At 41.2% G+C, this 134,685-nt stretch overlaps 1 protein-coding gene across 9 annotated transcripts; it reads left to right on the top strand.

Annotated features, from left to right (window-relative positions):
* Nucleotides 1–46,165: 46,165 nt before the first annotated feature.
* Nucleotides 46,166–121,684, top strand: VMA21 (vacuolar ATPase assembly factor VMA21). 9 transcript variants are annotated; one of them, XR_007409428.1, is made up of 9 exons: nt 46,921–47,062; nt 74,103–74,180; nt 75,834–76,161; nt 77,982–78,056; nt 93,353–93,940; nt 94,765–94,802; nt 119,461–119,609; nt 120,948–121,120; nt 121,308–121,684. XR_007409428.1 is itself a non-coding variant. In XM_025460738.3 (5 exons), exons 3-5 carry the CDS (start codon nt 119,474–119,476, stop codon nt 121,584–121,586), a joined length of 588 nt encoding a protein of 195 aa, XP_025316523.1. In that variant the 5' UTR covers nt 46,923–47,062; nt 77,982–78,056; nt 119,461–119,473; the 3' UTR covers nt 121,587–121,684. The 9 variants fall into 9 exon arrangements, 8 of the variants coding, with proteins under 8 accessions (XP_035567711.1, XP_048963594.1, XP_025316525.1 ...); XM_025460738.3 differs by lacking the exons at nt 74,103–74,180; nt 75,834–76,161; nt 93,353–93,940; nt 94,765–94,802 and having other exon boundaries at nt 46,923–47,062; XM_025460737.3 differs by lacking the exons at nt 46,921–47,062; nt 74,103–74,180; nt 93,353–93,940; nt 94,765–94,802 and having other exon boundaries at nt 75,856–76,161.
* Nucleotides 121,685–134,685: the final 13,001 nt, after the last annotated feature.

Raw genomic sequence — 134,685 nt, forward strand, 5'->3', positions numbered from 1 at the left:
GCCCCCCCCCACCCCGCCCAGTGCAACATTTACTCCAGGAAAGTGACAGGCTAAACTACCAGAATGTGTGAAGGTCTCTTTCTGTTTGGAAGACATTCAGAGCCAAACAATTCATGACCTCTTTAGAGGATCTTTTTATTGTTCCTGGAGGTGAGAAAGTTTTCCCTTATGTCTAACCAAAATGAGGACTGCTTCATTAAAAGCTCGTTTTCTTTTATTTGAATTTTCATTAATAAAGGGCCTATCTTGAATGGATAAAGAAGATGTGGTTTATGTATACAATGGAATATTCCTCAGCCATTAGAAACGACAAATACCCACCATTTGCTTCAACGTGGATGGAACTGGAGGGTATTATGCTGAGTGAAATGAGTCAATCGGAGAAGGACAAACAGTGTATGTTCTCATTCATTTGGGGAATATAAATAGTGAAAGGGAATAGAAGGGAAGGGAGAAGAAATGGGTAGGAAATATCAGAAAGGGAGACAGAACATGAAGACTCCTAACTCTGAGAAACGAACTAGAGGTGGTAGAAGGGGAGGAGGGCAAGGGGTGGGGGTGACTGGGTGACGGGCACTGAGGGGGGCACTTGATGGGATGAGCACTGGGTGTTATTCTGTATGTTGGCAAATTGAACACCAATAAGAAATAAATTTATTATTAAAAAAATAAAGGGGGGATCCCTGGGTGGCACAGTGGTTTGGCGTCTGCCTTTGGCCCAGGGCGCGATCCTGGAGACCCGGGATTGAGTCCCACGTCGGGCTCCCGGTGCATGGAGCCTGCTGCCCTCTCTGCCTCTCTCTCTCTCTCTCTCTCTCTCTCTGTGACTATCATAAATAAATAAAAACTAAAAAAAAAATTGTTTTTAAAAATAAAGGGCCTATCTTGGTCAGGATCCTCCTTCTCAGGTCCCAGTTTATCTGATTGCGGGGAAAATGAAACATACATGCCCCCAAGTGAACAGTTTCTTCTGCTATCTCATTGATATATTTTTTTTTACTGACTTCTTAGGTATTTTTCCCCATTGCCACCTTTCTTTAGGTTTGGGACTTGACATGTTCTTTCTTGGAGCAAATTCTGCCCATCAACCATTCGTTACATATTTACAAATCATCAACACTATGCTTAACATTTCGCATTCCTAAAAGCAGCAATTGACTTACTGTTAAGTGGCAGTATGTTTTAGGTATGTGATAAGAGATGTGCCACCACACACCCTAGATCAATTCCAGGGAGTCTGACTGAAAGTGTCTCATCAAATTGGAGACCTTAAGTTAGACAAAGTTGGATCCTAGGTGTTACATAAATGGAGCAGCAAATCACGCTGGATGATTTTCGCTGTTTAAGCAAGGATTCAGTCACTTCTTGTAAACTAGCATTCTTTTATTTTCTTACAAAGGTCGGGAGCATGTTTTCTTGCAGAAGAATTTGTCACTTCTCCCTCCTCCCACCCACACTAGTTTATTTTCTTAGCTTCCAAAAGACTTAAAAATCCTCATGTCCTCTTTTTTCCCCTCCTTTCTTCCCTTTCTGCTTCCATCTCTCCGTCTTCCTTTCCCTCTCTCCCTCGCTCCTTCCTTCCTTTGGTTCACTCATTTATCACACACTCATTAGGCACTCTGTTCGAGGTACCTGGGGCACAGAGGGACCCCCTCAGGCAGGGTCCCTACTCTTAATTTTCTTTTAGTCTACAGGATAGACAAGTAAATAGACAGTGCCAACATGTGGTAATGCTGTGACTGAGGAAAGCAAAAGGAACCAGTGAAGAGCAGAGGAAGGGTCGAGAAGAGGTGGGGATCGGGGTCCCCACGAGTCAGGATAGGTGTTCCATTGATTGCTCTGAGGAAGAGCAAGCATCACAGTCATCAACCACATGTTCCCCACTTAAACAAGCATTGATTAGTGAGTGCCTCCCTCTATCCACCACATACAGGGCACAGCAATAGCTTCTGTGGGAGCTGCCAAGGTTAGTAAGGCAGAGTTCTTCCCTCTTGGGGCTCATAATCTATTAAGGGAGACCACCAGAGACACAGATAACTGGGATTCATGGAAGACAGTGAGAAGAGCCATTGATAGGGACACAAATGGGGATCCCTGGGTGGCTCAGCGGTTTAGCGCCTGCCTTCAGCCCAGGGCGTGATCCTGGAGACCCGGGATCGAGTCCCCACATTGGGCTTCCCGCATGGAGCCTGCTTCTCCCTTTGCCTGTGTCTCTACCTCTCTCTCTCTCTGTGTGTCTCTCATGAATAAATAAAATAAAATCTTAAAAAAATAGGGACACAAATGAATGATGTGTTCTAGGAACCCAGAGAAGGCAGAGGCTCGTTCCTACTGGGGGAATATAAGAAGTCTGTAGCCCATAAGATTTTTCAATTTTTTTCTTGGTATATCAAAATACACCTTTCCCTCCAAATTCAGCAAAGACTTGAGGAAATGAAAGGGTGTACTTGATCTGAGAAAGCCCCTATTGGTCACTTCAGTGCCACTCTATTTTTCACTTTATCTCCTGTTGACATCTACATGTAGGAGACAGCCAAACTGTGAGAAATGAGAGACACTGAGAGCTGCCTCTCCACAGTGGTCCATGAGTGGGGGCTAGCGAGCCTGGAGATGAGTCTTGGTCGAGGAGGGAGGGGGTTGAAGCTTTGTTACAGGGAGAATGTTGAGAATGGGACTTCTGTCTGCATTACTCATCTGTCAAGTAGCATTTCTTGTTTTCTTGTCATTGTCTCATCTCTGAGATGGACTCAGTGACAGATACTGTCTAGATCAGATGAAAAAGAATATAATTAGCAAGAAAATGGCAACTGGCAACTAACATAATGAGAAGCACTATGGTGCAAGCTATTAAGAAAGAGATTGGACTTCTGAGTCCCACAGGCCTGAGCTCACATCCCAGCTTCACCCCTCACTGGCAGTGTGACCTTCCTGGGTATATTGCTTTATCCATGTGTTTTGGTTTCTTCATCCATCAAATGGGGATGTTAGTATCTACCCTAGACAATGGTTGGAGAAAATTCACTGAGATATGCATGCAAAATCTTTAGCAGACTTCCCAATACATTAGTATACACAAGTTAGTGTTGTCATTATTAGAATCGTTCAAGACCTGGGGTGCAGCTGCCTGAGTTTCTACTCACTCAATTCTCATGTCATTCAGAGCTAGTCAACAGACTTTTTTTGCACTGTGAAAACAAATTTTACATGACACCTACTTCTCTTCTTGGTCTCTCTGAGCAATCTCTCTCACCTACTCTCATGATTTCAACTCTCATTTACATGCTGCTGATTCTCAGATCTTTAGTTTCAATGCAATGAGAATCCAGATCCACACACTCAGCTGTCTTCTGGTCGCCTAACTCATATGTTCTCTTAAGCACCTCAAGCTCATGTGCTCACAGTTGAGCCTTACTGAAGGAGTTTTCAGTCACTAGAGGAAACCCTTTACTAAACCTTTTTAATAACACAATTGAAACTTCAAAGAGGAAGCGGCTTACAAGTTGAACCTTCAAATAAGGGTGTGATTTAATTTAGACTCGGTGAAAGGAAAGAGAAACCATTTAAGTTAGAGACAAGTACATGGAACCAGGAAAACTTCACAGCATATAATGAGGACCCAGGTTTGGTTATGCATCTTCAAATCTTCCTTTTTAACATTCTGTTTCATTCCTTAGTAAATACCCCACTCCTAATAACTTTCTCCATATCTGGACATCCAAAAACTGCAGAAAATCATAGAATGGTACTGCGATGTCTGGGGCCAGGCTGAAATGAACCAGCTCATATGAAGTAATCCTATGGTCTAGGGACATCATGGGAAGCCTCATGTTCAACCATGGACTGCACAGTCAATATCCCCATGGTATCAAGATGACTAGAAAGGCTGGTCCTTACTGAGAACCCGCATGCAACTGATTCGCATCAGGGACCCTGGAATAACTGAATGACTGTGCAATACTACTGGTGAAAAGCACTCATTAGCCCTGGCAGATGTGAAGGCCCCATTTTGGAAGAAATAAACATGGAAGTTGCATAGTATTTTAATGAACCTTGTGTATAAAATAAAAGACGATGTGAGTGGTAACCACAATTGTCTGCCACCTATCGAACTGAGTACCAAAGCAGCTCTGTCTTTTTCAGTGATGGGTATGGTCTCAGTTACAATGATAGACCATTAATCCTAACAGTACATGCATAAGCCAGTTGCAAGTATTTTTTTGACTGTTTGAATTCAATGAAGCAATCTACTATTTTGAGACCAGCCTGGAACTGGTTGCTGGCACATTGGTTCATGAGACAGACTGACAATGCTTTGAGGGTACATTGCCATTGCACATACAAGTGAGCTGCAGAAACCAAGAAAACTCATGGCATTTCTTCCAAGAGGAAGAGACTGGAACTTCCACTACCAGATGAACATGCAACAAATGAACTTGGTTCTGTCCGTGTTATTAACTATCCCCAAAGGCTAGATAGAGTTAGCTACTTAGCTACTCCAGGGAGTAGTGAGCTCCTTGCCATGGAAAAGTTCAAGTCCTGACTGGGTAGCCACATGGTAGGAACCTTAGGTGAACATCTATAGGGTGTGACCTTCTGTTTACCTGTGACTGCACAAGTATATGGATACATTACTTTCTAACGATCTATTATGTAATTGTGGAAAACTCCTTATTTAAATTTTTTGGGAGGAGAGAGAGAGAGAGAGAGAGAGAGATTGAGAATCTCAAGCAGACTCCACGCTCAGCACAGAGCCTGAGGAGGAGCTCAATCTCAAGACCTTGAGTACATGACCTGAGCCAAAATCAAGAGTCGGATGCTAAACTGACTGAGCCACCCAGGTGCCCCCAAATCTCCTTATTTAAACACGATAATTTGTACAATGATTATTAGTTGCTTTTCTTTTTTTGGTCCAGACACAAATTGAAACAGGGCTTTCTGGGAGTGATTAGACAAATGGGGGATTCTTGTGTTGCTTGGATCTTAGATCATTTGGGATCTTGCTTGTTAGGCCTCTTATTTCTAATATTTTGTTCTTGTTTGTGTCCTTTTTATTTGGTTGAAGATAGAAGCAAGTAAGAGCCAAGTAGGCAGTTCATCCCCCAGGATCAGGAAATTAGAAGACTGGGTTCCGGCTTTAGGATTAAATGTCCCTTGAGGCCCAACCCCTCATCAATCTCCTGAGCATGCTGCTAGATTCCTGCCCACAAGTTCTTCTAGAGGGAGCATGTAACTGTTAGTGAAAACTGGAGAGTTGTACCATAGGTGTTCCATCTGTAAACTAGGCATATCTCCTCCAGCTTTGTCACTCTGTGGTTCCTAGCAGCTGTACGGTTCTACCTGGTTATAGCACAAATTTTAAAATATGCCTGTTCTTATGTCCCAGCTGGCAGATGCTGTTCTATAGCAAATTGATTTGCTTGTATCCTTTCTCGTTCCCTCGTTCCCCTTGTTCCTTCTTTCTTTTCTTCCTTCCCTTCCTCCTTTTCCCCCTGCTTTTTTCCTCCTTCCTCCCTTTCCTCCCTCTCCACTCTGTCTGTCTGTCTCTCATTATGACAATCAATATTTCCATTGGATGTCAATAATTGGCTCCTATTTTGATTCCATGTATGCAGGCTACAGTGCTCTTATGCCATAGTATGGGAAATTATCTTAGGAATTCATTGATAATGTTTTCCTTTAAGGTAGCGCAGGGGAAGGAGAATCTTGAATCTTCAAGGAATTCCCCCGAATTGATTGCAGGGAGTATGAATGCAGGCTATCATTGCCTGACAAATGCTCATAAAAAGCCAAGGACAAGACAAAAAACACTAGATGACTGACATCTCTCCAAATGGTGCAGATGTGGAATTACACATCCAAGCAGGAAGGACATATCTATATGAGAAATCCAAGTTATTCCACAAGAAAGGATCTAAAACCAATACAGAGATTTAGGTCCAAAGGATTGAGACAATGGGAAGCACAAAAGAGAATTACAACAGCCTCTGAGTGGCAAGCACCCTCTGTACCTACCCTCTCTTCCCACTGACTCTCATTGAAATGCCTACGTGTTTTGTTCGTTGGAGCCAATGTTGTATTTTGTTCGTGTTATGACCATGTATTCATACCACATGAAACCATAGGATTTCAGAAGCAGAGGAATAATGTCACCTACTGCAGTGTTTTTCAAACTTGGTATGATGACCCATTAACAGATCATAAAATTGATTCAGTGGGCCATGAGCAGCAACTTCAAAAAATTAAAATAAAGTGAAAATATCAGATTGATCTTATTCAGTTTCATAAAGTTTATTATACTTTTACATATGTAGGTATGTGCACATTGGGTCATGATATACAATTTATTTCTTACTGTGAGCTGCTATGTCAGTATCTATTGCTGCACAACAATTGCTTCAAAACTTACTTTCTTAAGACAATAAGCATTTGTTGTCTTACCATTTTTGAGGGTCAGGAATTCAGGAGCAATGTAGTTAGATGGTTCTGGGTCAGAGTCCTTCATAAGATGGCAGTCAAGATATCAGTCAGAGGGATGCCTGGGTGGCTCTATGGTTGAGAGTCTGTCTTTGGCTCAGGGCGTGATCCCAGGGTCCTGGGATAGAGTCCCACATCAGGCCTCCTGCGGGGAGCCTGCTTCTCCCTCTGCCTATTTCTCTGCCTCTCTCTGTGTGTCTCTCATAAATAAATAAATTTTAAAATCTTAAAAAAAAGATGTCAGTCAGGAACTGGAGGGTTTACTTCAAGATGGCTCATTCACATGGCTAAAAAGATGGTCCTGGTTATTGGTTGAGGTTTGTTTCACACTGTGTGGCCCTCTCTGTTGGGTTGCTTGAGTGCTCTTGCAATGTGGTGCTGGCTTCCTCTGGAGGAAGCAACCCAAGAGAGCAAGGCAGAAATGACCTTGCCTTAGGAATCACATACCATCACTTTGACCATATTTGGCTGGTGATACAGACTAACACTGTTATAATGTTGGAAGAGACTATACAGGGATGGTATGAGTATCAGCAGACAAGGCTTATCAGAGGCCATTTTGGAGGTGGCTACCACAACTGGAGTCAAAAATGTTTGAGAACCTGGTTTGTCCAATCATCTACTTTATGCATAAACCTCAAACTATCACCAAACTCTAAAGATTGACCATTCATATGTAGATTTTGCTACTGTAATTACATGATACAAAGTTAATGTGGTATGTAATCAATGATTGATGAGTGGTTACTGAAGCCACTTATTATAAGCACAGATAGTAAGTGACCTAAATAAATCATTATAATGAACATGACCTTTAGCCAATCTTTCATAACATGGTCATGCTCTGACATGAATGGAGGACTGGTGGGGAAATAGAGAAACATGGGGTGAGGGAAGACAAGAGCTGAGGAGCCAAACATGTCTATGGGACTGACTCCAAAGGAGTGGGCAGTCAGAAAGTCAATGTTGAGAGGGTATTGTGCATTCTCTAAATGGGTTCAGTTATGGGTTCAGTCTTAAAAGATGCTACCCCAGAACATGGAGAGTCTTATAAATGAGGACCTGTGGAGAACAGACTGTACATACTGTAATACCTCTTACCCCTCCCCAGTCTTCTGATTCTAAACCACAGATCAAGTAGCTTACCATCTATACTGAGGGCCAGGTCTGAAGGGCACTATTTATGACTGATTTGAGAGCCACTAGAAAAGGAAGAAATTGTATGCAGGACCCAGAATGGATCTGCCAATAGCAAATCATTCCTCACATGTTCCATTTCCTTCTCTGGCAAGGTTATTAGGCTAGTACATCAGGGAGATAAATATAGTGGATCTGGATTTCAGTAAGATTTTAACAAGGTGTCTCATAATAGCCATGTAGATAAAAGGGAAGTAAGTTATTTTATGCCAGAACAATTAAGTAGATTAATAACTGGTACCCAAAGAGAACCTAATATTGGGCTAATAAAAATTTAGAAGAAAGGTCCTTGTAGTGTGCTGCAAGTGATTTATATGATTAACATGCTTATCATCTTCTTGGATTAAGTTATAAAAAACATCCTTGTCTGATTTGTGACTACATGGTCTAATATACTCAAAATCCTAAAAATTATTGATGGACAGAAGAGCTGTTTGAATCAATTAACAGGAGATTTATCAGGGACAAGGGAAGCTGCTTCCAAAGAGCCAATTGCTCAAGGAATTGTGGATGAGATGGGGTTTAGCAACAGAACTTCTGCTGATGTGGTGCAGCAGTTGTCTCCAGGGGAACTTGCCCTGGGACACAAGTGCCCAGTATGCGAATGGATCTAAAAGATCTCTGGAGAAGAACCACTGAGGCTTTGGACAGAATCATCAAAGGAGACATAGCCCAAGGGTCAGAAAGCTGAGAGGCAGAAAAACAGGGGGAGGAGCCCATTGGCTTTAAGAAAGGTGTGTCATGTCTTGAAATCATCTCTGCCACCTCACAGACCAAACCTCCTCATCCAATACCCTTTGGGGATACAAATTTAGAGCCTGTTTACCAGACTCATCCTCCTTGGTGGGCCCTGACTGCCTGTGTTTGACCTTTCAATCCCAAAAGACTATGGGAATCTTGCTCAGCTTCTTGGTTTCTTAGCCGCATCTTGGAAACAGCAAATGCCTTGAAGGGAAAAGTGGTGCCCAGTGTCAGGCTCACCTCTCTATGTCTTCCTTCTTTTCAACATCTTGGTTATTCAAGTCCTCACTGCACTGGTAGTTCCCCATTGTCTCAAAATAGTTCCCCCCCCCCTATTTTGTTCAACTATTCTAGTTATCAGCAGAAAAGTTGGTCTTCAACAACCTATTCTGGCATTATCAGAAGGGAATATCCATCCTCCTATGGTTTTTTTTATTTGACTCCAGTAACCTTCGATAAAACCATCAGAGGTTTTCAAGCTCCTGTTGTATATTTTCTGCCAGAGACCTGTAACCAACAATTTTTCCAAGGAGCTCTGGCAGGTTTCAATGGGAAATAGTATTTAAAGATTACAAGCTGGACATCAATGTTCTTTACTACTGGGTTACACTATTACCTAAACTTTTCAATGGGTAAGGTTAGGAAATATGCACCTCTTAGAAAGCAAAACTGAAGACTTCATACTAATGATTTCAACTCACAAGAAATATTATAGTACATTTTACTTAACTCCTTTGATTTTATAATATCTCTTTTATGCTGAAAATAATTATAACTTATTTGGCTTTTTCTAAAATGTGTATATATATACATATATACAATTTGTTTTATTCTGATATGTGTGTGTTAAAATAACAATGCCATCATAACTACTAACAAAAGATTGAATGCAATTTAGTACTTCTTTCTCTTTATTTGTCTTCAGTATATATATTCCACCAGGGATTTGCAGTCAAAATACTGTGTTTCAAAATCTTCAAAATATTCTGCTTCGTATGATTATACCATCAACTTGATATACAGATACCTTTATTTATTTGAATTTGTTTTCAATTTTAAGGGATTGATTTTTCTCTTTGATTTAATTTTCCTTTTAAGTTATATGAAATATTAAATGCTTCTAAATCCAAAACTATAAAACAAGTTAGAGTTAGAGAAATTTAACTTCTATCACTCTCCTCTCCCCATTCTTTCCCTACAGGCAACCACTTTTGCTGCTTTTTCACTTATTCTTTCATTAATATATACATCTATATCTCCAAGTCCCCATTTTCTTTACACAAATGGTTGCATACTATGTACATTCTCATGCACCTTGCTTTCTTTACTTAGCTATATATATTCTGTATCTGTGTATCCTCCATTTTTTTCAGTGTAGCTTTAGTTAGATGCGACTTTAGTTCACTCAACCAATCCCCTAATGATGGACATTAGGTTGTTGGCAATCATTTGCTATTACAAATACTGCTGGATAAAGATCCTGTGCATAGACAATTTCATATTTTTGTTGGTGTATCTTTGGGAAAGACTCATACATATAGGGTTATTGTCTCAAAGGAGAAAGGAATACGCAATTCTGTTAAATATTGTCAAATTCTTCTTCCTAGGGATTATGTCATTTTAGAATGAAACTTCCAGAAGCACAAATATGTCCAGGTCTTCCCACTGTCTGAAATTTCTGTGGGCTTCCTGTGGCCCTGAGGATAAAATTGAAACTCCTCCCTAAGGGCTATGGGATGAGGACAACTTGGTCCTGTGGACCTCCGCAGTCTCACACCACTGATCCTTTGTGCACCAGGCCCTCTGAACTTGCTTGTTTTCTCCTTCTCTTGTGCTTTTTCACATTTTGGGATTTCTTTCTTCTATTTTATTTGCTGGCCTCCCACTGATTCCTCAAGGCTCATCTTATATGTCACCTATTCCAGAAAGCGTTCCCCAACTCCTCTCCATTCTCATACATGGTTAGGGCACGTAACACTTCTCTCTGTTCCCACAATTCCCTGGACTTTCCTGATCATAGAAGTCATCACCTACATGTGTGGAAAGTAGCCTACGCACTGGGCTGTGACCTAAAGAAATGCAGGAGTTGTGTCAGCTAGAGAAGGCCTTGAAGCATTTTCAGAAGAGCAGTGACATGATTGAATATCTGTTTTAGATATAGACCTTGGGCCATGTGTGGAAGGAGGACTAGTGACCCAAGATGAGAGCTAACAGACCAGTTAGCAGGCTGTGGCCACCACATAGGCAAGAAGAGTTGAAGATCTATTGGGTGAAATGGTAGTCGGGACAGAGAGGAGGAGAAAAAAGAATTCAGGATTCATTTTCAAGTTCACGGGGACAGGACTTGGTGATAATTAGATGTGACAGCTGAGACAGAAGAATAGAGGCTGACTCCACATTTCCAGTTTGATCAGCTAAAGGAGGAAGAGGAGATGGAGCCTATTTTTTGAGGAGGATAATTTGGACAAGTTGTGTTTGAGGTACCTGTAGAACATCCCAGTGATGGGATCCCTGGGTGGCGCAGCGGTTTAGCGCCTGCCTTTGGCCCAGGGCGCGATCCTGGAGACCCAGGATTGAATCCCACGTCGGGCTCCTGGTGCATGGAGCCTGCTTCTCCCTCTGCCTGTGTCTCTGCCTCTCTCTCTCTGTGACTATCATAAATAAATAAAAATTAAAAAAAAAACTTAAAAAAAGGACATCCCAGTGATGATGATAGCTATTATCTTTGAGCCTATTATGTGTGTCCTGTGTTCTTCAAATATCATCAATATCATCCTCATCCTCATCATCATCATGGAAATTTCCTGAGGCTGCTTATGTCTGAGGAACCATACATAACTATTGAAGCCACCATTTCAGGTAAGCCTATTACCAATCTGTGTTCCGGAAGTCTTCACTTGAATGTTTAACAGGCATCTCAGATTTAATCTGGCTAAAACCTAAGTCCCTATCTTTAGGTACATTAGTCTGGAGAGGCAGTATAGCACGGTAGTTAAAATAATGACTCTGGAGTAGATCACTTGAGTTTGTGTCTCATCTCTGCTAACTTACCATATGACCTTGCCAAAGCATTCTTTGTGCCTTAATTTCTTAGCAGTAAAGCAGATATGATCATAATGGGACTTACCTCATGGGGTTGTTAGGAGGATACAACTTACTACTGTACATGAAACAAACAATGCCTGGCACAGAGGAAGTACCATAAGTTTTCCCATTCTTACCCCCAAATCCACTCCTCCCCAGTCATTCCTTGGCTATATTTAAGACAAAATCTACATCCCATCCTTGATTGTCCTCTTTTACTCACCTTACCAATTCCATCCACCAATAAGCCCTAGGACTACCTCTGACGTACATCTCAAATGCCAGCAGGCTATCTTGCTCCTACCTGGGTAAGTCTAACAGCCCCCTAGCAGCTTCTGAGTTATCCACCCTTGTGCCTCCCCATGATAATTCCCTGCTGCAACTTAGGGACTTTCCAGAACACTTTCAAAGTGAACACTAATCTGCTGGCTTGCCTGCTATGAACTCTTCTCATCTGGCATGACGGTCGGGCTCTGGCCTTCTCCTCCCTAGACTGCTATCTACACTGAAGAAAAGTGTCCATCAGAGAGGGATAAGAACTTGCTCAAGTTCCCACAAGGGCTTTTTCCATTTTTTTAGGTATTCAGAAAGCAGAGATGACTGTGCTTAAAGCTGCCTTCCTTAAAGGATATCCTGGCTGTGAAAGACCTTGTAAAGTAACACAAAACCAGGTGATTTATAAAGAGCCTTGGCTGTAATGGCCTTGCCCCTGGAGAATCAGTCATGCCGGCCCTTTTGAAGAAGCAGCATGTGGTTCCATGCCAAAGACAACGGTGAAACCAAGCTGGTGGCCTTAGGGAGCAGCAGCCTTTCCTTGGGTCCCGCTTCTCAGGCTTCTAAAGCCCCACAGGGACCAGGGTACCCCAGAGCCCCAGGAGAGGCGTTCTCCATCCTGCACCCTCCAGGAGGCACAGAACGGCTCTGCAGTGCCACCCAGAGGCCAACGGCGCCAGGCAGCAGGGAGAGCTTTTATCTGAGTTTGGGTTTTGGGGGGATTGCTGGACAGTGGTTGATACTTTGGAGGTTTGGAAGTGCATCAGGCTGAGCTATATTTGGAGAAGGTCATTTCTTAGTATATGACTGTATAATCAGTTCCCTCAGAGCCTGTCTCCTGTAGCTGCCTCTCCACTCCTGGTGGGGCACAAACTTATGGCTGTTGTGACATGGAATGCTCCAGAGTCACCCAGGAGCTGCTTCCAAACTTTTAGTCTTGACCAAATAAAAGAAACAGGAGATCAAGTCCTGTGCAAGAGTTGTTCAGAGATGAGATAAAGATAGAACTCACAAGCTGAAGTGGAGAAACAGCCAGTGTGAGTATTGGGATGGATAGCTAGCCATTTCAAAAAAGGACACATAAATCCACTTCACCCCCGGCATTCCCATAACATTCAGACAGATCGATGAATTTAACGTCACTCTAGAAGAAAGTACCAGTAAATATTTTTGTAAACTTGGAATGGAAGGGTATTCTGGATAGAAACTATAAAGGAAATTTTTGATAAATTTAGTTCAAAAATTAAAAGCTTCTGTGGATTGACAAACACCATAAATTATTTACTCATCAGAGACAGAGAGAGAGGTAGAGACACAGGCAGAGGGAGAAGCAAGCTCCTTGTGGGGAGCCCGATGTGGGAATTGATCCCAGGGCCCCGGGATTACACCCTGAGCCAAAGGCAGACACTCAACCACTGAGCTACCCAGGCATCCCTCGCCAACACCATAAATTAAATTAAAAAACCAAAATAACATTCTTGGAAGAATGGCATATATGAGAGACAATGATTAACATCTTTAAGATATAAGGAGCTTTTACAAATCAGTAGGAAAAAGAGAAATACCCCAGTGGGATAATTGGAACGCTACATGAACAAGCAACTCACCAAAAGACAGAGGACTGAGAACCATCGGGAAATGCCCAGTCCTTGGGGTGCATTGGTGACTCAGTTGGTCAAGCCTCCAACTTTAGGTTTTGGCTCAAGTCATGATCTCATGGGTCTTGAGATCAAGCCATGCATAGGGCTCTGCACTTAGTGTGGAGTCAGCTTGAAGATTCTCTCCCTCTCTCCTCCCCGCCAACGAAGTGCTCTCTTCCACTCTCTCTCAATCTTTCAAGTAGATAAATAAAACTTAAAAAAAAGAAACAGAAATGCCCATCCCTAGTAGTAATTAAGGGAATGATCATTGAAAAGACACAGAGATCACATATTTTTTAGCTATCAAATGAACAAAAATTTCAAAGAGTGAGACTAACCTGTGGAGGAAATGAATGATGTGGAGACCAGATGGGCCCACATGCTGCTGGTACAGGGAGCACTGGCAAGGCCTTTCTGGAAGACAAGTTGGTGTCATAGGTTAAAATCCTTAACAAACATTACACATCCTTATACCAAGCAGTTTCACTTTTAGGAATTTATCCTGAGGACATAATGCTCGATATGGGCAAAGATTTAACTGCTCAGAGATGTTGATAGTGTTTTTTTTTTTTAAATTGGGGCATATGACGAATACCCACCATTTGCTTCAACGTGGATAGAACTGGAGAAAATTATGCTGAGTGAAGTAAGTCAATTGGAGAAGGACAATCATTATATGGTTTCACTTATATGGGGAATATAAAAAATAGTGAAAGGGAATAAAGGGGAAAGGAGAGAAAATGAGTGGGAACTTCCAGAGAGGATGACAAACCATGAGAGACTCCTAACTCTGGGAAATGAACAAGGGGTAGTGGAAGGGGAGGTGGGTGGGGGTTTGGGGTGACTGGGTGAGGGGGGCACTTGACGGGATGAGCACTGGGTGTTATTCTATATGCTGGCAAATTGAACTCCAATAAAAAATATACAAAAAAATTGGGGCATAAAAAGGAAATAATCTAAATATGTGTACAACCATTTAAAATGATAAGAGAGATGCGTTTTCTTTCTTTCTTTCTTTGTTTCTTTCTTTTTTCTTTCTTTCTTTTTAAAGATTTTATTTATGTATGTATGTATTTATTTTTTTTAAAGATTTTATTTATTTATTCTGTGAGAGACACACACACAGAGAGGCAGAGACATAGGCAGAAGCAGGCTCCATGCAGGAAGCCCAATGTGGGACTCGGTCCCAGGACTCCGGGATCACACCCTGAGCCAAAGGCAGACACTCAACCGCTGAGCCACCCAGGCATCCCAAGAGATTCATTTTCATCAACCTGGAAAGATGTTCATGCTACAATATTAGGTGAGAAAAGCAGGTTAAATGGAAATAGTATGTATAATTTATTCCCTTTATGTAAATAAAGATAATATATGCATCAAATGTTTAAAAAATAGGTTGGGCTATGCAACAAAATAACAGTGATTGCCTCAAGGCAAGGAAGGAAGAGTAAGGATTATACATGACTATTTTTTCTTTTGTTTTTTGATATTTTTCTTTTTTCCATTTAATTGTTTTTTATTGAGGTATAATTAACATACAATGTTTTTTATTGAGGTATAATTAACATACAATGTTAGAATTATAGATATATAATATCCCTGATGAACATGGATGCAAAAATTCTCAACAAGATACTAGCCAATAGGATCCCACAATACATTAAGAAGATTATTCACCATGACCAAGTGGGATTTATCCCCGGGATGCAAGGCTGGTTCAACACTCACAAAGCAATCAATGTGATTGATCATATCAGCAAGAGAAAAAACAAGAACCATATGATCCTCTCAATAGATGCAGAGAAAGCATTTGACAAAATACAGCATCCATTCCTGATCAAAACTCTTTAGAGTGTAGGGATAGAGGGAACATTGCTCAGCATCTTAAAAGCCATCCAGGAAAAGCCCACAGCAAATATAATTCTCAATGGGGAAACACTGGGAGCCTTTCCCCTAAGATCAGGAACAAGAGAGAGATGTCCACTCTCACCACTGTTATTCAACATAGTGCTGGAAGTCCTAGCCTCAGCAATCAGGCAACAAAAAGAAATAAAAAACATTCAAATTGGCAAAGAAGAAGTCAAACTCTCCCTCTTTGCAGATGACATGATACTGTACATAGAAAACCCAAAAGGCTCCACCCCAATGTTATGTTAGTTTCAGGTATACAACATTTAGCAATTCTACATTACTCAATGTTCCCCACAATAAGTGATATTTTCTTTTTATTTCAACATAGAAATATCTGTAGTAGCACTTTTGTTGCCTTTCTTTTTCTTGACTCTCTAAGATTAAAAAAAAAAAACTACAAGAATAATACAATCTTTTAAAAAGTTCAAACCAGATGGAAGTATATAGAGGATTTCCCTTTTACTACTCCATTCCCCAGAGAAGACCATTGTGAACTGGTTGGCATAGATTTTTCCCATACATTTGCATGCACATATAAACATGTGCATGTATATTTGAATACAAATGGGATCACACTATATACACTGTGCTGTAACTTGGTTTTCTTTCTTCACTCAATGTATGACATGGACATTGTTCCATGTCAACACATACAGATATACTTTATACTCAAAACAAAAACATCTGCCTTTCAACAGCTGTATATTGTTACCATGGACAGATATACTCCAATATTTTTTCCTCATAGCTCTACAAAGAGTATGTATTACTTGTATAATGGAAATATAATAAAAATGTTTTCTTGAAAAAACAGAAAATAAAAGAGGGAGAAGGGAGGGAAGGTGGGAAAAGATCTCATTCGTTCACATTTGTGTGGATTTGGGACCTTTTCTACTTGGGAGCTACCTTAATTTCTGGAGAGTTTTCAGGGTTTGATTAGATCCAGATGAAAAGAGCCACTTACTCCATGATGAAAGAAAAGAGGTCCAGGGACTCTGGGCTTTCAGTGGCTTTGTTCAGTCCAGAAGCCCAGGCTTAGAGGGGAAGCCTGTGTTAGAACAGAGGTTCAAGCTGGGACTCTAGTGACACTCATAGAAAAAAGCAACAATAGAACTAGAAACAAAACCCAGCATGACAATAACAGTTAGAGCAGCGAAACAAACCACCTTTTAATCTCTGGTCTAGAAGCAGACAAAAAACTCCCCTAGAAATCTCCCACCACCCACACCCAAACAGCCTGCCTCTGGGTATGAACACTGGAGGTTTGTCTTAAGGTGGCCCCATTTGCCTGCCTTCTTTTACAGAGAGGAAAAGGAGACCCAGAAAATGGAAAGGCCAAGTCCAAGGCCAGCAGGGAGTGGGAGACAGAGGTGAGCTGAAGACAGCAAATCTGATTCTGACTCGCTAACATCTTTCATGTCCTTCCTTTTTTTTTTTCTTTTTCTATTTGCCAAGACAATTTCAAGGGAAAAAAACTCACTTTTCCATCATAAAACATATAGACACAAGTCACATAAAAATGTAACAGTAAACATAAAAGCAGAAGTAAGAAAAAGACATAATTATATCACCTTTCTGTGGCAGAATGTTCCAGAGTTTCCCTTCTTATTTCCTATGTATGTGTATATGTATTTTTCTTTCTGTCTTCTTGTCTGGCTGGATTTAGAACATGCAGGAGCACAATGATATGTGGCTCACCATCTTGAGGCCAGTGTTTGTCCTGGGTCCTGGGACAGTGGGCACACTTTGTGTTTCCAAGAGGCTTGTGTTTCAGCTTTGGCCCCAAGTGTAACACTGAAGCATTAGACCTTTCAGCTTTATCCTTCAAGTCCTACTTAACGTCTAGACTTGGTTGTACCACTACAAGCTCCAGAGCAGGGAAACCCTCGTGTGGAGGAGTTACAACAGTATCTGGAGAGCTTTGCTTCAGGATCTTCAGTGAAGACAGAGCTACCCACCACTGTGAGTGTCCCTCTGGGATCTCATAAAGCTGCACTTTAGGAGTGGAGGCAGATGCCCCTGGGGTAGCTTGTTGTTACTGGGGAAGACCAAGGGTGGGCATGGTGAGGCCAATTCAAAGGAGCTCTGCACTGGGTTAGTTGGGGCAGGGCATGCCAGCATATGACTCCAAGCAAAATGTCAGGGGACGGCACTGGGGCTGGGTCTAGCTGAAGAGCAGGGAGCCAATAGGAATAAAGCTGGACCAATCGCCAGGGGCCAGCCCTTAGACAGTCTTGAATGAGAGGCCCAGATAAGGAAATTGAATCCTGGGGTTGGGAGTGGGTGGCATGGTGATAAAGGGACTTGCATAAATTTGTACACCTGACTCACATGGTAGTGAATTTGTACCACCCATCAGATCTTCTGACCCCTCTTCCACCATGCCAAGCCGTGTAGAAATGTTTTAGGAGTGAAAAGGATGAGCAAAATGTGAGATAGTCCAGGGTGGTGTGAACAGCAAGAGGCCTGGATTCCAGTCCATACTCAGCCGTAACCACTAGGTAACCTGAAGCAAGTGACTTGACCTCTTGGAGCCTCAATTTCCTCAGTGTGCAGAGCAGACCTATCTGGTGGGTATGTGGGGAAGATTAAATGAGCTAGTGGAGGCAAAGTGTTCAGCCAGTGTTGGAATTTAGGGAGCATCTTTGTAGTGCTTCTTGGTCTTTTTTACTATCATCTTATTATTTTTAATTAGGGTGAACATATGTCCTGGTTGCTAGGGACAGACCCATTTATGCTGTTGTCACAGTAATTATTAACGGCTCTCCCTTCTGTTCTAAAAAGTACATGAGTTTGGAAGATAAATGGCATGTTCGCTGTAATTACAAGAGGGCTGGGTTTTGCACTGTCTCTTTTTCTCACTCATCATCCCTGTTCTCAGTCAGAGAACCAAGGGGACCACATGTTCCCACAGTGAGTCCTGGATTGAGTAAGGACACCCCGAGTTCTGCCCCTAATCTGCAGCACAGCCAGGGGCAAGTGTCTTTCTGTGCCAGGCCTTGGTCTTCCCATTTGTAAACAGCAGGAGTGGATTATATGGTTTCCACAGGCCCTTCCAGTTTGAAAATTCTATCCTTTATTATTCCTCCATACCTAGGAGAACGGCTAATGCTCCCATATATGCCACAAGCATTTACTGGACACCTCTCGTAGGCATACTCTGCAGGACATGGATGTGTCCACCATCTGCAAATCTTGGTGGCTGGGAAGGTGAGGCTTCCCTGTGGCAGCTCTTCAGCCTCATCTCCTGGCACCTCCCAGGACAGCAGCATACCCCATTGGGCCTGGAGTCAGATGTTCTACTACTGATGACTTCCCTACCCTGACCCTCAGGCTTTCTCATAAGATTATTGATATCACCCAAACAAATATCACCAGGCTTCCCAGTGGACAGGGCAGCCACTCAGCTCTCATCAATTAGGGTTACTCAGATACAATGGGAGTCTTACGGCTATAAAACACCCAGGACATTCCCTGCTCAAAGTGAGTGCTCTAAGTGTTTGTTAAATAAAATATCTAAGTTGCTACATCAAACAGGTGGGACCTCTCAATATGCCTGAGGTTTGAGACACCAAGTCCCATAAAAACTGAGCAGCATTCTATTTGTTTGCTTTCTGCCAAGTCAGAATCCCACACAATCATTTAATTTAAAACACTAGCCAGCTTGTTAAAACAGTTGCAGATGACTCCTAGCAGCAGAAGGTGGTGGCTTGAGGACAGGCTCTGTGCTTGTGACAGTCCCACCCAAATGAATAGTCCAGAAACAGTTCTGTCTCCCACGTGCCATCGCCCTTGTTGTGGAGAGGTGCCTGCCTAGGTGAGGGCTCTCAGATTGTGGGAAATTCCCACCCAAAGAATCTGTGCCATGTCCTACATCACTCAGGTGATCCCTGGGAGGGGGCCACCTTCCTGTTTTTTAAAGCCGCCTTACTTACATGGGAAAGATGCCAGACATACTTCTCCATGAAGTAAGTGCCCCTTTTGGAAAAGGAAGCCCAGGAAGAAAGCATCTACCGTTGGCCCCAGGATTTCATTGAGGAAAAATATATTCAAAGGAAGCTGCCCATACTAATTTTTAAGAGGAGATTTTATTTATTTATATGTGTGTGTGTAAGAGAGAGAGAGAGAATGGAAGGGGCAGAGGGAAAGGGAGAGCATCCCCAAGGTGACTCCCTGCTGAATGTGGAGCCCTACAAGGGGCTTGACCTCACAACCCTGAGATCATGACCTGAGCCGAAACCAAGAGTTCAGCACTTAACCGACTGAGCCACCCAAGTGCCCCATGGTAATTTTTAAAAAGGAGATGACAGTTCAACTGTACAACATAAAGGACAAAACAAAAACACTGGCCCAAAGACAACTCAATCAAATTAGAGAAAGTGCATAGAGCACCACACTCTGGTTGAGTAGCTGCAATGCCTGCTTCTGACAGCTCTGTCTTCCTGACTTCTCAGCATCTTAGTTCACCCCTATAGCTGCCTAGGCAGACAGCAGTACAGCCCTGTGCAAAGAGCGTCTTTACCTGAAGGCCCACAGGGCAGGGATTAGTGTCTTCATTACAGATGTGGATTAGACCCTCCACCTGTTTTACCAGATGGGTTCCTGTAGAAGAGAAGATAGGGCAGAAAATGTAGGCCTCTACTCTGAGTAATTTTATGGACAGAGAGACTTAGGGTAGAAATAAAGGCTAAATGCAACAAAGCTCTGGTTCCGGGAAAAAAATACAAAAAACACTTTTTCAATTAAAGAAAGAAAGCGAATCAACTGGAGATAATTGCAAATCCATGTGACTAGGTATCACAATGATTCAGACCCAGATAAGCACTCTAGGAGAGATGATACAGAAAAGAACACCCTTTGAGTACAAAATTGAGGCAGATTTTATGCGAAAATATTCACTAAGCTTTTCATAGACTAATCACCCCTCCTTTACAAAATTATTTCCCTTCCATTATCTCATCTGATCCTCACATCAGCCCTGTGAGGTATGAAGGGCAGGATGATTATCCTCATTTGGGAGATGAGCAGATTGCAGCTGTGACTACCAAAGCACCATCAAGTGTGTGGCAGACTTGGACCTGGAACCTGGGGCTTGAATCTCCAGACTGCTGGGTTTCCTACCACACTCAGGAATCTACCTCTGGGCCACCAGAGTTCAGATGTGCCATGTGAAACCCATGCTTGGTTTCCAGTTGGAAGCATTGGGATCAAAGCATTGGAAACTGGCCATAGATGGTGGGGAGGAAGAGGATACTTCACCCCAGTGCAGGTCGACTCCACCCACTGCCGCCCTACCCAGGAAAGGCTTTACCATAAGCAAGGGTGCATATCATTTTCGTATCTACTCTAGGGGTAGGTGGACTCTATTATTCTGCTCATTTCACAACTAAGAATGCAGAGGCACAGAGAAACTAAGTATCTTGCCCAAAATCACACAGCTAGCAAGTCTGAGGCAATTTGAAACCAGCTGCTCTGATTCCAGAATGTTCTCTCCAAAAACGTATTATTCTATTGCCTGATGGCTAGATCCATAGAGAAGCTGTTTCTGTTTTCTTCTTTTTTATTTGAGTATAGTTGACACACGGTGTTACATTAGTTTCATGTGTACAGCATAGAGATTCAACAAGTTTATACATCATGCTATGCTCACAAGTGTAGTAACTACCATCTATCTGTCCCTATACATCATGATTACAATATCATTGGCTATATTCCTTATGCTGTGCCTTTTTAAAAAGATTTTATTGATTTATCTGACAGAGAGAGAGAGAGAGAGAGAGAGCACAAGCAGGGGGAGCTTAACTGGGAGAGGGATAAGCAGGCCCCCTGCTCAGCGGGGCTCCATCCCAGGACCCTGGGATCATGCCCTGAGCCAAGGCAGACACTTGACCAACTAAGCCACCCAGGCGCACCTATGCTATGCTTCCTATTCCCATGACTTATTCATTCCATAATTGAAGGCCTGTATCTCCGTCACCCCTACACCCATTTTGCCTACCCCACCACCACATCTCTCCCCTCTGGCAACCATCAGTTTATTCTCTGTATCTATAGGTCTGAATCTGCTGCTTGTTTATTCATTTGTGGTTTTTTTTCCTGGATTCCACTTATGAATGAAATCATATGGCATTTGTCTTTCCCAGTCTGATATATTTCACTTAGCATAATACCCTCTCTAGGTCCGTCCATATTGTTGGAAATGGTACCATCTCATCTTAACTGTTTTCAATCCTCTCATTTGCAATGGGCCATTATTCCCACCCACCCACCAATCATTGGGAAATTGCTCCCTGAATTAGTCTAACAAGCCTGGGCAGCTGCCCCAGTCCATCATCTGTTCTTCCCAAGACATGTCTCTCCTCATCTCCTAGACAGGATATTCCACTATTGTTCATAGGCACTTAGGGGTAGATGGTTGCATGAACGGGTCTGATCTACTTTTTTCTCAGCACACTTTGCAAAGCAGACCAAGAGCAAGACATAGGTGATAATGCTCCACCTAATCTTCTTTTCCTTGGTTGTCAGTAGTCACAGCCAAGGTCTCCTTGGGGTTCATTGCAAAAGCACAGTACTTCTGATGTGGGGATGTACAAAGTGGCCCAGGTGGTCCACAGGCAACTTGCTTAAACTTGGTGAGGTTCAGAAGGGCTCAGAGCCTGGTGACAAGCCCCCATCCTGCTCCCAGACAGCAGCTTCAGGACCAAGGCCACAGACCAGGAAGACAGGTCATGCAGAAAAGAGGTCTCTTAAATGATTTTTTTTCTGCTTGTCAGAGTAATGTACACATTCCAGACAAGTTGTAAAATCATGAGAAAGGGTAAAATATGAAAAATTAGTCCTAAACCTCCCAACCAGTACAAACCACTGCAGAGGTTTTGGTCTGTATTTATGTAAATATCCTGGAACTTTTATATAATTGGGATCACTATCTAGTTTGGATTTTGATTTTTTTAGCTTCATATTTATTGAGAGTTTTCCAACATTATTCAATAGTCTTCAAATACATGGATTAAAACAGCACCATTATACGAAGGTGCCAAATTAACATAATTATTCCTGTATTGGGCATTTGAGTTTCAATTTTTCACCACTAAAACATCATTCTATGAGTGTCCTTGGACATAGTCATAGAAGATATGTAATTCTCATTTAACGCTAGGACCTTTGCTAAAAGGTCCCACATGAATCCAAGGCCACCATGTAAGTGCACTGAACATAGGAGCCAGCTAGGGGGCAAAGTAAGTGCTTAAATCAAAGCTCACATTCCATTCTGAAGGCAAAGTACCCTGGCATGTGACTGCATCTATCTGGAGGAAGGGGCACTTTTTTCTTTTGCACAAAGGTCCTGTCCACTTACCAAGTCCTGGAGATCTGCCTGGAAAAAGGCACAGTTTATCCACAGAGTGGAGACACCTCTTCCCAGTTTCCTTAAAGAATCACACAGGTTAGCATCCCTAAGGGGATTTTCTCATTAATATTCATAACAATTCTGTGAGGAAAGCACTATTATCCCCATTTTGCAGGTGAGGAAAGTGAAACATGCTAGTCTGATGACTTCCTTAGAACAAATGTCTAGAAGTAGAAGAGTCGATGTACAGGAATGTGCATTTATACTCCCACCAGTGCCATAGGAGGCAGATGTTTCCCTTCCCCTGTCACATTGCAAAGAAACAATCTTTGAAATACTGCCCAGACTTATGGGTGGAACATATCTCATTGTTTTAATCTCTTTCTTTGCTAGTGAGGCAAACTTTTAAAAATATTTACTATTCATTTACATTACTTCTTGTGTGATTATTACATTCAAGTCTTTCACCCACTTTCCTCCTGGAAGGCTGGTGTTTTTCTTGTTGCCTAGTGATAATGTTTTATGTTAAGGATATCATTCCATGGTCTATAATGTTTGTTGCAAGTGTTTACTGCCAGCTATATCTCTCAGGTTAGGTTCATTCCTGGATATTTTATATATTTTATATTGCAATTGTGAATGGAAGCCTTTTTCTATTATGTTTTCTTTTTTTTCTTAATATTTTTTATTTATTTATGATAGTCACACAGAGAGAGAGAGAGAGAGAAGCAGAGACATAGGCAGAGGGAGAAGCAGGCTCCATGCACCGGGAGCCCGACGTGGGATTCGATCCCGGGTCTCCAGGATCACGCCCCAGGCCAAAGGCAGGCGCCAAACCGCTGCGCCACCCAGGGATCCCTTCTATTATGTTTTCAACCAGATTTGCCAGTTTTTGCCTTTTGCATATTTAGTCGGTGCTCAATCACTTTACCAAACTCTTTCATTGGTACCAGTAATTTTTCAGTGGGCTCTTCAGAGTCTCCTAGCATCAAAAATGTAAAGTAATCAGGGATAAATTTAACAAGAGATATGCAAGTGTATTAAAGAAAGTTTAAATCAATTAAGAAATATACTGTAGTCATGGTTTGAAAGTCTCAACCACGTAAAGATGGCCATTCAGTTCCAAATTAATCTGCAAGATTCAATGCATTTATTTATCTTTTTTAAGTTGGGCACAGAGCCCAACAAGCGCTTGAATTCACAACCCTGAGATCAATATCAGAGCTGAAATTAAGAGTTGGATGCTTAACGACTGAACCACCCAGGCGCCCCCCCATTGCATTTCTAACAAAAATTGCAACATGTTATTTTCACGGTGCTTAACAAGTGGATTCAAAACTTTATATAAGAGAACAAATGCAAAAAAAAAAGAGAGAACAAATGCCAAGAAAAATTGAAGCATTTCCAAAGAAGGAGAACAAGGTGAGGGACCTGACATTATCAGTATCAGAGCTGTCTTTACAGATCATTGAAAGAGAAGAAGTGGACTATTTGCAAAGTTGTAATGAAACAACTGATCATGTATATTGACAACATGAAATTGGATCCCTTACCATACACAAAAATAAATTTCATGTGACTTAAATGTAGGTCTTCAGGTCTACAACAGATGAAGTAAATGCATTTCATCCTATTCCTCCCACTAATTATAATTGAAACCCCAGGACAAAATATGTAATTATCAGAAGACTGAGACAAAGAGAACTGACTAGGGACCTCAGGATTCAATGGATGGGCCAAGAGTAAGTTCTCTGGATGTTGTTAGTTTAGTTTAGTTTAGTTTAGTTTTTTTGCCTTATAACCTAGGTGCTAGAACAGTCCACAACCCAGAAACACTAATGGATATGTATGACTCTTCCCCAGTAGGTGTTGTAGACACTCGGAGATGGACCTGTATTGGCCATCCTGACCTATCTAAATAAGGAGGTACTGCTTTTCCTCCCCACCAGACTCTACTTTATTCAAAAATTAACTCAAAATGAATCATAAGTTTAAATGTAAAGCATAAAACTCTACCAAAAAAAAAGAGAAAATCGTTTTGCCTTAGGATTCTTAGACATGACATCAAAAGCATAACCGTTAAAAATTGATAAAGTAGACTTCTTCAAAACTAAAAAAGTTTGCTCTGTGAAAGACACTGATAAGAGAATAAAAAGACAAGCCACAGACAAGGAGAAAATATTTACACACCAATACCAATCTGACAAAAGACTTGCATGCAGAATATATAAAGAATTCTCTAAACTCAGCAGTAAGAAAGCAAACAATTCAATTGGGTAAGGGACTCAGATTGACACTTGACCAAAGAGGAAATACAGATGGCACATAAGCACATGAAAAGATGCTTACTATCATTAGTCATTAGGAGAACACAAGACAAAACCACAATGAAACATCAGTACACACTCACTGGAATGGCTAAAATCAAAATAACAATAAATCAATAAAATATTGTGAGAACACTCCTACAGTGCTGGTGGGAATGTAAAATGGTATGGATACTTTGGAGAACACTTCAGCAGTTTCTTATAAAGCTAAACATACACTTACCATTTGACCTAGCAATCCCACATTTGTCCATTTGTTCCAGAAAAATGAAACTTTATGTTCACACATACAGCTACACATGAATGTTCATAGCAGCTTTGTTTGTAGCAATCAAAAGCTGGAAACAACCCAAATGTCACTCAATGGGTGAATGAATAAAGAAAATGTGGTATATCCATGCCATGGAATACTACTCAATAAAATGAACAAACTATTCATATACATACCTACTTAGGTGGATTTCAAAGGCTTTATGCTGAGTAAAAAAATCCAGTCTTGGGATCCCTGGGTGGCGCAGCGGTTTGGCGCCTGCCTTTGGCCCAGGGCGCTGATCCTAGAGAGCCGGGATCGAATCCCACGTCGGGCTCCCGGTGCATGGAGCCTGCTTCTCCCTCTGCCTATGTCTCTGCCTCTCTCTCTCTCTCTCTCTGTGACTATCATAAATAAATAAAGAAAAAATATTAAAGATAAATATTTTTAAAAATGCAATCATACTGTATGTAACCTTTTAAGACTGGATTTTTAAAATTTTTATTTATTTATGATAGTCACAGAGAGAGAGAGAGAGAGAGAGAGGCAGAGACATAGGCAGAGGGAGAAGCAGGCTCCATGCACCGGGAGCCCGACGTGGGATTCGATCCCGGGTCTCTAGGATCGCGCCCTGGGCCAAAGGCAGGCGCCAAACCGCTGCGCCACCCAGAGATCCCTATTTATTTATTTATTTATTTATTTATTTATTTATTTATTTATTATTATTCATGAGAGACACCGAGAGAGAGAGAGAGAGAGAGAGAGAGAGAGAGAGAGAGAGAGTGAGAGAGAAGTAGGCTCCATGCAGGGAGCCCGACCACGTGGGACTAGATCCCAGGTCTCCAGGATTACGCCCTGGCCTGAAGGCGGCGCTAAACTGCCCGGCCACCGGGGCTGCCCATGATTGCATTTATATCACATTCTCGAAATGACAGAGCTGTCACGGTGAAGATCAATGGTTGGTTGAAGTGGGTAGAGGTGATGGGAAGGTGGCTCAAGGGAGTAGACCGATTGTGAAGGTGGTTACACAAATGTATACATGGAGTAAAAATTTCATAGAAATGTACCCCCAAATTTAAAAAGTCTGCACATAAAAAGTGTTGAAATCTAATAAGATCTAGTAATTTACTTAATGATATCACACCAATGTCCATTTCCTAGTTTTGATTATTGTTGTACTATGGTTAGGTAACTCTTATCATTTGGGGGAAGCTGAGTGAAGAGTACAGGAACTCTCCTTACTATTTCAATTGTTATGAATTCAAATTACTTCAAAATAAAAATTTTAAAAATCACTGAATTGAAAGGCAAAGTTATAGATTTTTAGAAGGTAATACAAGACCAGATCTTTAAAACCTTGGAGTATGGAAAGATTTCTTAAATTAGATACAAAAAAGTACAGGCAATAAAGGAATTGACTGATAATTTAAAATATGTGACAAGGGGATCCCTGGGTGGCGCAGCGGTTTAGCGCCTGCCTTTGGCCCAGGGTGCGATCCTGGAGACCCGGGATCGAAGCCCACGTCGGGCTCCCGGTGCATGGAGCCTGCTTCTCCCTCTGCCCGTGTCTCTGCCTCTCTCTCTCTCTCTCTCTCTCTACTATCATAAATAAATAAAAATTAAAAAAATAAAATAAATTAAAATATGTGACAAAAAATACTTCTGTTCAACAAAATAACTTCAAGAGACAATATATGGTATGCTGCCTTTTTAATAAAGTTATTAAAACAACAAAACTAAAGAGTATGTTATTTAGACATACACAAATAGGTAATATCAATTTTAAAAGGCAGTTAAATGAGATACACCAGATTTTGCACAGTGATTACCAATGAGCAATATAGCAAGATGGTTAAGAAATAGACTGCCTAGGTTCAAATGTTGGCTTTGTCATCAAATGCTGGCATGACTCCGGCAAGTAACATTGTGCTTTAGTGGCCTCATCTGTAAAACGTAGCTGGTTCATAGGATTATGGTCTGGTTTGAGAGAGTGAGTACCTATAAAGTGTGTAAAACAACCCCTGGCACATAGTGTTAGCTACTGTTATTTTGAGGAAATGAATGGCAGAGGGATGGAACGGCTGATGAGGCCATAGGAGAATGTCAGTCACTCATGTTCTAGTTTTGGGATTGGCCGTGGGTTCACAAGTAGTCACCATATTATTAAAATAAAAAAATAAGCAGCGCCAGGGTTGCTCAGTTGGTTAAGTGTCTGCCTTCGGCTCCGGTCATGGTCCCAAGGTCTTGGGATGGAGCCCTGCATCAGGCTCCCTACTCAGTGGAGAGTCTGCTTCTCCCTTTCCCTCTCCCTCTACACCCCATCCCACTCGTTCTCTCTCTCTCTCCCTCTCTCTCTCTCTCAAATAAATAAATGAAATCTTCTTAAAAATAAAGTATTAAAAATATAAAAATGAAACACAAGATATTACAGCATAAACTGGTGAGGATGGTAAAAAAAATAAATAAATAAATAAAATAAAAAAATAAAAAAAATAAAAAAACCAAGAGTGAAAAGAGAAGCCACACATTGGAAAAGGCATAGATTACAATACATACATCACCAAGTGATTCAAGTCTATAATACATAAAGAAAGATGGTCGATAAACTAACAAGGAAAAGACAAATGATCCAACAACAATAACAACAACAAATGGGCAAATAACATTACTAGGCATTTCAAAGGGGAGGAAGCCAAATAGTCCATGCACACATGAAAAGATGCTCAAACTCAATAACTGCAAATTACAATCACAACAAAAGACCCACACTTCACTGGTTCCCTAGGGCTGCCGTAACAAAATACCACAGACACCGTGGATTCAACAACAGAAATTTGTTGTTTCACAGTCCTGGAGGCTGGAAATTTAAGATCCAGTTTCTGGCACTGTTAGCTTCTCCTAAAGACTCTCTCCTTGCTTTGCAGACGATCACTTTCTCACTGTGTCCTCCATGGTTGCCCCTAGATGTTGCCTGTGTCTTAATCTCCTCTACTTAGAAGGTCACTAGTAATGCTGGATTATGGTCTACCCTAATGACCTCATTTTACCTTAATTACCTCTTTAAAGACTTGATCTTCAAATATTCACATTGTGAATACTGGGGATTAGGATATCAACGTAGGAATGGGCAGGGGAACACAATTCAGTCCATAACATACACGCATTAGAATGGCAATGTTTTTATTCAAGAGAAGGCCATGTACATGTGCACCTGGAGACATACACTTGTACAGGAATATTCATAACCACATGTTGGTTATAGCAAATATCCAGTACTAGTAGGAAGCATTAAGAAACTATAGTAGATACATAACAACAGGATTCTATATAGTGGATACAATAAATGCAGTTAGATGCAACCAAATAGATGAATCTCAGGAGAATCTCTTTCGGTAAAAAAAGCAAAATCACAATAATACATGCAGTACAGCGCAAAGTTTAAAAACAAACATAACTAAGCAATATGTTGTCTTAAAATAAATATAAGTGTTTATTCAAATAAAATCAAGGGAATAATAAACAAAAACCAAAAAATCAAATATTGGTTAGTCCTGAGAGAGAAAGAGATATACATTTTAAAAATACAATAAGTGGTAGTTATGTGTATGTTCACTGAATTACTATTCTTTTTATCTCCACATATATTATAAATATTTTGTTATTTACTCATTACTTTTAAAATATCTGTAAAAACTAGTCATTTGTATTCATTTGAAGAACAGGAAAAAGAAGAGTTGGAATTGAACCCATAAATACAATTCTTTATAAGAAACAATGAAACAACTCTTGAAACCAATATTCAAAAAAAAAAAAAAAAGAAACCAATATTCCTTGCTAGGCAGCCTCTAAAATGTCCCCTAAATACCCTCACCTCCTTGTATCTGTGGCCTTGTAGAATCCCCTTTCCTTGAGTGTGGGCCAAACCTAGTGACTTATTTCTAATAAGTCTGAATTGGGCATGAGTGATGGGATACTTCCAAGAGTAGGTTGGCCATCTCTTGGTCTCTTAGTCCCTTGCTTCTTTGAAGGAACTCCCTCTGCTATGTTATGAACTGCCCCACAGGGAGGCTTACGTGGCAAGGAATTGAACACAACCTCTGGTCAATGGCCAGCCAGTAAGGAGCTGAGGTCTTGTGTCCAATGGCCTGGAAGGAATAAAATCTTGCCTACAGTCATGTAAGCCAGCTGGGAAGCACCTCTTCCCCCCAGTTGAGCCTTGAGATGATTGTAGCAGCAGCCAACACTTGACTGTAGCTGTGTCAGAGACCCTGAACCAGAGGACCCAGTCAAGACACAACTAGATTCCAGACCCACACAAACTATGAGATAGTAAATATGTGTTGTTTGGGTGCCTGGGTGGCTCAGTTGGTTAAGTGTCTGTCTTCAGCTCGGCTCGGGTCATGATCCCGGGACCCTGGATTGAGCCCTGCAATGTCTTTGTGTTGTTGTAGGGCTCCCTGCTCAGCAGGGAGCCTGCTTCTCTCTCTTCCTCTGCCCCTCCCCCTGCTCATTCTCTTTCTCTTTGTCTCAGTCTCAAATAAATAAATAAAATCTTTAAAATAAGTAAGTAAGTAAGTAAATAAATAAATAAATAAATAAATAAATAAATAAATAAATGTTTGTTATTTTAAACCACTGAGTTTGGAGGTAATTTTTATGGAGCAATACACACAAAGTCTGCTTGTAGGATTTATCTAAATAAATCAGACATCTCTACAAAGATGTATATACATATGTTTTTATCATATTTATAATGGTGAAAATACAAATGTAATTTAAAAGTTCAACAATAACAGAATGGCTAAATATATTACTTTATATAATGTGATACCAGGAAATCATTAACAATGACAATATACCATAGACATTAACAGGATAATAAGGGACTACAAACCACACACTGTGCCCTTAAATTTCACTTCAATGTGAATGAAACTTCACATCAACTTCAATGAATTACAAGTTGAAAGGACACAAACTGGAAGTTCTATTCTACTAAATGAAGTGAAGGGAATTGAGTACAAATATTTCCACAAATTAAAGCTACATGAATTCACTTTCACCTTCTACCAAACATTTAAGGAATATGTAATACCAATTCTACAAAAACTATTCCAGAAAAGGGAAGACAAGGGGATACTTCTTAAATTATTATATGATGCCAGCATTACTCTGACACCAAATCCAGACAACACAGTATAAGAAAAAAACTAAAGTAAACTAAAAGCCAATATTCTTCATGAATAGAATGTGAAAATCCTCAACAAACATTAGCACGCTGATCAAATAATATATAAAAATCAAGTGATGTTTACTCTGCAATGCAAAGGTGGTTCAACGTTCAAAAAGAAATCAATGTAATCCATCATATTAACAGTCTAAAGAAGCAAAATCACATGATCATACATCCATTTGTAATAAAACTATCAAGCAAACTAGGAATAAAAGGGACTTTTTCTTCTTGAAAAAGGACAACAACAACAACAACAACATCCACACAAAACATTCCTAACATTGTAATTAACAGTGAAAAACCAAATGCTCCTGCAATAAGATTGGGAGCATAGGATGTGCACTCTCATCACTCTTACTCAACATCATACCTAAGGCCTTGGCTGATGCCAAGATGTCCTTGTAAGACAAGGACAAGATATAGGAGGCTTCAGATTGGAATGGAGAAAATAAAGCTATCTATACTCACAGGCAATATGATTGTGTATGTAGACAATCCCAAGGAATCTACAGAAAAGCTACTGGAACAGGATACAAAACCAACATACAAAAAGGCAATCGTATTTCCACATAGTAGCAAAAAAATAGCAAAAGTATGATTTTAAAAAAGAACAGAGTTGGAGCATTCACACTATTAAATCTCAAGATTTATTATAAACCTATGGTAATCAAGACAATGTGGTATGGTGAAAGGCCCAACACGTAGCTCCATTGAACAGAAGAGAATTCAGAAATAAACATAGCCCACTGTTTTTCTTTTAGATTTTATTTTTATTTTATTTATTTATTCCTGGGAGACATAGAGAGAGAGGCAGAGACACAGGCAGAGGGAGAAGCAGGCTCCCTGCAGGGAGCCTGATGTGGGACTTGATCCCTGGACTCTGAGATCATGCCCTGAGCCAAAGGCAGACACTCAACTGCTGAACCACCCAGGCATCCCCCGCCAACTGGTTTTTGACAAGGTACAAGGGCAATTCAAAGGAGAAAGAATAGTCTTTGTACCAAACGGTGCTGGAACAATTGACCATTCACATGCAAAGTAATGAATTTGGACCTGTGTCTTGCACCATTTACAAAAACTAACTCAAAATTGTTCAAAGGCTTAAATGTTAAACCTAAAACTAAAATTTCTGGAAGTAAATGTAGGAGAAAATCTTTGTGACCTTGGCTTATGCAAAGATTATTTCATGAGAATAAACAAAATACAAGCCATAATAGAAAATTTTTTTATAAAATTTATCAATTGGACTCCATTAAAATAAAAATGATAACATTGTGTTTTTCAAGAGATCTGTTAAGAAAATGTAGAAATGTAGAGATGAGCCACAAGCAGGGAAAAACTATTTGCAAAACACTTATCTAATAAAGGACAGTGAATCTAAATCTGAAGAACTCTCTAAGCTTGTGTAGTAGGCTGAACACTGTCCCCCAAAGTTACTCAGGTCATAGCCCCTGGAGCCTATGAATGTTACTTTATATGACAAAAAAAGGACTTTGCTAATGTGATGAAGTTAAGGATCTTGAGATGGAGAGATCATCCTGGACTATCTGGATGGACCCCAAATGCCATCACAAGTGTCCTGATAAGAGACAGAGGGAGGTTTGACTGCAGAAAAGCAGAGGGCAATGGGACCACAGAGGCACATATCAGAGCAACAAGGCCACAAATCATGGATTATCAGCAGCTTTCAGAAACTGGAAGAGGCAAGAATAGATTCTCCCCTGGAGCCTCCAGAAGGAACCAACTCTACTGATACTTTGACACACATAGGACTAGGTTTGGACTTCTGGCTTCCAGATCTGTGAGAGAATTTATTTCAGTTGCTTTGAGTTGTTAAGTGTGTGGTAATTTGTTACAGCTGCCTGAGGAAATTAATACAGCTCGGCAGTAAGCAAACAGTCTAATTACAACATGGGCAAAGATTTGAACTGACACTTCACCAAAGAGGAAATAAGAATGGCAAATAAGCACATGAAAGACGCTCAACATCATTAGTCATTAGAGGAAAAGCGAATTAAAACAACAAACTGGTGGTTGCCAGAGGGGAAGTGGGGGGGTGGAATGGGTGAAATAGGGGAAGGGGATTAAGATAGACTTGTCATTATGAGCACTGAGTAATGCATAGAAATGGTGAATCATTATATTTTACCACGTGAAACTAATATAACATTGTATGTTAATTATATTTCAGTAAAAAAACTCAATAAAAAAAATTAGAACTATTTTTTAAAAACCAACAATGAGATACCACTATACTCCTATTAGAGTGGCTAAAATTTTTTAAAAAATAACCATGTGGAGCAACTAGACCTCTCATACTCTGCTGGTGAAAATCCAAAATGGTACAGACAATTTGGACAAAAGTTGGGTAGTTCCCTATAAAGTTAAACACACTTTTACCATACAACCTAGCAATCCCACTTCTAAGTATACACCCAAGAGAAATAAAGAAATACCCATTAAGAAAAGAATCTGGGGGAGCCTGGGTGGCTCAGTAGTTGAGCATCTGCCTTTGGCTCAGGTCATGATCCCAGGGTCCTGGGATCGAGTTCCGCATCAGGCTCCCTGCATGGAGCCTGCTTCTCCTCTGCCTCTCTCTTTGTGTGACTTTTATGAATAAATAAATAAAACCTTAAAAAAGAATCTGTATATGAATGTTTATAATAGCTTTATTTAATAGCTGGAAGCTATTTTTAATAGCTTTAATAGTTTCAATAGCTGGAAGCAACCCAAGTGTCCCTCCACTAGTGGATGGATAAACAAATTGTGGGATATCTATACGATGGAGTGTATTATATAAAAATAATAAATTACTGATATACAGCAACGTGGATGACTCTCAAAAAGCATTCTATGTGAACTAAGCTAGACACAAAAGTCTTCATAGTATATGATTCTGTTTATATGATATTCTGAAAAAAATTAAAACTATTGAGACGGAAATCAGATCGCTGCTTGCCAGGGATCTCATCTGCAGGTGGGAACAGGCAATTTGACTACAAAGGCACAGTAAAGGAGTATTTGGGATAATAGAGAAATTCATTATCTCGATGGTGAATACTACACAACTGTGTGAGTTTGTAAAAATTCATACAACTGTATACGTACAAAGGATCAATTCTACTGTAAGTAAATTATACCTCGCTAAACAAAAAGATATTTCAAATTGGTACAAATGTTAAGTTGGAAAAAATGACAATGTAGATCCATGTTTATGGACATTGGAAATTATCCTTGCATCTGGTTAATGACAATAAAGTTTGCAGAGTAACAGTTTAGGAAAAACAGTGTGTGTGTTTATATGTACAAGTACATACATGTGTACATATGTTAATATATCTGGAAGAAACTCCAAGAAACATTAATAGTGGTCAGTCATGGGTGTGAGGATGTCTTTCATTCATTTCCTGCTTGATGTGTATTTTGGAAAAGACATTTTCTCTCTTTTGACCTAAATCTCTATATCAGTGAATTGATAGCACTGTATTAGCATGTTTTTCTTCATCTCAAGGCCCTTGTACTTGCTGTTCCCTCCCTGTTCTTTTGCTTGGGACATGGCTTGGCCCATAACTTCATTCAGTTTGGGCTTAAATGTCGCTGCCTGAGAAGCCTCCTCTGTCTACCACGAAAGGAAAGGCCTCCATCACTCTTGCTCCCCTTACTCTCCTTCCTTTCTTCTTAATGGCGCTGTTCATTGTGGTGACATTGTCTTATGAATGTCCTATGTTTACTGACTCTTTGTCCCACTAGAATATGAGCTCTGTGAGGAAAGAACTCTGGTCTGTTTTCTTCACTGTTGTCTCCCAAGCACCAAGAACGATGCATGGCACTCAGTAGGTACTCAATGAGTGTTTATTGAACAAATGGTCAAATATAGCCTATGGTGTGATGCTTCTAGAATTTGTCACCTCCTCAAAAACATTCATGATCTCGGGGCTCCTGGGTGGCTCAGTGCTTGAGCGTCTACCTTCGGCTCAGGGTGAGATCCCGGGGTCCTGGGATTGAGTCCCACATCAGGATCCCCACAAGGAGCCTGCTTCTCCCCCTCCCTATGTCTCTGCCTCTCTCTCTGTGTCTCTCATGAATAAATAAATAAAATATTTTTAAAAACCCCATTCATGATCTTGAGGAATTTATAAGCCAACTGCAGGGACACGAACCTCCTGAGCCTCCACAAGCAGCAGAGGGATAGAATGATGGGGAGTTGTAGAGCCAAGAACTGAAGCGGGGGCTTGGGGTTGGCAAAGGGGCTTTTGATTATGGCCTTTGTGTGACTAGGGTTGTGATGGAGAGGGGGGGATACAGGCTGAGAGGCTTCTCACAGGAAACCTTGCTCTCGGAGGACACTTTGAGCTTCTAGCTCTTTCTGGAGTCATTGCCCCCAAGGAAAGCAGAAAGGACTCTCTCTGGATCACCCAGAGCAAAACCTTCTGTACTTCATGCATCATTAAAAATTCAGGGCACTCCCAGTCTGTTCCACCAGGTTTCCCAGGTAAGAGGAAACCCAGCTTAGGGAAACAGTGATGAGGTCCCAGGGAGCTGCAAGGCTGAGCCAAGCTTTGCACTGCAGGCCCTCATTAGCTAAGCTCACTGAAGGGCTTTGGCTCCCCGGGCCGCCTCTGTGCCAGCTGCGAGGGTTGGGTGTGCTCCGCAGAGGCCCAGTAGCTGCCAAATTTGGCCACAAGTGTTTACCAAAGCCCTGGCTCCTTGCAGACTTCTGCACCTCCTCTAACTCAACAGCAAACAGCCTCTCACCCTCAAGGCACCTGGTCTCTCAGAGTTCTCTCGAAAGATCTCTTCCTGTTCCCACCCCATGCCGCAGGTTCAAGTTGATGCCATTGACGAACAGGTCTCTGTGAGGCCCACAGTGACTGTAGCACGGAAAATCACCACTCCCATCTGCTTACTCCCAGTTTCCCTGACCTGCTCTGTTTCCAAATGTCGTTTATTACCTCCTGACGTGATTGATGTCCTTTGTTGTTGCCGTTCCTCGTCCATCTCCCTCCACTTGGATTTAAGCTCAAGGGGGCAAAGATTTCTGTCAGTCTTGTTCACTGATGTATATATTCATGGTGCCTAGAACAATCGCCAAGGCTTACATAGCGGTTGCTCTGTGCAGAGCACTGTTTAAAGCCCTTGGTGTTGGGATCCTGGGTGGCTCAGTGTTTTAGAGCCTGCCTTTGGCCCAGGGGCTGCTCCTGGAGTCCAGGGATCGAGTCCCACATTGGGCTCCCTGCATGGAGCCTGCTTTTCTCTCTGCCTATGTCTCTGCCTCTCTCTCTCTGTGTCTCTCATGAATAAATAAATAAAAATCTTTAAAAAAATAAAGCACTTGGTGTCAATTTAATCCCTGGATTTTCACAGGAATTTATAAGGAAGGTACTGTTATAATCCCATTTTGCAGATAAAGAAATTGAGGCACAGAGAAGTTAAGTACCTGTTCAAGGTCATAGAGCTAGTAAATGACAGAGTTCATATGTGAACCCATGCGTGTCCTGAAGGACTAGGGCATACCACCAAGAAACCAAGCGAAACATTGCCTTGCCCATAGTAGGCTTTCCATAAGTGAACAAATGGTTGAATCAATGAACAGAACTGTGACGCATTCCATTCATATGGGGAATCTGGTCTACTATTCCACCACCGACAGCACCACACCATCATCCTGGGTGTGTGTCTCTCTCCCTAGGAGCCTCTCAGGACAATAAAAGTTTGTGTTTTTTCTGTTTTCAACAATCCTTCCTCCCTCTGTTCCCTCTCCCTCCCTCCCTTCATTTTTTCTCACTCCCTCCCCTCCTTGCTCCATCCTTCTTCTGGACCTTGTGAGAGGCAGAGTGCTCCTCTGTGAAGGGGGTGCAGCTAAGACAGCAGCCTCTTCTTCAGCCGTCCTTTCCTCTGTGCGTTCAGCTGGCTCTCTGAGCGCCTACAGTGCCTGAGACTAGAGGAGCGGCAAGTATGCACAAAGCAAGTTCTCTGAGTTCAGTAAGTGAACACTGGGAAGGATGGTCTAGGCAAGGGAGGGAGATCCAGCACACCAACGCTGGTCCAAAGCAGATTGATACACAGCACACTGAGGTGAGTTGAATAAGGAGGACGACTAGGGTCTTGGGAATAAAAAACTAATGCTTGGACATTTAAAAATGCTTCTCAGAAGAGGTGGCCTTTTAGATGAACTATTAAGGAAGAGCAGGATTTCAAAAGGTATCAGTGAGAAGTGCATTCCAAGTGAAGGGAAGCTCAGGGATCCCTGAAGGCTGTTAGGTTTATAAATTTGGGACACAGCATCCCCAGCTGGGGTGCTCCCCATGCAGAGTGGAGACTAGGCTGGGCTCTGTGGGCCCTACTTGTCAGCTGGAATGGACGCCTAGGGTCTTCCCTAAGTTGCAGAACAGAGGAACCTGCTTGGGGTTTGCTGGCACCTCCTCTACAGAGACAGTCTTTCCTTGAGCTTCCATGTCACTTCCGAGGGAGATGTGGGCTGGTGCTTTTTTCTTGCTCCTGTCTATATTGCTGGGTCACCTCCAGCTGCCCCTGGGTCTAGTTTAAGCCCTGCTGTCTTGCCTGGGTGAGAGAGAGAAGGCTGCTTTCTCACCCCACTCTGCCATTGCCTTGGTTGGCCCACTGTCAAGCAGGCAGGCGGCAAGGCTCTGGTAGGTTCTTTCCATGTGCCAGGCCTTAGGCCAGGAAAGGCATTCTCCTCCCCTCACCCCCACAGCCGATGCCTTGGCTGTGCCATCTGGGAAATGAAAGGGTTGGATTCTGTGATCTTGAAAGTTCCTTCCAGCTGCAACATTCTAGGGGGGGTATTTGAATGCCCTCCTTTTGAAGCTCCAGGTTCTGTAGGAAAATGATTATCATAAAAATGTTTCCAGGTTGGTGCACTGGCTTCTCTCAGGGCCTCACTGTTTGACAACCACTGTGCAGATTTAAGTGATATTTACATGCAAAAATGTTTTACTGTGGGACACCATCATTATCCAAGTGTCAGGGGCCAAGGATAACACCCCATTACAGGCCTTCCCTGTTATATGAAGAAAGAAAGATACATTCACTCATTTGGCTAAGCCCAACTGTGTACACAAATCTGTACTAGGTGCTATAAAAAATATGCCTGATCTCACCGCGGGCTCAGAGAACACAAAATCATCCGATTTGGGGAAGAAGGCAGTAGTCACCTACGAGCAATCCACCCTCCAGCTCCACCTCCACCCCAGGGTGAGAGCCCATCAAGGGGGCAGATGCCTTTGTACAGCCGCTCTAATAGGCCAGCAGGTAGAAAGCGATTCTTTAGAATGAAAAGAAGCAAACTTCCCGTGGCCTTTGCCGTGGATTCCTGGTTCCCCACGCCCTCCTGCTTTGTACTCACTACTAGTTTCACGTCTGTTCCCTGTGAAAGCCCTTCAAACATCTGAAGGCAGAGCTGCCCCTGTTCTTCCCTTCCTCAGGTTACACCCTGCTCCTGAAGCCATTCCTCAAGCTTACGGTCCACCAAACTGACTCTCTGCTCTCAGTCCTTTGAAGCAGCTTCCTGTATTTCATCCTCGAAATCTTTCTCTTGCAGCAGATCACAGAGTTGCCAGTGGAACGGAGATGACCCGAGAGTTGTGCTGAGATTGTAAAATGAAGAAAGAAATGACTTGGTTCTTGGAAAGGAATATGTGCTCTCAAAAACAGACAGTTCTCCAACTGCCACTTTTCTTCACTTATCCCTGAAGGGCCACAGAGGTCCATTTAGTCCCAGCCACATCTAGTTCTGACACCAACAGATGAGGAAGTAAGAGGCTCGCTCTAGGGCATGTGGGAGCCCCAGACAGAGTCACCCTCAGTCTAGCTCTCTTTCTCCTGTGCCAAGTCATGACCTTGCAGTTTATCAGGTCATCAGCTTCTCCTAACAAACCATTTCCAGTTAAGGTAAACTAATGCCCAGAAAGGGGCACTGACCCATGTGTGGTCCCACAGCTAGGAAGTGGTGGAGGAACCCAGATTCACCTCCAGGCTTTGGCTCCAGGTCTAGTTCTTTCCAGTGGTAACCCAGCTGTTTCCTCCACTGGCCCTGTGTGTCTGCTTTGTGGCCACATAGGTGAGGTGCCACAGTGACCAATGTGGGAACACACATTTGACTCTTAAAAATCTACCCGGGACTGTACCGAGAAGATCCAGCAGCACCTGCATAGAGAAGATTTGAGGGGCTAGTTGATAGATGGATGTGTTCCAGCAGTAAAATGTGGTCACCAACAAGTGTTGGCAAGGTTAAGAGAGGCCAGAGTCCACAGAACAGAGGGGATAGTCAGGCTGACCTCTGCCACTACTGAGGTTGGAAAAGCAAGTCAGCTGTCTTGGGAGGCACTGAGTATCGGTTTCTGGAGCTGAGAAATAAAGGCTGGATAATCGCTTGGCAGTTTGTGATTCTGGCAACTATCTGTGATGCTGTGAGCCTTCATTGCCCCACTAATTCCCAGGGGCCTCGTTGGCTCCCCTCGTCTAGTGGGGCTAAGGGGCCTTTTTGAAAAAAGGGGTAGAGAACAATGGCTTTCCTGGCTGGGCCCTGAGACACGTGGAAAGGCTGATGCTAGTGCTTCGTCTGGACACATGGCACCGATGTCAAGGTGATGCTCCCAAGGGAAAGTGGGTGACGGGCAGCTGTTCTTGATGCAGAACTTTCTAGGGGAAATCTTTTAACTACTATTCTCTCGCAGTCAGATCACAGCCTGACCTGGAATCAGAGGACTGGGTGCGCAATTTCTCCAAATCAAGATTTCCAAAAGAACAGCTGTTTTTTTGGTGTCAACTTTCGCCTGCTCGGTTGACAAAGGCCCACAGACAGGTTTGCCTGGATGGTACTCTCCATGAAGCTGGCTCCTTTTTCACCCACTCTGGTTTCCTCAGGCCAGAAGTACCAGCCTGTCCACCACAGGGGGGACCTAGATTTCCTAGGGCTTTACACAATGGGGTGCTCAGAGCCTAGCGGGTGAGAGGCAAGGTGGGAAAGCACCAAGCTTGGTCCTTACGCATTTTAAGTAAACTTGGTCAGCTCTATACTTCCTCTTAGGGGAATCACTCTGGGAACAGATCTTGTAAATCCTTATTCTTCTGGTTTCATATTCTCATGGCAGAGTTTAGGAGGCCAAGAAACAGAAGGAGGGTGGGAGGGGGAAAGCCAGAGAAGTGGCCCTAGAAGGATTCTCAGTGCAGCTGACTGAGGGTACATGTTCAGGGCCCTGTGCGATGGCAGCACAGACATGAAAAAACCAGCAGCCATGTCCTCCTCTCCCCATCTATGGTCTACGGGGAGAGACTGGAAGCCCCAAGGAGATTCATAGGATATAGAAGAGATCACAAACTATCATGTAGGCCCAAAATACCATAGGAAATATTGAGAGGACAGATGGCACTTGCGAGGTGGTAGAAATGGGGGTATGGCTCCTCAGGTGGGGACGCTACAGGAGCTGCTTCACAATCATAATGTATTAGATGTTCTACAAAGTCATCCAGAGTGTTTGTGTGAGATTGGGGCGAGGGAGAAGAGTTTGGAGGGTATGATGAGGGGAATAGGGAGAGGAGAGAGCACTCTGGAAGGCGGGGGATGGTGGAGTCATGGGGAGGGGGTGCAGACCCTGACCTGGGAGCCAAAGGAGCCAGCAAAGAGCTTTGTTTTGGTGGCAGGTTCTCAGACATGTATTTATGGGTGCACATGCATGTAACACAGACACACACACACACATGCTTCCTGGTCTTTAGCAATACAGTATAATAAGGGCAAATGCAAATTAAGAACAAGAGGTTAAATTCTCCTTGTGGAAAAATAACGGAAGATATTCCCTCCTTTTCTTTACTTTCAGGCTTCCTTTGTCTGTCCTTTTCAAGTGTATGTATATTTTTTAAGGGCTCAGCCTCTCAAGAAAGTTCCCTCAAGGGCCTGGGAGCCAAACTCTTGTAGTGTAATCATCAAGGAAAAGAACCTCTGGTCTCAGTTTCCTGGGAGGAGATGAGCCTACCTTTGGCTGTTACCTGGCTGCAAATTATTCAACCTCTCAGCTGTAATGGCTTGTATCCATTTAGCTATTTGAGATTTCCGTCTTTTCCCATCCCTTCCGTGGGTTGCTTGTGACATGCTGCACATTCTGGTTTCACGCTTATTAGTCGACAGAGTTGTTTGCTTTCTCTTACACCTTTGTGGAGAGGTTTCCTGGGTTGGGAGGAAACTATTTCCCCAGCAAACACACAAACTCACACGCGCGACACACCCACACTCCTGCCCAGTCACAGGCTGAGCCGGCCCGCACCCCCTCAGTGCTGCCCTCCTGGCAGGTGGTTGGTGTCTTCTTCCCAGGACAGGCTTGGGAAGAGCAGCCTGGCACGGCTCAGCCAGGAAGGCCTTAGCTATGCGTGGCCAGGCCGGCCTGCTTTGTCTTTTATTGCCTTTTCATGTTTTTCGCCTGGTGCCCAAACCACCAGCTCCTCTGAGTCTGGCTTCTTCTGCATCCTATTTATCTGCTCCTACTGCGTTTTGCCTTCCTCTAATGTCTCTTCGCTCAACTCGTTCATAGAAAATGAAAAAGTAAAAACGGACAACACCAATCATGATCTTGTACACTTGAAACCCACCTCAGTAAAACAAAATACGGACAAGGGGAAAACAAGAACGAAACTAACTCCAAACATCATTTAACTGCTCTTGCGCATTGTGAGCCGGCTAGAACTTGGGGTTCCCCCCGCCCCCCCCCCCCCCCCCCGCACTTCTCTTGCTCTCTCTCGCTCAACTATTATGTATTAATTGTATTCAACGGATACAAGGAGCGCAGCTCAGGCTGGGTGTGTCGGCCTCGGGGAATGAAAGAGCCTGGGGGGGGGGCTCAGATTTCACCCCAGAGACCCCACTTGGTGGCGGAGCGCTCACACTCCAGGGCCTCAAGGACCCACAACGCCTTGCCCCGCCCACTGCCGGTGGGCGGGACTTCCCTCTCCAGGCCCCGCCCCCGGCTAGAGGGACCGTCCAATCAGAGTCCAGCAAAATGGAGGCGGCCCGCCCTCGCCCCGCCCACTCGGCGTCCCGGGGACCGCGTGGAAACCCGATTCCGAGGGCTCGGGCCCCTGTTTCACAAGCAGTGCGCAGTGTTGCCGCATCTCAGGGTCTGGGTGAGCCGCGGCCTCAGTTTCCCTACGCTGGGCACCGACTTCTTCGTTCAACCAAGTGATCACGAGTACCTCCTCTAGACTTGGCCCTTGTTGAGCACAGTATGTGCCTGTCTTCGGTGTGGCCCTGTCACGTCAGTCCTCATGGGGCCTTTGCGGTGGTAGGCGTGTCGCCGGGACCCTTCACCTTGGCGCTGGCAACTGGCGCCCTGCCGCTCCTCGTGGGCCGCGCTTCCCTTCGTAGAAACAAACCAGGGGCCGCAAGACCCGGGATGACCTTGTACCACCCTTAGCAAATGGTGGAACCTGTTTCGCTGTGCCCCGGTGCCAACTTTCCCTTTGCCAGAAGATACCCAGGGCTCCGTTTACTGTGCTACAGTTGTCAGCTCCTGGACTTCAGATCCTGTGGGGCCAGCGAGGTGAGAATAGTCCTCCTCCATGGACCCCAAGCATCCCCTGGCTCCGCTGGCACGTCCCTTCGCTAGCTTTAATATCCTAGCTTAGCTCTGCAGCAGACGATGCAGTTGGGAGAGGTAGCCTGAGAGTTGGTTAGACGAGGGGTGCTGTAGGGCCGTCACCCAGCTTCAAAATTTTCCTCAACCTCACCTTTTCACCTATAAAACGGAGATGGTATATACATTTAGAAATTGTGAATATACTCTGTAAACTGAAGCACGGGGCACGTGCTTTTGGGCAGTGGTTATGGCCAGAGGTGGATGCAGATGACAATGGAAAAAGGCCAGATGCAAAGGGAAATTATCATCCTACAGTATAACTTGCATTTCATTAATAAGTGTTCGTTAAATGAAGTAGTTAATTTTCTGCTGCAAGAGACATCAACAAACAAGCAAACAACAAAACTTGCATTTCATTGCCCAGGGGTTCCTGACAAAAGAGGTTTTTACTAAAATAACCCCCAGCTCAAACCGCTTATTTATTTTTTCTACAAGTGGAACTAAGTTATTTCACCAGGGGGCATATTTTACCAATTTGTGTTACAGAATAACAACAACAACAACAACAACAAACCATTGCACCCCACATTATGAAGAAGCCACAGTTTCTCTCTCTCCCTCCTGCTCTCTCTTTATCCCCCTCCCCTTTGTCTCAGGGCAACTTTTATTGATTGTATCATAGAGCTTATTTCTATTTTCTTCATGGTTTAGTTGTTAAAATGCCACACTGTGCAAGGATTGCCTTCAGAAAGATCAGTTGGTGTTTCAAGTATGACCATTCCCATCCAACCCCACCACTGCCTACCCAGAGGAGGACTATGGTGTGTCGGGCGGGGAGGGGGAGGTTGCTGTGTGAGGCACTAAAGCAAATTGGGGGGTATTGCCAAACTCGACTTTGGGTGTACAGTTGCCGTGTCACTGGGTTTACAGTACAGAGGTGTAAGACAGTATGTGCAATGGACAAAACACTGAACGGAGAGTTAGGAACTTTATATTCTTGAATCCTGTCACTAATCCAGTGAGTTTGGGGCAAGCCACTCCCCATATTTAGCTCTGCTTTCTCAACTGAACTGACAGGGCCTGACCAGGGCTTTTGCTGTTTAAGAATCATTTTCTGATTCTTAGGGAATAAAGGAGGCACCCCTTAGGGTTCCCTCCATCATGACCACGCCCCCGACATGCCATTTCATTCCCATGGCAACGGCTGTTTGGGCTCCACTGACCTCCAGTTCTTTAGCAGCTGCTGCAGGTAGGAGGTTGCAGGACTTTGTTTGGGGGCCAGAGTGCTAATTTCTTCTTTTTTCTCTCTTACAGATTGAATTTATTCTAAAAGTTCTACCTACACCTCAGTGAGTTCACAGTACATGTTGGTGGAGTGTGAAGTCAGCAGCAAAAAGAGGTACGACAGCTTTAGTTTACTAAAAAACCCCAAACACTAATATGTAAATGAGAGTAACTAGGCATTTTGTCCCACATCAAATCTCATTTATGAATGGTTTTTGTTGGAGTTATCATATAACTGCCACACAGGCTTCTAACATGAGAGTGTGAAAGTGCTGGTCTGGAGGCAGGAGTTGAGCTAGGCCCCACTAGATAAATGTATGACTTCTGAGAAGTCCCTTCCCTCTCCAGAACACAGTTTCTTCATCTGTACAAGAAGTTTAGACTACTGATATGGGCTGAATTTTGTCTCCTCTGCCCCTAGCCCAATTCCTTTGTGGAACTCCTAAGCCCCAGTATCTCAGAATTGGACTTTATTTAGGAATTGGGTGGTGGATATGATTAGTTGAGTCGAGGTCAGGCTGGAGTTTGGTAGGCCCCTAATGGAATATGACTGGAATCTTCATAAAAACAAGATATTTGGACACAGATACAGACTCAGGGAGAATTCCATGTAAAAAGAAACACAGAGATCTGGGGGATGCTTCTATAAATCAAGGGTCACCAAAGATTGCCTGCAAACTACCAGAAATTAAGTGAGAGGCACATAACAAAATCTCCTTCACTATCCTCAGAAGAAACCAACTCTGCCGACACCTCAATTTCAGGCTTCTAGCCTCCAGAACTGTGTGACAATAAATTTCTGTTGTTTATGGGGATCCCTGGGTGGCTCAGCGGTTTGGTGCCTGCCTTTAGCCCAGGGCGCGATCCTGGAGTTCCAGGATCGAGTCCCGCGTCGGGCTCCCTGCATGGAGCCTGCTTCTCCCTCTGCCTGTGTCTCTGCCTCTCTTTCTCTCTGTGTCTCTCACGAATAAATAAATACAAAATCTTAAAAAAAATTTCTGTTGTTTAACCATCCTGATAGAGTAGTTAGACATGAGCTGGAGGCAGAGGCAGTGATAAATAGATGACACATTAGAAGCCTGAGGTAGAACATCCTGACTTTGTGGCTTTTAACATCCTAGCTTTACAGCTTCCAACACCCCGGGGCTGACAGACCCGGAGCCACAGGCGGAGACCAGGTGCTTTCCTCTTCAACGTTGACCCCAGGGTAACCTATAGCTTCATTACAATATATTTACATTGTGGCTTCAAACCCTGCACCCCATGGGGGAAGATGGCCATGACAATTCTAGCAAGTACATTATAGGACCAAACACCCCGCCCTGAACTGGTAGGAGGAGTCCCTTAGATGATGGGACACAACCTCTATCGGAGACCCCCCCCCCAGCGATGACCCATAACCTATGCAAACATAAAAAGAAAAGACACCCCTAGCCCCAGTGCAGTTGCCACCTCTGGGCCTGCTCGCTTTCCCACCTTGAGAGGGTACTGTCCTTAAAAAACTGCTCTGTGCTAGCTACTTTCCTTCTGGCTGTCTTTATTAGAGCGTGCATCCTCTTGTAAATCTTTTATGGGGGATCGAAGAGACCTCTGTTCACACAACACAGACTCTCTTCCATCAATAATAATTCAATTTGCAATTTATTGTTAAGGTAGCTCCAGCAAGGCACTACTACTATATCTGTGGTTCCCAGTCTTTTCAGGACCAAGAACCTTTTTGCTCTTTGTCCTCCTGTGGACCCAATTCATTTATGTAATTAATATTTTTTGAGCACCTACTATATACCAGGCCCTTATTCTAGGCATTGGAGTTACACAAACCCACAAAGCAAGTTCCCTCCTCTTGTGTTCATTCTGTATGTTTTAAAAGATTTAGTTGGCCAAGTATATTATGGCTTATGTTAGTTTAGTAATAATTTCTCTATTTTCTCATGAGATAACCAAGATTACTTCATCGATGTGATACAATTAGTGCCTAAGATGAAAGAAAGGTCGTGTTCTAAGTAACTGTTAATCCCCTATGAAGAGTAAGTACGTTCGTTAGTTTTTTTTTAATATTGAAAATCATTCTCAGAAACCCCCTTACTACAATTATGGATCCCTAGGGATTCAAGAACCTCATTATTGGGTGATGAGCTAGAGCAGGGATGGCAAACTTCTCCTGTAAAAGGCCAGATAGTAAACATTTTAGGCTTTGTGGGTTACACGGTCTCTGTCACCACTAACACAACATTGCCGTTGCACAGTGAAAGCAGCTGTAGATGATCCAAACTAATACATGTGGCTGAGTTCCAATAAAATCCTATTTATGGACAGCGAAACTTGAATTTCACATAATTTTCCCGTATGGGAAAATATTAGTCTTCTTTTGATTTTTTTCAGTCATTAAAAATGGAAAACCCATTCTTTACTCACTGAGCTATAGGACACCAGGGGGGCAGGCAGGCTGTATGTATTCAGCCGGCTGGCCACAGTTTGCCAACCCCACAGTTAAATTCTGATTTTGCCCCAGTTCTGGAATTAGGCGATTCTTGTCCCCCTAAGGTCTAGGTGAGGCCCAGAGAGGAATCAAGTTTGAACTCAAACCGAGGCTTCCTGCTTCCCAGTCCGGAGCGCCCAACACTGTCCTAAGCTGCCGTGTTTAGTTATGATTTCACATGTGGTCTTTGTATCCATGTGGTGCAGAAAATAGATGTGTGGTCAGCGGCCCTTTCCAGGCGTTGACCATGTAAGGGTTGTCCTCTTATTAGCTGCCAGTGGCAACCTTATTTTGTCAAGCTGACCCCAGGCTTACGGCGCTGTTTTCGTTTATACTTCTCTCGGGTTGCGCGGGCCCGGGAGGCCCATCTGTCCCTTACTATTTGAGTCCCTGTTGTCTCATTGGCAGCTTTCTGAGCAGCTGCAAAATGTTTTTAACTTGAAGTGGAAGTTGGGGTCACCGGCGTCGTCAGGCCTGAACAGTCACGCTCAGCAAGGGCTCTTTCAGCTCTGACATTGACTAGCTTACGGACTCGGGTGAGTGTTAAACTAACTCCTCCCACTTTCCCACGGCTGGACTTTCACTGTTGGTAATTATGAAGCATTTCTCAAGGGCTGGGGAATAACGTGCACCGCTTTGTGTGTGTGTGTGTGTGTGTGTGTGTGTGTGTGTGTCTGTGTCTGGAAACTGCTTGGTTGCCTAGGGCCACAGTCCTCTGCCCGGCCGTCCCTCGTGGCGGCCCCTCTGCTCCGGTGGCCTGGAAACCGCAGCTCGGCGACGGCCGTCCCGAGGGGCACCAAGCTTCTCACGCGCGCTCGGGGGCCGCTAACCCCGCCGCCCTCCGCGGAAGACCATGCTGCGAGGCAAGTCCCGGCTCAACGTGGAGTGGCTGGGCTACTCGCCCGGCCTGCTCCTCGAGCGCAGGCAGCTCCTGGCAGGGCGCACGCCGCGGAGCCCCGGCCGGTAAGTCACGTGAGCCCCCGCGCCCGCGCCTGCGCCCGCGCCCGCGCCGCGCGCTCTACGTCACCCTGGCGCGCCGCACTTGCGCATTGCGTCCCGCCGCCCGGCGCTAGCCGGCACTTCCGGCGTGGCACGCCTCTACCGGTCGCCTGCCGAGCGGACGGAGTGCGGTCCCGAACCCAGCCCGCCTCCCAGCCCCTGCTGTGGGCGCGGCTGCACCATGGAACGCCTCGATAAAGCGGCGCTGAATGCGCTGCAGCCGCCCGACTTCAGGTAGCCCCGAGCGGCGCCCCGGCCCGGCAGGGGCCCTGACCGCAAGGCCACCTGGCCCCGGCCTGGAGTGGGGTGTGAGGGAGGGCCCGAGCCGAGCGGGCGGGCCTGCGGTGGGCGTGACGTCTGGACCCTCGGGCCTGCGGTGGCCGGGCTGCGGGGGGCCGGGGGGCGGAGAGAAGGGAAGCTGGTTGGGGCCTGTAGCGTCTGCACGCACGGGAGCCGGGAGCCGGGGTCGTAGGGGAGAGGTCGGCGGGCCTTCAGCTCCTGCTTCTGTCCTAGCACTTCCTCTCGCTGTCGTCTGTTTTGCGATCCTGCTCTCTGCAATCTCTCCCCACTGCAGGGTGAGCTCCCTGAGGACAGGAACCCGGCCTTCTCCATCTCCGTGCCCCCCCACGGGGCCTGCATCGTCGGGGCTTAAATGTTTGCTGTATGAACGAATGAAGGGACGAGAGTTAGGGGCTGGCCCTGGTTTGAGACTGCTTCATTTGGGGGAGTTAGTAGGATGGGGGCTGGTGGCTGAGTAGAATGGTATTGTGGCCCACTAGCCTAGCCAATGATATCTCGGTAGACAAAAGGGTGGGAAGGGATTTAGCTGCCATTGAATGTTGACCTACTATGTGCCAGACTCAACTTAGGTTCTTTATTACATGGGTTAGCAAACTAAGAAAGTGTTTAGTTCCCCTCTCTCCCCCTTTTTTAAAGAAGAAGTTACTCTGGATGAGTGACTTGCCCAAGATGACACAGTAAGTGTTGAAGCTGGCGTGTGACCAATCTCATTGATTCCAAAGACTGATCTTTGGAGCCCCGTGACCCTTTTCTCTCTCATGATGTCACTGTAGCGGTTTTTTATAATTACTGTTTACTAGTTGTTGGGATCTTTTTGGTCAAGTATACTTAGAATACCGTGTAGCCCTCCTAGACTGATTCTAGTGTTTCCTAGTGGAATTTACAGTGAAATCTACTTACATGAAAGTCTTGCTTGCCATAGAAGGAAACGTGGTAAGCTGTATCTGCCTAGCACTTGCTGCAGAAGTTCCTATGAAGTGGGTCAACTTTAGGTGGTTTCAAGAGTGGGGAAACAGTAAGGTTCATTCTGAGTTATTTCTTTATTTCTAACAAGTCTCTGTAACACCCATGAGAGATACATATAAGAAATCAACTGAATAACATCAGTTGCTTTGTTTTATGTATTTATTTCTTTTAAAAATATTTATTTATTTATTAGAGCACACAGGCAAGCACAAGCAGAGGGGCAGAGGAGGGGCAGAGGGAGAGAGAAAAGGAAAAGCAGACTCCGCTGAGCAGGGAGCCTGATGCTGGGATCATGACTTGAGCTGCCCGAAGGTAGATGCTTAACCCACTCAGCCACCCAGGCACTCAGTTGCTTTGTTTTAGAATAATTTACCTGTTATACCCAAGCTTGCTTATGCCAGCAGAACTGCCAACTACGGTGGGGGTGTGGCTGGAAGCCAAAGAGAAAATGTCCTGTAAACACTAGAGGAAGTTTGCTAGTTTTCAGAAGTTTTTAGGCTTTACTTTATATATAGTCCCATACTTGTGAGGTCATAATCCAGAATAAACGAGTATTGGAGCTTAAGGTAAAGGTAGTAAAAAAGTTGAAAATAAACTATGAATTGTTAAGATGTGCCCATGCCTGACGTAGAGCATGTGGGGCTAGAAATTAACATGTAGAAAAGAAAAAATTATGTTTGAGTGGTGGAACTATAAATGCTTTTGTTTGCCTTAACACATTTTTATATGGTATTATCTTTTCAATAATAAAGTTTTCTGGAAACCAGGTCAGATATTAGATACTCAAGAGAGATGATCTGAAGAACGAAAGAACGTTTTAACACTTTCTCTAGAATCTCAAGCTTTGTTTCTTTATCAGGTTAGATATCTTAACTTTGCATACCTAAAATGCATCCTTGGACTCAACCATAGAAACCTCCAGAAAGTCATGTTTTTTGTTGGGATTCATGAAAGAAGTGGTCAGGTAACTGACATTGAATCTTTATAGCCCTACTGTAGAACTACTCATATTCTTCATGAAGATTACACAATAAATTTCCCCAAACGTTTACTGCTAGGAAATGTTTAAAGGAGCATAAGTATGTCAGATGAGGATTGTGTAGCTCAGCGATCGCTGTAGTGGGATGTTAAAAAATGATCCACTGAAGTATGGAAAGAAAATACTAGAACTTCTACATGAGTTTATTTTCGCATTATCCTTTTCAGTATCTATTTTTGCATATGTTTCCTTTTTTAAGGGATGTATTGGTATTTTGTGTGTAGATGATCTGTTTAAAAAAATCAATATGCCTTTATATGGGGTTTGTGCTCAAAACTTAGATGGTTTAATTAATAGTCAAAAAAGTTTGTAGACCATTGTTTGTAAACCATAAACTTGAGCTGTTCCCTTCCCTTCTGGGCTTCCAGAAACTTCCTAGCTCATTTACACAGTTGTAAGAACCCTTTGCCTGGATTTTCTAAGGTTCCAGAGAAATGTGCAGGACTATATAAGAAACAAGCTGGCACATTAAGTGCTGTAATAACAGGTATGAGCTAAGTGTGATTGTGTCCCAGAGCAGTGAATCATTTCAGTTCGAGTGATCAGGAAAGGTGCCTGGAGGACAGGCTCTTTTGAGGGGGACCTTGAAGGCTGGGCTGTCTCCTTCCCAGAGATACAGATAAAAACCATAGCCTCTGAGGATTGCCAGAAACAAAATTAACTCCAATGCTGACTATAAGCATAAAGTGTGAAGTGTGTTAAGATAGTCTGAGATGGTTAGATATAAGAGACAAAAAGGACCTTAAGCTAAATGATTAAAACTATAGGGTTTACTGCTTTTAGAATGTAGGTGGTGGTATGTATGAGGTACAGATGTGTCCAGGGTTTCTGGAAACCTACTACTGCTTCACTTTCCATAGGGCTGCTCATCTGTGACAGTGTAAGGGACAAGTGCTGGAGTAGATTTACTTTTTGAAAAGTCAGTGAAACAACATTAAGGAACATTTTGAAAATGGGGAAGTTATTTTTGTATATTGATCTGGAGTCCTTTTTTATATGCACACACTTTTAACATGATTGAAATGGCATATGTCAGTGGTTGGTGAAGTTTTTCTGTAAAGGGCCAGGGAGTAAATATTTTAGATCTTGAGGGCCATACAGTTTGGCACTGTTACTCAGCTTGTCCTTTGTAGCTCCAAAGCTATCTTAGATGATACATAAACAAATGGGTATGCCTGTGTTCCATTTAAACTTTATTTATAGAAATAGGCATTGGGCCCTTAGGCCTTATTTTGCAGACCCCTGATAAACATATGATATAGTTTGTCTTGTTCATTTGTCACATGATTAGTTTGTGAGTAATGGTCAGGATTCTTTTTAATGGGTCCATATATTGATATACATTAATTGTGAATTTTTTTTAAAATTATGGACATTTTATTGTATCCAATTTTGTTTGTGCTTTTATGTTAATCTTTTTAAAAAGATTTTATTTATTTATTCATGAGAGACCCAGAGAGAGAGGCAGAGACACAGGCAGAGGGAGAAGCAGGCTTCCTGCGGGGAGCCTGATGTGGGACTCCATCCCTGGACTCTGGGATCATGACCTGAGCCGAAGGCAGACGCTCAACCACTGAGCCACCCAGGCGTCTGTCTTTTTTTCTTTTCTTTTCTTTTCTTTTTTTTTTAATACTAAATTTATTTTTTATTGGTGTTCAATTTGCCAACATACAGAATAACATCCAGTGCTCATCCCGTCAAGTGCCCCCCTCAGTGCCTGTCACCCATTCACCTCCCCCCGCCCTCCTCCCCTTCCACCACCCCTAATTCGTTTCCCAGAGTTAGGAGACAGAACATGAAGACTTTTTTTCTTTTTTTATGTTAATCTTCGTATTCATGTTTTTAAGTAGCAGAGTATAAGCCTTGTTTTTCTTTATGTAATTTGAAAAGTGTGATTGCATTCTTCAGAATAGTTTTATTGTATTCTGAAGCAAAACTTTTCTCCGTTGGAATATTTCCTTGATTTTAAAATAATCTCTGGACAAATAGAATTTACTGAATAGAAGGTGTTTTGACATAAATTTTTAATGCATCCATGTTACGTGAAGACCATCTAAGTTGCACTTATAGCTATTTAATTCAAAGAAATTAAAGTAAGTTTCCTTCAGCTGCATCCAAATTGTTCTAGGCTGCTTTTTTTGGAGATTTTCATACCTTGTGTGTACTGTATCCAGCTAGCACTTGAGAGGATGCTTTGTGAAGGAACATGCATTAATTGTTTTCTGTCCATCTCCTTTGCTACCTCCATTATAAATTCTGTAATCAGGGTACACTTGCGTAGCACTTTGGAGACTACAAACCACTTTCATACTTTGATACTTCCTCTCACACTGGATCTGAATCATAGTCTCTTGGGTGTTCTTTGGGTCTTTAGGATCTTCCAGTTTTGAGTCCCTGACTCTACTCTTCTTCCTCTGGCCACTGCTTCCAAGGCAGAGGCAGGGTCTCCAGCATCTTCTCTGTGGATATTTATAGTGTTTATGGACACAAAAACAATTGGATATGGTTGTACAGGTTCTGATTTTCTCTTTGTTTACTTTATTCCAGAAATGAAAGTTCATTAGCATCTACCCTGAAGACGCTCCTGTTCTTCACAGCTTTAATGATCACTGTACCTATTGGGTTATATTTCACGACTAAGTCTTATGTTTTTGAAGGTAATCTTAGATGAAAAAACAAGACATTTTTCCTCTTAGTATATTTAAGATTCTGTGTTTTTATGATCTCTTTTAATCTGTAAGCTGGATATTCTTAATTTGCTTCTTCCATCTGTTTCTGTTTTGCTTCTCAAAAATCATGTTGTTCAAATGAATCTTCTTTCATGAAATTAACTTGTTCATCACTGAGTTATTTTAGCGTGACAGTGTATTTGTTGATGGTTTTCTGTGAAATAGCTTGCAGGTCCTTTCTTTTACTGGCTGACGTGGGAGGAGGAATTTGGGGGAATGTACCTTTGGTGGCAGACATTAGTAGAAAAAGAAAATAAAGTCCTCCTTTTTATGTCAAAGTCCTTAAGTGATAATTATAGTTTTCACTCAGAATAATGTTCTTTGTGCATAGAAGGTGTTCAGATCTTTAAACGAATTCTTGATTTATCACCACCCGAAGTATTACTTTTTAATTGCCTGATGTTAAATAAATATGTAGCTAAGAAAAACTAGTATGCTTTGTTTTTTGCACTTTGATAAATTTTGGAATAAAATGGAAACTTTTTTTCTCTTGATAGGCGCCTTTGGGATGTCCAATAGGGACAGCTATTTTTATGCTGCTATTGTTGCGGTGGTCGCCGTCCACGTGGTGTTGGCCCTCTTTGTTTATGTGGCCTGGAATGAAGGCTCACGACAGTGGCGTGAAGGCAAACAGGATTAAGTTGAACATCACCTTTTGATAGCATTAAATTGATTTTTAAAAATGGTAAATGTGTCTCGGATATTGATGATTTCAATAAAGTTGAGAACATGTTAAAATCAATCTGAAGGAGTCACATTTGACTAGTGTAAATTTTGGTCCTTCTAATCCAATGATTTGTATCATCAGTTTTAACTGTATGAGCCTCTCATTTGCCAATGAAAATTTGGAAAAGTTAAGTTGGTCACTAACAAGTATGTTAATTTAGTTACATGTTCTGGGAAGAATTTGATTATCTCACCACCAGAAATGTTTTACAGTATTTTTCTCTTTTGGTTGGTTTTAAGGCTTACTTCTCTGGATATGTGAAGATGCACACAGTGAAGGAAAGAAATCTAAACTATTTTTTTTTTTTGCTGAAACACTCTTCCTTACTATCACAAAAGTCCTGGTTTGTTGGATTTTAGGTTGTAAATTCCTGTGCAAAATTGCTTGAATTGTGGATTTTGGACTTCATCTGAATGTCACTGAGAAATTTTGCGTAAAGTGTAATCCCTAGTCCATAGGAATCTTTCATTACATTATTTCATGGGAAGACTAGGCCAAATCACGCCTATTCATGTCGAAGGACTGGTTTATTGAAGTATCTTAGGTAGCAAAGCAAAGAGATAGCTACCTGGGCACTCAGCTTTTGCAGGCTACCCTGTGCTTTTAGGCTAACTTTTTAATGATCTGCTGTGCTCTATCATTCAGCAATGAAGTTTTGCTTTAATCACAGGGTTTTTGTCAGCTCCCTTTCAATTTATTTTCCCGCCTTTTTAATAATGTCTGTGATAGGAATTTACAATTGAATGTGTCCATTTTCACATATGTAGGAAGCATAAACAATCCTGAAAGATTATTTTGATCATCATCCAGTAAGTATTCTTGGGATTGCTAGTCAAGTCTTTTTTTAATCAAAGCTGTTATGTCCCAGATATCTATAGTTACATCCTCTTGAGGTCCTATCTGATAGAAAAAGACCCTATGGTTTACTTCAGCATCCTTAGTCTGTTCTTTACAGCTGCTTGATACTACTTGTATGTAGTCTAAAAACACAGTTGGAAAAATGTGTATTGAAACAGGAAGAGAATTTAAATTCCCTGTGTTGTTGCCGCCTGGAGATAAGCACTATTTTGTTTGACATCCCATGTGCATTTCCTAATGCTAGTTCAATACACCGAACGTTTGGTTTTAGTTCAAAATCTGCCTTTGTTACCTCACGGCTATTTGCATTTTTTTCCCCGGATGAGTGCTTTTTGGCCAATTTCTTGAAAAAGCACATTCTACCTTTACTCTTCTTACTAGATAGATATCTCATTGTTCCAATTTCCTGTTACTGGTAATTCTTAATACAGCGACCCTGGCTATTTTAGCCATTACTGATTTGTTTGTTCACCTTTTTTTGTTGTGCAACTGGACTAAAGGAAGACGGAGATGGTTAGGCATAAAGGCTAAGTAGGCTTTTGTGTTTAATTTTTGAGAAAAAGTGAAAGATGATTATCGTAGGACTATTTTTGCTTATGGTTGAATATTGTCTACAGTTTGAAATGTCTTTAAGCAGTTACTCTAAATGTAAAGTGTTTTCTTAAAGACTACAGTTTGAGTATAAAATTGAACAAATTTAATATAAAATTGTAGAAGACCCTTGTTTGAGTCTGGGATACTATGTGGTGAATTTCTAAATGGTCATCCCTTTAGATGCCTTGTCATACTTAGAATTGTTCTCCACCTAATTGCTTTTCTGTAATGCCAAGGTTTTGTACTTTTCGGATCTCATGCTGTTTGTAAAATATGAATGTCCAACGGTAGATTATTTTGTTTGATTTCAGACATTTGCTGAATAGAAAATATTATGGGTTGGGTGTTTTTCTGCAAGTAAACAGGGATTCATGCAAAAGCAGTTGTAATTTCCTCTTGGAAAAAGTCCCAAGTGTTTGAAAGTTAGAATTGGATGCTAAGGTTGATATTTAGGATTGTTATAATATAGGGCTTGTCTTCAAACCAGTTCATTTTTCCTGGAGTTTTAACTGTTAACGCAGTATTCTGCTGCTCTTGAGATGATGTACGGTATTTGACATTTAGATTTATTTTTCAAGATGTCTCACTGATTTCCTTGTGCTCAATGTACATACTTCAGGATGTATAGAAAGGAAACTTACAATTGAGCCCTTATACGTGTTCTAAGCTAGGAATATGTTCACTGTTGTTTGAAAATGGATTGCAAGAATAACCTCAGTTAGGAAGCGTGACTTGAAGTGTTAGCACAGGCTACTGATAAAGACACTACCTTCCTCACCTTGCCTCCTATTTTGCCCCCCAGAATATAATCTCTTCTTCCCCATTGTGCTAGAAAGTTAAATGTGTTATAGAATGCATCTGATATCATTATCTCTTCAAGTGGATAGATACTGTTTTACGTGTAACAGCAGAATTCAACTTTGAGTTGTTACTGAAGGAGCCTAAATATCTTTAAAAAAGGATGGAAATCGAACATATACATTATAATAATTCGACTATTTTCATCAGAAAAATCTCATCCCCTTTGTCAAAAGAGTCAACTGATTGCCTTGATATTTATCTGCCATTTTCAGATAAATTTTTTAAATACAGCTAGAGCACCCAAGGAGACCAGTAAAAACAGTTAAATAAGGTGTACCCAGGCAAAGATGCTGGCCAAAGGTACATGAAATGCAGGATTTAAATATCTAGTGTGTATTTCTCATCTCTAGACAAGTTCATGTTTATTGTTTTATTTATGATCGAGTTGTAGACCATTGTTGGGTCCACGTTATAAATGGTTCAACAGTGGCACAGAATTTGTCACTTGTCTGAGGTCAGCAGCAGATTTTCTCTGCAGTCAAGTGATCTGTGTCCTCCAACAGAGTAGTACAACTTTAATTAGTTCATACTACTCTTACATGTAAGATAAATTTTGCAAGAGCTGGGCTGAAGCAACACGATGATAACTTGGCAAGATTTCCTTTTTCTTTTTGCAGAAGGGAAAGGGTCACCTGAGAAAATAAATTATTTTCAGGGACTTCGGGAATCTAACCATAACTATTACATGTAATTTATGAATAGTTGAATCCTTTATCTATTGATGAAAATAGTCTGGGATTCCTCAACTACCATCGCTCCTGGCCACACTTTCTTTCCTGTTTCATGACTACACGTACTTGAGAGTAGTATCTGCATTCCTTTTAAGGTGTTCTATCAGCCATATTTGTCAGTTACACGGACTAGTCTTCCTTTTTCTCAAGTTCAGTGAAATCTCACTGAACAGTAATAATAGCAATAGCTAACAACATCTGCACAGCACCTTACAGTTTGCAAAGAACGTTCACATATTCTTGTTTGAGTTTTGCATAGTGAACCTGTTACGAGATGTCTCCAGACATCCTTGCTGAAGATGTTAGAATCTTCAACTCAGTAGAGTCATTGAGTATGCTGTAGTCTTTGAATAGTGCCCTGACTAGGGGCAGGGTTTAGATGCGCTATTTTGAAAGCTGTGTGTAATTATCAAAAAGGGGGGCTTGAGTTCTTTAGCCACTTGAATCAGATTTACTTTTGTAAGTGATACTTTTCTAACTGTTACCCGGATGGATTTTGTATCCGTTATATTCTAGCCTGTAATTTGTATGAATTTACCATCTGTTGTCATTAAAAAAGTGTTCATAATGCCACTTCGGTGTGTCCTCATTCAATGAATAGTAAATTTATTAATATCTTTGTTTTTTTAATACGTGTTTACCTCTGTTTATATCATATAAAATGGAGTTGTCAAGGACAAGCTTTTATGCAGTAATTGTAGACCAGAGATGCTCAAACTGGTGGGGGGGCCCTGAGGGGTACTGAGACAGGAAGGCCTGGTTATACCCCATCTGGTAGGCCCATCAGAAGTGGTGTGGCAGGAAACAGGGAGGAGGGCGGGGGGTGGTAAGAAAGCAGCATCTTACCCTGTGGCTTTTTTTAAAAGATTTTATTTATTTATTCATGAGACACACACACACACACACACACACACACACACACAGAAGCAGAGGGAGAAGGAGGCTCCACACAGGGAGCCCGATGTGGGATTCGATCCCGGGACTCCAGGATCACGTCCTGGGCCGAAGGCAGGCACTAAACCGCTAAGCCACCCGGGGATCCCTGGCCTGTGGCTTTTTAAAGGAAATTATTTTGGGAGTGAATGGGCTTCGAATACTGCTAACGGAGTAATACTTGTGACCAATTAAATATGGAGGTAGTTACTTCCTAGCCCTGTCCAGCAGGCCACCCCTTCCTTGTGCCAGTTGGCCTTTGTCCATGGTCCTCCAAACCACCTTTTGATTATACTCCCAGTTCCTTTCTGTGCTTCTAAGGGCTCTAGCTAGTTCTCAGTAAATAACATCCACTTGTAAAAAAGATTGGAGTCATCTCAGTATCAAAATATACAGATTATATACAGTCATATTTACATACAAAAGTACAGACTATAAGATGTCCAGGGAACTCAGGACACATGTAATGGCATTGCAGAAACCACTGGAATCACCTATGATTTACTGCCCAAACCTACTGAGTCAGAACCTCTGGGGGTGGGGCCTGGAAATACATGTCTGTACCAGGCCATATCTGACAAAGCCAGTTTTGAGAATTGCTGCTGGAAATTGGGAACTGTCAGTGTATGTTTTTAATGCTAGACTTGAAGATGTTTGTACAAAGCAGCCCCGAAATAGGTACTTTAATAAGCAAAGGTAGAGTCCTACAAAATGCTATGTATTGAAAACTCAGCTTAAAATCAGGAGAGCTTTCTTGGGACCCTGACCATCACCTTGACGTGCTGTTAAGGAATTCCATGAAAACTGGTAGGGGGGACAGTCCTCTTAGAAACAGCTTAGACATATTAAGAAGTGGCCACTGCTGCATCTCTGATGCCTTCCTCTTATTTGGAATTCTTAACTGTTGTCTTTGAAAAGAGGGGAAAAAACAGCACAGGCATTTAAGAGAATCTGGTTTCAAAAGTAAGGGAATTAATGGAGAAGACTGGAAATAGTTTCCCAGGCATATCTGCTCTATGCATAGTATGATTCCCCTGCCTCCAAATATTTTACCTGTCACTACTTAGAGCTTCCCACTTCATTTCCTGTACACCTTGCTGTTTTGCCCATGCTCACTCCCACCTCACAGCTTTACACTGGCTATTCTCTTTGCCCGGGACCCTCCCCCCCCAGATCCTCCCAGGGCCAGCTCTTTCTTACCCTTTGGGTATCAACTCTCATATTGCCTCTCCAGAAAGGCCTCTCACAATACATAATACTGGATGAAATTGTCCTGTTTGTTTACCTCCCTCCACTATGCTGTATGCTCAGCACTGTCACCGCTGAATCCCCAGTGCCTAGCACTTACTAGTAAGAATGCTCTTGGCCAACTGGAAGTAAGAAACCACAGTTCCAACTGACTTAAACAATGGGAGAGGCAAGAGATGGGGTCAATCCATTTGCACAGTGTAGACTTCCCACCCCATTTATCTGTGATTCTCTCTCCTCAGTGTGTTGGCAACAACCTCAGGCTTTCTGGCCTTGTGATGACTAAATGGCTGCAGCCATTCTGGGGTTTCATCTACACCACACATAGTCTTCCTGTCACTGATCATACCCCTTGGGCTTCACTCTGAACTAACTCCGGTTACATTCCCACCTGTGAAATAATCACTTTGGCCAGGCAATGCCAAGCATTGGTCCATTTATGCCTGGACAAGTGCCCAGTCCTGAATCATTCACTTGGTTAACTTAGGCCACTCAGTGACCACCACTGAGGAAGGGGTTTGATGCTGGTGAGGCTCCCAACATGTTCGCTGCAGGGCTCAACAGATTTGGCAAATGAAAATGGCAGTATGCACTATGTACACATATGTAGATATGGATGGAGATGGATGTGGACAGGGATATAGACATAGATATGAATAGAGGGAGGGGAGTCATGCACTTTGGAGCGTGGAACCAATGTCAGTGTCAGGACAGGGCAGGACCTGGTGCAGGGCCATGCTCCGAAGGACCTTAGAGCTGCATGAGGGCTGGGCTCCTAGTAAGTGGCAAGATACCAACATGGTCCCTCTGTACCAAATTTTGTCAGTTCTGCCTCAGGAAGAAAACCGAAACAGTTGGATTGTCATCAAAGTCTTTTTTCCCATCTCTGTGGCTTCCTGTTCGCAGGAAAGAGCACTCTGCTCTGAAGCCCTAACACATCCCTTCTCTCAACCCCTCCCCACTGCCACCCCTCCCCACTGCATCTATGGTTCTTTATAAACACGGGAACACAAGGGTGGCATGCTTTATGCCTGCATACAGGCAAAGCAGCAGTGCAGCTGGATATGCTCTTTGTGGCTATGGCACATGGGGTTTTCCTGTTTAACCAGCTTTCATAGAACATAGCGATTGCAGTCATTCAGCTAGAGTCCCACTTAACACATGTCCCATAGACAATACTGGTAAAGAGGCAGCCTGGCACCTGGGTCTACGAATACTTGCCAGTGCTCTGCTGTGTGATTCTGCGATTTTCAGCAATGTCATCAAATTTACCTCTGGCCCGTTAACATATACAAAAACAGAAAAAAGTTTCAGTAGAAATAATCTGATTTTTCTCAGCTATATGTAGCTATAGAAAGACATGTTTTAGGGGCACCTGGGGGGCTCAGTGGTTGAACTTCTGCCTTTGGCTCAGGGCGTGATCCTGGGGTCCTGGGATTGAGTCCCACATTGGGCTCCCCGCAGGGAGCCTGCTTCTCCCTCTGCCTGTGTCTCTGCCTCTCTCTCTGTCTCTCATGAATAAATAAATAAGATCTTTAAAAAAAAACCCAAAAAACAAAAGAAATACATGTTTTATTTTTTTAAAGATCTTATTTATTTATTCATGAGACATGGAGAGAGAGAGAGAGAAGCAGGCTCGATGTAGGGAGCCTGATGTGGGACTCGATCCTGGGCCTCCAGGATAAGGCCCTGGGCTGAAGGCGGCGCTAAACCGCTGAGCCATCCGGGCTGCCTGAAATACATGTTTTAAAGAAAAGCGTATATTTCATGGCCTGATGTTATTGCTTTAAAAATATTCACAATAGAAAATGAAAATGTTTGAGAGCTGTGAGAAGTGGAGTCTACTTACATTTCTTCATTCCATTTCTTTCTTAAAAATTGGATGTATCAGGCAGCCCGGGTGGCTCAGCGGTTTAGTGCAGCCTTCGGCCCAGGGTGTGATCCTGGAGACCCGGGATCGAGTCCCACATCAGGCTCCCTGCGTGAAGCCTGCTTCTCCCTCTGCCTGTGTCTCTGCCTCTCTCTCTGTGTGTCTTTCATGAATAAATGAATAAAATCTTTAAAAAAATTGGATGTAGAACAGGTTGAGGGCACCATGCTTTCCCCTGCCCCCAGTATTTCTTTTCTTTTTTAAAGCAGTGGTGTGGAGCCCAACGTGGAGCTTGAGCTCACAACTCTGAGATCAGGACTTGAGCTGAGATCAAGAGTCAGATGCTTAACCAACTGAGCTACCCAGGTGCCCCTCACCTAGTATATCTGCTGCTTCTACTTAGAAATTCAGTCCTCTGCTTCCACTCTTTGCTCAGTCCTCCCTCCTGACCCATCTCAGATCAACTAGAATTGGGATTGAAAGATGAACAATAAACAGATGGAAAGCCCATTAAAATAGGATAAGCAAGAGAGTTAAACCAATTTTTCCAACTGACTTGGTAGAAGGGTCTGGTGGGAATTGCCGTGTGTGGTAGGCCGAATTCTAAGGTGCCCCCCCAGGGTCCCACTGCGTGGTGTACTCGCCTTGTATCCTGTCCGCCTCTTGGCTATGGATGGAACCTGTGAATGTGATGGGATAGTAGCTCTCTGGATTAGATTACTACATGAGTTTGCTCAGGCCTCCATAACCAAGTACCACAGACTGTGTGGCTTAAACAACAGAAACATATTGTTGCATAGTTCTTCTGGGGGCCAGAAGTCCAAACATCCAGGTGTTGGCAGGGTTGGTTCCTTCTGAATAACCTTCAGTTGTAGGTGACCATCTTCTCCCTGTGTCTTCACATGCTCTTCCCTCTGTATGCCTGTGTCCTAATCTTTTCTTATAAGTACATGGGTCATACTGGATTAGAGTTAACCTCATAACCTCATTTTATTTTATTTTTAAAAAATTTTATTTATTTATTTGAAAGAGAGAGAAAAAGAGCACAAGCCGGGCAGAGGGGCAGAAGGACAGGGAGAGGAAGGAGCAGACTCCCCACTGAACAGGGAGCCTGATGCAGGGCTCCATCCCAGGATCCTGGGATCATGACCTGAGCCAAAGGCAGACGCTTAGCCGACTGAGCCACTCAGGTGCCCCCTAATAACCTCATTTTAACTTACTACCTTTTTAAAGACTTAATCTCCAAATACCATCACGTTCTGAAGTACTGGGTGTTAGGACTTCAACATAGGAATTGAGGGGAAGGGGACACAGTTCAGTCCCATAATGTAATATTATATAGTCTTCTAGGCAGATGATTGACTCCCCAAAGATGATCACATCTTAATCCTTGGAACCTGTGAAAAAGGAAGTGAAGGTGCAGATAGAGTGAAGGTTGCTATTTGGCCGACTTTACAGGAGGGAGATTATCCTGGATTATCTGGTGGGCTCAATATTATCACAAGGGTTTTGTGGGAGACTAAGATAAAAATAGCACTCCCAAGGTATACTCACCAATTTCCAGATCCTGTGAATATTACCTTCTATGTCAAGGGTGGATATCACCTTATATGGAGAAAGATGTGATTAAATTAAGGATCTTGAAAGGAGGAGTTTACCTGGGTAATCTTGGTAGATAATCTTTGATAATCCCTCATAACCTAAATGCAATCACATGTATCCTTATAAGAGGGAGTTTGAAACAGACCCACACATAGGAGAATGCCCCATGAAGACAGAGGCAGAGACCGGAGTGATGTGGCCACAAGCCAAAGAAGCCTGGGGCCCGCAGAAGCTGGAAGAGACAGGGGAGGATCCACCCCTAGAGCCTCTGGAGGGAGCACGGCTGTGCCCATGCCTTGATTTTGGATTTCTAACTTCTAGCTGGAACCCCATGACTGCAGTTCCTTGGATAGGTCACCAGCTTCTCAAAACACCAAGAGCCCAGTGGTGTGCTTAAGAGAGTTCCAGGGGGGAGCTTCACAATTTGGTTCTCAACGGGCCTGACCCCCACCCCCATTTCTGCCTGGGTAAGCACTAGTGGTCCATGCATTTCCATGCAGGTAAGCATCATATCGACCAATTTTACTCACACACTGTATGCCTGGTGTCCTGTGCCTGCCACAGAATAGGTATCCCCGTGCATGTGTTGAGTGAATGAATATCCTTCCATATTATGTCCCTTTATAGAATTCTTTCTATCGAGTTTGACATTAACATACGCTTTCTGTTTCCTTGAGTCCCTGAGGCAGCTAGGCCTGCAATGGAGAGGGAGTGCATTGCGGGGACAGAGGCAGGCCTGCTCACCCCACACTAGTGGCAGGGAAACCTCCAGACTTCGACCCCATATCTGCCCTTAACACAGTGTTTTCTACCGAATGCACATTATTCATATTTTATAACATTCGAACACATGGTTCTTCATCTATCAGAAATAGATATAGCTTTCTTTCTAGAAGATGTGTGTTCTTTATGTTAATACAGTGGGTCTTAATTTGTAGCAGTTCTATAACAACAAGTGATGAATTTTATGTTGTTATCTGTTTCATTTAGCTTTGATTTTACTACTACTACTACTACTACTACTACTACTACTACTACCAATCCGTTTCTTACTTTTAATAACCTTTGGATAACTTCATGATGATCTCCAGTCCAGGAGATTTAGCCCAGTCAATGGGGTGATCATTTGAGCAGGATCCCTCTAAACAGAAACAATAGATGACTTAAGTGTCACAGTAATCTCAAGGAGCAAACTTCTTGAACTCTGATCACATGTTAAAATGCACGTAATTCCTTTAACAAAATAAGTATCGGTATTTTGAATATTTAATTATTTCATTATGAATATGCAGTGGGGGTTTTGGTGCTTAAAGAGTTCTTCTCTCTGCATTAAGCTTCAACTTCTTTGGTGTAAAGTCATTATCTTTCATGTTCTAAAGAATTTTTACTGGGTTTTCTGACACTCTGTCAGACTGTATATACCTTGCAAACTGGCTCGATGTGTGTTTCGAACTTCTTATTCCAAAATCTGTGAGTTGTAAAAGTTCCTAAATGAAAACTATAGTACATTGAAACCATTCATTATAATCAATGAACCTACACTGACACATCATCATCACCCAAAGCCCATAGTTTACATTCGGGTTCACTCCTGGTGGAATGCATTCCATGGGTTTGGACAAAAGTATAATGACAGGTATCCACCATTGCAGTATCATACAGAATAGTCTCACTGTCTTAAAACCACTTCTGTACTCTACATATTCATCCTTCCTCCACCCCAACCCCTGGCAACCACTGATCTTTTTACTGTCTCCATAGTTTTGCCTTTTCAAGAATAACACAGAGCTGGAATCATAGAGCATGTAGCATTTTCAGATTGACTTCTTTCACTTAATATGCATTGAAATGTCCTTTCATGGCTTGGTAGCTCATTTAAAAAAATTTATTTGCAAAATTTTGTAACGTTTTATGAGATTTTATTATAACAGAAATATTTTATTTATTTATTTAATTTTTATTGCAATATAATTAGCATACAATGTTATATTAGTTTCAGGTGTACAATAGGATTCAACAATTTTATACATTTCTCAGTGCTTATTATGATAAGTGTCCTTTTCATCCTCTTCTCTATTTTACCCATCCTCTCACCTACTCCCCTCCGGCAACCACCTATTTCTTCTCTGTATTTAAGGGTTTTTTGTTTGTTTCTTTTTTTCTTTGTTCATTTGTTTTGTTTCTTAAATTCCACACATGAGTGAAATCATATGGTATTTTTCTCCACCTGACTTATTTCCTTTAACTTAATACCCTCTAGGTCCATCCATGTTGTTGGAAATGGCAAGATCTCATTCTTTTTTATGACTGAGTCATATTCCAGTGTGCGTGTGTATACCACATCTTCTTTATTCATTCCTCTATGGGTTGGACACTTGGGCTGCTTCTGTATCTTGGCTATTGTAAATAATGCTACAATAAAAAGAGAGGTGCATATATCTTTTTGAATTCATGTTTTTGTCTTCTTTGGGTCAATACCCAGTGGTGGAATTATAGATTATATGGTAGTTCTATATTTCATATTTTAAAGAAACTCCATACTGTTTCCACAGTGGCTGCACCAATTTGCATTCCTAGCAACAGTGCATGAGGGTTCCTTTTTCTCCACATCTTCGCCAACACTTGTTATTTCTTGTATTTATGATTTTAGCCATTCTGACAGGTGTGAAGTGATATCTCATGGTGGTTTTCATTTGCATTTCCCTGATGATTAGTGATGTTGAACAACTTTTCATATGTCTGTTGGCCATCTGTATATCCACTGAGGAAAAAATGTCTATTCAGATCCTCTGCTCATTTTTTAATTGGATTATTTCTTTTTTGGTGTTGAGTTGTATAAGTTATTTATATATTTTGGATACTAACCGTTAATCACATATGTCATTTGCAAATATCTTCTCCCATTTTCTAGGTTGCCTTTTTGTTGTGTTGATGGTTTCCTTCATTGTGCATAGGCTTTATATTTTGGTGTAGTCCCAGTAGTATAGTTTTGTTTTGTTTCCCTTTTAAAAAAAATTTTTTTTATTCCTTTCATTTTTTTTATTGGAGTTCAGTTTGCCAACATATAGCATAACACCCAGTGCTCATCCCACCAAGTGTCCCCCTCAGTGCCTGTCACCAGTCACCCCCACCTCCTGCCCACCTCCCTTTCCACCACCCCTTGTTCGTTTCCCAGAGTTAGGAGTCTCTCCTGTTCTGTCTCCCTCTCTGATATTTCCCACTCATTTTCTCTCCTTTCCCCTTTATTCCCTTTCACTATTTTTTATATTCCCCAAATGATAGAGACCATATAATGTTTTGTTTCCCTTGCCTGAGGAGACCTATCTAGAAAATGTTGTTACAGCTGATGTCAAAGAGATTACTGCCTATGTTGTCTTCTAGGAGTTTTGTGGTTTCAGGTCTCAAATTTAGGTCTTTAATCCATTTCAAGTTTATTTTTGTGTATGGTATAATAAAGTGGTCCAGTTTCATCTTTCACAGTTTTCCCAAGATGATTTGTTGAAGAGATTGTCTTTTCCCATGGTATATTCTTGCCTCCTTTGTCATGGATTAATTGACCATGGGTGCATTTCTGTTCCATGGATCTATTCTATTCCATTGGTCTTTATGTCTCTTTTTGTGCCAGTACCATATTGCTTTGATTACTACAGCTTTGTGGCATATCTTGAAATCTGGGATTGTGATGCCTCCAGCCTTGTTCTTCTTTCTCAAGATTGCTTTGGCTATTTGGGGTCTTTTGTGGTTACATACAAATTTTTGTATTATTTGTTTTAATTGTGTGAAAAATGCTGGTATTTTGATAGTTGTGTGAAAAATGCTGGTATTTTGATTGCCCTGAATCTGTAGATTCTTTGTTTAGTATGGACATTTTAACAATATTTGTTCTTCCAATCCATGAGCATAGAATATCTTTCCATTTGTTTATGTCATCTTCAATTTCTTTCATCAGTGTTTTATAGTTTTTGGAGTATAGGTCTTTCACCTCCTTGCTTAAGTTTCTTCCTAGGTGTTTTATTGTTTTTAGTGTAGTTACAAAGGAGATTTTTTCTTAATTTCTCTTTCTGCTACTTTATTATTAGTGTATAGAAGTGTAACAGATTTCTGTATATTAATTTTGTGTCCTGTGACTTTACTGAATTCTTTCTCAGTTCCAGTAGTTTCTGGTGCAGTCTTTTCTGTATATGGTATCATGTTATCTGCAAATAGTGAAAATTTTACTTCTTCCTTACAAATGGTACCTTTTATTTCTTTTTCTTGTCTGAAGCTAGGACTTCAATTAGTATGTTGGATAAATGTTGTGAGAGTGAACATCCATGTCTTGTACCTGATGGTAGAGGAAAAGCTCTCAGTTTTTCACCATTGAGTATGATGTTAGCTGTATGTTTTTCATATATGGCCTTTATTATGTTGACAAAGTACGATATCCATTTATGAGAAAAACTCAACAAAGTGGGTTTAGAGGGATAGCTCATTTTTAAAAATGCTAAATAACATTCCATTGGCTGGATATACCATGGTTTGTCCATTCACATATTGCTTCCAAGTTCTAGCAGTTATGAATAAAACTGCTATAAATATCCATGTGCAGGTTTTGAGTGACAGAAGTTCTCAGCTCGTTCAGGTAAATACCAAGGAGTACAATTGCCATATGGCACGTTGAGTTTGCTTAGTTTGGTAAGAAACCACCAAACTGTCTTTTGATGTGGCCACACCATCTTGCCTTCCCACCAGTGTCCCCATCGGTGGTTCCTCTTGTTCCCCATCCTCGCCAGCACTTGGTGTGGTCAGTGTTTGGGATTCGGGCCATTCTACTGGGTGCATAGGTTGTGTCTCATTGCTTTCATTTGCAGTTCCCTGATGACATGTGATTTTGAGCTTTTTATGTATTTCTTTTCTATTTGTATATCTTACTTGGTGAAGTGTTCAAGCACATCTTTATAATAAATATTTTAATAAAGATTAAAAACCTGACCAACTTTTCAAATGTTTTTTAAAAGCCATCTTGTTCACTTGGCTGCTGCTTCCCATTTCCAGAAATAAGAAACGTTTATGTAGACTCTAAAGTCTCTAAAGTAAACATATAAACCAAGAATGCCCATTTTGGGGGAAGCATATTGGTCAAGGAGACAGAAGGTCTGAGTTCTGGTTTCTTCTTGCCACTAAACATGTCTTAAGCAAGTCACTTCCCTTTCTGAATCTCAGTGTCTTCTATAAAGTAAGAGGAATGGCTAGGATGATTTCTAAAGTTTTTGCAGCTCTAGCTCTCTTAAGTTTTTGTATTTTGTCAGTCACTAGAGTGGCCCATGTCAGTATACAGACATCTGAGTCCTTTGATTGCCTTGTGGTAAATTTAATATTATCATCTTGAAAATTTTCCATATTTCTTTCTGTACTGAGATGAAGAGCTTTGAGCGAGGCTGAAACCTAGCAACCGGCTCTCCTGAAATATCTCATTGAATGTGTTGGACATAGAGTGTGTCAGAGGAGAGTATATACAGCAAAAATGGTAACCACGCTTGAGCATTAATTTCATTTGGTGACTCACCCACTCTGTCATCCGAAGATGGCATTGATCTAAATTGTGACCTTTTCTTCCAACTCATATCATTAGAATAATGCCAGTAAAAGGGCAGTGACTCACCACTGGAGCAGATTCTTCTTGAGAAAATTAGCAGAGCTTTGTCATGGAAATCTTGGTCAAAGGGTCTTTTATTAACTTCACCTGGTGAGCAAGCCCATTTTTTTGCCCAGCCAGTTAAGGGCCTCTTCTGTAATATGTTCTGTGGATTCAATCTAGCCCGACCATGTTGTTTTGTTGATTCTTTCCCCTTCTGGCAGTACTTCAAGCTTTGAATGCACAAAATAATTTTTTCCACTGAATCAGTTGTTAATCACCATTACCTCTATAATTTGAAAGGGCTTAGGAGGCTTGTTTTGCATCTGGAATAGTTTTCATACATCATTTGTGGACCCAAATCCCCCTGTTGATATATATTAATTGCATATCCACACTGTCTTGTAGAAGTGGATACTCAGAGTGACAGGGGTGTTGAAATTATTGTTTCCCAGTTACCAAATTAGCACATCAGGGAGAAGAAATATCTAGTAGTTATGGTATTCAAAATAAAGCCTAGTAATTAGACACAGCTTGCTTATTAATTCAGCTTACCCTAGTCTTATTAAATTATATGTTGCTTGTGTTTAACCTGCACTTCCCTAGCCTACCAAATTCTAGAAGACCCCGGGTGCAATTACTTGTATTCCTTCTGTAAAATACTAACATAAAATTACATGTACTTGGAAACTTGATAAATACCTTCCAAAGCTGGAAGCAACCAACTCACAGTGGTCCAGTTCAACTATTCATTGTATGTTAGAGGCCCAGAAAGGGGAAGTAACTCACCAAAGGTCACACAGCAAGTCATGGAAAAGCTGAGACAGTTCCCAGGCCGGTCCCCTTGGTATCGTAGAGTTCCTGGGGATAGTGTTGAGTATTCAGGAGAGTGTTAAATGATATTCTGTGCCAATTGCTTAAGAAGCATATCGTATATGTAGAAACATTGCTTTTCCAAATGGTCCCCACTGTATCAGGTCTAGGATTTAAAGGGTGGAAAATTAAGATATTTTAAAAATTCCCTTCTGTGGCCCCTCTTGGTCTTCAGTAGACAAGATGCTTTTAGATTCATGTTGTGCCTAGAAGTCAGCAAGATTGATTTCCACAAGAGGAAAAATTTAGTATCATGACTTTATGGAACACCATGTGTGGACGTCTGCTTTGGCATGAAGCACCAAGAGTAGCAGAAATAGAAGCACTACTGATGTGTAATTATTGAAAAAATCCTTCTGGTGAATACAGGGCCAATTATCAGCTTCTGGAGGTAATATTACCTTTTTTTTTTTTAATCTTAAGGTTTAGGTTACTAGTTAAATGTTTTATCATCATTTTTATAGATCCATTTCCTAGTCAGTACGAATTTTCTTTTCTCTGCAAGTTTACATACTTTCACAAGAAGCAAACTGTGTAAACTAAAAGTAAATAACTGAGTTGTTTATGTTTCAGAATACTTATGAGTTTTAAGAAAACTTAGGGCAATTCAATAATTGGCTGAATCATCAAGCTAAAGTTGGGCTTCAGAGGCTATAAATAGCAGTATTTACTGGTTTCAAATATCCACGGGGAAGAGCCAGTTAGATTGGGTTCTGTCAATCATATCCCAGTTCATGTAATTCTTGTATTCATTTTTCTGGAGGCTAATGCCAGAGGGATCATGTTGAGCATCTTTTTATTCACTTATCCAGATATTACGCCATTAAATATTTAGTGAATATTGTCTATGTGCCAAATCCAAGGTGAACAGAGAGGCATGAAGGGCCTGGTGCCTGGATACAAATAGATCTAGATTGTAGAGGGGACATGGCAAGTAAGTAGGGACACCCCCTTTTTGGATGTACTCCAGTAGATGTCAGCTAACATTGTGCTGGAGGCACACAGGAGTGAACCCCCCAGGGTCACGGAAGGTCACTAAAAGCTTCTTCGGTGAGGTGACACCTAGCTGTGTGGAGAAAGCACAGGGTTTGATAGGGGAAATGGGGTAGGACTGGAGCTGGGAGGAAGGCATGTCAGGCATGGGGCAGAGCAGCACCTGTGCCATCAGGGTCTAGGGGTGGGCAGGCGGCAGGCTCGGGCCAAAGAGGGCCAAAGGAAGAGCATGTGCCAAGGCTCAGAGGTGGAAGGGAGTTCGGTAGGGCTCAAGCAGAGCTGCAGAGCTCCAAAGGCAGAGAGCAGAGGCAGAAGCACAGGGCTAAAGGTCAGAAGATTGGGCAACAGAGAACTAGCAAAAGGTTTTCGACAGTAGAAGGGCACAATCAAACCCATGCTTGCTAGAAAACTCTCTTGCTGGGCAGCCCGGGTGGCTCAGTGGTAGCGCCTGCCTTCAGCCCAGGGTGTGATCCTGGAGTCCCAGGATCGAGTCCCACGTCGGGCTCCCTGCATGGAGCCTGCTTCTCCCTCTGCCTGTGTCTCTGCCTCTCTCTCTCTCTCTCTCTCTCTCTCTCTGTGTCTCTTGTGAATAAATAAATAAAATCTAAAAAAAAAAAAAACCTCTTGCCCACAGTGGGAAGAAGTGACAAAATACACCCTTGTGCAGTCTCTTTGGGTACAAGGGAAACCATAAAAAACCCAACTTCCCTTCTCCCAGTTAGGGTATCACTAGATGAATTGTGACTTATTCACACAGTGGCAAAAGTGAATGAACCAGTTCTACATGTATCAACATGGATAATACTGGGGGATGGGGGGAGTTGAGAATACACTACATGCAGTGCAGTGCCATTCATGTAAAGTTTAAAAACACAGAAAACAACAGGGCATATCATTTATGGATACGCAAGTGCATGGCAATACCCAGAGTGCATAGAAGAGCAGACACCGACTTCAGGGTATTTGGTACCTCTAGGGGGAGAGCAGGGGTTCACCTTCAGCTGTTTGGTAAGGCTTTGTTTCTTTAATGTTATCTGAAGCAAGTATGGTAAAATTCAATATCAGTTAAATCTGGGTGGTGGGGACATATGTGCGTATTACATTGTTTTGTGTACATTTTAGTATGTTTCAAGTACTTCAAAATAAAAATTTTAAGTAAAGAAAAAGGATATTGTATCAATTCGTATACTCTTGGGTGCAAGTAAAAGAATAAGAAAGAGGCTTGAGGTTAGGTTTTTAATTATGCCATCAAGGGTTGATTAACTACAGTCTGTTGTGGGCCGTACTTGGCCTGCTACCTGTTTTTACATGGTCTGTGAGCTGAGAATGTTTTTACATTTTTAAATGGTTGAAAAAAAAAAAAGAAGAACATTCCAAGGGTGCCTGAGTGGCTCAGTTGGTCAAGCGTCTGCCTTCAGCTCAGGTCATGATCCCAAGGTCATAGGAGTGATCGTAAATGGTATTGTGTTTTTTATTCTAAAGATTTTATTTATTTATTTGAGAAAGAGAGTGCATGAGCAGGAGGGAGGGTGAGAGGGGCTCAATCCCAGGACCCTGAGCATCATGTTATCATATGATAATGTGCAAAGATTGTGGTGGGGTAGGAGGACCTGCCCCAAATGTCTCTCTTTCTTTTTTCTCTGTCTGTGTGTATGCATGTGTCTCATTTTTTAACAGAAACGATATTCTTTCCCAGAAAATATAAATTTGAAAACAGAAAGACTGGATTGAAAAGAGGAAAGGGGGTGTGGGGAAACCACTTAGAAGTTCAGTGGGGGCAGTATCACCATCTGGGAGAGACATGAAGGGACAGGATCTTGGACCATGGGCATTGCAGGGAGTGGAGGTGGTTGGATTCTGGATATATATATATATATATTTTAAAGATTTTATTTATTTATGAGAGAGAGAGATATATATTTTAAAGATTTTATTTATTTATGAGAGAGAGAGAGAGAGAGAGGCAGAGACACAGGCAGAGGGAGAAGCAGGCTCCATGCAGGGAGCCTGACGTGGGACTTGATCCTGGGACTCCAGGATCAGGCCCTGGGCTGAAGGCGGCCCTAAACTGCTGAGCCACCCGGGCTGCCCAGATTTGGGTATATTTTGAAAGAGGAGCCAATGGACTGGCTGTTGGTGGAGGAAAGAGTTGAATGAAGCAGGACTCCACGTTTTCTGACTTGGACAACTGGATGTCTGTCATTCTGGGAGACAGGGCAGACAGTTTTGGTGTACAGGTGAGGATCAAGTCTCAATGTCCTCACTGTTTTATCATATTTCTAAGTAATAAGATGTGAGAAAATAAAACAGAAGCAGTGTTTTTGCTTATAAGATCTAGAACTTGGAAGTGTTACTTTTCTACTCGGAAGAAATAAGAGTCATTTATGAGTAACTGGAAAGATGTCATATAGGTCCAGCATTTTGCAAGTTTACAAAGTGCTTTTATACTCACTTTTTCATTTAACCCTCAATTCTGGAAATCAGAATGACAGGAATCCTCATTTTACAGGGGAGAAAACTGGGATACAGAGAGGGAGAAGTCCAAAGGGTGGAATGGAAGGTGTGTCCTTTCCTGGGTCAGAAGGAAGCTGTTAAAACTGACCCTCATCTTTCCTGAGTGACATGTTTCCTTTCCTTACCTTTGACGTATAACTGGCTAAGACTCCACTCTGCTTTTTCCCCTTTATATATATAATATATATAAAAGATTTTATTTATTTATTCATGAGAGACACAGCGAGAGAGAGAGAGAGGCAGAGACACAGGCAGAGGGAGAAGCAGGCTCCATGCAGGGAGCCTGACGTGGGACTCGATCCCGGGCCTCCAGGATCACACCCTGGGCTGAAGGCGGTACTAAACCTCTGAGCCACCTGGGCTGCCCCATTTTATATTTTAAAATATCTTCCTATTATTTTAATACTTTCATACCAAAAAAAAAAAAAACACAGTAATTTGCATTATTTGCTTATTTTTAGACAATCTCACGTAAGTGTTTTGAATCATCTCTAAAAGCTTATTTCCACAGCACATAATGAAATTAATTAAATTGCCTTTTGAAGCAGGGCGGCTTTGTTTCCCACTGAAACGATGACTCATGAGGTCTGATTGAGTCTCATTTATATTCCACCTTCAGCAAGTAATTTAAATGTGAGTTATATAGAAAGGAAAAGAAAGAAAGAACAAGGATAACAAAACTGTCCTTTGCTTACCTCTTTGACAGGTTATCAGTTATCCTGGGTGTGGAGTTACATAGGTAAAAGCTGCCACGTTCTGTTGGTGCCAGACTTTCCTATTGACAGCAGAATTGATAACTGGCAGCTACGTGTCCTGGGTTGTATAAATGGGGCAGGGAAGGTAGAATTCGGCCCAATACAGGGAACACTTTCTGATCCGCTGAGATGCCCAGACTTGGTACCTTCTGGGTTGGGTGGCAGTGAGCTCATTGATGCATGGATATGAGAAGAGAAGATGGCTTGGTGGGGGGCTTGGGGGTAGAGGAGTTTTTATTTAACAGCAATCTGATCGATGGGAGACTAGGGCAAGGTAAGTTTGAGTAGTGTGTTGTGGCATAATGCTCGAGCAGATCCCAAAGTAAATGCTTATTTTGACAGTCACTTTTTATTTTATAATCAGAAACTTTTCAGCAGTTGGAAACATAGGACTCTTAGCACATGACAGGCATGTGATGGACATTTGCTGAATGCTCACCCACAGAGATTGGGAAGATGGGCAATGGCTGAATGAATGGGCTCATCCATGACCAAGTGTGGAGGAAGAAACTGCAACAGGAGGGATCCAAGATCCCTTTATGTGGACTTCGAAGACTGGCTTTGAACTAAAGGGAGCTTGCAGCCTGCAAGTTCTGTGTGAACATTGTGGCTTAGCCACAAATCTGTGTTCTTTGAGTTATGGGCCAAGTGGGAATTTTAGCTGGTGCTTCTTTTCTTGGTGGTGGGCGTTGCGAGACTGTCCAAGTGGACCTTTGGATTTCTTTTGTTTGTTTTTCCAGAAAGCCAGCAAAATAGGCCCACTGAAATATATTGCTGTTCCCCTCCTAGCTGTCTCACCATCCCCAAGCACCCCCCCACCAACACACAGACTGGATTTTAATGCCAAGAGCTGAAATGCAGCCAGTTCATTTTCTTGCTTTTTGTTGAGACAGACTTTGCTCCTCACTCCAATGAATGTGCTAGCAATTTTGCTGATAGAAAGGGACGGAGGGCCCAAAGAGAATGTGGGCCGGTGACTTATAGAGGTGACACAGGTTGCTCAATTTGTTTTATAAAACAATAGGCAATAACAAACTCCTACTTAGAGATGTAGTTCTCCTTGATTTTTAGAAATACAAGGATGGATAATGCCCAGGGACTGAAGCTAGATGAAGGTGATTTGGGTCCATTTTAATTTTCTCCATTCTTGGGACACCTGGGTGGCTCGGCAGTTTAGCGCCAAGTGTGATCCTGGGGTCCTGGGATTGAGTCTCACATCGGGCTCCCTGCATTTAGCCTGTTTCTCCCTCTGCCTGTGTCATGCCTCTTTCTCTCTCTGTGCCTCTCATGAATAAATAAGTAAAATCTTTAGATTTTTTTTTCCATTCACAAGGGATGTGTGTCATGGAAAAGCAATAACGTTAGGGAAAGTATATTGTGAGTTTTGAGGGACGCTTTTGGCTAATTCCCATAATCACTCCGTGCCTTCATGTCCTCATACGTGAGTGGAGACGACACCCGCCTGTTGTATGGCTTTGTGCAAAGGCCAGCCAGATGAAACCTGTTGTTTTGTGCACTGCACAGTTGAATTCAAGGTGCCCTTATTTAGATTATTACTGCTATTTGCTGATTAATGGTGCTTATTTTAAAGCTGATTCTGGAAGAAGCACCCAAACAAAATAACAGTCCACTCCCATTGTTAGCATGGTCGGCTTTGTGAAATCACAGATTCTGCTCAAAGGCTACATTGCGCAGAAAATAACTGCAATTTAAACGTATGAGCCTCTAATGGAACCACCTTCCAGTCTACACCCATTTTATCCCTTTTCCAGCCACAACACAATGACCTCCTGAGCTGTTTGCTAACATTTATTAACCGCAGGCCTGGAGACAGACAAATCCAAGTCAGAACACTTTACCAGGCCCCACAGTCAGATGATGAGCAGAAACCTTTCTCTCATAATTTCCATTGGTCACTGCTCAAGCAGACTCTAAAAGAAACCCAACATTTTCTCTATCTACGGAAAACATTTCTTCCCAAGAGAGTGTTCAGAGCTTTCCTTCCCCCATCTGTGTCTTCTGGCTAACACCTCCCTGTTGGCCTTACATATGTTTTCTTCTCCGCAGCTACTGAGTCCAGTGGGGCTGGCACTGGTCTTCACCTGGCGAACTCAAGCAGTGCACCTCACTGCCACCACAGGCCAGGTCAGGATGTATAACTGCTACCAAATATTAGGGATTAACTACAAAAGTTCCAGAAGGACCTTTTTATCTTTCAAAGCCAAACATTCTTTCTTAGCAAGGTACCTACAACGGGTAAATAAAACAATGATTCATTATAAAATAACTATTTCCTCATTATTCCTTAATCTTTTATTAATCTCCCTTATTATGAATTAGGGGAATATGCTAAAAAAGAAGATATTATCGCTCTTTCTGTCTCTATAACAAACAACAGTAATTATCTGGTGGAATGCATCCCCCTTCTCTACAGGGAATGACTATTTGCTTCAGGACTGAACAAAATGAGAAATTATGACATCACTGAATCCACTTTTAAAATTAATATGAAGCGCTTGTCATGGAAATATGGAGCTTCCCAATGGGGAAAAATGTGACTAATATCAACTGAATCAGAAATATGAAAGTGTCAGGCTGTCATTTACCTGAGCAGTTTGTCTCGGTTCTGTACAAGGGAGCCTCAGAGGCAACTGGCAATTGTGAAAAAGAAACACAAAGACCACAAATCAAAACTTTAAAAACCAAACAGAGTTGCCACCCAAATTTTTAGTAGCTATCCATATTTTCACTGACTTCTTATCTGAGTATGGAACCAACAAAGCTGCAGAAGAGATCATAGAGTTAGAATTCAAGGAGTCCAGAAGTTTCTTAGCATTCCTTTTCTTAAAAAAAAAAAAATAGAAAAAAAAAATAAAATAGAACACCTTTTCCTACTAAAATGTAACGTGGAAAGTCATCACGTGATAGTGCTGTGAGCTGAGCTGTCCTGCTTGAAGTGTATGCCTCTGTGTGTGTGTGTGTGTGTGTGCGCACAGGCGCATGTATTGGGGGGCTGAGGGATGTTTTCTCACATCCTCTATACTCATATGTGGCCCCAAGCACCTTTTTTTGAGGAATTTGGAAAAAAGACAAGTCCATCCTCCAATCCTCTAATGATAAAGGACTCAAGGTCTCAGAGCTGAACCTGAGGCAGGCCTCAAGTCACCCAGGCAAACCAGAGCCATAGGACCGCTGAGTCCTCCATGCCAGGCCTACGTACCCCACATGCGGACCCTGCACCAAGCTGTGGAGATCTCTTACACTTATCTTTTCTCTTGGCCCCTTGGCTTGAAGAAAATTTGCCTGGCTACTAAAGTGTATTGCTATCATCGGCCCCCTCCACATTTTAGTTGTTAAAAAATTTCCTTGCCGTGATGTTAAATGTGGATCTAGTCAGAACTGAGTTTTAGGGCAGCCAGGTGGCTCAGCGGTTTAGCGCCGCCTTCGGCCCAGGGCGTGATCCTGGAGACCCGGGGTCGAGTCCCACATCGAGTCCTGCATCGGGCTCCCTGCATGGAGCCCGCTTCTCCCTCTCCCTGTGTCTCTGCCTCTCTCTCTCTCTCTCTCTCTCTCTGTGCCTTTCATGAATAAATAAATACAATCTTTAAAAAAAAAAAAGAACTGAGTTTTAGGCATGAAAAATCTGTGGCCCTTTTGTCCTTGATTAATCTGGTGACATTCTAGAAAGGAAGCCTAGAAGCTTGAAACATCCTTGCTCATTAATAATATACTTTTCCTTTTGGTAATATAAACATAATTCAAGACCCGATTAAAATGTCCCATCTTTTTTTTTTTCAGGAAGAAAAGAGCATTTATAACTCAACTTTGCCATATGTTCTTGTCCCAAGTGCTTGTCATCTCGATTAAATTGCTCAGAAGTGTGTGCAGTGTAGAAGCTTTGGCAGAGTTGGGCACCATATTTCAGAGCCTCATCTGATCTGTTTGCACGAGTGGCGATAAAGGAGTTGACTTGCATACTGGATCATGTGCTATTTGTAGCACATCTCTGAGACATCATTAATCAAATTCGCTTGATCTCTGCCTCAACTCATGATGTGCGTGGCTTGCCGTCATCTAATTGATGAAACCTGGGACAGAACTGACGGCTGTCAAACTGACGCTCAGGGTAAATTTGTGGCTCAGTCTACTGTCTTGAAATGGAGTAGAAGGACTAGTAATGTTCCTCCAGTTCAGTCCTCTTGCTAAATAGGAACTGCGCAATGGCCTTACCTCCATTCCAGAGGAAAGTGCCAGAGTCTGGGCCGGGAGCACAGGGGGCTCACCCCACACCATCCGCAGCGCCCTTACTCCTCCCAGGACACCTTGTAGAGTTCCTAATGGAGCCCAGCCCGGACACACCAGCTCACTTGGCTGTAGGTGTGAAGTATGTTCGCTTTCATTCAGCAAAACACACCGAGTGCGTGTGGTTCGGCAGGGCCTGTATGTGGAAAATACTATTTAGAAAGGGCACCAAGGGGCATTTGGACAGGATGCTTTGAGTGCATGCAAAGGAAGAAACTAACTCAGGCTGGAGGGTGAAAACAGCACAGAGAGTAGGGGAAGCTTCTGGGAGGAGGTGATGCTCGGGCTAAGTCTTTTGTAAAAATGAAAACATATCATTTTTTCCCTATTATCACATTATGGGTATTTGCTGTAGGAAACAATCACTACTCCCAAAAAACAACAATAAAAATCATTGTAATGCCACCACCAGGAATAAGCATGGCTTACATGTGAAGTGTATCCTTTCAGTCTCTTCTCTCCTCTCTGTCCATACACAAATGCTTTAAAAATCTCCTCAAACAGTGAGTGGCTACTTTGTTACTTCCTATATAAAAAAAAAGCCTAGCAATACACAATAAATATTTTTTCATGTCACTAAATACTCTTCTCCATAATATTGCATTGCATGGGGTACCCTAACATACTTAATTCTTTATTACGGGGATTTAAGTCTTTGCAAAATTTTCACTATTATTAACTATGATTAGTTAATAATACACTTAAATCTTTTTACACATCCATATTTAACTCCTTAGGACAGATCCCTAGAATGAAAATTGCTGGGTCAGAGGTTATGCACTTTTGAGGCTAAATACCAAGCAGCCTCCAAGACAGCCCCAATGTTCCTTGCTGCTTGATATTCATTCACACCTTTGTGTAGTTCCCTCTCATAATAAATAGGGCTGTCCTGTAAGACCAATGAGATATTGCAGAAGTGGCAGGTGTGTACTTCTTTTTAAAAAGGTAAATCAAATTTTGAGATATTTTTCTTCCTTTTTTGTACCTGTGTTGAGGCAGAATTAACAAAAACTGCATATATTCAAGGTGTACAATGGGATACTTTTATACATGTATATGTTGTGTGTATCATTGATATCCAAAATCAAGCTAATTAACACTTCCATCACCTTGCATAGTGTGTGCATGGACATGGGTGTGTGTGTATAAGTGTGTGTGGTGAGTCACTTAAAATCTACCCTCTTGTGACAAAACATGAGAGACACCTAACTCTGGGAAATGAACAAGGGGTAGTGGAAGGGGAGGTGGGCGGGGGGTTGGGGTGACTGGGTGATGGGCACTGAGGGGGGACTTAGTGGGATGAGCACTGGGTGTTATGCTATATGTTGGCAAATTGAACACCAATTAAAAAATTAAAAAAAAAAGATCTACCCTCTTCACAAATTCCAAATATACAATGAAGTGTTGTAAGCTCTAGTCACACTGCTGTGTTTTAGGCCTCCAGAACTGTACATCTTGTGTAACTGGAACTTTGTATCCTTTCACTATCACCTCCCCATTTCCTCCAATCCCCAGCCCCTGGCCACCCCCATTCTACTGTCTGCTTCTATAAATTGAACTATTTTAGATTCTACATATAGGTGATATCACGCAGTATGTGTCTTTCTGTGTCTGTATTATTTCACTTGATATGATGTCCTCCAGGTTCACCCACGCTGTTACAGATGGCAGGATTTCCTTCCTCTCAAAGGCTGCATGATATTCCACTGTATATATAAGGTATGTACTTCTGAGACTAGCTCATAAACACCATTGCCACTCTACCTTGCTCTCTTGGGTTACTTGTTCTGGGGGAAGCCAACAAGTGTCATGAGGCCACTCAAGCAGCATTATTGAGGTCCATATGGTGTAGAACTCAGGCCTCCTGCCAACAGCCAGCACCAACATGCCAGCATGTGAATGAATCACCTTGGAAGCGGGTCTTCCATTCTCATAAGCCTTAAGATGACTGTAGTCCCTGCAGACATCTTGGCAAAGAGACCCTGAGCCAGAATCACCCAGGTGAGCCACTCCCAAATTCCTCACCCAGAAAAACTGTTGAGTTAATCAATATTTATTGTTTCTGTAAACTGTTCAGTTTGGGAATAATTTTTTATGCGGCAATAGATAGCTAATGCAGTCTATGTCACTTTTGCTTTTTTTTTTAAAGATTTCTTTGACTTTTTACTGAGGTTTATGGGTTTGATTTTTCAAAATCCTATTGACCATTTTATTTTCCTTCTCTAATTTCTCTTCTTTGTTTTTTTTTTTTTAAAGATTTATTTATTTATTTATTCATGAGAGAGAGAGAGAGAGAGAGAGAGAGAGAGAGAGAGGCAGAGACACAGGCAGAGGGAGAAGCAGGCTCCATGCAGGGAGCCTGACGTGGGACTCGATCCCGGGACTCCAGGATCGCACCCTGGTCTAAAGGCAGGCGCTAAACCGCTGAGCCACCCAGGGATCCCCTAATTTCTCTTCTTTGAATATTAGTTTTAGGTTGTTGGGGTTTTTCCTATTGATTTTAAGATCTTTATATATTAATAATATCATTTTTTTGCCTGTCATAAACCAAATATTTCCCCTCTGTGTTTATTCTCCTGGAGTGAGGTACAAAGGCACCAGGCAAAATTGGATGGTGGGGAGAGGCCATGAGGTGGCAGGCAGAGGAGTAGCATCATAGGACATGTGGGGAAGTTACAGGAGGTAGATGGGAGTAATGAGGGAGACAGGGATGTCAGGAAACTAGACCAGTGCTTCCAAACTAAGTGTTCATGACAGTCCCATGGAAATCTGCTTAAAAAGGCCAATTCAATAGGCCTGGGCTCAGGCCGGAAGTTCCCAGGTGATGCTTATGCTGCTGATATGGGGGCCACACTTTAAACAGCAGGGATTTAGGGAGATAGTTAGGAGATAGTTTGTGGAGGAAATCTTAGAAAGTAGCAATGATCGAAAAAGAAACATTAAAATCACCAGTAGTCCTATGACTCAGACACAACTCTATGATATACCGAGCAGCTGGACCACTATCCTGAAGGGGACAGAGAGGCCAGGATATTGCAATATGTATTTTTCGAAGGTGGTGCTAGCAAGGTTTGTTTCCAGTGTGACTGTACTGTGAGAGTGAGGGAAGGGAGGACTTCGGGTTTCCGGTGTAGGCAGCTAAAGTGATGATGAGTAGGGGAGTCGCGGGTGTTTTGCAGGGGTGGGGGAGCGAAGCCTGCTTCAGACCTTCACTAAACTGGAGGTGCTTGCCAGGACATTGAGGGAGTGGGAAGATGCCCAGTTGGTAGTTGGTGGGTCTGGAGCTCTGGAGACAGGGCAAGCCTAGAGTATAGTAGACTTTGGAGAGAAGAGCATATGTCGTGGTGGAGAGGTAAAGCTTGGGTGTTCATGAGCATGGTGACTGCATAGCTTCTGAGAGAGAAGGATCCAGGACAGAGCCTCCCAGCCCAGGCTTCACAGAGCAGGTAGAGGAGGAGGAGTCTAGGAAGAAGACCAGAAGGGATGAGAACTGGAGTTCACATAAGTGTCAGAGGATGATTCAAGAACCACTAGGATCAGGGCTGAAAAGCAGCCATTCCTCTGTGTCCAGCTGAAGTCACTGCTAGAGGGAAAGAGACCACCATGGACAGCATGAAGCCGGGCTGGGAAGTGGGGAGGTGTGAGAAGCAGCAGTGGTCGGGCAGTGGAAGAGGGAGATTCTATGTATCTTAGAATTCAAGGACTGATTTTTTTTTCTCTGAGCTTCGGTAACAGACGGCATTATGGATTTCTCAGATAATACACTAAATCTTACTTTTTGCAAGGTTAGCTAATAAGATTAGACACTCTGAGTTTCAGCTCTGTGCCAAACGATATGTGCATAGATGGTCATTTTTTATTCTCCCAACACCTTGGGAGGTACATAGCTTTAAAAATGAAGAGACTAAGGGTCAGAGAAGTCAAGCAGCATGTCCAAGGTCACACAGCTGGTCCGTAGCAGAGCTGAAGTTTGGGCCCAGTTAAGGCTGATAACTAAAGTGCCTGCTCAACTTGGGCTCAGCTCTAGCACTTCCATGAGCACCCAGTGGTGAGAAAGAGCGGGGGGCAAGAGTAGCACTGGTTTGGATCATGGCAGGCAGTGTTGTAGTTGGGCAGGACAGTTGCTTTGCTTAGAACATGTGGATCATAGTGCCACCACATTTGTGTTCATTGTGAAAGATTTTGTTTCCTATAATTCAGTTGCATGCTCTGTTCCAGTGGTGCCTATCAGACAAATCTTTGAAATAAGCAGGTTGTATTTTCTTCCTCGGCTTCTGAGATGCCAGAATCTTCTGGCTCTCCTCACGACACTGGCTGCTGCTTCTTCCTCCCCTTTGGCAGTTTCTCCTCGTCTACTCTTAAGGGTAGAGGGTCATAAGGCTTCTTCCTCAGCACCCTCACTTCCCTCCTCTCCACTCATTGCCTTCCTGGTCTAATTCAAAATCATGGCCTTAAAAACCGTGTATGTGCTCCTGCCAGATTTACATTTCCAGCCTGGGCCTGTCCCTTGAACCCCAGACTTGTACACCCAACTGTGAGCTTTGCATAGCCTCTGGGGTGTGCAGTAGACAGCTCAACCCAAACTTCCCATCTCCTCCCCTAACCTGCTCTTCTGCAGACTTCTGAATCTCAGTAAATGGCAGTTGCTCAGGCCAAAACCTCAGAGTATACCTTGATACTGCTTTCTCCTACCATAAATCTAATTCATCGATAAAATCTGTCCATATTCCTTCTAAATATAGCCACTTCTCACCATCATCATGGCTTCTACCACAGTCCTACCCATCATCATCATCATTATTACCATCATCACCATCATCATCTCTTGCTAGAATCACTACAGTAGCCTCCTGCCTGCTTTACCCTGCTTCTGCCCTTGTCCCATTCAATATATTCTCCACAAAGTTCCTCAATTGAAGTTTAAAAGTAAAACTTAGATCATGGCACTCTTCCACTCCAACTCTTGCATAGAGTAAAATCCAAAGTCCTGCATAATCTTCCTCCTATCCCCATCTCCTTGTCTCTCCCCCTTGCGCTTAATGAACAAGGTTGGGAGAGGGGATACAATTCGCTTCAAAAGGAAGTAAGGCCCATAGAGTAGACCAGACATAAATGAAAGAAAAGACAGGTTGTGGGTATGGAGACAGGCATTGTTATAGTGAGCTTGGGTGTGTTGTAATTTTTGCTTGCTTGTTTGGTATTGTTTTGAGTCTTTTCATCCCTTAGGATGTGCCATAGAAAACCGTAATGATCAAATATAGACTATGAACACAAAAATTAAAGGGCCACTTGTCTTGATTACAATATTCTTGAACCTAATTAAAAAAAAACAGTGGCAATTTTAGACTCTGATAGAATCTGGGATCAACTGCTCCACTGCACCCTCATTTTGTAGACTGGGGAGTAACTAAGAGAAATTACCTTATGTACATCACCCAAGCCCCACAGCTCCATTCCCCCCCCTTCTTTTGAGCAGTGTTGGTTGGCTGTTGTGATGAAGGCTCCCAGCAATTGTGTTTTGGGGACTCAGTAAAGTACTCTGTGAAAGATTTCCTGAATATCAATGATCTTGAAGATGGGTTCACTTTTTTATGATTTCACATGGAGTTGAAGTATTTATTTTAGAGGCTAAGTGCTCTAATCACCTACAATATACTCCATGAGAGGTTTTGATTCAAGGCTTGTCAGTTGATTTCTGCCAAGGTAGTATTTTGATATCAATACATTATTTCTAGTGCCTGTAGAACATAGGGCTCTGTGTGCTCTGCTGTCATGTGAAGTTTAAAAGCTCCTAATGGATCAACAGAATTTGAGCGAAATGGAAACCATTTAAAACTTTATGCAAAAATGAGTCAGCAAATCAAGTCATAATAGTAACTTGAAAGTGATTATAGATCCACAAAACTAAATGGGCTAAAATTGCATGCACACATCTAATTATGTTGTATTACCTTTCAAGTTTTTAAATAGAATTCTCAGTTGTTAGTTCTTGAACCTCAGCTTGCATTTTGGGAGAAAATTACACACCTGACTGAACCAAGTCACATCAATCCACGCATGTCAGTGAGAAGCCTGGGCTGCTGTTGAATCTGGATGGTGTCATGCTGCCAAGCAGTATAGTGCACACCTGAGACAAGAGTCAGACATATAGGTGCACAACATGGATTTGAACTGTGCGGGTCCATGTATGTGTGCAATTTTTTTTTATAAATACAGGACAGTGCTGTAAATGTATTTTCTCTTCCTTACGACTTTCTTAATAGCACTTTCTTCTCGCTAGCTTACCTACTATTGTAAGAATAGAGTATGGAATACACGTAACCTATAAAATATGTGTTAATTGACTCTTTATGTTATTGGTAAGACTGCCAGTCAACAGTAGCCATTAATAGTAAAGTTTTGGGGGAGTAAGAAGTTATGCTCAGATTTTCAACTGCATGGGGGATTGAAGCCCACAATTCCCATATCCAAGGGTCAACTATACAGACAAACTCGAGAAGCATTCCAGAATTGCCTCCTATGTGCTCTAGCACTGTTAGACAACGTACAGGTGCGAGAGTGGAAGTCATGCTTGGTTTGGTAGGAGGAGATGAACCAGAAAGCATAACTAGGTCTGCAGTCAAGTTTGAGACGAAGAGGATATGGGCTCGTTTAGCTCCTGTGCATGGTATAGTACTGATTTTCAGAATAAGGTGAGTAACGGCTCTCTTTTCATCTGAACCCTGAGGAGGGGAAAGTCAATGTGTCTTGAGTACTGGGCTGGAAATCACAAACGAGATTGCACAGAGGAGGTAGGAATAGATAAGGTTGACACAGAGGAAGCAAAGACAACTCATAGTTGAGCTTCCCAATTATTTCTTGTAGAAAGACCTCCTTAGAAAATGATAATATTGTATGGTACATTGGAGTTGGATGAAGAAGACTGTTCACAGCTCGAAATGTCCTGCCCACCGCTTGAGGCCCTGCCTCAGGCTCTGCCAGCCAATGGAATGGCTGAGTGGATCACCACCCATGCAAACTTGTGACTAATATGTAGTGTACTGGGTGGGAAGCTGTGGTATAGAGAACTTAAAGGTTCAATAACCTGCACCAGCCTTCTTAAACCATTTTTGAAAAAAAAAAACAAACATTTTTGGAATGAGGCAAGAGGGTGAGTGAATGGGATCTCAGTCAGTCCATCACCTACACTTGGCGTTGGAGCAGCAAAAGATTGCTGGTGGCAGCTTCCTGAGGTGCAGTGCCAGGGAGTGAGGAGAGGAGGCCATATGTACACAATGAATAAAGGCCAATTTGGTGGTATCTTTGGTGCACTCCCCTTGCTTTCCTGCCTTCTGTAGGTTAGCTCATTGCACTGGCCTGCTCTAAGCCACCAGAGTTCTTTATGCATAGGCTGTGGTGCTTTGTGTATCAGCACTCAATATATATGTGTTGAGTGAGATTGAATAGATGAGGCTGCTGGCCAAAACCACTGCCCTGTGTGTTTGGGTTACTGCCCTGCGCAGATACAAGTGTGATGACAAGGGAGCGTTTGACTTACTACTTCTCTTCATCCTTGTCTCCAGTCCTTGCTCAGTGAGCCCAAGATTCACTTCCAAGCATAATGACTTCCTAGTTACAGTTACACTTTAGTTGAGGCCTCCCTCAACTAACAGGCTTGTGTTTTAAGCCAGATCTTATATAAAAGAAGTAAAACATGGACATTTTGACACCTGGTACATCATGGATGAACCTTGAGGACTTTATGCTCAGTGAAATAAGCCAGTTACAAAAGGGCAAAGACTGTGTGATTCCACTTGGATGAGTTGCCTGGAGCAGTCAGATTCACAGAGACAGAAATAGAATGGTGGTTGCCAGGGGCTCAGGAGGAGGGAGGGGAGGAATTGTCGTCTAATAGGGACAGAGTTTCGGTTTGGGGGTGATGACTGCACAACAATGCGAATGTACATCTTGTCACTGAATGTCACACTAAAAATGGTTACGATGGTAACTTATGTGTATTTCACCACAATTTTTAAAGAAAAGACAAAAGGTCTGATGTGCAGACCTCAGTAAGAGAAAACTCCATGAAATTTGAGCAATAAATTAGATCTTTGTTTTATCATTAAAAGAGGAAGCTCAGTGTATCCAAGTTGCTATAATTTTCAATCACATTTTTCAACGAGCTGAGTCACTTTATTTTCTCCTGTCTTCTCCATTTTAGTTTTGAAATGGATTTAAAAGTGCTTGGATAGGTAAGAGAACTTGTGTCAGCTGAACTCACTGGCAGGCCTCATGGACACCAGGAATGGATGAGGGCGGGGAAGAGGACATGGTGAGGGCAGACAACCATTGAGAAATGTGGCCAGGAGTGCCACTCACTCGCTATGAGAACGAGCCCTGGGTTGGGGAGCTCCTGCTCTGTGGATTAATCCTTGGAAAAGGATACTCCTTAGGCTATCTTCCCCATGGCTTCTACCTGAGGCTTCTGGCACTTCCTAAGAACTGGGCTGTGATCTCAACCGAGCCACTGACTTGCGAATTTGGACCAGTCACTTCTTGGACTGCATGGTGTCTTGGGGCCCCTGTAGCCCTGTCACTGGTCCAAGCCTCCTTGGAGGTCCAAGCCTCCCAAGTCTCTTACCAGCAATAGCTCCCATGATGTAGGAACAGTGCTTTCCCCAGGGACCAGATTCCATGTTGGACAGATGTTACGGGTTGAGTTGTGTCTGCTTCCATTCCACACCCTCCAAAAAGATATATTGAAATCCAAACCCTCAGTACCTCAGAATGTGACTTTTTTTTTTTGAGGTACTCTCTTTATAGATGTAATCCAGTTAAAATGAAGTCTTTAGTGTGGGCCCTAATCTAATAAAAGGGCCAAATTGGACACAGACACAGACATGCACACAGGGAGAACACCACATGAAGACACGGGGAGGATGGCCGTCTGCAAGCCACGGAGAGAAGCCTGGAACACATCCTTCCCTCACAGCCCTCGGAAGGAACTGACCCTGCTGACACCTAGATCTTGGATTTTTGGCCTCCAGAGTGAGACCCACACATAAATCTGCTATTGAGACCATCTACTTTGTTGGTACTTTTTAATTTTTACAATAGCTCTAGAAAATTAATGCAGCAGGCGAAGCAGATTTTCCCCAGATTTCCTTCACTGGGAGCTGACAATGTGACATATGGCTGTTCCTAGTTACTGAGGTCCCCCGAGAATTCCTTTCACCTCAACTCCCAGAGCAGGCATCAGAGGCTCCTGGGAGAGTTAGCCACTGTCTTAGCGATCACTTGTGTCTCTTCATAACAGGAAGGTTCTTGAAGTGAAAGGAGAGAGAAGGCTGGTGATGAAGGGTTTCTTTAGAAGTCTTTAAGCATTTCCTGGAACAGGAACTGCATGAAGTGTCCTCGCCTCAATGACTCATCACCATAGCGTACCTGGAAGAGGGAAACTTCTGATTTACACAGCTCCTCTTAATGTGTTCTTGTCACTTAGAGAGGGAAGTGAAGTTCAGTGCTGAGGTGCTAGGCTTAGTCATGCAGCCTCTCAACGCTCTCTAATCAGTATCACTTGGCCATGGCTAAGGTTTTCTTAAGTCCATCAACAGCCTCTCACCTCTTCTCAGTTCATTATTTCATATAGTTAGAGGGCCTGTTATGGGAGATACATACTGTCATCAGCAGCTTAGACATAAAATTATGCTGTGTATATAGTTGGTCGAAGTACCTCTACTCAGCTCATCACGATTTTTCCAGTAGGACCGAGGAAATTGCTGCCTGATTATTGTCTCCAACCCCATCAGTTAAGGAGCCTTTTCTAATCCAGTGTCTAAAGACTTGAGCAAAATAGGTTTTGTCTCAAAAGATTGATGCTGAAAAATGAGATGAAGAGCTGTTCAAAGTAGTTTAGGGAACACTATCTTCCTCAACAAATCCTTTTTGGTTTAATTTCTTGGCAGTATGTTCCACGGCCTGAATCTGTGCAAAACGTATAGCAGCTGTGGTAGCAAAGATGTTGTATTGGAAATTAAATCAGATGTGTTGATTTTCTACTGAGATCCTGGCATCTTTTCATAAAGCTTTTTGTTGTTGTTATTATTATTATTATTATTATTATTATTATTATTTCAAAGAACTGTTACAGGAAAGCAGCAAGGTGAACATTGATTAAGAAATTCCCCAATTGTGTCTTTCCTAAGTTGTTCTGTCCTCAACGGGTCAGTCCTCTTCTCTCTTTACACTCTATCCTAGGCCATCTTGTCCACAGCCATTGCCAAATACATTTCTCCAGGCCAGACAGCTCTCCTCTGAGTACCAGACCTTAGAGCCACATGCCTCTTGGACACCTCCACTCAGTTGTCCTGCAGACTCCTCAAACTCATCCTGTACAGGCAAGTAAAAAAGCAAAAATCACCATCATCTTATCTCACTTCACTACCTGGCATCTTGAGGACTGGTCACCCACTGGTTGGCCAAACTCTGCAACTCCTCCTTCACTTCCCGTCCTCCACGACTTTCCCTTTAGCCCCTTCTCAGTAACCTAAGAACTCGGTCTTCTAAATCTCTTTCACCCTTTCTAGCCTTACCAGCTCTCCAGTGATTTCATGGTGTTCTCACTATAAGCTGCTTTATAATAATATACCCTGGAACCTCATCCCATGTTTGGCACTCAAAAGTACTGCTGGTTTGCAAACTGTCTTTTTCGTGTGTGCGCAATAAACTTTTCCTAAGTACCACTTCAGTGATTTGTTGGTTTTGCCTCCATTTATGAACTTTTGACACCTCCTTAGACTTTATTGCTTTAATGCAGGCATTGTAGATTCCCATGGAATTTTGAGAAATAGTAGATATATATCCTATTGGGGATCTGTCCAGAAACTGTCTGGTTTCCTTGATAGTAATGCTTTGTGGAATTATAATATAATTTCACAACCAGGATATTAATATGGATACAAGCCACTTTTTCAGATTTTTCCAGTATTGCTTGTACCTGTGCACATGGTGTGTCTGTGTGTGGTGTGAAACTCTATACGATGTTGTCCCCTAGCGGGCTTATGTATTCACCACCACCCCCAAGACACTGAACGGTTCTTCCATCACCGTACCCAACCTCCTCCCAGTATCCACATTCTGGTCCCATCTCCAACCTCTGGCAACCACTAATCTCCTCTTCATCTCTGTAATATTGTCATTTCAAGAATGTTATGTAAGTGGAATTGTACTGTATGCAGGTTGTTCTGTGTATCATTAGTTCATTCCTGGTTATTAGTCAGTAGAATCCCACATTATGACTGCTAACCTCAGTTTATCTGTTCACTCACTGAAGGATATCTTAGTTGTTTCCAGTTTGGGACTGTTAGAAATAAGCTTTTATAAACATTCATGTATGGGGTTTTGTATGAACACAAATTTTAAAGTCTCTGGAATAAATGTCCAAGAGTACGGTTGCTGGGGTGTATGGACGTTGCATGTTTAGTTTTATAAGACACTACCAGTTTTCCACAGTGACTGTACTATTTTACATTCCTGCCAGCAAAGTCTGGGTGGCCCAGTTTCTCTACATCTTCCCTAGTATTGGATGGTATCACTGTTATTTCTAGCCATTTGGATATGTGTGTAGTGATATCTCGTTGTGGTTATAAATTTGCATTCCTCGATGGCTAATGATGTTGAGCATGTGCTTTTTGCAATCTTTTTACCCTCTTTGGTGAAATATATCTTCACATCTCTTGCCCATTTTCTAATTGGCCTGTTATTTCTTATTGTTGGAATTTGAGAGCACGTCATATATGCTACATACAAGTCCTTTGTCAGATATGGACTTTGCAAATATTTTCTTCCAGTCTTCAGCTAGTCTTTTCATTCTCCACATGGGCTTTTGAAGAGCAAAGTTTTTACATTTTTGCCGGGTCCAATTTACTGATTTTTCCTTTTAGAGATCATCTTTCTGGCGTCAAGTCTAAAATTCTTTGCCTAGTCCTGAATCACGAAGATTTTGTCCTATTTTTCTAAAACCTTTATAGTTTTATGTTTTATATTCAAATACATGATCCATTTTGAGTTAATTTTTGTATGAGGTGTGAGGCTTTGGTCTATGTTTTTTTTTTCACTTAGAAATGTCCAGTTGCTCCAATGCCGTTTGTTGTAAAGGCCATCTTTCCTCCACTGGATTTATTTTGCACAGTTGTCAACAGTTAGTTGAGCATAGTTGTGTGCTGTGCTTCCTTGGGTTTTTAACCTTTTCAGGACTTTAACTGGCACCAGGTCCCAATATGCCTTGCCTTAATTTCCTCAGAGACATATGAAAAGTGAATCATCATTTTGTAATGATACCAACATTATAATTAACAAGGATTTTGCCACAATATCAAATTAAACTCTGATCATGCCATGTGAATTTAACTTGATCATTGTGAGTCTCAACTCTTCAACGGGCTAATTCTAACAATTAAATTAGCCTGAAGCCATAGAGAATTGTGTGATGAATCAGAACCAAGAGGGGAAGCTTCAAAGCTATTAGATCATAATAGCAGGTGGGAGTGACCTGGCTGTGAAGTTCTGCAAGCAAAAGCAACTAAAGATCTTTTTCTGTTCTATCTATCTACTGAGTGGGCATTTACTTATAAATAGTTTTATTGCCCTACACAGCAGTTGTGTTCTTAGAAATGTGTGTTCATGTCACCCTCCACTGTATAATGTACTAGAAAGAGCCCTCCCTGGACTGGGAGACGGTGGACCTGGCATCTAACCCCAGTTGTGCCTCTGACCTGCTAGCTATGTGACCTTGGACAATCCCTACCAGTTTGGATGTCTTTCAACTCTATGAAATACAGTTCAGTTTAGCAATATCTTCTGAGTGCCAAGTCTGTGACAGGTTTGTGAGATATACGGAGATAAGCAAAACACAAACCTTGCTCTCCAGTTACTTTCTCCCTTGTAGATTATACCTGCAGTTTATTAAGCACTTAAAATAGGTCAGCTGCTATGCTAAGCACTTTATGTGTTAAACTTTCTTGAATCCTCAAGTGACTTTGTGAGGCAAGAGGTAATATCATCCCCGTTTTACCAATGTGGAAACTAAAGCTTTGAGAGGTTAAGTAGCTTGTCCAAGGCCATACTGTTGGTGGCTCTTTAACTACCACATCACATCAACTGATGTCAGAGGACAGAGTTCAAGTGGGCATCATATGTGAGATAGGATCTTAATCCAGTACTGAAGGTAGCATTTTGAGAGGAAAGAAAAACAGAAGTTGATATATTTATTAGCACTTTACAGGTGGAGAAGCAGAAGTTTAAAGATGGGCTACGACTTGTCTGAAGTCACAAGATAGATAGTCCAGGACTCAAACCCACATTGTTCTTTCTTACGGTAGGGGAATAAGGTTCCTCTTCTAGGCGAAGGCCAGCCTCTCACCTCCTGCAGTGGATCCCATCTTCTTCTCCTTGGGGATTGTCTCTTCATCAATTACTCCCTGTCACCTATGGGAATGACCTCTTCTGGGCTCATTCGTCCCAGCAATTAAATATGTCCAAAAATCTTCCTGCACTAGAAATACTTCCCCGTATCCTATCTCAGCTGCCTCTCAAGCTAATGAAATCTCTCTCTCTCTCCTACTCTCATAGCCATCCTTCTAGAAGGAGTTGTCTGTACTCAATGTCTTAAGTTCCTTGCCTCTCACTCCCCTCCCACTGTTCTCTGGCTTCTGCCTCCAACACTTCTCCTATACTACTCTTACCAAAGTCATCAATGACATTCTTGTCACTAAGCAATATTTCCTTTCTCATCTTGCTTGACTTCTCTCCAACAGATAACGAACTTGACCAATACTTCCTCACCTGAGGGTTTTAACGTTGGCTCATAAGACATGGTGTTCTTCTTTGTTTTTCCTATCTCTTTCTCTCCTTCTGTGTCTCCTTTATAGGTTCACTGTCTTCCTACTTAGTTATACTGTATTATTCTTTTGACATATTTGCTGGATCCAATCTGCTCTTATTTTGTAAAGGACTCTTGTGTTTTCTCATGAAGGATATTGCTCTATAGTTTTCTTTCCTTATGTTTTTCTCTGGTGTTGATATCATGGTAACACCAGCTTCATAAAGCTATCAAAAAGTGTTTATCCTTTTCTACTGGAAGAGACTGTGTAGAATTTATGTTAATTCTCCCTTAAATGTTTGGTAAGATTTTCTAGGGAAGCAGAAAAGCTATCTAGTCCTGGATATTTCTTTCTTGGGAGATTTTAAATTATGGATTTATTTGATAGTTATAGGATTATTGAAATGATATGTTCCATATTTAAGGAGTTGTAGTTTCTTTATGTTTTTCAAAGAACTGGTCTATTTTGGTCTAAATTACCAAACGTATGTATGTAGAGTTGTCTGTTGTATGCCCTTATTATCATTTTGATGTTTCCAGGGTCTGTTATGATATTCCCAGTTTCATTCCTGAATTGGACATTTGTGTTTTGTGTCTATATTTTTTTGTCAGTCTTGCTAGAAGTTTGTCAGTTGTATTGATCTTTAAAGAACCAATTCCTTCTTTTATTGATTAAAAAATTATTCCTCTTTTCAAGTTCATCAATTTCTACCCTTTTTTTAAAATTTCTACTCTTATCTTTATTACTTCCTTCCTTCTCCTTGCTTGGGGTTTATTTTGCTCTTCTATTTCTGGGTTCTTGAGGTGTGAGCTTAGATTATTTATTTGAGACTTTTTCTTTTTTAAGCATTTAGTGCTATAAATTTCCCTCTTGCCTCTGCTTCGGCTGTGTCCCACAGATTTTGGTATTTTGTATTTTCATTCAGTTCAATGTATTTTTTTATTTTCCCGAGACTTCCTCTTTGAGCCATGCATTATTTAGAAGTGTGTTAGTTAGCTTCTGTGTGTTCATAGAGTTCCCAATTATCTTTCTGTTATTGATATCTACTTTAATTTCATTTTGGTCACAAAATATAGTCTATATGATTATAATGTATGTGTGTTTATGTTCTATGGGCCCTTGAAATCAAATAATGATAGTCTTATGACTTTATTCTCTTTCCCTAAAATTTTTTGGCTCTTCTAGTTCCTTTATCGATATGAACTTTAGAATTCATTTTTTGACATCTATTATATGTAGTAAAAGGTTTTCTTGGATTCTTATTATGATTGCTTTGAATTGATAGATCAATTTGGGGAGATTTGATATCTTAACAATATTGTCTTTCAAACCATGGACATGATATATCAATCCATTCAGTTAGGACTTCTTTCATTTCTTTCTTTTTTTCAAAGGTTCATTCATTCACTTATTTATCCATTCAACAATTCATTCATTCAGTGTCAGTGTTGTGGCAGATACCGGGAATAGAGTGGTGACTAAAGCCGATGAGACCTCAGCCTTTGGGGGAGACAGACAGTAAAAAATGACAGTGGAATGATGAGGGACATATCAAGGATGATTACCTCATCCAATAGGAGCTGCAGGGGAAGGCAGGAGGGGGGCACCTTGAAGGCCTCCATGAGAAAGAACCATCCAAGCTGGGATCTGAAGGATAAATAGGAGTTTTCCAGGTACAGGGGAGAAGGCCATTACAGACAGAGTAAGTAGGAAGTGTCAAGGCTTCCTTCCAATATTCAGCCTCATTATGGGCAATCTGGTTTCATGAGACACCAGCCTTTGGGATGGGGAAAGCCCCTAGGGACTAGTTTTCAGAGAGGGACTCTGAAGCCATGCAGGTATGGTTATACATGAGCTGTTAGGAGAGCATGGTTTCAATGAAGTCTGGCTGGCCGATAAGCTGTTAGAAGTAGAAAGGAGGGACTTAAGTGTGTGTATGTGTATCCTCATCTGTTTTAGGGAGGAGACTGGATTTGGGGTTTGAAAAGGTAAATTGGGAAAGGCATGTGAAGCCTTAAATGCCAAGTTAACAAGTTTGGACCTTATCCTGAAGGTTTCATGGTAGTACCTGAAAGGTTAGATCTGTATTTTAGAAAGAGCAAGCTGGCTGTAGTGAGAATGGATTGAACAACTGGCTTAACCCTTGTCTCTTCTAGAATGTAAGCTCCATGGGAGGAGGGATATGTTTTGCTTATTACTGAATCCTCAGCCCAATGCCTAGCACATGGTAGAGCCTCAATAAATTTTGGTTGAATAAATGAACCAATGAAGTCATGGCAAGTGTTTAGACAAGAGATGGTGCGAGGCTGAACTATGTAGTGACAAGCTTCATGTCATATCAAGGAGGTAAGATCAATGGGTTTAGGTAATCAAAATATGCATAAACTACATAGCACTGGCCTTAATACAAGGTAAGCAAGCTTAGTATCAGTGGTAAAATCTAGGCTGCTTCCCAGGTTTGACTTGAGGTTCTAAGAACATCAACAGCCATTGAGATAGAAGCAATTGTGGAGGTGGGTAAGTATGAAAGTGAACATAATGAATTTAGTTAGAGACATTGAACTTTGAGGAACTGTCATGTGATTATTGGCAGTGGTGATCCAGGAGGTGCTGTAGACAATCCTTAGGTACTCTGTACTCAGCTTTACCATGAGGCAACCAAGGCCCAAACAACAGAAAAAAGTGCAAAGGCCACCGTCACCCTGAAGACCTGGATCTGATTTGGGCATGGAAAAGTGTGGTTCTCAGGAGCTTATGGTCAAGAGAGGCTCTTTATGGGCCAACTAGACCAGCTTCTTGCTAATATTTTGAGGAGCTTGATGTTTTTTTGGGAGGATAGCTAGAGCTTGGAAAAGAAGGAATGATGTGGAGTTTGAGTAGTCATTGTCATTGAGAAGAGGTCTACTGAGCAGGCTTCCCCATGGTCCAGGCTCAGCAAACTGAAGTCCTACCTCTTCTAACTCTCAAGACAAAATAAAAAACAGAAGCTTGACATCTAATACTCCTTTCACTCTTCGACACAACTGAAGATTTTTCAAAAGCTGCAAATATCTAGACTGGATTCCAGTTCTGATTGTGAGCAAATGATTGAGTTCAGTCTTCTTCCCTCCTAGATACCTGGCTCCCTCTGGTCACTGTTTTTCTTCTCACTCCCAGCAGGTCCTTGGGTACCAAGCCAGAGCCCTTGCCTGCCAGCCCACCTTCCCTGTTGCCCACTTGCCTGTATGTCTCCCCATCCAACTGGCCAACTGGCTGTCCAGGCTCTCAAGGTCCCTCAGGCTGCTTCATTTCTGGTTGACTTTGGCAACCTAGACCAGAGGACTATCCACAAAAAGGATTCTTTCTGTGCCAGTTTACTTGTGAGTCTTCTGATGAAGGGAATGAATCGTGCAACAAATAGGATCTTGTCTACTAGCCAATTCTGTTCTTTGTAGTTCCTTAGGCTTTAGATTTAGACATTTTAAGAATCACCTAGCTGGTTGAGCCCGGGAGTAACAGCCTGTTCCCCTGGGGCTTTTGCAAAGACCACTCTGGGCAAGAAATGACGAAACCTGTCTCAGAAGAAAGATGACCAGGCTGGATACTGCCACTCTCCTCTCCATTGGAGATAGCTATTTTCTACCCACAAAGCACGTTACCACTGTTTGCCATTGAGCAGTCAACGACAGAAAGACCTGGCCCTTCCAGGAGCCATCAAGATTGGCTGGGCTTATGGGCACTCTCCTCTCGTTCTGGGCACATAAGGTAAGTGCATCATTTGTGATCATGATCAAACTGAATCCTATTCTTAAATCAAGTGTTGGCCTCAGTTATTAGCTCTTTGTATTCTTTTAGGAAGATTCCATTGTTTGGCTTTTATCAAAAACACTTATAGGGGAAAATTGATTCGTGACTGGTACCTCCCTGTCTAGCTGGCCATAATGAATTCTGTAAATCCTTGGGCCCGGTGATACCTTAGCTCTTGTTCTCAAGGAATTAATCAGATTAAATTCACATTACCGCATTAAAGTTTTTTAAGGCATTTTGACAGCCACTAAAACACTGCACAACAATCCATTGAAGGCCACACAAGGCAGGAATTATTATCCCACTTTATAGAGGTGGAAGCTGAAGCTCAGGGCAGTGAAACAGCCCAAAAGTGGCTGGACTGAGATCTGAACTTAGTTTACTTTCCAGGTCAATACTTGTTTCATTCCCTCCCACTAGCAGTACTTTGCTTGTAAGGGGTCGTGTGAAGCCACTTGGCAAATGATATTCATGAGTCTGGTTGGAGACGAGTGGCAGCTGAATTGGGCTTGTTGTTTTGCTTTGCTGTGTTGCAACCTTGCTCAAGTGGTGGAGGATTGGGCTGCTTTGGTTTTTAGCTTTTCAAGAAGTTATGTTCTGTCAAGTGTCTGTGCTTTCTACAGATCAGCTAATCCACAAGTGTGCTCTCTAGTCTTGGAAATTCAAATCAGAGTACTTTGGTTTTCACTAAGAAGACCTGACTTCTTTTGTGTCTAAAATTCTAGAATCTCAGAGCTAAAACGTGACTCAGATTATTAATTCATTTTTTTTTCGATCAACAGGCGAGGAAACCAAGGCTCAGAAGGGAGTAACAGTCAAGGTAACACAGCTAGTTAATGGCAAAAAACAGTGTGCAGGAGCCATTTCAGAAGAGCTGTCATGTGGTAGAGGGAGCAGATTTTCCCTGTGAATCTTGAAAGCTTGGGAGTAGGATCCATGGCAAATTTGAGTAGGCTCTAAGGAAGCTGTCCACTCTGTTACTTTTTTTTTTACTCTGGGTTTCTTTGAATTAGGGCCATGTAAGGGAGATGGCTACTGAGGAGTCAGAGAAGGCTACAGGATGGGGTTGGAGGACTGTGTCAAGAAAGCTCATGGAAGTCATATAAGACTGAGCAGGCAATGGTTTAGCGCCTGCCTTCAGCCCAGGGCCTGATCCTAGAGACCCAGGATCGAATCCCACATCAGGCTCCCTGCATGAAGACTGCTTCTCCCTCTGCCTGCATCTCTGCCTCTCTCTCTCTCTGTGTGTCTCTCATGAATAAATAAGTAAAAAAAAATTAACAAAAAAAAATACTGAGCAGGAAGCCATGGCCCACCACTTAGGAGCTCTATGACTTTGGACCAGTGACTTAACCAAAAGTTTTTGCCTCTTAGCCCTCCCTTGTCTGTAAGATGGGTATAATAACCATTCTTGGGAATATCAAATGAGGGAACAACATACATAAGTATTTATATATAGAGAGAGATCTACATGTGTGTATCAAAACACACTGATAGATTGATAGATAGGTAAAGGTAGATACATTATAGATAGATGATGGATAGATAGAGAACCCATGGAGAGATATCCCCTCCGTGAATGGACAGTTCACAAAGCCCATGAGAGCAGGCCCCTCTTGAATTGTTACCACTGTTCTCCATTTTTCAAAAGGCACCAGCAACCAAGAAGCCTTAGCACTGAAATGCATGTATGTGCTGGGTCTGTAAAAAGATGATATCATTAACCATCAGGGCTGTTACAAGGATTAGGTGAAGAAAATAACACTGATGTATTTGATATGTATTTGGATAGAGTAGATCTCCCAGTGCCTGGCACACAGGTGACCTTCAAAAAAATATGGAGAGTCAAAAATTTGTGGAATTTAAGAAAGCTCTGAGTATATCAGGCAGCCTGTCAGTTGCCAATAATGCCCCTGTGCTCAGATGAGTTGAACAGTGGTATTATATTGGTATTTGTGAAGAGTGCCATATTCTTTTTTTTTTTTTTTTTTTTTTTTTTTTTTTTTTTTAAGAGTGCCATATTCTTAATAACTGTAGCTCTCTGGGGCCACTTTTAAAATCCCAGAATAAGTGGGTAATATGGCTAAGAGGGAACAACATTTAAATTAAAGAATCTGTGGTGGTAACTAGTTGAACTCGGCGGGCAATTAAATATGAGCCCAGATGTGGTCTGTTACCATTTTTTTCTTATGACCTGGCAACTTACATGACTGAAACTAGAAGCACAGATGCCACTGGAATCTTCCCAGGCTCTGGGCCCTGAGGTTGGTAGATGACCACACTGGTAACATGATAGTGGAACAACTAGAAAATTGCAACGTTTCAGGGGTGGGAGGAAAGTAGCTGAGGCTTTTAGTGCTATGGATAAAATAACCCTGAGGCTTCTTTGGGGTCACTTGTCTATGGAGGAATCAACTAGATTCAGCCAGAGCCTCGAAGAAGGTGGAGCTGGGGTACCTTGTGTCCCCGTATGCCATAAAGAGCCCATTCCAGAGCCTGGCACTAGAAGATGCTTAGCAAACATTGGTAAATGAGTCCAGATGGAGACTCATGGATTATTGAGGACCCCAAAGAGCTCTTGTTTATGTGGGTTATATAGCTAATGTTATTTAACAGAAATAGAAATTAAGGATGAGATAATTTAAATAATTCTTTGTTCATGTAGAAGTAACATTTTTAAAAAAATTTTATTTATTTATTAATGAGAAACACAGAGAGAGAGAGAGAGAGAAGAGAGAGAGGCAGAGACACAGGCAGAGAGAGAAGCAGGCTCCATGCAGGGAGCCTGATGTGGGACCCGATCCTGGACCCCGGGATCACACCCTGAGCCAAAGGCAGATGCTCAACCACTGAGCCACCCAGGCATCCCAGAAGTAACATTTTTATAAAAATGAAAACCTGTTATTTTACAAAACAAAAAGAAACTTTATAAGAGTGCTATTGTTTTATATCTTTGCAAATCTCTGTAACGTTTGGATTTTCCCACCAATTTCTCCATTCGATCTGTTGTCATATGATATATCATGTAGACTCTTGAAAACTCCACTGTACACTCATGAGATAAAAAACAAATCATGTGTTAGTGTTATTATGAAAAAAGTTGATCTAGTAGATGCCCTTAAAGGCTCTCAGGAACCAGAATCTAGGGTATATAATCTAACAGGGTAATTTCTGGATCATAGAGTATGCCCATTTTTAACCTTACTCAATATTTGCAAATTACTCTCCAAAGTGGTCATAACAATTTAAAGAATCAGCAACAGTGTTTGGGAGTTTCTCATATCTGATTCAAAATTTGGGGTTATCAGCCTTTAAAAATTTTACCAATCTAAGGGATGGTTTATTTTTTTATTTTTTATTTTTTAAAAATTTTTATTTATTTATTCATGAGAGACACAGAATGAGGGAGAGAGACAGAGACACAGGCAGAGGAAGAAGCAGGCTCCATGCAGGGAGCCCAACGCGGAACTTGATCCCAGGTCTCCAGAATCATGCCCTGGGCTGAAGGGGATGCTAAACCTCTGAGCCACCCAGGGCTGCCCTAAGGGATGGTTTAAATTTGCATTTCCCTGATTACCAGTGGAGTTGAACATATTTTCATGAGTTTATTCATGTTCTCTCTTCTCTGAATTTCCTGTTTCTATTTTTTTGCACATTTTTAGAATGTATTTGGTTTTTAGGTATTGATTAATAAGAGTTTTTAATATATCCTTTACATATTCTACTCCTTTGTTAGGAATAAGGGTTCCAAATATTTCGTCTATGATATTGCTTTATATTTATTTTTTCCCAATGACTCTTGATGCAGAGAAATTTTTAATTTTCATGTAATGAAAATTATCAATCTTCTTTTTACAAGTTATACTTTCTGAGTCTCACTTATTTAATTCTTCCTTACCCAGAAGTTATACAAATGATCTTAAAAATTTTCTTCTGAGTGAAATAAGTCAATCAGAGAAGGACAAACATTATATGGTCTCATTCATTTGGGGAATATAAAAAATAGTGAAAGGGAATAAGGGGGAAAGGAAGAAAAATGAGTGGGAAATATCAGAAAGGGAGACAGAACATGAGAGACTCCTAACTCTGGGAAACGAACTAGGGGTGGTGGAAAGGGAGGTGGGCGGGGGGTGGGGGTGACTGGGTGATGGGCACTGAGGGGGGCACTTGATGGGATGAGCACTGGGTGTTAAAAATATAAAAATAAAAAATAAGTAAATAAATTTTTTTCTTCTTAAGGGACTCCTGGGTGGCTCAGCGGTTGAGCATCTGCCTTCGGCTCAGGTCGTGATCCCGGGATCCGGGATTGAATCCCTCATCAGGCTCCCTGCGTGGAGCCTGTTTCTCCTTCCACCTATGTCTCTGCCTCTCTCTCTCTCAGTCTGTGTCTCTCATGAATAAATAAATCTTTTTAAATTTCTTCTTAAGATTTTAAAAATTTTGTTTTCACGTTGACTTCTTTACCTGAAAATTGACAAAGATTTTTGGTATGATGTTCGGTAAAATGTACTTTTTTCATTTCCCTCAGATTATCTATTTTGTTCCATTAGTCGGAGTCCCCTCACTTTGTTTTTATTCTTCAAACTATTGTGCTTATTTTTAACTCTTTACCCTTAAAAATATTTTATGAAGTATATAATGCATAGAGAAGAATATATAAATTGTTCATGTACAGTTTAAAATTATAAAATGAACACCTAACTAGTACCTTAGAAGCCTCTTGTTAACCTTTACTTGATCACATCATTTTTAATCCTGTAGATTACAGGCAAACACTGTCGTTAATGTTAAATTAAACATTCACCTGCTTTTTATTATAATTTTACTGTTCATGTATCCTCACTGTGTATTGTTTAGTGTTGCCTGTTCCTTACATAAATGGAATCATAGCACATGTTTTCTCCATGTTTTCTCTTGTGACTTACTTCTTTCACTTATTATGTCCCTAAGATTCAGCTTTGTAAGATGCACATAAGTATGATTCATTCATTTTTTCCTGCTGCATACTGTCCCACTGTAGAAATATACCACAGTGTATCCTACTATTAATAGATACTTGGGTAATTCTGTCAGGTTTCTGCCCATTTCAAATACTACAATGACTATTTTTATATGCCTCTAGATGCATTTATGAAAAAGTTTCTCCAAACCAAGGAATATAATTGCTAGGTTATAGGGTAAGGCCATGCCAATTCCAGCAGGTAATGCCCAACATTTCCAAAATAGTTGTTACATTTCTAGCAGTTGTAGGTGCAAGTTCCTGTTGCTCCATATTTTGTCAACAAATATTCTCTAATTTTTTTGGCCTTTGCCAATTTCGTAGGTCTGAAATATATCTCATTTAGTTTTAATTTACATTTTCTTTATTAAAATGATCTAATGTTTATATTCATTATAAACATTTTCTTCAAAATGTGTCTTTTGTCCAGTTTTTAGATTAGGTGATAATTTCTTACTGATTTTTAGAAAGTTTTTTATATATTGCCTATATTAATTTTTTATTAGCTTTATATACTTAAGTATCTCATTCCAGCATGTGGTTTGTCTTTGTTACTTTCAGTAGGGATTTTTAGTGAAAAGAAGATCATCATTTTCTTTAGCGGTTTTTGCTTGCTTCTCTAATCTGAGGTCATAAAGCTGTACTCCTGTGTGGTCTTTTAAACATCTTATAGTTTCATATTTACATTTAAGTCCAAGAACAATCTTCAATACAAATACAAGTAAAAAAAAAAAAAATACAAATACAAGTGATTTTCATATGGTGCAAAATAGGGATTTCTTTCTTTTCTTCTTTTTTTTTTAGATAAACTTCTGTCCCAGAATCATTTGTATTATATAGTCCATCCTCTTCAATGATCTGTAATTACTTCTCTGTCATCAATCGAGATGCTGTGTATGTGTGTACTTATTTCCAGACTCCATCCTATTCCAATGGACTGTTTATCTACCCTTGCACTAAAACCACATGGTCTTAATTACTATAGTTTTTCTATTAAATTATTTTTGTTAGGAAGATGTAATGTGAAAGAAACAAAATTATTTCAGGCATCAGTGTAACATCGTAGCAAATTTCTTATCATACAACCCCTTAATTATTCCTTAATTATTATCAGAGGTGAATCATACACACACAGCATTTATAGCACATCATTTCTGTTGATCACTATAAATATTAAAAAATCTTGATATCTGGCAGTTTATCCTCCCATCTGGATCATTCTTTTGCAATATCTTGGCTGCTTTTGGCCCTTTGATTTTTTTTTTAAAGATTTTATTTATTTATTCATGAGAGACACAGAGAGAGAGTGGCAGAGACACAGGCAGAGGGAGAAGCAGACTCCACACAGGGAGCCCGACGTGGGACTCGATCCCGGGACTCCAGGACCATGCCCTGGACTGAAGGCAGGTGCTGAACTGCTGAGCCACCCAGGGATCCCCGCCCTCTGATTTTTTTTTTTTCCGCCCTCTGATTTTTTAGCATTTTTTGGAATTAGCTTGTTTTCCACAAAAAAATTGGGAAATTTATTAGAATTGCATTTGACATATGGGAATCAATTTTATATTTTTATTGAAGTATAGCTGACACACAATGTTAGATTAGTTTCACATGTGCAACATAATGATTTGACAAATTTATACATTATGCTATACCCCCCACAAGTGTAACTACCATCTGTCACCATACTATGCTACTATAATACCATTAACTTTATTCTATTCCTTATGCTGTGCCTTTTTCCCCATGATTTATTCATTCTATACCTAGAAGTCTATATCTCTCACTCGACTTCACTCATTTTGCCCATTCCTCCACCTGATAATTGATATTTTTAAGTTAATGAATCTTCTTACACAAGGTCATGATACATTTCTCCATTATTTCCATATTTGAAGGGAGTTTTTCAATAAAGTTTTACAATTTTCTCCACAAAAGGCTTGTGTATAATTTGTTAGATTTATGACTAAAGAGTTTTGTTTTTTGTAATACTATAAGTGGTGTTTTTAAAAGTTAATAGACTTTATTTTTTGGAGTAGATTTAGGTCTATAGAAAAATTGAGTAGAAAGTATAGAGAGTTTCTCTCTGGGCCCCAACCTCTCCTCACCATACAGATTCCCCTATTATTAACATCTTGCATTAGTGTGGTACATTTTTATGATTGGTGAGCCAATAATTAATTATTATTAACTAAAGTCTATAGGTTACATTAGGGTTCACTCTTTGAGTTGTACATTCTATGAGTTTTGACAAACATACAATGATATATATTCACCACTACAGTATCATACAGAATAATTTCACTGCCCTAAAAACCCCCTGTATGCCACCTGTTATTCCCACCTGACCCTGAACTTCTGGCAACCACTGATCTTTTTACTGTCTCCATTGTTTTGCCTCTCCCAGAACATATCCTTTTCAGATTGGCTTCTTTAACAATGTGCACTGACGCTTTCTCCATGTCTTTTAATAGCTTGATAGCTTACTTCTTTTTAGTGCTAAATAATATTCCATTGCACCATTGTTGGGATGTGCCCTAGTTTGTTTATCCATTTACCTATTGAGGAACATCTGGGTTGCTTCCACATTTTGCCTGATTGTAAATAAAGCTGCTATAGACATCCCTGTGATGGTTTTTGTGTGGACATAGGTTTTCGTCTCCTTTGGGTAATTACCAAGAGTGTGATTGCTGAATGATATGGTGTTTAGTTTTGTAAGAAAATGCCAAACTTTCTTCCAAACTGGCTCTACCATTTTGCCTTCCCGCCAGAGACATGAGAGTTCCTTTAGCTCCACATCCTCCCCAACATTTGGTGTAGTCAGCGCTCTGGATTTTGGCCATTTTAATAGGTGTGTAGTGGTATCTCATTCTTGTTTTGATTTGCAATTCTGTAATGACGTGATTTGGAGCATCTTTTCATATACTTATATTTGCTGTCTGTATATCTTCTTTGGTGAGTTGTCTGTTAGGGCCTTTGTCCCATTTTTTAATTGGGCTGTTTGTTTTCTTATTGCTGAGTTTTTTGTTTGTTTTTTTTAAAGATTTATTTATTCATGAGAGGCACACAGAAAGAAAGAGAGAGAGAGAGAGAGAGAGAGGCAGAGACGCAGGCAGAGGGAGAAGCAGGCTCCCTCTAGGGAGTCCAATATGGGACTCAATCCAAGATCCTGGGATCATGCCCTGAGCTGAAGGCAGACGCTCAACCGTTGAGCCACCCAGGCATAACTTATTGCTGAGTTTTAAGAGGGTTTTTTTTTGGGGGGGGGGAGTATAATTTTAGTAACAGTCCTTTATCAGATATACCTTTGCAAATGTCGATATACCTTTGCAAATGTCTTTTCCCTGTCTATACCTTTTCTTCTCAGCTCTTGGTTGTTTATAGATGCCATTTATTGAGTTGATGAAGTTTCCTTCTGTTTTTTTTTTTTTTGGTCACACATTTTTTTTCATTTTTATTTTTTATTTTTTGTATTTTTTTTTATTGGAGTTCAATTTGCCAACATATATAGTAGTCTCCTTCTGTTACAAGTTTGTTGAGTGTTTTTATCATGAAAGAGTGTTGGGTTTTGTCCAATGCTTTTCTACATCTATTGAGATTATCATGTGATTTTTGGTTTTTCATTTTATTGATATGACATTACATTAATTGATTTTCAGATGTTGAACCAACTTTGCATTCCTGGGATAAATCCCATTTGATCATTGCATATATATGTATGTTGCTGGATTTGGGTTGCATTTTGTCAATTGTGCTTGGTGTTTTTACATTCTTCTTGAACTTTTTTTCTGGTATGTAATTAGGTTACTTGGAATAGTTTGATCTTTTCTTGACTTTCTTTAAAACTTTAGAAGGAAACAGAGCAGCATTTGTTCTATAGTTGTTTCCTACCACTGAGCCAAGACCCTTTTGAATACCCTATGCCTTGTGAGCCATGAGGATTCCAGTGTGGCTTGTGAGAACTGTCTCTATTCCCAGCTCTGTGAGAACTCCAAGAACTCCTAGAATTTGGGGAGAAGTTCTTTCTCTAGCCGTGGCTAGCTTTCTAATATGCATGTGCTGATCAGTACTCACCTGAATACTTGAGGGGAGTACTCTGTGAATCTCTAATTTTCTCTTTGTGCAGTTATTTCCTTTTGGTACTGTGTCCCAGCTAACTCTAGCTTCCTTGGTCTCCTCAGACTCTTGGCATCCTTCCTCACTTTCAGAGAAACATAAAATAGTTGTGATATAATGGAAAGAGAACTGGGTTGTGAGTCAAGAGGCCTGGTTTGTAGACCCTGCAATACCATTGCCTCATTGATCATGCATTTGTCCCTCTATGAGCCTCAGGATCTCTCTGTTTAAAAAGAGGATTGCTGGGCAACCCGGGTGGCTCAGTGGTTTAGTGCCTCCTTGGGCCCAGGGCGTGAACCTGGAGACTCGGGATCGAGTCCTGCGTCGGGCTCCCTGTATGGAGCCTGCTTCTCTCTCTCTCTCTCTCTCTCTCATAAATAAATAAATAAATAATCTAAAAAAAAAGAGGATTGCTGGAATGCCTGGGTGGCTCAGTGGTTGAACATCTCCCTTTGGCTCTGGGCGTGATCCTGGAGTCCCTGAATCAAGTCCCACATCAGACTCCCTGCATGGAGCCTGCTTCTCCCTCTGCCTGTGTCTCTGCCTCTCTCTCTGTGTCTGTCATGAATAAATAAATAAAATATAAATAAAATAAAATGTAAAAAGATGATTGCTTTAGATGACCCTTCAGCTCTAAAATGCATAGTAATATACCTGTCCCATGCTTCGCAATTTACAAATAGCTCTCATATCCGTTTTGTTATTTATTCCTCTTCCTCATAACTCTACATGGTAATCAGGGCAACAACCATTATTCTATTTTATAGGTGATGAAACTGAATCTCAGAGTTTTGATATCACAAGGCTAATAAGTAGTATTTATTTATTCATTCATTCATTCATTCATTCATTCGAGACAGAGAGAGAGAGGCAGAGACACAGGCAGAGGGAGAAGCAGGCTCCTGTATGGAGCCTGATGTGGGACTCGATCCCGGATCCTGGGATCATGCCCTGAGCTGAAGGCAGATGCCCAACCGCTGAGCACCAAGGCGTCCCAAGTAGTAGTATTTGGATTCAAATTCAGGTACCGTCTCCCCAAATCCAGTGCTATTTCCACTTCATATACTAAATTCCATGATCCTAAGTTTCATTTGTTCACTCAACCAATACTAATTGATTATGTGATCCAAAGTCTGTGCTTTTGGGGCAGCAATTTTAAGAACATCCCAGTATTTATCAGAAAGTACCAACCACATGAGTCAATTTTTCTTGAAAAGAACACTTTTATAATTAACTGGCAGATGTTCAGGAGTGTTCATTCAGTGTGGTGGAAAGTTCCCCATATTTTTGCCATGTCAACTAATATATCAGTTATATTAGTCCAACCTAAGTGGTTATCCTAAGTGGTTGGTTATTTTTGAGTTCTAGGTTCAGTGTGGTATTTCCCTTGTCGCCTCAGAGGCACTGTACATGCTGAGCAGTTTTCCTCTTTCGCAATTACTTCTTGGAACACATTTGATGTTGCAGTCCAAAAAAAGTTGCTGATACTAAAGATAGCTGCTGTTTGCCGCATGGAGGCTAAACCTTGATATAAATCGGCCAAATGTCCCAGGCACCATGACACTCAAAAGACTTCTCTGAAATTCCAGGCTTGGATTCTTGGCAGTGCTTTCCCCAACTCTCCAAATTGCACACGACATCTAGGCTGCTGCAGCTCATGAGGACCTTTAAAAAGACAAGCTTGGAGAGGCACCTGGGTGGCTCAGTGAGTTGGGTATTTGCCTTTTGCTCAGGTCATGATCTCAGGGTCCTGGGATCAAGCCCCTTGTTGAGCTCCCTGCTCAGCAAGGAATCTGCTTCTCCCTCTGCCCCTCCTCTGCTCATTCTCTCTCTCTCTCTCTCTCTCTCTCTCTCTCTCTCTCTCTCTCTTTCAAATAAAGTCTTTTTAAAAACCACATTTCTTTTAAAAAAAAAGACCAGCTTGGCATTGGGTATTAGGAAACTGCACACAGAGGATTATTCTTACATAAGTTCTTTTAGTCCATCTCTCAGCAGATATTTGTTGAGTGCCTGTTTTGTGCCAGGAGGTGTTAGGTGATTGAAATATCTTAGTGATAAAGCAAAGGTCCGTCCCTTATAAAACTCACATTCTAGTAGAGGAATACAGATACTAAACGTGATTCATACATGAATGTAACAATAGTATATTGGAAAGTGATAAACGTTTACAAAAATGAAAAAGTAGAGCAAGGTAGGGTGGATCAAGAGTACAGTGTATGTGTATGTGGGATGTGTATGTGAGGTTGGGGCAGGATGTTACATTAAACAGAATGGTCTGGACAGGCCTTATTGAGAAAATGACACTTAAGCAAAGACTTGAAGGAGGTGAGGGAGTTAACTTTATGAAACTCTAGAGAAGGAACATTCAAGGAAGAGGGAACCGTCAGTGCAAAGGCCCTGAGGCAGGAGCGAGGTACACGTATTTGAAGAACAGCAAAGAGACCAATGTGGCTAGGTAAGTAGCAGAAGATCAGACAGGTGGCAGGGAAAGGGACCTGATGGTACAGGGCCTTACAGGGCATTTTAAGGATTTAGCATTTTCCCCTGAGTGAAATGGGAAGCAAAGGAGTGACACGATCTGACTTAGCATGTTAGAAAGAGCTTTTTGGTTGCTGTGTTGAGACTATACTATAGGGGTCAAGGGCCAAAGAAGGGCTGCCATTTAAGAGGCTAATGCAGTAATCCAGGTAGGGGATAACAGTTGATTGGACCAGGTGGTAGCAGTGGAGGTGGTGAAAAGTAGTAGAATTCTGGATATATTCTTAAGGTAGAGCCATCACAATATACTGACAGATTGTTGTGGCATGAGAGAAGTGACAAGTTTATTTTTTAAAAGATTTTTTTAATTCATTTCTTCATGAGAGACACACACAGAGAGAGAGAGGCAGAGACATAGGCAGAGGGAGAAGCAGGCTCCATGCAGGAAGCCTGATGTGGGACTCGATCTAGGGACTCCAGGATCATACCCTGAGCTGACGGCAGGTGCTCAACTGCTGAGCCACCCAGGCATCCCAGAAGTGACAAGTTTATTTTATTTTATTTTCAGAAGTGACAAGTTTAATGCCTGCAGTTGTTTCTGGCATGACCAACTTGAAGGATGAAATTGCCATCTAATGAGAAAGGGAAAGTCATTGGTGGGCAGGTTGGAGAAAAAGATCAATAATTTAATTTTAGAGATACTGAGCTTTAGATATCTTATGTTCACACAAAGCCCTGGGTGTGAATGTCTGTAAAAATTTTATCCATAACTTTCAAAACTGGAAACAACTCAAATGGCCTCAACAAATGAAAGGATAAATACTTTGTGGTACATCCGTACAATGGAATACTACATAGCAATAAAAAGGAATAAATTATTGATGTACATAATGACATTAAGGAATCTTAAATACATTATGCTAAGTGAGAGAAGCCAGACTCAAATGGCTACATGCTGTATGATTCCGTTTACCTAACATTCGGCAAGAAACAGAACTGAAGGCACAGAAAACAGATCAATAGTTGTCAAGAAATAGAGATGTCAGAAGGGATTGACTATGCAGGGGCTCAAGGAATTTTTAGGGGTATTGGAAACGTTTTATATGTTGATGGTAGTGACAGAGACACCATTTCATGTGTTCGTCAAATCTCATAGAACTATACACTCAAAAGGGTGAATAGTATACAAATTCTACTTCAGTAGGGATGCCTGGATGGCTCAGCAGTTGAGCGACTGCCTCCGGCCCAGGGCATGATCGTGGAGTCCTGGGATCGAGTCCCACATCGGGCTCCTTGCATGGAGCCTGCTTCTCCCTCTGCCTGTGTCTCTGCCTCTCTCTGTCTCTCATGAATAAAATATTTTTTAAAAATTGTACTTCAGTAAATCTGAGTTAAAATGTTATATGAACCATTTTTCAGGTTGCTGGGGTGGACCATACATTATTTGAATTAAAATAAGTGAGTCAAAAAAAAAATAAGTGAGTCAACGAACATAAGGCAGTGCTTGTGGTAGGGAAAAGCAATTACCTTTTGTGAATGAAGTTTCTGCTCCTAGGTTTGTCATAAAGTACCTTTATTTTCATTGGATGTACTAGTACCTGAAACTGGTGACCACTTTCAGTACTGTCAAATGCATAATGTGTGATCATCAGAGACGCTGATTATTTTAGCGAGGAAACAGCACGTGGAATAAAGTCATACAAAGCGTGGCCATATAGATGGGATGAATGTTTTTTCGGTCTTTTCCTTCTTGCTGTGGGGTTTGTAGCTGTGTTCCACGAGTATCAAGGGGCAGCTTTGAACTGTGCCCCAGTGGGAAATGGAAAATGGAAATTCCTGGAAGGATTCTTAAAATTTTTGCCTATTGTACAAATTTAGCCAAAGAGTTCTTGATTTTTCTAAATAGTTTGGTCCAGTTTGCATCTGTAGGTTTTTGTTTAGAGACCAGCTGTAAAGAATTACAGCTCCCAGCCTCAGACTTCCAGATTCTATCTTTGTACATTCTGAAATCAGTCAATGCTATTTTAGAGGCTTGCAGTTTGTGGACTCCCTCAGAGCTGTTAGGAGGTCCATCAAAAAAGAAACAGCCTGCCCTGGCTTCCACTTTCCTGCTCTGTCTTGATTTTGCTAAGTTCCAAGCAAACACAAGAACTCTGGTAACTTGTCAGACACAGAGGAAGGCTTTACATCTGTCCTGGGTCTTTGGAGCTCCCAGTTCTCATTATTAGCTTTGATACAAGCTTCCAGTGGGGCCTAGCCAGACAATAGTCCACAAGCCATTGTCATTATATGGATTACAGTTCCAAAAAGACTTGGACTGTGAGCTGCCTGTAGCTTAACTTAATGCCACAAGAGCATTGAAATGAGTGTCTCTAATTAGGCAGCCATGTGGTTTTGCTGCATACATGAGCCCTACCAAGCAGTTAGAGTGTATGGGCTTGTTTCCGTTCCGTCCCCGATTTCATCTGCCCTTTCCCACCTCTGTGCCATTGTTGTTGCTTTTCTTCCTACCTGGAATACTCTCTTGCTCCTAGCCCCTCAGGGATACCGATTGAAATTCTCCTATTCTTCAAGGCCAAGTTCCCATCCCCTCCCTCTTGGAGGCACTCCTGAAACTTCCCTGGAACACTTCTTCCCTCCATTGACCCTCCTGAATTATGTATATGTCCCTGTCTTAATACTCTTTCTAGACCACTGATGGGAGGATAGCGACAAGGTTCAGTCATCCATCTCTATACCTGGCCACTCCTTCCCACCTCTCTCTCTCCTACTCCACATCTCATCTCTGCATCTACAACAGTTCCCTGCTCAAAAATGGGCAATCAGAACATGTTTTGCTGATGTGGAAACCAGAAGTCAGAATGAGCAAATGATTGAAATCCTGCTTTCTGTATTAGCCCATGGGAAATCAGACAAGCTTTGAGTATATGCCACATGGCATTCAAATATCTAATATTGTCTTTAAGTGTTTCAAATTTCAATATGTAAAGTTTGGTTATAATTAGGACTTCAAAACTCTAGATTTCAAAAAAAAAAAAAAACTCTAGATTTCTTCTACCTCCACATAGAAATAATAAAAAAAAACAATTCAGCCAACAATAATGAATGTCTGCTTGAATTTAAGAAACTTGTGGATTCTGATTGTCTAAAACAAACTTCAAAGCAGGGGAGAACTGAGCAGTATTTTATTTTATTTTTTTTGAATTGAGCAGTATTTTAATTCAAAGAGTTCATCTGATTACAGGTGAGACGCAGTATCTCCTGTGTGAATGACAGCAAAGAGCCGCATTGTCAATTAGAGAAAGGAACACAAATCTGGAAGTTGAATTCATACTTTATCTGATTTGAAACCTGTATTATTTACTGTTGAGATTTATATGAGATTAGATTTCTCTGCTTAAACACTAAATCAAGCTTAACAGGAGGAGATACTGCAAATAAACAATGTTCTCTCAAATGGTGCTTTTAATACTTTCATTAAAAAGGAAATCTAGCAAAAAACAAAAGTAAAAGAAAGGAAATCTGGCTGAGCTTTTTATTGCAGACATTGATGGCTCTATAAATTTTGATGAGCCATGCTCCAGAATCCATGCACCCTTAATAAGAGAAGGTGCTTCTCGCCAACTTATAGATGCAGCATGATTTACAAGTGTTGGCTTAGTGCCCAGGAAGGTCTGGGTTCCAGGCTCATCTCTGCTACAGACCTAGGCAAGTTCTTTCTTCTCTCCGGGCCTTGGTTTCCACATTTAGAAAGAATTGAATTATGGGATTTCTTTTCTTTCAATGAACCATGGGTAATAAAGTAAAGATAGTTATGTTGCAGTTCATGCACTGTATTATGTTATTGCTCATTATTTAGTTTGTTTGCAACCACACCCTTTGTTTTTTAAGAATGCTAACAACTTAAGACACTGACATGGTGTCAATGTTTTTTTAAAATGTCTCCAGCATTTCATCTCTCTGGATGCATTAACCTTATCATCATTGCGATGAGTCCGTGTTAAAGTCAAACAAGAAAATGTCAAACTTCTGTCAGTTTCCTCACTTGCATCTGTAAGTATGGAGAAACATCATTGAAAGAATTGTATTAAAGCAACATCCCTTAGCTTAACTTCCTCATTCTATATTTATACCTAGAATTTGCTGTTTAATGCATGCCTCTGCCACATTGTGGCAGTTATGGGTCAAGAAGGTGCAGACATCAAAGTATGCTGGGAAATTGGGTTGCCAGCACTCAGAATCTGGCCGTTACACCTCTAACATCCATGGCTGGGGTAATACGCAGATGCATACAGAGACCTATTTGTGGGCCTTGACATAACATTTGACTCTTTAGTGTAAGTCTCTCACGATTCAGGACCTGCCAGGAGTGGCCTGGTCACTGGGATGAGGAACAAGAACCTGGTATGGGCCTGTAAATAAGTCAGTCAGCTGTCAGAGGAAATCACCTTTTTTGTATCCAGATGTTTGGGTTCATATACCAGTAGAATTTGGGGATGCCTGGGTGGCTCAGCAGTTGAGTGTCTGCCTTTGGCTCAGGGTGTGATCCCAGTTCGGGGATTGAGTCCCACATCATGCTCCCTGTGAGGAGCCTGCTTCTCCCTCTGCCTATGTCTCTGCCTCTCTCTCTGTGTTTCTCATGAATAAATAAATAAATCTTTTTTTTTTTAAAGTAGAATTTGTTCAACTGGAAGGGCCAATTTTGTTGCTGTGTTGATGGACTATCCTTTTGAGCGATTGAGGGTGTCGAGCTAGGTCGCTGATGTCCAAGGTCCCAGCCAGCTGGGAATCTCGCAATATGTGGCCTATGGAAACAGAAGTCTCATGTCTGATGAGGTAGCCTTGCTGTTCAAAGACATACTTCTACATCTCTCTTCCTAAGCATTTACATTATTACATTTACAGGCTTTTAGTGCCATTCCCACCTGCTTCAAGAAGAGAGGTGGAGGTGATATGATTTTTTTTTTTTTTGGTAACATGGTTACTGCTCTGCAAAGTAGTCACCTTCAGACCAACAGTATTAGAAATTTTGAGTGCTAATATAAGCAATGAAATTTTCATCTCTCCCAGACTTATGTTGACTTTGGCTATGATGAATGTTTTCTTTGGGGTTACATTCAGGCAGTCTGTACTATTAGCTGAGCTTCTTCCTAATATCTCTTTTTTTTTTAATCAATGCTATTCTTTGCAGAAGTGTTAATAGAATAATAGAGAAAATAAAGGAATATTTTCCACTCTCTCCATTTTAAAAGAGATTTTTATGATAAGTAAAGTTGGTGTCTGATACAGAACCACACTCAGAAAGCTGACAGTTCTTTTGTACTCGACACTTCAGAAATCAGTGATAGCTATTTTTTTCAGTACATTTGAAACTGTGTAATGAAATATTGGTCCAATTATTCTTTTTATGAAATAAAAAAACCAAAATGTTACCTACTCACTCCAGTTTCACTCCGTATTGAACTTTATAAACTACTTTAAAAAATTAAATACCTTTCATTGTGTGATGACAGATGGCAGCTGCACTTGTGGTGAGCAGAGCGTAATGTATAGACTTGTCAAATCACTACATGGGACACCTGAAGCTAATATAACATTGTGTGTTAACTATGCTTCAGTAAAAAACATTAAATTAGTTTTCTTCTGTAAGTCTTGGTATGGTCTGAAGCCCAAACCATCCTACCCTGTTTGACCTGAAAAATGTGAGTACAAAGTAATATTACTATTTGTGCTATTACTTTTTTTTTTCATTGAATTCAACAAATACTCGTACCATGAGCAAGGTTCCAAGTACCTTATGTGTTTTCAGTAACCTACCACTATGTCAGCCTTAGAAAGGTGGCAGGCTCTATGAACCCCAGGTGTAACAAGCAAAGGGTAAAACCTTGGAAAATGGGACACACTTACAAAATGACAAGTCCCAAAGAAACACCCCAAGAGCACTTGTACAGTACACTCTGAAGGGCTGACCTTATAGGGAGATGAATGCGCATTTACTCTTTAAGGAATGCCAGCTCTGTTTGTGTCTCCCCCATTCACTGCTGTGTTCTTTGGTGCCTAGAGCTGTACCTGGCACTTAGTAGATGCACAATAAGTATTTCTTGAGACCAGACTTGGAACGAAGACATCACTGTTCTTTTCGAGAGTTGCTGTAACTCCTGGACATTCATCACTTCACTCTCTGGCTCTCTTGATCCTTAGCATTTGAGTATCTCCATCAGCTGACCTTCCCAGCCTTTTTAAAAGACTCAGAAACTCCCTGGTTTGGATCACCCTGGAGGTTATCTACAGCACCCTTCTATGTGATGGCTGAATTTTCTCTCCAACATATGCTGTTGAGCATTCAGGCAGCCTCTAATGAGGTGGAAGGTTCCTCAGTGCTGTGACCCCATCTGCTACTCAGGAAGACTATAGCAGCCTAGCGTCATGGTCTTGATTTGTTCAGCTGCTAGTTGGTCTGGCTGCTGGTCTTGCCCTCACCTTTCAGGACCTGCCTTTATCAGCATAACTTGCCTGGCATTTCAGCACCTTTCTTTCTGGAGCTCCCTTGCTCTGGCCCCATCCCTACCCTTTTCTGGAGCTCAGTAGCTCCCTCCCACCCTAATGCCCTCACACTAATTTCCTACTGGCCTGTGTCTGCTTCTCCTGCAGGCCAAAATGCTTCATCGGTTCCCTAGATACTCACAGATTCATTCACTCAATGTAGCAACTCTCTGCTGCCACCCACCTCTCATGCTAAAGCAGTCATCCCTTGCTTGAGTAGGTTTGGTCAGAGTGAATTTCCTCCTTTCCTTCCCTTGTTCCTATGTTTTTGTCTCCCTTCTGCACTGTTGTTGCAACATTTCTCAGGGGAATTAAGTTTAGGGCAGCCCGGGTGGCTCAGTGGCTTAGCGCTGCCTTCAGCCCAGGGCATGATCCTGGAGACCCAGGATCGAGTCCCATGTCAGGCTCCCTGCATGGAGCCTGCTTCTCCCTCTGCCTGTGTCTCTGCCTCTCTCTCTCTCTGTGCCTCTCATGAATGAATGAATGAATGAATAAATAAATAAATAAATAAATAAATAAATAAATAAATCTTTTTAAAAAAAGAATTAAGTTTAGACGATGTTTTCATGTCTTCAAAGGATAAAAGGGCAACCTCCCGAGGTGAAATTGACCCTTTATAAAGTGATGAGAATTTTTTCCTTCCAAACTGAGACAGAGCTGATTTCTCTTTTATTTGATCTAAACTTCAATACGCAGTGCAGTCACATGTATGATAAAGAGGTGCTGTGTCAGCCGCAGCGAAGGATACAAAGTCAAGCAAGGCATGGGCCTCGTTTGGGGAGTTCGGGAAGGAGATTCAAGGAGTAAGGGATAACTTCTACCCCAAGTGGGGTTCAGGAAAGCCATCACCCCTTCACCAGTGAAATGTGGCCCTGCCACATTTTAGAATCTGCTTGACAGCTCTGGAAACACTGCAGTCCACCTGCATCAGACTCTCCCTAGGGCCACTATTAAACAGGTGCAGAACCAGGCACTCCTTTAAAGGGGGCAACACGTTTTCTCTCCAAGGAAACAATGTTTTGAAAGTTATCATTTCTGCAGTGCATCCTATACAAGCAAAACTTTGTTTTCTCCCCTTCTTTTCAAGATAGGACTTGGAATGCCAAAATGAATCGGGCTGATTTTTTAGAACAATCAGAACATCTAATTATCTGATGCTTCCACATGCCACTGAAATCTGGGAGATGGAAGCAGTTTTTAGGGAAGGGGTGCATATGCTCTGCATACGCGTGAGAGATGGAAAGGCACTGGAATCAGTGGGTAGGATCGATATATGTGTGGAGGGAAGTGGAGACGTGAGGAGATACTGCAATGATAATGGCAATGAGCCCAGGCTCAGACCTAGACTCAAATCTAGGGTCTTCTTATTATTGTGTAACCTTGGACCAGTCTCTTAAGTTCTCTGAGCCTTAGTTTTGTTTCTTCAAAGAGAGGGAAGAAATATAATAGCCCTTTCTTGTGGGCGAAGGTATGGAGACATATATGTTGAGTGCCCAATACAGTGCTGCACACACAGCCAGTGCTCGGTAAGTGGTGGTTCGAATAAGCAAGGACCAAGAAGGACAAGGTAGGCTAAAGAAGGTAGGCTAGGGCAGCCCGGGTGGCTCAGCGGTTTAGTTCTGCCTTCAACCCAGGCGTGATCCTGGGGTCCCGGGATCGAGTCCCACATCGGACTTCCTGCATGGAGCCTGCTTCTCCCTCAGCCTGTGTCTCTGCCTCTCTGTCTCTCTGTTTCTCATGAATAAATAAACAAAATCTTTTTAAAAAGTAGGCTAAAGGACCATGGTGGAAAGGAGAATTTAACCCAAGTTCTCTCTGAACACTTGGAGCTTCAGAATAGGTCACAGAGCTGAAGGCAGAAATGTACCCTTTTAAAGTGTACAGTTCAGTACTGATAATATATTCATAGTTTTGAGACCATCATCACAATCAATTTTAGGGTGTTTCCATCAATGCAAAATGAAACCCATGCCCATCCATGGGCATTTGAGTTGTTTCTATTTTTTTTTACTATTATGAATAACGCTGCTATGAACAATCACGTACAAGTTTTGTGCAGTCATGTTTTCGGCTCTCTTGATTATATGCCTACAGGTGGATTTACTGGATCATGTGGTAACTCAATGTTTAACTTTTTGAGGAACTTCCAAACTTTTTCAAAGAGACGCAACTTTCTACATTCCCACCCTCAATGTGTGAAAGTTGCTATTCTCCACATCCTCATCAACATTTGTTAATTGCCAGTCTTTTTTGATTATGCCCATCCTGTTGGGTATGAAGAGGATAAATGGGATTCAAATTCCTGTCCTTTTGTGAGAATTAGATATCAATCATTATAAGGAAGAGCTTTGGGAAACTGTAAAGTGCACAAGTATGAAGTATGAGTAAGAAATAATTCTGGTTTCATTGCCTGGGTTTATCATGAATATTAGGTTCTGTGAGTAATACGGAACTAAGACAGGAGTTAGAGGAAGGAAGTATTTTTAGAAAGATGCTTCTAGCATTAGTGAAGAACTACTATAGCTATTTCAAAAGTCAAATTGCCCTGTTTCAGATGTTTGTGTATGTCAGGGTAATTGGCGAGATTCTCAGAATTATGACACACTAAAACAAAAGTGGCTTCATTTTTTCTAGTGTTATTATGAAGTGAATGCTAGTTAAAATGATGCCCGGAACCTGACTCTTCATTGAATTTTCTGCACTAGGCCCTGCCAAGTGAGTCATTGGCATATGAGAAGTCTTTGGCTGGTTTTTAAATGCTGCTACACAGTTGGCATCGACTAGGGTACCACTGGCTTTGGACGTAGACTGATGCTCTTCACTCTTTTGATGTGTTTGATCTTAGGCAAGTCAATCACCCTCTTAGATTTCCTCGTAAGTTTGCTATATAAGGCCAAAATGAAATAATACCTATGAAAGCATTAATGCTGTGCCAGGAACAAAAGGGTTTTTTCTTACCACCACCATTAGCCTGGCCAGTAAGACAAATTCCACGGTAGACACACAGCCCTAAGGTTAGGGCCCAGCTCAGAAGGAGTGATCTATTTTCTCTAAAGTTTATCATTTATTATTATTATATTCATTATATTATTAATAGTTTTGTTGAGTTATAATTGACAGATAACAAACAGCACATATTTAAAGTGTCTAATTTGATAAGTTTTGACACATGTGTATATCCAGGAGACCATGATCAAAATAAAGATAGTGAATCTACCCCTCACCCTAAAACCTTCCTTGCACCCTCATTCCTACCTCTGTTCACCCCCAGGGCCCAGGTAACCACTACCTGCTTTCTGTCACTAAAGGTTACTTTGCATTTTCTAGAATATTGCATAAATACAGTCATTCAACATGTACAATTTTTGGTCTGGCTTTTTTCACCCAGCATAATTATTTTGAGATTCAGTAGTTTATTCTTTTGATTGCTCAGTCATAGTGTGCGCTAATTGTAGGACTATGCCATACTTCATTTATTCATACACGTGTTGATGGACATCTGCACAATTCACAGTTTGAGGCTATTACACATAAAGCTGCTATGAACATTTGTGTACAACCCCTTGTGTAACCATGTGCTTTTATGTCTCTTCGATAGATACCTAGGAGTGAAATGGTGAAGTCATATTTTAGTCTTTCTGATTTTAGCCCTTTTAATAACTACATAGATATATGTCATTTTGGTTTTCATTTGCATTTCCCCAGTGACCAGTGATTCTCAGCATCTTTTCATGCACTTATTAACTATTCATATATCGTCTTTGGTGAAGTATCTGTTCAAATCTTTTGCCCAATTATTATTGTTTTTAAAGATTTATTTATTTATTCATGAGAGACACACAGAGAGAGAGAGAGAGAGAGAGAGAGGCAGAGACACAGGCAGAGGGAGAAGCAGGCTCCATGCAGGGAGCCCGACGCGGGACTCGACCCCAGGTCTCCAGGATCATGCCCCAGGCCGAAGGCAGCGCTAAACCGCTGGGCCAGCGGGGCTGCCTTCTTTTACCCAATTAAAAAAAATTGTGTTATTTTCTTTGAGGATTCATCATATATTTGGGTACAAATTCTCTGTCTTATATATGGTTTGCAAACATTCTTTCCCCATCTGCTGCTTGTCTTTTAATTCCCTTAACAGTGCTTTCCAAAGAGTAGAATTTTTTTATTTATTTTTGGTAAAGTACAATTGATCAGTTAGTTCCTGTATGGATTATACTTTGGTGTCATATCTAAAAATCTCTGCCTAACCTAAGGTCATAACTGTTGTCTCCTATAGTTTTCATAACAGTTTTATAGTTTTAGGTTTTATATTTGGGTCCATAGTCCTCTTTGGGATGATGTTTGCATGTGATGGGAGGTATGGATGATAAGTTTTCTATGTTTTTTTTTAGTATATTGATATTAATTTTTCCAGCCACCTTTGTTGCTAGAACTATACTTGCTCCAATCAATTACACTTTTGTCAAAAATCACTTGTCTATATATGTGTGGATTTATTTCTGGATTCTCTATTATGTTCCATTGATCCATTTATTTATCTTTATGCCAGAATCCCATTGCTGTGATTATTGTACTTTATAATACGTCAAAACCAGACACTCTTTATCCTGCAACTTTGTTCTTTCCTAAAGTTATTTTGTTTTTTTTTTGTATTTTCATTTAAAATTTTAAATCATATTGCCAATTTCTATTAAAAAAAAAGTAATGAGATTTTGATTGGGCTTGTACTAAAACTGTTGACCAATTTGGGAAGATTGGCATCTTAAGGATATTGAATTTTATACTTTTCAATACATAGGTCATTCACCTATTTTGTTACATTTTTCTCTCAGTTTATCTTATTTTTAGAGGCTATTGTTAATTTTTTATTTCAATGTCCAATTGGTTGTTGATATTGTATGGGAATAAAATTGATTGAATTTTGTATATTGACTTTGTAATCTGCAACGTTGATGAACTCATTTATTAGTTTTAATAGCATGTCCTCTGTGAATAAAGGCAATTTTACTTTCTCCTTTCTAATCTGGGTGCCTTCAATTTTTTTTCTTGCCTAATTGCCTTGTTGAATAGAAGTGGTAACAGTGGGTATTCTTACCTTGTTCCTGATCTTAAGCAAAAACTAGTCAGTCTTTACTCATTAAATATGATGTTAACTGTGGTGTTTTTGTACATTGCTCTTATTGAGTTGAGGAACTTTCTTTCTATTCCTAGTTTGTTGAGTTCTACTACTACTACTACTACTACTACTATTATTATTATTATTATTATTATCCAGTAAAGGATGTTGAACTTTGTCAAATGCTCTTTTTGTTTCTATTGAGATGACCATGTGTTTTCCCTTTAATCAATTAATATGAGTTACTACATTGATTGATTTTTGGATGTTAAGCCAGTGTTGCCTTTTTGGGATAAACTGCACTTGTTCATGTGTTATAATCCTTTTATAGGTTCCTGGACTTGTTTTGCTAGTATTTTGTTGAAGATTTCTGTGCCTATATTCATAAGGGCTATTGGTCTATAGTTTTATTTTCATGTAATATCTTTGGCTTTGATTTCAGGGTAATACTGGCCTGAGAGAATGAGTTGGGAAGTGCTCCCTCTTCTATTTCTTGGAAGAGTTTGTGAAGCATTGGTGTTAATTCTTCTTTAAACATTTGGTTAAATTCACCAGTGAAGCCACATGGACCTCAAATTTTCTTTCTGGGATATCTTTTAACTACAAGTTCAGTTTTATTAACATATAAAGGGCTATTTGGCTTATGATTTTCTTCTCTTTCTAACTCTCCTTATATCCTCCTCCTTCTTTTACATACCATTACTAGCTTATTATAAAGCAATCAGCTCAGAAAGAACCAGAAGGAAGAGATGCAGTAGGGCAAAGTATGGAGGAAAGGACCCAGAGCCTCCATGCCCTTTCGAAATGTGTCACCACCCTCCCAGAATCTTGAGGTTTTGGTCAACCTGGAAGCTCTTCACAGCTTGGTTTAAGGGTTTTTGTGGGAGCTGTATTACTTAGACATGATTGTTAGATCATTGGTCATTGGTGATTTATTCAATCTTCAGCCAGTCACTCCTTTCCAAAAGTCAAGAGCCAGGTTGAAAGTTTCAATCCTCTAATCACATAGTTGGTTCCTCAGGCAACCAGCCTCTTTCCTGAAGCCTGAGATAGCTTCATATCTCAGAGCCCACCAAGAGTCACTTCATTAGCATAAAACTAGGTGTAGTTGAAATGTATTTTTTCTTGAGTGAGCTTTGGTAGCTTGTGTCTTTCAGAGAATTTATCCATTTAATCCAAGTTATCACATTTATTGGCATACATGTTGATACTATTTTCTTATCATCTTATCTGTAGAATCTGTTGTGATGCTACCTATCTCATTCCTGATATTGGTTATTTGTATCTTTTCTTTTGTTCTCGTTTGTCTGGTTAAAGATTTATCAATTTTATCATCCTTCTCAAAGAATCCTCTTTTGGTTTCATTGATTTTCTCTATTGTCTTTCTCTTCTCTATTGCACTGAAATTGTTTTAGTCTTTATTATTTTCTTTCATCTGCTTTCTTTGGGTTTAAGGTGCACTAGTTTTGTAGATTCTTAAGCTAGAAACTGAGGTCATTGATTTTAGGCATTTCTTCTTTTCAAATATAGGCATGTAGTAATATAAATTTCCCTCTAAGTACCACTTTGGGCACATCATGTAAATTCTGTTAACGGTGTGTTTTTATTTTAATTCTGTCTAAAATATATTCTAATTTCCCTTTGATTTCTTTGTCTCATGAGTTACTTATAGATGTATTATTTACTTTCCAAATATTTAAAGATAATCCAGACATATTTCCCTTATTGATTTCAAATTTAATTCTATTGTGCCCAGAGAATAAACTTTGCATGATATGAATTCTTCTGAATTTATTGAGACTTGCTTTCTGACCAGAATAGTTTATCTTTGTTGGTAAATGTCCCATGTGCACTTGAATGTGAATTCTGATGTTATTTATTCTGTAAATGTCATTAGGTTAATCTAATTGACAATGTGGGTCAAATTTTCTATCTCTTTACTGATTTTCTATGTACTCATTTTCTCACTTACTGAGTCAGGGGTATTGAAATTTCTGACTATGATTGTGAACTTACCTATTTCTCCTTGCAGTTCTATTGGTTTTTGTTTCACGTAATTTGAAGATCTTCTATTAGTAGCAAAATGTTTAGGATTTTTTATTCTCTTGTTTGACAGCTTTATTATTATTAAATGACTTTTTAGCTTTGATAATATTTTTCCTCTGAAATCTCTTTTGTCTGATACTAATAGAGGCACTCTGACCTATGGTTAACTCTATTGCCTCTTTCCTACAGGGACAAAACCCAAATGAGAGACTGTCTACCTAAGAATATAAATGAACTGAAAGTGATCACTAAGTTTCTCCACCTAGAAGCTGAAATCTTGTTACTGCTGTTCATTAAAAAAAAAAAAAAAAGAATTCCACAAGTACTCCTCCAAGAAGGTAAGGTCTATTTCTCCAGAAGGCTGCAGAAGGAAAGGAGTTAGGATGCTAAGAGTGCCAGCAGTAAAATAAAGTTATAAAAGTGTTTTGTGGGTGAAGATACATATTGAGAAGAGCTTTTTACATAACAAACACATTCCTCTGGTGAAGTCAAGCTCCATCCTGGGTGTATTCATCAGTTTTAGATTGTAGTTTTTTGCATGCAAACACCCATTACAACTTGCAGCATCTATGCATCTGCCTCATCCCCCCCTACACTATTAAAACCTAAACCTGAGTAGCACACCTACTGAGATAAACAAGATCCCCAGATTTGAAACAAGAATAGGATACACATGGGGCACCTGGGTGTCTCAGTCAGTTAAGCATCCAACTCTTGGATTTCGGCTGAGGTCATGATCTCAGAGTTGTGAGATCAAGCCCCATGTTGGGCTCTACGCTAGGCCTGGAGCCTGCTTGAGATTTTCTCTCCTCTCTCTCCCTCTGCCTTCCCCCTCCCACATTGTTTCTCTCTCTCAAAAAAAATTTTTTTTTTATAAAGAAACAAGGGACGCCTGGGTGGCTCCGTGGTTGAGGGTCTGCCTTTGGCTCAGGGCGTGATCCTGGGGGTCTGGGATATAGTCCCATATCAGGCTTCCTGCAGGGAGTCTGCTTCTCCCTCTGCCTATGTCTCTGCCTCTCTCTGTATCTCTCATGAATAAAATAATAAATAATCTTTAAAAAAATAAAGAAACAAGACTAAGATACCCAGCAGAGCAAGTTTATTCAGTGAAGTCTTGATAACCTGAAGGTAGTGATTTCAGATTAGAAAACAGAAAACTGAGGAGAGCTATGCGGTCACTGGCAAAAGGAGGTGGGGATAAAAAAGATCCCTGGTAGTATCCAAGAACTGAATGATCTTCAAAGTGTGTAGAGGAATTTGTAGGAGGGAAATGAGATGATTCACATCTCTGCATAGACTTAAATATGGCCATGTTATCATGGATGGATTGAAGGTAAGATTAAAAAACAACAACTTGGCATCGGTGAAGGGTGGAAAAGAACAGAATGTATCACTTAATAGAGTGGCTGTGGGGAAGTTTGGAGGAGACACCCTCCCTGACATGTGACCCACCAAAAATTGACATACAGAGATGAGAAGGGTGACAGGTCAGTGTGGAAGACTCTTAAGGGCTGCTAAGAAAATTTCCCCTTTCACCCACTACAGCATCTTGGCTTTTCCAGCATCTCCCCTCCCCCGCAGTTTGGTCAACATGGTCTTTTGTGATGTCTAAGTATCCCTAGGCTACCACTGGCTACCAAACAAAGCTGAAGGGTGTGTGCCTCATTATCCTGCAGGGTATATAAAGGCGGGTGAGGAGGCCTCGGGCAGATCACTGGGAAATTTTGGCATGGGCAAGGTGACCTATAAGCCACAAACTTCTAGCAGAGTTACAGAAAAACCGACTCCAAGCACCTCAGGGAGAAAAGAGAAGACCCCCTTTCAACTCGGGTCCAGAGACAGTGACATGGTGAGATGACTCCACCCAAGCTCCTCCTCATCCCTTGATTCCTTGCCCCCTAGACTCCTTCCCTGTCCCTATCTGGCACACATATCCTCCCAAGCCTGTCCCTTCTCCTGAAGCCCCTGCTCCCTTCCACCCTCCTTTTTCCTCCTAAATCAATGCCCCTCTGTGGCCCACCCTATTGTCTTCACAGGTAGCCAAGACAATTATGAAAGCTAAAAGATATCCTCAAGGGAGTTTAAGAGAAGACACCTCTTCCAGAGTTCCCATCCCTTTAATTAATTCTAAGAAAACCAAAGGATCAATCCTATTCAGCCATTATCACAAGCTGAATGAAAAGCTGAATCAAAATGAACCCAAGCAGTCCCAAGAGAGTGTAGAAAAACCCACCACTTCAGATGAAGAGCCGGGCAGCCAGAACTTCAGAGTGGAGCCAGAGGCCTCAAATATCTGTGAAATCTCCAAAGTCTAGCCACTTCGAAATGGCAACTACTTAGAGACCAAACTACACGAACAGGGTACATGCATGGTAATGAATAAAATAAAAATTCACCCTGTTGTGAAAATTTGCATGTGTGTCTCTGTGAGTTCTCTGATTGTAGGGAAGGATAAAGGAAAGGGCGGGGCAGGAGTGTGAGAAAAGGGAAAGAGGTGGGATTGTACAGGGTTGGGGGTTAGACTTGGAAAGTCCACTATTAGCCAGACATTGGGAATAAGGACTAGATAAGGTCCAAGTACTAAAGACAAATTTCATCACACTATCTCCCAGGCAAGGAGGAAAAAGGTCTGGTGTTCCTGCACATATACGTAGGGAGTTGGGGGGCAGCAACATCAGGGTGTAGATCGCAGGAACCTATATTGGGTGAAGTGCATGGGTGACACTGCCACCCCCACCAAAAGGCAGACAGATACATAAAATACATTACCTCTAGGCCGCTTACCTCATAGTGGTGTTTGTTACATCACATCCTATGCTATGAGACGCTAAGGACCCCCAAAGGGACCAAATCTCACCCTACTAAAAGTCAATGACAACACCCTCAAAGACTGAACAGGCTATTTTCTTGTTAAGAAAACTTGGGGGACACCTGGGTGGGCGTCTGCCTTTGGCTCAAGGCGTGATCCCACAGTCCCTGGATCTAGTCCCACATCGGGCTCCCTGCAGGGAGCCTGCTTCTCCCTCTGCCTGTGTCTCTGCCTCTCTCTCTGTGTCTCTCATGAATAAATAAATGAAATCTTTAAAAAAAAAGAAAGAAGAAAAGAAAGAAAGAAAGAAAGAAAGAAAGAAAGAAAGAAAGAAAAAGAAAGAAAGAAGAAAGAAAGAAGAAAAGAAAGAAAAAGAAAGAAGAAAGAAAGAAAGAAAGAAAGAAAGAAAGAAAGAAAGAAAGAAAGAAAGAAAGAAAGAAAGGAAAGTTAGTTTGGAATGAGGGACGCCTGGGTGGCTCAGTGGTTTAGTCTCTGCTCTCAGCACAGGGTGTGATCCGGGGTCTGGAGATTGAGTCCCACATCGGGCTCCCTGAAGGGAGCCTGTGTCTCCCTCTGTTTATGTCTCTGTCTCTCTCTGTGTCTCATGAATAAATCAATAAAATCTTTAAAAAAAGAGGAACCTCCACACAGTTTTCCAGAGTTAAAAAATAGATCTGCCCTATGGCCCAGCAATTGCACTGCTGGGGATTTACCCGAAAGATACAGATACAGTGAAGCGCCGGGACACCTGCACCCCGATGTTTCTAGCAGCAATGTCCACAGTAGCCAAACTGTGGAAGGAGCCTCGGTGTCCATCGAAAGGTGAATGGATAAAGAAGATGTGGTCTATGTATACAATGGAATATTCCTCAGCCATTAAAAATGACAAATACCCACCATTTGCTTTGACATGGATGGAACTGGAGGGTATTATGCTGAGTGAAGTAAGTCAATCAGAAATGGACAAACATTATATGGTCTCGTTCATTTGGGGAATATAATATTAGTGAAAGGGAATAAAGGGGAAAGGAGAAAAAATGAGTGGGAAATATCAGAAAGGGAGACAGAACATGAGAGACTCCTAACTCTGGGAAACGAACAAGGGGAGGTGGGCGGGGGGTTGGGGTGACTGAGTGACAGGCACTGAAAGGGGCACTTGATGGGATGAGCACTGGGTGTTATGCTATATGTTGGCAAATTGAACTCCAATAAAAAAAAATTTAAAAAAAAGAAAGAAAACTTGGAATGAAAGAATTAGCTACCAAAGGTGAGGAAGGGCAGTGGGAGGGGTTCACACCCCTACTGAGGACAATAAAGGGGAAGATTGTTTGCAGACAATTTTTCATTAAACTTTTTATTTTGAGATAACTGTAGATCAACATGTAGTCGTAAGAAATAACACAAATAGGGGTGCCTGGATTGTGCAGTCGGCTGAGCGACCTACTCTTGGTTTTGGCTCAGATCCTGATCTCCTGGTTGTGGGATGGAGCCCTGCATTGACTCTGAGCTCACTGCGGAGTTGGCTTTGGATTCTTTCTCCCTCTCCCCTCCTCCTCTGCCCCTCCCTGCTCATGTGTGTGCTCTCTTTCTCTTCTCTCTCTAAAATGAATAAATGTCAAAAAAAAGGAAAGAATACAAATAGATCTCATGTACACTTTACCCAGTTTCCCACAATGGTAACATCTTCCTTGCAAAACTGTAATACCACATCACAACCAGGATATTGACATTGAGACAGTTCAGATACACATTTCCATCACCAAATGAAACCTCATTTCACCCTTTTATAGACATACCCACTTTCCTCTTGTTATAGACTGAATCTCCCCTTAAAATTCATATATTGAAGCCTTAATTCCCAATGTGATGGTATTTGGAGGCTGGGGGCTTTGGGAGGTGATTAGGTTTGAATGAGGTCATAGAGTAGAGCCCCCATGATGAGACTGGTGCCTTTAATAAGGGGATGAAGAAACCTGAGCTTGTTTTCTCTGCCATGTAAGAATAGAACAAAAGGCATCTGACTACAAACCAGAAGAGGGTTCTCACCATGAACCAAATTGACTGGCACCTTAATCTCGGACTTCCCAACCTCCAGAATCATGAGAAAGAAATTTCTGTTAAGTCATCCAGTCTCTAGTACTTTGTTATAGCACACTGAACTAACGCATCTCCCATACGCATATCCTCCCCTGGCAACTACTAATCTGTTCCCATTTTTGTAATTTCTTCTTTTCAAGAATGTTATATAGATTGAATAATTGAATAATACAGTATGTAAGATTTTGGGAGTTTTTTCTCCTAGCATAATTATCTGAACATTCATCCAGTTTGTTTTGTGTATCAACAGTTCTTTTTTTTTTTTCCATTGGGTAGTTGCCGTGGTATGGGTGTACTATACTATGGCGAATGCCAGGGCAAGAAAACCTGAACTGTAATTGATAAATTGCTGGAAGTTCAATGAGGACAGCTCTGATAAAAACTCCAGGGAGGGGCAGCTGATTGGTTCAGTCAGGTAAGTCTCTGACACTTGGTTTCAGCTCGGGTCATGATCTCAGGGTCCTGGGATCAAGCCCTGGGTCTGGCTCCACACTCAGCAAGGAATCTTGTCTCTCTCCCTCTGCACCTCCCTCACTCATGCTCTTGCTCTCTCTCATAAATAAATAAATAAATTAATTAATTATTAATTAATTAAATCTTAAAAAAAAAAACCTCCAGGGAGACCCAGTCATGGGGCAAGGGTACAATACTATGAGATCTACCTCTAGGACCTCAACCAGGTTCCACAGTAAATATAGGAGAAAAAAATCCCTTGGGGTCTGGCAGAGAGAGGGGAAAAAGGAATCATTTTGAAATACATGAGGGCATGCTGTTCTTTGTAACGAGGCCTGCTCTCAGGAGAGCCCAGTTAACCAGAGCCTAACTTGCTGGGTATCATCAGAGCCTAACTGACCAGGAAGGAAGGGAAATACGCAACTTCAGTCCTCTCTAGCTTTCCATGTGGAGAAGGGAAGTATTCAACTCCAGCCCACTCTAGTCATCCTATTCCATGTAAGGTTGGGGGAAATGAGAAACATTTGTGAAGTTCACAGTCCAGAGATATAGTCTCACTAAAAGAGTGAGACACACTCAGATGCTTGGGTGGCTCAGTGGTTGAGCATCTGCCTTTGGCTCAGGGTGTGATCCCGGAGTCCCACAACAGGCTGCCCATAGGGAGCCTGCTTCTCCCTCTGCCTGTGTCTCTGTCTCTCTCTCTGGTCTCTCATGAATAAATAAATAAAATCTAAAAAGAAAAAAAGAGTGAGACATGCTCATGGGACACTAGAACACTTCTCCTGACCCTACACCACATTACTAAAGGCTTACTTACACAGTGCCTTTTACCCAATACATCATGTTTGGCTAGCAAGAAAAAATTACGAGGCATACTAAAAGGCAAAAAACACAATTGGAAGAGCCAGAACAAGCATCACGGCCAGCATGGTAAAGGAACTATCAGACCAGGAATTTAAAACAACTGTAATTAACATGCTAAGGGCTTGGGTGGATAAAGTAGACAGCATCCTCGTGAAGGTGTGGAGCAAGAGGGATCCTCATTCATTGCAGGTGGGAATGCAAAATGGTACAGCCACTTGGGAAGATGGCTTGGCAGCTTCTTACAAAACTAAATATACTCTTACTGTATGATCCAGGAATCATACTTAATTGGTATTTCCCCAAATGAGTTGAAATCTTATCTCCACACAAAAACCTACACACAGGTGTTTATACTAGCTTTATTCGTAATTGTTAAAACTTGGAAGCAATCAAACATTCAGTAGGTGAATGGATAAACCGTGGTACATCCAGACAATGGAATATTATTCAACACTAAAAAAAGAGCTATCGGTCCATGAAAAGCCATGGACTTGAGTACAAGCCAAAATATGAGTACATATTACTAAGTGAAAGAAGATTTTCAATCTGAAAGGGCTACAAACTGTATGTTTCAAACTTCTGCTAACCCTTAAACAGCAGAAGTTTGAACTGCATGATCTGCTTATGTGTGTTTTTTTTTTAAATAAATAGAAAGGAAGGGAGAAGAAATGGGTAGGAAATATCAGAAAGGGAGACAGAACATGAAGACTCCTAACTCTGGGAAATGAACTAGGGGTGGTGGAAGGGGAGGAGGACAGGGGGTGGGGGTGAATGGGTGATGGGCACTGAGGGGGGCACTTGACGGGATGAGCACTGGGTGTTATTCTGTATGTTGGCAAATTGAACACCAATAAAAAATAAATTTATTATTAATAAATAAATAAATAAAGTCCCATACTATAAATGTATTTTCTCTTCCTTATCATTTTCTAAATAATACTTTCTTTTCACTAGCTTACTTTATTGTAAGACTAGAATAGGTAATACATTTGACATACAAAATACGTGTTAATCAACTGTTTATCAGTAAGGCTTCTGGTCAACAGTAGGCTATTTGGAGTTGAGTTTTGAGAGAATCAAATGTTATATATGGATTTTTGACTGCATGAGGTGTCCCTGCCCTTAACTCTGATATTGTTCAAGGGTCAACTGTATATGACATTTTGGAAAAGGCAAAACAATGGAAATAATAAATTTTAGTGGTTGCCAGGAATTGTGGAGGGAGAGATGAATAGTTAGAACATAGAGGATTTTTAGGACAGTGGAAATACTTCGTATGATACTATAATAGTGATTATACATTTGTCCAAACCTATAGAATATAAAACACCAAGAGTGAATCCTAACATAAACTGTGGACTTTAGATGATTATTGTTAGTGTTAATCAACTGTACAAACATGCATGTATGGGGGCACAGGGCATATGGGAAATCTCTGAACCCTCCTTTTTCACTGTGGACTTTCAACTGCTCTAAAAAAAGTCTTTAAAAATACATATAAAGTGATACAGCCAAAAATAAAAAGTGTAAATTAAAATGGAATATTTTAAATATTAAAATTGTCAAAAAAAGTTAAGAAAGGAAGAACAAGGAATAAGAGCACAAAGCAACAAACAAAACTAATACAATAGAAGACCTAAATCCAATCATATCAGTAAGAACATAAAATATAAAAGGTATATACACATATCAATTAAAAGAGGAAAATTGTCATGACGCCTGAATGACTCAGTTGGTTAAGCATCTGATTCTTTTTTTTTAAGATTTAATTTATTTATTCATAAGAGACACACAGAGAGAGGCAGAGACATAGGCAGAAGGAGAAGCAGGCTCCATGCAGGGAGTCTGATGTGGGACTTGATCCCAGGACCCCAGGATTACGCCCTGAGCCAAAGGCAGATGCTCAACCACTGAGCCACCCAGGTGCCCCAAGCATCTGATTCTTGATTTCAGTTCAAGTCATGATCTTGGGGTCCTGGGATCGAGTCTGGCATTGGGCCCCCACTCAGTGGTAAGTCTGCTTGTCTCCCTCTCCCTCTGTCCCTCTCCTGCTTGTTCTCTCTCAAAATAAGCAAATCTTTAAAAAGAAGAGCAAAAGTGTCAAATTGGGTAACAAAAATAAGACCCAACTATATGCATTCTGCAACAAGCCCATTTACATTTTTTCCTGTTCTGTGTGTTATGTCATTAAACTTTAACTGAATTTTTTTAATTGAAGCATAGTTGATATACAAAGTTACATTAGTTTTAGGTGTACAATACAGTGATCCTACAACCCATTTTAAATGTAATGATATAGAATTTATCAGTGAAAGAATTGATAAAGGTATAACAAGTAAACATCAATGTAATTAAGCAAGCATGTATATATTATTAGCATGAAAGAGACTTCAGAACAAGGCAATTGCCTGGGTTAAAAGGGACATTACATAGTGATTGAATAGTGTATTCACTCAAAATATATAACAATCTTAAATGTGTATGTACCTCATAATAGAGTTCCAAAATACATTAAGCAAAAACAGAAATTAGGGCAGCCCGGGTGGCTCAGCGGTTTAGTGCTGCCTTCAGCCCAGGACGTGATCCTGGAAACCGGGGATTGAGTCCCACATCAGGCTCCCTGCATGGAGCCTGCTTCTCCCTCTGCCTGTGTCTCTGCCTCTCTCTCTTTCTCTCTCTCTCTCTCTCTCTCTCTCTGTCTCTCATGAATAAATAAATAAAATCTTTAAAAATAAACAGAAATTAAAAGAAACAGAAAAATCCAGAAATATTCTTGGAGAATCCAACAGTCCTTTCCCAGTAATGCCTAGGACAAGTAGAGAATCAGAAAGTAGATGTCAGAGCTGAATAACCTGTCAGCCAACTTGACTGAATTTGACATTTCTAGAGCAATCTACCCCCAAAGAGTAGATTACAAATTCTTCTCATGTGCATGTGGACCATTCTCTAGAATCTGTAACATCCTAGGCCATACAATAAACTTTAACAGGTTTTTTAAAAATTGAAATCATACAAAGTATGCTCTGACTATATCAGATTTAAACTAGAAATCATTAAGAGAAGGATACTTGGGAAATTCTTTAACATTTGGAAATTAATGACATTTCTACATAATCTGTGGGTCAAAGATTGTAATTCAAGGGAAAGTAGAAAATATCATTAAATGAGTGAAAATGAAAACAGCATAACCAAAATATGTGGTATGTATGTAGCTAATGCAGTGTTTTGGGGAAGTGTATAATATTTAATCCTTACATTAGAAAAGAAGAAAAAAATCTCAAATCAGTGATATAAACTCCATGTTATGAAGCTCAAAGCACAATAGAAAAATAAATTCAAAGCAAGAAGAATGCAAAAGGAAATACTAAAGATAAAAGCAGAAATCAATGAAATTGAAAATAGAAAATAGGCTAAATCAAATGAAACCAAAAGCTTGTTTTTTTTAAAGTCTTTATTTAAATCCCAGTTAGTTAACATACAGTGTAATATTAGTTTCAGGTGTACAGTCTAGTGATTCAGCACTTCCATACAACACTGGGTGTTCCTCACAAATGCACTACTTAATTCCCATCACCTATTTAACCAAGACAGATATCATACAATTTAATGGAATTTAATGGAATTTAAGAAAGCTTGTTCTCTATAAAAAAAAAATCAATCAAACTGATAATTTTCTAGCCAGATGGACCAAGCAAAGGAGAAAGAAGACACAAATTACCAAAATCTTGAATGAAAATGATATCCGTATGGGTACTACGGGCATTAAAAGGATGATTAGGTAATAACATGGACAACTCTATGCCTGTAAATTTGACATCTTAGATAAAATGGACAAATTACCTAACAAAAAGTCACTTAAGAAACAGATAACCTGAAAAGTTGTATTTCTATTAAAGAAATCGAATTCATAAAAAAAAAAAAAGAAATCGAATTCATAGTTAAAAACTTCCCACAAAAGAAGTTGGTTCCACTGGTGAATTGTCTTAAATATCTAAAGGAGAAATAATACTTACTCCATTACAAAAAGTCTCCAGAGAATAGAAGAGGTGGAAATACTTCCAAATTCATTTTCTGGAGGCCAGCATTAACATGATTACCAAAACCAAAGGCATTACAATAAAGGAAAACTACAGAGCCGTATCCCTCATTAACATAAATGTAAAAGTTCTCACCACAACATTAGCAAATTGAATCCAACAATATATAAACAGGATAATGCATTGTGACTGACTGGGATTTATCCAGGAAATGCAAGGCTTGTCCAACATGCAAAAATCAATCAATATAACATACTAAAAATGAAAACCACACAATCACATCAACTGATGTATTTGACAAAACTCAATATCCACTTATGATGAAAACACTCTGAAAACCAGAAATAAAAGATAAGCTTGATAAACCTGATAACCTAATAAATGTCACCTATGAAAATTCTTAAGCTAACGTAATACTTAGTGGTGGAAAATTGAATGCTTTCTCTCTAGGTCAAGAACAAGACAAAGGTGTCTGCTTTAGCCAGTCCTATTCAACACCATCCTTGAAATTCTAGCAAGTACAATAGGGGAGGAGCAAAGAACTAAAACATATCCATTGGAAAGGAAGATAGAGAGCTATCTCTATTAGCAGACATCACTGTCTAAGTAGGAAAAGCTAAAGAAATCTCAAATAGCTCTTAAAGCTGTTTAATGAGTTCAGCAAAGTCACACTGTAGAAGAAAATTAATTGTATTTCTATATACTAGCAATGAGTATTTGGAAACGGAAATTTTGGGTTTTTTTTTTTAAAGGTTTTATTTATCCATGAGAGACACACAGAGAGAGGCAGAGACACAGGCAGAGGGAGAAGCAGGCTCCCCGAGGGGAACCGGATACGAGACTCCATCCCAGGATCCCAGGATCACGACCTGAGCCAAAGGCAGATGCTCCACCACTGAGCCACCCAGGCGCCCCAGAAATGGAAATTGTTAACAGCTTTACTGAGGCATGATGGATGTACAAAAATCCTGCACATGTTTAATGCATACAATTTGATGCATGTGGACATGTGCATTCTCCCATGATACCATCACTGCAATCAAAGTAATAGATATCTCTCATATTTCCCAAAGTTCCCTTGCATCCCTTTGTTTTGGTTTCTGTTTTTTATTTTGTGATGAGAACATTTAACATGGCATCTACCTTCTTAATACATTTTTAAGTGTACAATACAGGATTATTAACTATAGGCACTATATTGTACAACAAATCCCTGGAACTTATTCATCTTACATAATTGAAACTTTACACCCATTGAACAACTCCCTGGTTCTCTTTCCCCCAGCTCCTGGTAACCAACATTCTACTCCCTGCTCCTATGAGTTTGAATATTTCAACACTTCATATAAGTGGAATCATGTAGTGTTTGTCCTACTGTGAGTAGTTTATTGTACCTAGCATAATGTAGAAAAGAAGTATTTACAGTAGCCCCCAAAATGGGATATTTGTATGTAAATCTAACAAATTACGTGCAGGCCCTGGGTACTGAAAACTACAAAATACTGGTGAAAAAAATTAAGTAAGATCTAAATAGACAGAAAGATATACTGTGTTCATGAATTGAAAGACCCAGCATTGTTAAGATGTCAATTCTCTACAAATAGATCTATGGACATAGTCCCCATCAAAATTGCAGCAGGTCTTTTGTAGATATCAACAAACTTATTCTAAAATTTATATGGAAAACCACATGAAATAGAATAGAATATGAAAAAAAAGAAATAGAATAGAAAAAAAGTTTGGAAAAGAACACAATTGGATGACTCACTCACCCTGATTTTAAGACAATATAAAGCTAAAGTAAACAAATCAGTGTGATATTGATGGAGGAATAGACACATGGATCAATGGGAAAAAGGGAGAACCTAGAAATATACTCACACAAATATGGCCAAATGAGTTTTGACAAAACTGCAACGGCAATTCAATGGAAAAAGAAGCAGCTTTTCAACTATGCTACAAGAACAATTTCACACCCATATGCAAAAAAAAATTAGCCTTGATTTTACACATACCTAAAGTCATATACATAAATTAGCTCACAGTGGATTATAGACCTAAATGGAAAATTTTAAAATATAAAACTTTTAGATGAAAACAGGAAAAATTGGTGTGACCTTAGTTAGAGAAATAGATTTTAGAAAACAAAAGCATGATCTGTAAAAAGAAAAAAAATAAATTGGGTTTTATATAAATTAAAAACATTTCATCTGTAAAAGACATCATTAAAAGAAAAGAAATATGAGCCATAGACTGGGAGAAAATATTTGCTAATCACATATCTGACAAAGGACTTGTGTCTAGAATATACCAAGAAATCTCAAAACCCAAAAATAAGATCAAACAATCTCATTAGAAAAATGGAGAGAAGATTTGAATAGCTACTTTGCCAAAAAAGATATGTGGATGCATCAAAGAAGATACATATTTATATAGACAAATATGCACATGAAAATCTGCTCAGCATCATTAGTCGGTTTGCAAATACAATTTAAAACCACAATGAGAACCACTTGTCTCTACATGTCTGTTAGAATGACTAACATTCAAAAATATATTCTTTATATATAAATATATATATATTCAAAAATATATAAAAAAGAAAAAACTGACAAAACAAGTGCTTTGAGATTGTAAAGCTACTAGAAGCCTCATACAATGCTGGGGGAAATGCAAAACGGTACTGCCACTTCGGAAGACAGTTTGGAAGTTTTGGGTTTTTTTTTTTAAGTTAAACATACACTTCTCATGTGACCTAGCAATCTTACCCCTAGGCATTTACCCAAGTGAAATGAAAGCACATGTTCACACAAAACCTTGTACGTGTATGTTTCTGGCAGCTTTATTCATAATGTCAAACAAAAACTGGAAACCCAAACATCCCTCAACTGAGGAATGGATAAATAAACTGTGACACTTCCAACCAGTGGAATACTACTCAGTAATAAAAAGAAGAAACTACTGATACTCCCAGGATGGGTGAATCTCAAATGCATTCTGCTAAGTGAAAGAAGCATATCTGGAAAGGTTACATACTGTATGATTTCATTTTGAGGACATCCTGGAAATGTTATGTGCGGGGCGGGGGCAGGATGCTTAACAACAAAGGGGTAGCATGTGTGCACTTTTTGGGGGTTAGTTATGGAATTGTTCTGTGTCTTGGTTATGGTAGTGGTTGTATGCCTTTGTGGTAGTGGTTGTCAAAACTCATCAAACTGTACAGCAAAAGAGTGATTTTTTCCCTGAATGTAGATTAACAATAAGCTTAAATTTTAAAGATTATATACATGTTGGGGGGGGGGGGCGAGCGTAGCCCTCCGGCTGGCTTTTGGATAAAAGTTTGTGAGAGAGCAAGGGCAGATGTGAGCAGACCAGTTAAGTGGTTCCCTCAGTTTTGCACATGAGAGATGATGGTGGCCTGGGTCAGGGCAGGAAAATGATTTGGATCAGGGTGGATAGATATGAGAACTATGAGAGAGAGACTGAACAGTGAATGGTGTGCCCGAGGGAGTGGGATGAGCCTAGAACCACTACTAGGTTTCTAGTTTGTTAATGAGATTCAGTAATGCCATTTATAAAATAGAGAACAGAAGAAGAGGGCCAAGAGTTAGAAGAAAGATAATATGTTCATTTGGGGACACGGGACATTGAGGAACAAGTCTCACCTCTGTACGGGATGTCAACGTAGAAATGATTAGCATATATTCAGGTCTGGTGCTCAGGGGGAAAGTTCTGGGCTAGAGATCACAATTTGGGAGCCCATGAGCTTAGATTTGTTTCACCAACATTAAAAACATGTTCCTGATCTTATTTGGGCCCTCTGTTTTATTCAGCAGCATCCAGCAGTTGACCTTTCTCTCCCTTTGAGCTGCATTTAGCAGTTGACCTCTCCTTTTGGTGTCTCCTGTGACAATGCACCATCATGATTCTCCTCGTGTTTCTGTGTCTTTCCCCCCAGTCTTCTTTGTGGACTCCTCTTGCTGCGTCTGATGAATATTTCTCGAGAATCCTACTGTGTGCAGGTTGTCATACCAGGTGTTGAAGTCTCTGCCCCGAAGGAGTGTATAGTCTAGTGAACTCTTCCTTGGTTTGCCCTTTAAATAATAGCATCTCCGGGCTTCTGCCTACTGCTCTTCCCGGGCACTGTGCTTTGGCCTCTAGGTGGCCCCAGAGCATCTAAGATGAATGGGAAGGGGCCTGAATAAAGAATCGATAAGCACTCCCAGGGTCCTCAAGTAGTCTAGGCCTTAGTCAAGTATATTCAAAGTAGGCTCAAAAGGACGTTGTTCTTGGACTTTATGATCTGGCCTGTGTTCACTCTCCAGGCTCATCCTTCTCTTATTTCCTCTTCATTCATTCCCCTCTGGCCACATGAACCTTTTCTGTCTTCTTCTAATGTACCAAGCGCAGGCCTGTCTTGGGACCTTCACTCATGCTGTCAGGTTTGTTTATTACCCCCTCACCTGTGCTCCTGAACCATCCTCAACCAACTCTTTGGGTGACTTCTATTCTATCCTTTAGGTTTCAATTTGTTAAATATGCTTTTGTCAGAGAAGCCTTCTCTGACCTTCCCAAACTGAATGAGGTCCCTTTTTTATTCTGTTTCATAGCATCTTATACTCTTCTTTCTTAGCACCTATTACAATTTGTGATTTTCCTCCCAATAGATCTCCACTAAACTATAAACTCTAGGAAGTCAGAGACTGTGTTTGGCATGAGAGACTCCTAACTCTGGGAAATGAACAAGGGGTAGTGGAAGGGGAGGTGGGCAGGGGGTTGGGGTGACTGGGTGATGGGCACTGAGGGGGGCAGTTGGTGGGATGAGCACTGGGTGTTATGCTATATGTTGGCCAATTGAACTCCAATAAAAAGATTTAAATCTATTAGAAAATGAAAAAAAACTGACTGGTTTTGTTTTCTGCTGCCCTGTGACATAGTAGAGGCTCAATGTTTATTTATTGAATGAAAAATAAATGAATGGCTACCTGGAAGTTCGAGTAAAAATGCCATTCCTGGAGGTAGATACCCCAAGAGCAAGCATTTGGATTTACTCCTACATTACCCAGATGCCCTTGGTACTCAGGGCCCTTGCAGTTCCATTTCAGCCCGAAGACAAGGTCACGGAAGTCAGAAATCCTATTCTTCTTCCAGCTT

Source organism: Canis lupus, chromosome X, assembly GCF_003254725.2.
Source record: "Canis lupus dingo isolate Sandy chromosome X, ASM325472v2, whole genome shotgun sequence".
Lineage (NCBI taxonomy): Eukaryota > Metazoa > Chordata > Mammalia > Carnivora > Canidae > Canis > Canis lupus.

Bases quoted from the DNA above. Each gene is read 5' to 3' on its own strand.
- VMA21 (XM_025460734.2), top strand. From the start codon at position 47,010: ATGGAACGCCTCGATAAAGCGGCGCTGAATGCGCTGCAGCCGCCCGAC. The intron at 119,610-120,947 runs GTAAGGTCTATT...ATTATCCTGCAG, and splicing joins ACAAGTACTCCTCCAAGAAG to GGTATATAAAGGCGGGTGAG. The intron at 121,121-121,307 runs GTGAGATGACTC...TTGTCTTCACAG, and splicing joins GGTCCAGAGACAGTGACATG to GTAGCCAAGACAATTATGAA.